At 37.8% G+C, this 144,179-nt stretch overlaps 1 protein-coding gene and 1 non-coding gene across 7 annotated transcripts; both read right to left on the bottom strand.

The window, feature by feature from the left end:
* Window positions 1-45,961: 45,961 nt before the first annotated feature.
* Window positions 45,962-46,033, bottom strand: TRNAT-CGU (transfer RNA threonine (anticodon CGU)). The gene has a single exon. It is a non-coding gene; the product is annotated as a tRNA-Thr (tRNA).
* A 6,200-nt stretch (window positions 46,034-52,233) lies between these two features.
* MRTFB (myocardin related transcription factor B) lies at window positions 52,234-130,677 on the bottom strand. Of its 6 annotated transcripts, XM_061376092.1 has the most exons (17): window positions 130,561-130,677; window positions 127,493-127,537; window positions 108,543-108,757; window positions 84,450-84,515; window positions 82,113-82,168; window positions 81,487-81,562; window positions 80,395-80,556; window positions 79,664-79,848; window positions 73,043-73,183; window positions 71,356-71,603; window positions 69,619-69,772; window positions 66,555-67,580; window positions 64,663-64,818; window positions 61,638-61,796; window positions 61,220-61,357; window positions 59,550-59,610; window positions 52,234-57,663 (listed from the first exon to the last, which is right to left on the bottom strand). In XM_061376092.1, exons 3-17 carry the CDS (start codon window positions 108,691-108,693, stop codon window positions 57,125-57,127), a joined length of 3,318 nt encoding a protein of 1,105 aa, XP_061232076.1. In that variant the 5' UTR covers window positions 108,694-108,757; window positions 127,493-127,537; window positions 130,561-130,677; the 3' UTR covers window positions 52,234-57,124. The 6 variants fall into 6 exon arrangements, with proteins under 6 accessions (XP_061232076.1, XP_061232077.1, XP_061232075.1 ...); XM_061376093.1 differs by lacking the exon at window positions 130,561-130,677 and having other exon boundaries at window positions 79,664-79,845; window positions 127,493-128,283; XM_061376091.1 differs by lacking the exon at window positions 130,561-130,677 and having other exon boundaries at window positions 127,493-128,282.
* Between the last annotated feature and the right edge of the window lie 13,502 nt (window positions 130,678-144,179).

Below are 144,179 nucleotides of genomic sequence, written 5' to 3'. Positions count from 1 at the left end.
GGTCTGTGTGTTTTTTCTCAGCCATCAGAATCTGCACTGTAAGTTTGCTGCACAAAATTGAAGGTGTTGATCATACAGGCTCTTCAAAGATCACTTCTCAGCCCACCTTCATAGGAGAGTCAAACTCTGTGCAGAATTTGATACCAGGAGTTTTGAATTCCTCGTTACGAAGCACATTCTTCACAATTGCATTTACTTTCTCTTACTGTGTCTATAAATACAGTACTCCTGCACAGGATGGAGTGTTCTTAAGGAACATAGAGAGGGATGATATTCCTCAAAGTCTGGTTTCCTCTGAGTAATGCCTGGATCTGCTGAGCTGGAAGCATGTTTCCTATTTTGATGGCTTTGGTAGGGATGTGATAATCTGCAACAGCCACCACACCTTGATTGCTCCTCAAACCAGAATCAGCACCCTTAAATTTGACTGTATGGAAAAAAAAAAAATATCTACTTCATATTAAAATCAACATGGTGATATTATTGTTTGATATTATAGATATGATATAGGTGTTATAACACAAAATGCATAGCCTTATTAACATTTTTCCAATTACTTTTGTCTAGATTTATTGACGGTTTTTCACCTTATACTTCTCGTGTAACAACAGTGCTTGGAATATTGTTTTAAAAATCCATGTATGCTTGTTTACCTGCCCTATTATTTTGTGGCTTTCTGTACTTCAAGGGCATCTGTCTCCAGACAGATACCTGCTCCCTGCCTTTTCATTGTTTCTGCATTGTCTTATGATGGCCAGTTGCCATTACTGTACCGTTCTTCCATCTGTTAGCAATTTTCACATCATGTAGTTCAATCCACTTTCTTTATTAGAAATCCTATTTGTCCTTGAACATGTGCAACATGCATAGAAATGAGTATATTATCAAGTTAACATATGAAAGTCTTTGAAATTGATAGTTCCAGGAATGTGGAAATATCATGCACTAAGTCGCAGCACCCTGCTTTTATCAAGCAGAATGAAAGAGCTACTCCTCAAAAAGAAAATAGAACAGCAAAAAAAACAAAGTGTCAAAGGTTTGAGAAAGCAGCAAGATAGTATCAATAGGGAACTAGCTGCGCTATGAAAGATGAAAAGGAACTACTTTAGACAAGATTAGGATAGTTGGGTACCTTTTAGTGCACAAATATAAGCAATCACAGCTGTTGTCTTGAATCAGTCCTGGGCTACCTTCACAAGGTGGGGCATCTCACAATAGCATTATTGTTACACACAGATGTCATTTCCAGGAATAACACCTAAGACTTCAGAGTTATATTGGTGTTTTAAAGCAGAAATTGCTAGCTTCCAGGCATAAGGATTTTGATCAGCTTTATTGGTAAATAATGACATGCAGTATTTGAGGCACTTTTATCTTTGTGATTTAAAAACAAACTAAGAGCAATTCTAAAATACTACAAAGGAAGTGCCATACTTAGGGGAATTTATTTACACTGTGAAAATTGCTCTTTGAGACCATGCAGAGGTTTAAGGCAGCAGGCCAAACCAGACTAAAAATATGGCTGTAGTAATGAACAGTGCCATTTTACCATTTTACAATACAAATATGGGAAGTAATGTGAGATTTCTAAACCTCTGTGCACAAGCCTAGCACTGTGGAAACATGATGTTACTGTTGCCAGTAATTTTGGCTCAATTTATTTCCCTCATTATTTATATTGATATTTATATTGACATTCAGTTTTTTTATAATTTAATTCATATAATTTATTTTAATCAGCCATTGGAATAATCTACCAGGGAAATGGTGGACTTCTCAACACTGAACTCTTAAGATTTAGCTGGACAGGGTGCTCGGACATCTAGTCCAGCTCATGCTTTGCCTAGAAAGGTTGGAGCAGATGAAACTTGAGAACCCTTTCAACCTGGGATTCTATGACTTTATGATATGTCTGTGTGCATGTAAAATCACAGTTGTACTGTAGTAAGTATATATCATAGATACATATGTATACTCCTAATGAAAAATGTTTAAAGTCAAAGTTCAGGAAGAAGAATGTGAAGAATGGGAGTCTAACCTTTCCAGCAATTTTTGGTAAGACAACATGCATTCTTTATGTGATTGTTGGGCAGAGCAAAAGCAAGGTTACCCACATACATTCAGGTGAAAGCTACATTTAGCTGCAAACCTGAAGAGTAAATGTTAGTTTAATTTCTTTTGCTACCATTACGCTCACAAAATATTTCTGTAGTAACAGTGTTGTTTTCATAATAGTCTTCAACACTGCATGATATGCTACACAATACAAATTGCCCTTCTGTCTGTAACTTTGATTGCTATGCAGCTGTATGCAGTTCTGCAGGATTGGATTTAGGGAATTACCAATTAAAAAAAAACAAACCAAAATATTAATTTTGGAGCTATGAACTGTGATGTTATTCAAACATCCAACCATGATGGATCAGTTCCATTGGAGTATCAGTGACCAGAGCATGTTCCTCTGATCCCTGCTCAACTCAGAGAAAGTTTGAATCTCTTCTTTGGTAATGCGCCCACTCCACCTTTTCAAAACTTGGCTGTTCAGGCTCAGTTAGTTAATCTAGCATCCCTCAAGACTCAGTCCCCAGGAAAAAGGCACTTCTTTCCATGCCTCAAGAAGCGGGCCCTTCTAGAAGGCAGCTTTTCTGTCTTTCATCTCTTTCCTCAGGCTGCACAAAGTGTGGACTTACACGAACGTCTCCTTTTTTTGCATATCTACAGAAAATGAATCCTACTTGAATCACGATAGGAATGGTCCTGCTTCTTTTGTCTTGTTTTCATACACTGATAGAAAGCATAGAGAAAATCTTCCAGTTAATATTTTATGAAGGCAGAGTCCTCCTTAGAAAGCCCACGTGGAATATGCATATCTGGTAACAACAAAAAAATCCTGACCTTTTCTTTTGCACTGTCCAGGATGAATTCCACATACTTGCTTCTGTAACTCACTCCAAAAATGTAACTGAATGAGCCGACAGATTTACTTAGTAACTCCTCATAGAAATCTATTGACCAAACAAGTCTTTACTGCAACAGTCCAGAAATCTTTATAACTGTAATAGTTAATCCCTTATCATTCCAGGTGGAAAAAGATGTGCACCAGTGTTACTTTCTCATAATTGAAGCATATTCATCTTTCTAAACAGGTGAAATGCATTTGTCATATTTAACAGGTGACGTAGGTGAAGGACACAGTTTTCTATCTGAATCTTTAGTGAGAATAAGGGAGTTCTGGGTGAGGCATAAAAAAACCCCAAGAGAGTCATGACAAGATTTTTTTTTCCATGTAGATCCACAGAAACCCCCCCATCACAAAGGTGGTCACGAGAGAGCTTTCAAAAACTTGTGGTTTGGATTATTTCAATTGCAATCACTTTGGAGCCTGATTACCAAAACAAGAAAATGATACATGGAGGATAAATAGAAGAACGTTCAGTGTTGTATTTTTGGCATTGTTAGTACATTTTAGATGGCATGCACTAGTAAAACTCAGAGCAAAGCATCGGAATTTGGCTTAAATTATAGGTTTTATTTCTTCCAACAGAGATAAAGTGAAACAAATCCTGTGTGAGCTGGTTTGAATTCAGCATTTCACAACCAAGGCAGTTAAGTAAGTAGTTGAACTAACCTCTATACTACATGTCAAATATTTTCGTATATACCAATGTTTGAGTATATAAAATGCACTTCTTACTGTTATATACCAAACAGAATATATAGTAATACATAAAATAAAAATCCATGGAGAAAAACCACTTTTAGTCTCAATAGCTTGTGGACTGAAGTTAAAAAGAAATCCAGAACTGTGGCGAACAATGAATTTTAACCCTTAAAACTAATAAAACCATAGCTAATATGCAACCTGGCTCATAGAACGATGATTTCATGTCTCTAGTTCTCTGAAGAAGCTTGGTGTGGCCCTCAGTTTCAAGGGCAATTTATTTCACCTGTTGCAAAGCTTATCTGAAATCCACATATTTTTGTATTATCAAAACATGCTTAAGAATCAAAAGCTGAAAGTTTTACTACTTTGTTGCTGTTGTTTTAAAGCCATGTGTAGCTGTAAAGGTTTGCTTCTATCCATTGGAATAGGAAGAACAGTTTTCATAACACACATGGCAGTATTATTGCAATGGATTTTTAGACATGCATTGAATGTGTATTCTTTTTTCTTAACTATTTTAAAGATTATTGATATTAATTTTTAATAATATTGCCATTAATACTTGTAAATAAAATGGAAGGTTCAAAGGTGATTAGTAATAAGATAATAAGAAACTGAACATCGTGAATGATGGTCAAAAAAGAAAGGTGACAATGTTACATAAAACTGCTACAGAAAAGAATCTGATGAACCTGTAAAGGGTACTCATGAATTTTAAAAGCAATAGAAGAGAAGAAGGAAGAGACAAATCCATTTTAAAGCTCTTGGTGAAATGAGAAGTGGTTTACCATTGTAAACTCCAAAGAACAGGTGAATTTTCTCATAACTGAACTGCAAGTATTACTTTTATTCAGGAGTCCGATTCACTCCTTTTTTCACTAGGTATAAAACCAAAAAAATGTAAAATAAACTAATACAAATAATTCCTTCTATGACAACGTAGTGGCTCTTGTGAATCAGGGAGAGGGAAAGTAGGAGTTGTGTATTTTAATCAGGCTTTTGAAAGTGTTCAAATGGCATTCTCATAAGCTGTCTAGGGAAATACAATCCAGGTCATACACTGACAACATTAAGGGCTGTATGTGAGACTGAATTTCCCCATCCAGATTATGTGATTAAGAACCTGATGCAAGTTGGAAGATTTCACATCTCAGACAAGGTGCTTCTTACTGGCAACATGCTGCCTCTATGAAACATAGCAGCTTTTGATAAATAACCCTATCAATGTGCTGTGATTTCTATTGTCAGGGCAGGCACAAGAAAAGAAACAGAAATATAGCATAAGGAGGCTGTAACAAATAATAGCTCAAAGAGGCTGAGCCAGTTTTGTTAGCTGTACTGATGACAATTTCAGAGGCTACTGAAAACATAGTATTTACAGAATATATTCTGCTTTGAACAGGTATAAGTATAATCCTGCATGTATCTTCTGGCCTTTCTTGCAGCAACTCAAAACTAAAGCATAGGTTTTTGTTACTACTACTACTCTTGCTGTAGATTTAGTGGTGGTTGAAAAGTACTCAAAGATTATCATCAGCTTGGTGGGGATTTACAGAGGGGTCTGAAGTCTTGTACTTTTTAATTTTTTGGTGTCTTAGATAGATTTGGATATTAGAATATAATCACTAAGTTTCACAAGATGAAAAGAAGCTCCCAGGCATGCTGAAAGGCAGAATTAGAACTGAGAATAACCTTTACAGATTCAATAGTCTGAAAAATACAAGACACAATTTAGTACGGAAACCCACAAAATACAATATTTAAGTATAAAGAATTCATCAAAAGGGTTATACAGAAATTGATCTGAATGATATTAAACACTGGAAATCGACTATATTTTATTTATACTTATCTATATATATACACACTATATAGTAGTCTATAGACTCCCATGGGAAAAGTGGGATTTTAGTCATGGCCTTTTAAGCAGCTTTACTAGTGTTTGTTTGCCCATTCCTGTGAGCCTTTCAGAACTGTTAATATCTTTTGAATTAGGCATCTCCACACCAGTCATCATCTTACCAATTCTGTGGCTTGCTTTCTTTATACCTGCAAATTAAGTCTCCTGTGAAGCACATTTATAAAAACTTGCATTACTATGGAATGTGGTTTCCATCCCCTACTATGGAATATTTGAGTACTTTGCTGAATTCAGGTCATGATGACACACACTGAACTGTGCGTCTCAAACAAGCTTAGAGGAACCCTGTTTCCCACTCCTGCCATTCATCCTGACTCTCATGCCACCTCTTTTGCTGTGTGGTGCTGGCATAACTATCTGTGGGCTAGTATGGAGCTGGACAGGGGAACTCATCCACCTGAAAAATGACACTGGAAAAACCTGCCGCCAAACAAAAGCTAAAGACCATAAACAGAAGGTGGGGAAGTCCCTGTGGAGATCTTGGGAAACACCTAAGGCACACTAGCACCAAGGAGATTTATAAACTCATAATCTCAGGGATGTCCACAAAGGGCAGCTTCACAACAGTTATTGCGGTATCCACCCTGGGAGTTGTCCCATTGATATTTTGCACTAACAAAGCTCAGAATGCTTTATGAAAGAGCAGTTGATTGGGTAATGAGACATAACACTATGGACGTTTTTTTGCTGCTTGGTCCATAGCAAGGGGAACTGCTTATCAGTGAAAATGTAAAGAGCAGCATTTGGAGTCGCTGCTGACAGCCTGAGATGTAACAGGTAATGAGGAGTTCACCAGCACCAACAGCTAACTGTTCATTCTCTGCTAAACAAACTGTCAAAAAAGCAAAGCTTGTCTTAGAAGTACAAGAATGAATTAGCTGGTGTCACGAGTAGAAGTGATGATTGTTGAAGTGCCACCTGGGCATATCTACTGCATATCACTGATATTGCTGATATCTGCAGCAATAGAGAGCAGGACAAATTCAAGCCAAGAAAGTAAGAGTGACCTGGCTCAGCTTCTGAGTTTGTTTTGGAGGTAAATTAGCTGCAGAGTTCTCTCTCTAGTGAATGACTCTGATCTGTTACTTGTCAACTAAACAAGGCAAAACAGAATTGAAACAAAGCAGCTCATCACCTCCAAAGGGAGTATGGGTGCCAGGTATGCTCAGCTGTTCACTCCAGAGTCACTGTCAGCCCTAAACCTGCACATTCTGACAGCTGCTATTGTTACACATGGGGAAAAGGATCAAAGAAAAATAGACTGAGAACAACACAGATGAAGCCTGGAGTCCCCAAATCCAAGCACTTCCCTTATGTGGGAAGAACAAAAAAATCTTTATGAAAAGTTGAAGAATAATTCCGTAACAGCAATGAGGAAGTATTCTTCTGGTGACACAGCTTAATTCAGTGATTCACAGACTATCTCTTGTCCCACATAACTTTAGGTACTGGTATGTAAGCTCTGAGTGTAGTAATCTTAAGCTATTGTATGAGAAAGTTGCTTTTGGGGTAAGTAACTTTTCAGGGTTCAACCTTCCTAAAGTCTGAGCTGCCTCTTGCTGTAGCTGGAGTCACTGGTTTTGTCGGTTTTTTGGCTTGGAGTCACTCTGTGGCTGGAGCTGATACAACCTCAGTTATAGATGCTATTGACAGTTATATAATACCTTTGGCACAAAAGGTTTCTTTCTCAGCTTAGCTCTGAACCAATGCAACACCAATATTTCCCCAGAGGTACCTCAATGAAGAGGAGTGAAGGGATCATAACTAAAATGCATCATGAGCTGCATGTTCTCAGCTCTGGCTGCTCTTGCTATCAGATAAACCTCTGTCCAGCCCAAGAATGACAAAATGTGGTTAGGTCCCCAGCAGAGACCCTTCATCAGGAAGGTCAGTACTGAGTATGACTGGAAGCACGGTGCTAAACAGAGTATGTTTTTGTTTCACTGACCTGAAGACAGGACTGTTCATAAGCAACAAACAGGCTATACTTACACCAGCTATAATCTGTGCAGTTCCTCTTTTTGCTTGTATTTTTTTTTCTTTTTTTTTTCCCAGTTTGGCCATCAAACATGCACATGCTCTCCTCAACCAGCTTTCTCAGGACTTCATTGCTAATCATAGAATCAAAGAATCGACTAAGTTGGAAAAGACCTTCTAGATCATCAAGTCCAACCATTACCTCAGGTCTGCCAGGACCACCACCATAGCACTGAGGAACTCATCTACACAGTTTTTGAACACTTCCAGGGACAGTGATTCCACCACTGCCCTGAGCAGCCTGTTCCAATGCCTCAACACCCTCTCCGTGAAGAAATTGTTCCTAATCTCCAGTCTAAGCCTCTCCTGGTGCAGCTTGAGGCCATTTCTTCTTCTCCTATCACTTATTACTTGGGAGAAGAGACCCACCCCCACCTCACTATAACCTGCTTTCAGGTAGCTGTAGAGAGCAACAAGGTCCCCTCTGAGCCTTCTCTTCTCCAGACTAAACAACTGTTGGTCAGTCTTCACTCACTGTTCAGATAATTAACAGCAATGGATATTATTTTGATTGTGAGGCTATTTTATAGAACACTGTTTTCTTACATCGTGTATCCCTGGCTTAAAATTAATTTTGCACTGCGCTCTGAGCTCCCTTATATTTTTTTAAGTAGTTACATAATTTCAATTTTTCTAAGGAGCAAAACTGGCAATAGTGGACCTTGATAGTTGTTAACATTATACTCTGGAATCTTTTCCAGAGATTTTCCAGAATCTTTTCCAGAAAATTTATTTTTTTCCCCCGGCTGCTTTATAGAAATGGTTGAGGTGGTGGCATACAAGAGAGAATTCTAGTAAATTACAGCAAAACAGTTGGAGAATTAGTTTAGTTTTCAGGCAGGCATTTTTACTGCTGTTTTCTGGACTTGCCAAATAAAATGTTTGGTTCCTTAATTATGGGTAATAAGGTAACTAATGACTGATGAAGAAAGTAATGACTAAACCGACTAAACCAAAAAATGATTAATACCTTATTACTTAGATACAGAAACAAACGAAATTCCTCCTCATGCTACAAAAAATTGCACTAGAACTGCTCTTGCTTAAAGTAGCTCTTAGTCCCATAAACATTGTGTTTTTAAAAAGAAAGGTCACTAAAGTGTCTTGAAGTCTGTGGTAAGATGGCTTAAGCAGCACAGCTCAAGTCAAGCATGGCAAGATATCCAGCAATGTGAATGAGCTTTTCAAGGAAGTTGGTCTGCATTGGGTTGGCAAGCTCTGAATCTAAGGATGAGCTGCATGAAGTTCATGGAAGTATTAAGACTTTACAGTGATGGTTTTGCTTTCAGTGGTTTGGTAGGAATATTCTTAGGATGCATACAGAGAGAGTAAGGGAGCTCTTGAGTTAAGGGGAAACTCGGATGTCCTCCATTGTGATTCCACATATTCTTTGCTAAATATTGTGCCCACTATTTGTCTCCCGCTTTTACTAGGTGATACAGACCTTTACTGATCCAATAAGGACTATAAGGACTAATGTCTGAGAGGGCTACTGTCCTGCCTAGTGCAGCCAGGCACATAGCACAGAATGATTCAACTAAGGAAAGCCAACATTTCATTAACTCATCACATGTAAAAGCATGAGAAATGGAGAGAGAAGTTTGAAGTAAAATAAACCTTCACAAGAAGATACCAGAGGACCATAGTAGAGGTAAAGAGAATACAGTCACCCTTTACAAAGTCTTGGTAAGACAAGATTGGGCTGAACAAGATAAAATGTGGGAGAAGGATAATAGTGTGATCTGTTTTACTGACGCTTAAAAATGTCTTGACTAGCATGTGTAACTGTAATAACTTAAATATTGAAAGGTCTAGCAAGAAACTACTACAAAATGCTAAACTCACTTTTTAAATGTTGATTAAAAAAATCAAGAGGATTCAGTAAGACATTAAAGAATAGCAATTGTAACTTTTCACCCTGCACATGAATATTTCGAACAATACAAATTATAGTTCTGTGCTTCCCACCAAAAGGTCTGTAGGCAACAAGATTCCTCTTTCCAAATGTTAACTTTTTTCTTTAAAGAATGCATGTACATGATTAAACCAAGCTTGCCCTTCTACCTATTTTTCAGAGGAGAACAATCTTTCTATTGGCGTATGGTACGAATGAAGCTCCCTCCCCCTTTACAGAAGATGGCACAATACAGAAAAAGTTATTTCAGAACATACTCAGTTTAATTACAGGATCAGTGAACACAGCAATGTTTTCTTGGCAACAGGTAGAAAAGATGGCAGTTAATCAGTTTCTCTGGAGCAGTTTCTTGGCATCATGTTGCTGCATTAGAAGCTTGGATTTCATTTCTTATTTTCTTTTTCTGTTCCCCTGATTCATTTCCTCTATCATTTGTTTTTCCTAGTGGTACATAAAAATAACATGCTGCATTCTTTGTTATGAAGAAAGAATTAACTCATTTCTTTTTGAACTGGTAAACACTGGTGGGACGTTGTAGGAATTCTGCATATATGCATGCATTATGTGAAAAGGTAGCTAAAAGAATATCATTAACAGCTTGGAAGGAGAGGACACAGTTTAAAGGGATAAGTGTTGAATGTTAAACTTATATAATTGTAATTGCAGAACTTATATACTGAAATTTATAAGAAAAAAATCAGGTCGGTATAGAATGTAAAACTACCAGTACATCCAGCAAGAGAAAACCTTCAGGGTAGAAAGACAGAGACCACCTGCCAACAGTACTTGTGACTTATGTTGGTGTTTGGTTGCTGTTGCCTCACAGATTTACTGCCTGCCCCATAAAGTTCATTTCTATTGATCACTGCATGTACTAAGTTGAACTTAATACTTGACAGCAATATGATATATTAAGAGCATTACTTTTTCAGAGAAAATACATAGCTCTTCTTCCCTTGTCCCTTTGAGAGACTAAACAAACAACAGAAGTAACTGCTGACTGAAGACACAGATGTTGTAATCCCCATGTATGTATCTACACTTGACAGAAGGGCATAATTTTCCAAATTTACAGTTCAGATTGCTAGTTTTCTATACTTTAATATAATCATACATTGGATTCTTGATGAAGCAAAAATGAGTCATGAAGAATGGCATGCTTAATAGTAATTGATAGAATTTTTTAGGAAATAATTTGTATACCTCTTTAGTGTTCAAAAGTGTCTGACTTTTTTATATATTCTTACCTTTATTCTTATGATTTTTGCTTTTAATGCTATTTGAAAATAGTTTGCTTCTAATGAATAAGAAGTTATAATTTTTGCTCAGATACGTTGTTATTTTTGTTTGTACAGCATATGGAAGCCATAAACAGACAGATTCCTCTTAAGAGCATGCCATGCCAGCACTCTGGCCTTGTAGTTTTAGTTCATTTTTGTAACTCTGTGTTCTATGCAAGCTCATTTCATCCAAAAGAAAAAAACAATGTTGGAAATAGTTTCTTCTCTGTTGTCTTTTCCACTTACTTATGCCATTGTACAACAGTACTTGAATATGGCTCCCATTACTAATCCACATCACATACTTTATCATGTCTGCTAACAGTTTCTCTAACATAGGAGTGGAAGGAGTAGCCAGATAAGGTAACTCTTGCAAAATTTTTCAACTTAGGATATAATTTTGCCCCAATGCTGAAGTAAAATTCCTATTTGGAGGTCTGCAAATAAGAAAGTAGGGTAACACTTTATTAGGTTAAGATGTTACTCTGCTTTTTGTGAATGCAGACATTTCAAGTTTGGGGTTTGTTTTGGTTTTGTTTTAATATGAATTGTTAAACAGGCTTTCTGCACATGTGTACAATTCCCTGACAACAAAATGAAATACTTTCAGAGGTAATGAGGAATGAAAAGGATAAAAAGAGTTAACAATCAAATAGTACAGCTTCTGGAAAACTTTAAACTTCTCCTCTAAATATTCATCACAGCAGTAGCCTAAAATTTTAGTTTACATTTTGCATGGTGTTATGAAGTGTTTATAAGACTTTATAGCGTTTTTCAGAAAGTCTGGAAATAATACATTATTTTTTTTTTTGTTCCAGAAGTGTGCCTTATGTATGTTTAGCTCTCACTGCAGTGGCTTGAGCTTATCTCTAAGAAATAAAGTTTGAGTAAGCCTACTCCTGTTGGTGTTTTTTTTTAAGACAGGAACACAGACCTCTACACATCCATGCTAGATCTTCTGCACAGCTTCTGAATTCTGTACTCAGACTTATACTAGAAGTAGAGAATATTTTACCCTTTCTGCAGATACAGCTTCGTTCTGGAGAAAGATTCTATTTCTCTGATAAGTACATAGCAAATACTAAATTCAGTACTCAATATCCTGTGTCTTCTAATAGTCTACTGTATCTGGCTGGCATTACTTAAAGTAATTTCCTGAACTTGGGTGCTAAATTGTTCAAGTCCTTGGAAGCAAGATTCAGGTTCAGCTACACATTTGCTCAAGAATGGCACTACATCATTCTTCAAAAAAAGGGCTGTACTGAACCTCTAAGATATTTTTGTGTCTTTTTAAAACCTGTAAATATCTAAACACCATATCTAAATTTTATTTCAAAGGACTTATATATTTCTTGGAAACATAAAGTAGGATGTTACTTCACTCATTTTAGGGCTTTTTTGAGAACTCCTTCTTTTGAGCACTCAAAGCATTTTCTATTTAATATTACTTTCAGCAGTATCTGTGAATTTGTCAGCTTTGGAAATAATACTGAAGATATGGTTTGGATTTGCTCTTTTCATCTTGTTTCTTCATTTCCTCTTGATTGCATTCTTAAACTACAGTTTATATAATGATAAATGCGAGAGTAATGCCTCATGAGTTTGTCTCACATCTGATGATAAATATGAGAGTAACCACTAGTGATTTTGACTCACTTCTGATTTCCCTTCAGGGATTTATGCTTTTATTTTCAGGATTAATCCCTGCTGTTGTAAAAATATTTGTTGTCTTCATAAAGGTTCCCGAGTGATTTTGGTAATGATTTGGGTGTGTCCTGTTTTTCATATATATATATATATATATATAATGGACCCATACGTACACAGTGGTTGATTAACTGCCAGTTCAGTCCAAACCTCCTTAGCTTTTCAAATACTTTTATCCTGCCATACTGTGCCCCATTTAAAATACTGTTGGAGGAATTTACTCAATCTTTATTTAGATGTGCTAATCCTGGTAAAACATACAAAAATATTTTTGGTAGCTAAACTGAATAGGTTCATATTTGTTCTACTTTTACTAGATTTGGTATCTAAATTGTGTGCATTAATATAAAGTCTTTCCCGAAATGCCCAGAATCTTTATGTTTCCAAATTTATCTTAGTAGAGTCCAGTCTTACCTCAGCAATTTTCTGAATCTAGAGTGAATATTCTGTTTCTAATTTCAACTGTTAAGAAAGAGTTTTTCTTCCTAAAGTCTTCATTTTATTTATTTCTTAAAAGAACACTTACTTACTCACATGGCATTGACTAGGACTTCTCAGTATAGTGTATGATTCTTTTGCAGGGTTATATTACTTCTTATGCAGAGTAGAGGCTTACTATTAGTCTGTTATCTCAGTTTTCTGATACTAAATGTGAGAAAAAAGCTTTTCCTGAACTGAAGTTGTGGGGATTTATAACTTATTTTTGAGCCATGTAGTGTAGAAAGCTGATGAATTTGTTTCCAGTTTTTCATACAGATATTTTTCAATCTGATTTCTTTTTGTTAATCTTTTGATATTTTGTTTTCTTTTAACTGTGTTGTATTATTGCCACTTATAGTATCAACCGATGTACAAGGGAGAAATAGAGGACAGAAAGGAAAAGTAAGGATAAAAAACTTAGAGTCTTAATTCTTAATCAGCTACTGCTTTTGATACTTTAAACATGGTGATAATTAACGTGGAAAGCTCTGGAAGCCTTAGTAAGCTAACTTGATCATCTGAAGAATGCCAGTACTTATTAGGGAAAGTTCATGATTCATACTCAAGGATTAAGCCAAGAGAATCTTGTGACCTAAGCAGCCTGGCTCTCCAGTGGTAAAAATGGGATTTTCTTATCTTCAGAAAAATAATAATTGAGACAGAGAGCAGGGATGGAAGCTGACAGTATACATTTGATTTAAGAGCTAGCAGTGCTCAGTGTGCAGGGAAATTGCTGTTTTGGCAAATTGTTGGTATCATTGTAGAAATGTAAAGCTAAACTACGGTTTATGAAGTATTCTGTGGAGATGAATCAGAGAATGCCTGAGAAACAGTAACGATGAGAGTTGCAACATGAAATATTAGGTCTGTAATCATCAATATCTGAGTTATCCTGAAGGAATTTTTAGTCATTTGCCTGATATCCAAGCAAGTGCTCTTCCCTGTCTATTAATCACTTAAACCCGAACACATGAACATGTGTCACATCATGGTAGGTAGTCAGTGCTTGAGACTGAATGCAAGATTTGGAGTGATGACATGAAATCTAATCTTATTTCTAATAGTAAACATTGACTTGACAGAGGCAGTCAGCTTCAATACTTCAATTTCTCCATTGCTGTGACTGGGATAATAATTTAACTTTTCACTTACTTTAGAATCTTTAAAAAAAAAAAAGGCATTTGAGATATGAAGACTAAAGGACACAGTGTGTAAAGGAGCATTGTGAACCAGCCCCCTGACTGAGAAAGTCACATAAACGCATGCTTATCCTTCTGCAGAGCTCATTGACATAAACCTTGGTTATATTTAGATATACATTTAGAGGCCTTGCTGCCTCTATCCTCTCTCTTCATTCTTCTTTTACTGCTTTATCTTATTGTATTTTACAAATTGGAAGGGAAAAATAAAAAAAGACACAAAAGGTCTAACCATTGTGGCTTTTTCATTTGGATCTGTATTCACAAGCATGAGAAAAGGAAAACACTGCTGGTTTGGTGCAGCTCCTGTCTTTTTGTATTGCTTCCATTTCCTTTCAAGAATGGATGAATATCAGCAGACAAAAACATAATCATTGTAGAAAACTGATGATCCCATGGTTTCTTTAAAAACTATGCAGTCAAATTCCTTAGCATTCACAATGTAGAAATCTCTGGCATGTGCCAAGAGAAGTTTCAGTGGGAACTGCATAGATAAGGTAACAGCACACTCCTTTCTGTGCAGTCTTTTGTACTGGCTTTTGTATTGTACAGATCAATTGTAAGGAACTAATGCTGTAAGGGACATATGCAGGCATGCTACTAATTTTAATAACATCAGTGGTTTGGTTTGAGTTCTGTGGAGGAAATCACACACTTGAAGCTTCTTGCAAGGAGCTGATTTGTGGGGAAAAATTTACCATCATTACATTCCTGTGCTCAATTGCAACATCTCAAATTCATGTTTGTTCAAACCTTCCTTTGCAATCCTCTTGAGTTGCAGTTGAAATAAAACAAATTATACTATGTAAAAGTGTAAACCATAGCAGTACATAAAGCAAATTCCATCAGTACTGCCAGAATCTTTGCTCATATAACAGAGTAGTTTAAAATCTTCTGTAAAACATTTTTGTACATTTAAATTTTAACTTGCTTTTGTGACATTTGGAGAAGTAGTAGACAAATTGCATTTAGGAAGTCACCTTATATTTAATAATAATACTTTAAGAAATTGCATTCTAAATTGTTTAATATTTTTCTTAAATTTCATCTGCATACTGGCCCTTGGCAAGAAGTAGAAGCAGACATTTCAAGACACATCCTGGACACTCCTCTGTCCCCCAGTGAAAAATGGCTGGGGAAATGCTCTTTCAGGACAGCAGTAATTTTCTGTAATATAAATCTGAAATTACAGGATTGGTGGTGTACATGGAAACACCATATAGCAGCCCTTACCTAGCACGGCTGGTTTTATTTTTACAACTATTCCCACCTTTAACAGCAGTCTGGAATTTTCATTCCTTCTCATTATCATCACAAAAACTGAAAAGTGAGATTTAAGGTAGCAATAGACTTCTTTCTATGTTTACAATGAACACTTTTATATATACTGCATTGTTACCGTATTTTCAAAGGCAAGACTTTTAAAACCAAAAAAGACATTTAGATACCACACTCCAGCAAAATCATGATCATGAACCTGCCTAGCTCCATTTGTAACTTGGATACAACCAAAGTTTTGTTAAGAGGTTTGCTAAATGTTATTTACTACTTTGGGTAAATGGCCAAAAAATGTACATTATAAACATAAAAGCCTGTTATTCTACAACATTTTTCACCTGCCACGTCAAGACAACCTTCTATTGAGGTAAAAATGAGGACCCAAAGATGTACACTTGCAGGTAAATATCAAGAAACTAGCAACAATTTAAAGGGTAAGTTTAAAGTGATAGTTCCTGTTGTTAAACTTTTACTTCTTTCCATGCAGTGATTATTTCACATATAAATTGAAAATTGGTAGGTCTTTTAGATGTTGTTTGCTAATGTACATATTTTAAAAGTATCCTCCTACTGAACTTGTAATTCTGTCTTCCCTCATTCTTATTGTGACTTAACATTTACGGCTTCCGTTCTTAATTGTGCCTAAGTTGTTAGCTTTCAGTCCATCTTTTCTTATTTGAAGTTCTGATATTTTATAGGAAGATGCATTTAAAGAGTTACACTAAAAAGACTCCTTTATTTGAAATTTCACTTCTAATTACTTTTACTTCGTTATTGTAAATAACTTGCTATTGAGTGTGGCATAGATGTTGTTTTCTCACATCCTGAAATGAAAGCTGACACGTTTCGAGAACATGAAGAGATTAACTAAGTGCAAGAAGGCACTGGGTAACTCCCTTGCCCAGCTTCTTGGTTCTGACTTGCAGAGCCGGTCATGGGATTCATTAAAGTAGGGAAGAGAAAGGACTGCTGAAGTGGTGCAAACCGTGCAATGTTTGCAAGTTGTGTTCCAGATAGAAACCTTAGTTTTCTTTATGCTGTATCTCATAGAAAATTAGACACCACACTGCAGCATCTGTCCAGTCACCTACACCGTCAGATAGTCTCTTCTTTCTGTTATTTTTCAAGAAGTCTATGAGGTGCTAACACAGTTAAACTGCAGTGAGAAAATCAGACAGAAACTGCATCTCTGCCAGTTCCTGACACTCTCTTACTTAGTGTTTTCTGGAGAAAACTGGTATTTTAGTTACGAATCAGAAATAGCTGATTAGTTTAGTTTAAAATAGCCAATTTAGTTATGAAATCAGAAATATGAAAAAACATCATGGAAATTTCACTTGGTGAACAGGGAGAAGGTACAAATGTAATACACTCAAAAGCAGCAGTTGTAAGAAAACAAAAAACGTTTTTGTTTCAAATGCGTATGTCAGACTGATGCAGATATTCTTGTATTTGTAACCTATATTTATGTTTCAGTCCATCTCTGATTGCTTCATGCTAGAAATAATGGCATCGCACTAAATGTGAGCAACATAGAGGGCTTCTTAGGAAAAATGCAGTTTTCTTAGTCCTATAAATTACACCGTTGCTATTATTAACTAAAGATTCATTAAATATTAGCATTTATTCCTATAATCAATGTAAGTAAGAGAGGACATCTGCTCCAGAGAAAAGTGGGCTGTCTAAAATTTGTGAAGATGTTATAGTTTATCAAAAATCGGTAGAGTTTGTACTGGAAAAATATTTGATACATGTTTTATTCTCATATCAAAGTTATACCCAGTGTGAATATCTTAAACTCATCTCCATAATTCTGACATTTGTATGGACATAAATTATCTCAGTTTTCAATATAGCTTTGAATAACAAACTAGAATATTTTACCCATAGGAAAAGGAAAAGGCAAAAGAACTATTAAGATAGAATTTGTATCTTTTAATTCCCATAATATGGTAAAACATTAGCAAAAATATTTTTACTGCTGGGTAGAAAGAATTGAAAAAGCCTCAGTTCTACACTGATTGTGCCCAGGCAGCCTAATACAATACCTGTAAGGAGTCCCATCAATTTAACAACAATTTACTGCAGATAACAGTTTTGTAGAATGTTATTGCAGAATAATACATTTATGTACCATAAATAAAACCTATTTCTACAATATTACATGAATTTAAGATTTATATTTTGGAGAGCAGGTCAAAGCTACCTTTATACTTACAGCAAGATTTTGAGTCTGTGTAGTGAATAACACTCGTGGATTGGGAAATCAATGAACAAATGTTTACAAATTAGGAATAATGCCAGATAACATTAAACTATTTTAAATATTAGATGTAAAGAACAGAGCTATAAAATTATTCACAGAATTCTATCACCTGAAATAGTGAAACAGTTTACTTGGCTTTATTTGAAGTCAATATAATTTAAATGTTTGCTGTGACATGGCTTGCCTGCATGCAGAATTTCTGACAGTAAAATACTGACTGAAAGACAAACTCTGGAAGATTGGCAAGAAAAAGCTCTAGAAGAATGCAATAAAAGCCAAGTTTATAACTTTTTATATAGCTTCAAAAGAAATTAAGTTTATCAATGGTGAAATTCCTCAAGCAAGGAAAATTGGTTTTGTTTCCCAAAAGAAAGCAAAATGGAGGAGTAATATAATATTTAGGAGTATTTACATACTCACAAATACATCAATGTAATATCTCTCATTTACTTTTTTAGACTTCAGGTTCAGTACTCCAGATGTTATACCTGAAGATGTCAGGTTCAACAGATGTTACTGTGATATATCCATGTGTGTTTTCAATTATCTACATACTGTCAGCACAAACCATATTTTCAATTCTTTTTTTTTACTTCTAATTTTGCATGCCTCAGTTTTTGAGATGTATTTTGAACAAGACTCTACTGATGTGAGATGCAACTGGAAACTACCCCAGAAGCAGGTTCTTTTTACACTCCAAAATAAAAGAGAGTAAAGCCTACAGAGTGGGAAAGTTCACTGGAACACACTTTTGGTCAAATGTTTCTTTTACAAAAATAATCTTTTCAAAATAATTTGTAAGAAGAATATGAAATTCACTGGTATAAAACCCTAAAAGTTATATATTGAATAGTTGTCTTAAGTAATTTTTTTCCTTGCTCCTTTATGAGGAGAGCCACTGTCCATAGCACAAAATTATAAAGAATTTCTTCATAATAGGAAATGGGCTGAACAACTCAGCTTTATAAATACTTTGAATATAGAGATTATTTTAAAAACAATGCTGCTTTTTGCTGAGTTTTTAACTTACAGCATTTATTTTGATGGCCTTTAGAAATTTCATGTAAGTAACTGAAAGTCATCATCAACATTTTAGGAATGTGGTGTATGGACCCTGTAAATTCCACCAGTGCACTTAAATTCCACAAAGAGAGAGGGGTTCCAGATTGCTCTGCAGTTACCTAGCAGCCACCCTGTGTCAGAGAATAACAATTTACTACATCTTTTCTAAATATAAGTATATTGGGCATTTCTGTCAGCATAGAAGTAGCTTATCTGGAAAATATCATGTCTCAATTAGGAGATACCTTTTTGCCCCAATTACAAGTCAATTTTTAGATATTGATCTAATCCAAGTTCACATAGCTCCGACATAATGAATTTTTCAGCTTGGAGCAAACTTTATTGCTAACTAAATCCAACCTTCCCACAAACAGAACAGATAGCAGAAACACAAACAACACATCCATTACTATTTCTCTAAAAGCTGACACAGATATAAAAAAGATACTTAAAAGATCATGTGCTTATTTAGAAGACTATTATTTTCAGAGTATAAATATTTTTCTCAGTGAAATGAAGGTAAAGTCTCTCCAGGAAATTGTTACAATGCCAGTATTCTCTATAAAGCGAGAGAGATTTCTGCAGTATTTATATTCTCTTATTAATGGTGTCAGTGCTGCCTTTTTTATTAGCATGCTTTTCCTATGGTATTTATGACATTAGAGGATTAATAGTACTATCTGCAGTCAAATCTAGTATGGAGAGGCACTATGCAGTATGCAGGCTTCTTGTGCGTGTTTTAACTAGACCACTGCATTTTGGGGCAGATTCTTAGCCTAACAACAGAGTTTGCTCAGATTTAATACATACAAAGCAGCTAAGCAGGTTAAAAGTCTAACACCAAATGGAGTAAAAATCTCATTTGCAACTCATCTGCATTTTTTTCAAGTAATAGCCTCTGAAAATGTAGGTGGTAGCTACCTGATCATATTTTGTCTGTTGATGATGGTGGGGATAGAAAAGCCCGTGCTTCACTAAGCATGCTACATTCCACATAGATATTTGACACACAAGAAAGAAAGATTCCTCCACTAAATGCTTCAATGATTTCATACTGTAATTTGTCCATGCTGGTAAAGAGTTGAGGAATTCTGATAGAACTGTGTATGTGCAAGTATTAGTTTTGGTCAATAAATGGTTATCACAGTTTAATCAAGTCAGTGAAGGTTTTGCCAGAAAACTTTAAACCAAAGTATTAAGACCTTTTTAATACCAAACAGTAGCAAGATGTAACCAAGTAGTTTTCTGTCACTAGCCATTAGTGATTCAATTAGGTCATTGGTAAAGGTGGCAGGACTGAAAATGCACTTTTTACATTATTCACTATAGTCAAGCAATCACTTTAAGGATAAACCTTATGCTATGGAAAAAAGCCCATGCTTGGGTTAGGGTAAATGAGTCGTATTTTTAATGGGCATGTATGAAGAGTTTAAATATTCAGTGAAAATTGTTATTTGTATCATTGAAACATGGAATCGAGTATTTGTTGTGCACAGTGTCAAATAATGCCTACAAATAATACTCCTGAATGTAAGTTTTAAGTAGAAGGTATAGTTATCCCAGATGATTTCTGGATTATGCCAGCCATTTCCTAACGTGCTCAAAGCAATTACTTTAAGTGTGTCTCTTTTTTTTTTTGGTCCAGCTACTGGAATGAGGTGAACATTTTCTATTTAGCAGGCAATGTGTTATTTTACAATGAAGCAAGTTCCTAATAGTGCATTAACAGTATAATTTTTGCATTGGGTTCCAGCCCCAGCCAACAGCCAGCAGGAAGGGACATGCAGCTATATTGTGCATTGCCCTTGTGCAAAACACACTCTGCTTAGAGCAGCAGCTTCTGAGGCAGCAAAGGAACTTGTTCAAGATGCTGAATTAAATATATGAATTGTGGTTAATTTGTTGTGCCCTCTCCTCCTGAACCAACAGGAGTATTCCAGAAGAAGGTGCACAGAGAAATTGCCAGTAGTACTATCTAGAAAGTCATCATCCTTATTTATTCAGTGTGTTAATCCACCTCTCAGAGTTTGTGTTCCAGAGAGAACCTCCTTTAGGACAAGCACCAGCCATTTTTATCAAGCAGTACTGACAGGCTGCAATGTTTAATCATGGTGCAATTGATAAGAGAGGGAACCTTGTTTGTTCAGGACAGCTGTATGATTTGGAAGTTTTGTTTCGTGAATATAACAAAAACTTTTCATTTTGGTAAATCGGCATTAAAAGGTTAGCATGGATATTTCCTTCATTTCCATGCTAGTTTCTCACACTTTAGAATTACCAATACTTCAGATTCTACATGAATCTTGGCCAAAATCTCTTGAGTTTCACATTATTTCTTGTCATTAGTACTAACTTTTTGCCATTTTGACATGAAAGTAAACATCACCTCAGGCATTCCATATGAGTTAGAGGGACTTTTGTCTGGATTTCTAGTTGATTTAAAAGCAACACTTTTTGAAAGCAAGACTCTATTCCATAGACTGAGATTTCTTTTTGAGTAGTTCACACCAATCTATGTGATACTCATCATTTACATAAATGATTTTTAGGGTAAAATACAGAAATAGGGACTTGGAACAAAATGTTCTGTCACAAGAACATTTTGCTGTGTTCCATTATAAATAAAATGGTCTCTTACAGATGTAGTTGTTTGGAGATATGCTAAACTTACGATTGTGCAGATCAGGTTCATACATCAAAACAGATATGTGCCTAGTAGAGATGTCAGGTGACAGAGATACCTATTTCTGCATTCTTTGATTTTCACTAGGGCTTCTCTAAATAAGGGAATACAATAGTTTCAATATAAACTTATACCGCAAGGGGTTTTACAACATAATGTTTAATGCACACTCTTTTAGTCAGAAAAGTTTTATCTGTATTACTATAGTGACATAAAAATATCACTACCAATAATTTTCTTTAAGTAGGCAATTAGACTTCATCTTTGACTTCTTCACTTAGACTTCATCTTTGTTGATACTAGTTCTTTGCGAGTCAAACACCTAGCTGCTTTAGCTTTTATGTGGTATTAGCTTTGTCTAATACCATTTGAAACATGTTTATAGGCTGAAATAATTTACGTGTGATATATGCATGATACATTTTCTATATTCATACTTATTTTTGTTTTGTGATTTAAAGTGTCTGTAGGTTGCATAAATAGATTTGGGTGGTTTATAAAGCAGTGTCATAAACAAGATAGGCAGCCACAATTAGAATAGTCCTTTTTTCACTGTTTCTTTTGATCTTGCAAATAAGAATAATAATGTGCTGGCTTTACATGTCATAATCCTCTAAGGAAGATAGTGACTAAGGAGAATTAATCCCTGCTTACTTTGGGCATCTAAAACTTAGGCACCACACTGAATGAGATCATGAAGAAGTACCCTGCTATCAGGGAAGAGAAATGGCTACTGCCAGAGAGTTATTCATCCTCTCACATGGTAATATCTGACACAGGTAAAACTCCAAGAAGGATTTGGTAAGTTTTGAAAGACTCTGCAGAACTAGACAGCCATCTTTGAGGGGGTTATGATGTTAAAGTCACGTTACAGCCATGAAAAGGTGCATTTTATAGAGAGAGGTGTTTCCTTTGCAACTACTAAAACAAACCTTACGTGTACATATGTGTACCTATGTATAGCTTTATATATTTACATAGATAATAGTTAGGTCTTGTTCCTTAAATGATCATTTGTTGCAGTGAAACGCTTGTCCATTATTTAGATCGACTTTTAATTTAGACCTTGACTAAGAACAGTCAAAATGGCTGTAATGTGAAAGTCAAGTAGAAATAGATATTGCAGCTATAGGAGTACAGATAAGGCACTTTCCCTCTTATCAAAAATTGCTTTATAAGGTTTTGTTACATTTGCAAAATTTCTTCCTTGAATAAGGACTAAAGTAGTCATGCTCTGTAGGAATTCTTCCTAATACTCTGCTTATACTTTTCTGTAAAGAACTTATCATTCAGCTCTATAGCACTTTTTTTTTTTCCATAGAAGAAGAATATTATTTCAATCCCATTCATCTTTACATTCCATTTGCTGCTTTGCTAGGATTAACAAAGCGTTCCAAGTATTTTAACAAGAAAGTAATATATTCAGAAAAATTCCCATTAAAGTCTTTATCTACAAGATACAAAAGACTGCACTTTTTAATGACTCAAAACTGCATAGTGAAACAGCACATACTTATAGAATTATTCCAATAGTACTTCTGTCACATTGATTTGGGAAGATCCCTTTCTTTGCTACCACATTCTTGTGTCTTGGAGCTTTATAACTGCAGTAATAAATACTGCATTCTAATTCCAGAACATAACATGTAGCTATCAATGCCCGACTAACTAACACATATCTCTTTAATTATTTAAACAATCCTAGTGTGGAAAAGTTCAGTTTTAAACCTAGAGGATCAAATTGTATTTGGGTTTATACAAAGGGAATATGGCTACAAGCACAACTAAATAGCACCTTTTCAATAAAGGTTTATTGCCTTGAAAGATTTATGTCTCAATTTCATGAAATTTTGGAAGATTTTTAATTCATACTGTATATATATATTTATTTATTTTTAAATTCAGAAGGAAACTCTATGTAACTACTATCAGTACTGGAATACATTATGTAAAGAGCGAAGTAGGTGCATTGTCTATTCAAACAGAGGCAAACACTCATTAAGATGAATTCGTGGTGCAGTACTGCTGGTGCATTATCTCTGAGCCATTACATCAGAACACTTTCTCCACCTTTAGCACTTGGCAACAGAAATCCAAATAAACAGAATTCCCTACAAAACATGCTGAAATGAGGTGTTTCAGACTCATGGCACATTTCCAAGGTGGTTCCTCTCAGAGAAATACTGCTGGCATGTTTTTTGAAATGAAGGGCTCCATGAAATGCCTTTGTCAGTTACTTCTGTGGTAATGTGTGAATAGAAGATGACAGAGGTGATTTCTCAAAGGTGGTATCTACAGTGATATGTCACACACATTCAAATCCTAATGTTGAGCCAGTCTCAATTCTGAAGCAAAGTGCTTATTAACTTAATTGTGCAGTCAGGCCTATGATACTGCACATTTCAAGCTACTGCTGTATTGACAAAATACAAATGCAGCTGATTGCTTTGGGAGATGCACACACTCACTGCAAATTAAATGAACTGTTAGAACAACATGAATATTCTTCATGCTTGAAGAACACCTGATATTCCCAGGGAACACAGAAATGAAAAAATGCAGTTCTTAATTGTTGTTGGTCTCCACACACTTTAATTCTCCACAAATTTGAGATGGTTTATGAATGTACACCACTGTTTGGTTCTATACACATATAATTTCTTTCACTTGCCTCCCTGAGCTTTACTTCCCAAAAATTCGGTTCTCAAAAAGTCTTGTAAAGTACTGGGCTGGCGGGTATGTGAAAAGTAGCAAGAATTTGAACTCAGAATTTGAAATAAATGTTCCATCCCTGGCAGTGTTCAAGGCCAGGCTGGATAGAGCCTTGGGAGACATGGTCTAGTGTGAGGCATCCCTGCCTGTGGCAGGGGGTTGGAACTAGGTGATCTAAGGCCTTTTCCAACCCAAATCATTCTGTGATTCTGTGAAATGTTTGTCCATTATAGGGAAAATATTTTTTAATTATAATTTGTGCATGCACATGTATGGGTAATTAGGAACCTTCTGAACACTAACGGTTAATACAATGCACTGTACTACAAAATTTCATTAATTCTATTGTACAGTTGGGCTTGATGATCCTGGAGATCTTTCTCAACCTTGTTGATTCCATGGTTCTGTGGTTCTCTGTGATATAACCTGGCATTATGCAAATCCCTGCTGGTATTTTGCTATTGTTGTACATCTTTTCTGTTAGTGTGAAAGAAAACAAAAGGAAGAGCTGACTATAGAATTATGCCTTTGAATGTATATAGAAATAACTTGTGAAAGCAAATTTTTACATGTATTTATACATCGAGAGATAAAATAGTTCTGTTTTTTCTTCACTCATGTATTCAATTTCATAATTTAAAGGGATGCATACATAATAACAGTTACATAATTTCCATTTTGCCATCAGGTTTCTTGTGCAAGTGTGTTTTCCTGAAAACATAAGAGTCATTTCAACCACTCAGTGATTCTTCTCTCACTCCTCAAGTTTCTGTGGTCACCTGCACCAGTGGAAATCACAAACTCATTACTACTACTTGAACTGGTAAGTATTATAACAACACTATATCCAATGACAAAATGAAAATCAGACATTAGCGTGTTGCAGTAAAATCATTACATACGTAACTGTTCAGAATTATATTGAATTTTGAAGGGAGGCAAACGTAAGACTGCTTTATATTTTTTTTTATTAAGTCCTATTTCTGAATATTTTTCCATTCATTCTATGTTAATAGTGAATTTACATTCCCATCTAAAAAGCCTGGATGTAACTGCACAGTTTAGATTTGATAAGGCCAGTGAACACGCCTATAATATGCCTTAAATATTTTAAAAGACTGAACTTTGTTCTAAAATAAACCATGACAACTACATACCATGCCATCATTGAGAAAGGGGTATGTAAGTTCTTAAGTAAGGAATAGATTTTAATAAATATTCACTATTTATTTACATATTTATTTCCCCAGAAAAGGTCATCTTACTTTCAAATAAATCCTGCATTCAAACATTACATATCTGGCTAAATCCAAACATCTCTTAGTTAAAAACAGTCAAATATACTTTCTAGCTATGTTTCCAGTACATCTCCTGTATCAAGAGAGATCTACTTCCAGTGTGCTTCTATTATGGCCATAACCCATACCTGTATTTACACATACATGTCAGTGTCTGTTTTAAGTTACCTAAGTTTTTATATTCTAGAGTTGAGAATCAGAAGAAACCAGGATGAGCAAATTAAATTAGTGAAATCGATAAATAACTAACTGAAAATTATTGATTTATTAAATTATTGAACTTAATTAATTGAAAATATCTAGCATGCCAATAGCAATACTTCTGTGCTATTAATCTCAGAGTAAAAAATAATAATTAAAAAATAATAATCCCTAGTTTGCTAATATTAATATGGTGAATAAATATGCTACCAGAAAAACTGTTTATGTTTTCAAGGAAGCCAAGCATCTGCACACAAACAGTTTTGGTCTTGCAGCAGAATGTTACTCAGTGTCTGAGAATACAGAGGAAAAAAGCCTTTGCTCTTTATCCTTCATGACAGACAGGAACATGTTTCCTTTCACAAAATATCCATATATGTGTGACACTCTCCCTCATAAGCATTCTGTTGCTGGAAGAGTAAAATTTCTTTATTCTTTTCAATAAACATCCTGTATGGACATCTTCTCTCTGAGTGCACCAAATAAAGACAGGAAGTCCTGAAAGACTGTCTATGTATTCAGTTGTGAGCTCCCAGAGGAAAAAGAAGGCAAAGGACGAAATTTTCATACAAATGGGCAAAGGTACCTACATTCCACAGTGCCAAGCAACCATCAAATCCAGAAGAAATTCCTAGTCCTCATCCTTGCCCTACTTCAGGCATCTGGGAATCATTGAAGTCTTGCAAATAACTGAAAATATTATAGCCCTCTGGTTACTGATCACCTCTTGCTAAAGTATACATTTCATCTACCCGTCCTAACTTTCATGTCCCTTTTACCCCATATTGTGAGACAGGATATTAAAATAAGTTCTTCATATTTCTGTGACAGAGTGTAACAACATTTTCCAGGCAAAATGTGTCACAATTTTCTCCACAGTGTACTACTGTTATTTCTCTAGAGCCATAAAAATTGGCATACCACAAATGTCAGTGGTGCTTAAAAGCCTTTCTTAGTGGGGAAAGGGACTATAAAAACAGTATGGATAGTTTGGTAAAAAAAAAAAAAAAAAAGACAAACCACAAACCCCAAAATTCTAAAATAGTTCAATTTAATATTCAATAAAATAAATGATACAAAAAGGTATTTAAGTGTAGGATAAAAGTGTCTTCCTACAGCTTAGATAGACCTCTTTCCTTATGTTTTTATCATCTGTGATTAATATACCCAGTTTTTGCCAGTGAATCCTGATACTACATCACAGTGCATTATCTCTGTTTCTCAGTGTTTGTATTATGCTGCATAGCATTTCAAAAGTTAACTAAAAGTGACATTTGGGATACATACAGCAGGAGTTTTATCATTTACTTTGGCAGATCTTCGTTCAAATACAGATTTGGTGACAATATCACAAGTCAAACACAATCATTTCATTCTAAGGCATATAGGCCTACCTCAGAAAAATAATCCGGCAAGACTTTAAGGAGTGCTACAGAAAGGTGTACAGGAAAACCCATCGTAGCTCCTGCTTTGTACCGTACCTAAATACGCAGTATTTAATTAATGCTTCTTTTAAATCTAACAGTCCAAATTCTGCCTGTTGTGCATAGTTGTTGAATGTAGACTCCTGTATTTGTACCACCTGAAAACACAGAGCCACAGCACAGGGCTATAACGTGCGCAAAAGAGGCAGATACATTAATTCTCCACAAACAGCATGAAAAGCTGTCCACAGCAGTGAAAGCTCCAGTTACTAAGAACAGAAAACCTTTTCCAGCAGAAAGTTTGGGCACTGACCAATTTTTTTTCATTTTTCAGCAACACATCAACACCTTTCATCATATTTCTATCTTGTTCCAATGAACTAATAAACTCCTGATACAAGTCTTGATACTGCTTATCAACTTGTCATGCATGGCAGTATTTGTTAACTTGCAACAAGAAAATGTTTATCTTTTCGCTACACTCAATGCAAGCGGCAAAACTGAAAGTTCCTGTAAGAAGCAGCTGGCAAGTGGCCTGCAGTCTAAAGAGGCTTTAGATTGCTCTATTTGTTGCCATGCCTTTTCTCAGCACATTTTCCATATTCCTAATGCTAAAGATTGGTAATAATTATCTACAGCCTGAAGCACAAAAAATGTTTGAAATAATGTACAGCACCTTCAAATTATTATTTGTTCTTTCCAATCTTTGAACGCTCGGGTGTTAAACACGTAGATCAGGACTGGGAGATGTAGAATCACAGAAGAGAAACAAACTCTCTATCTCCCAAATATGTTTAAAACTCCATGTTAGTGCTGTAACACTGCTGTATTCTGATGTGTTAGCATAAAATACTGAAGTGTTCTAGTGTTCTGTAGATACAATGGAAAAATACATCTTTCTGTTCTCTGTGACATAAATAGAAGGGGAAAATATGACTTTGGAACATATATGTAATGTTAATAGCATCCAATATTATGGTTCATTAGAAACGTTAACTTTTCTGTGCAATAAGATAAACCTGCTATTAGATTTATTGTCTATATACACTCTGCAGAATTTGGTGTTCCAAATATACAGCCCTGCTCCTACTAATTCCTAGTGAAATGAGGTAAAACTGTGTAGCTAACCAGTTTGCTATGCAGCATCACGGTTGCAGGCTGTTTTTCAATCCCATTACTAACAATGAGAAAGAGATTAGGGATTTGGGCAGCAGTCCACCATTTCTTGTAATTTTGTGGGTGATGGCTGAGAAAAGGTCAACACAGCCAGACATGTAAACCAGCAAGAATAAAGGTCTGGTGTGATCTGCTTGCTGACCAGTGCCAACCAGTGCATGCAGCACAAAGGACAGAGACAGTATTACTTCCACCACTTGCACCCCTGTGCTGTACAACCTCTGGCAAAGGCATGCTTCTATCATACAGCGTGCCACACTGGATTCGTGTCTCTTGCAGGACATTATGCGTGGGGTGCTCTGCTCTATGAGAAAAATCAAGAGGCTTGAACTGACTAATTGATATAATTCTTCCTCTTATCCACACCACGCTGGGATGGGTTTAGCAAGAGGTATGTTATCGGCAAAGTGCAGCCGTGGTGCAGTCTTTATTTTCTGCCAGGAGTGTCTTTAAAAGCAGTTACCTCTGGGTTTGGGTTTGGTTTGGTGGGGTTGTTTTTTTTTTCTTGGAACTTTCTATTTATGAGCCAGATAAAGGCTCCAGCAAAGGAGATAGGAATAGAGCTGGTACAGAAAGATACCATGTGTAAGGCCAGGCCAGAGCTGACTTGCCTCTTGGTTAAAATGCACTCTAAAATGAGGTGGTTGCTCTGACAAGTGAGGTGTGTGCAGTACCTTACCTGGCACAGGTTCTAATGAAGGATTTCTGCACCTTCCTGTGACTGGCTGGAGGGCAAATCAGGGACCAGACCTTGAATCCTCTTCAGTTTCCAACATTCATCTCCTAATGCTCAGACTGGAACCAAGACTTTTCACATTTTCATTTCAGATATATTGTAAGGGGTTTATTTTCCTAAGGTTTTTAGATATATTCAGAGTTTTAAAAGAATATTACTGTGAAATTCTGGTACTAGTTAGCATAAATTAATATGATAAGATGATTTAGTATGAATTATCAAGATACTGAATCTAGATTATTTTAATATGAATCTAGATTACAGCACAGAGTCTATGTTTAATTCAAACTACACTCTAAACACCTGGACACACTCAATTCTCCTTACTCCTACCTCCAGTCATGGGCTAATTTTATTATGGATTAGTTCCGAACTCAAAAGATGACTAGCAGATATTCCCTGGCTTTATGTATGAGTATCTCAGTGCTTCTTCTGGTACAAAATTAAACCTGCTGTAGTCTAATTAGATATTTACGTTGTTCTCACCACTGAGATCCCCAAAAGCCTCAGAGAGCAGTCACAGCAAGGCCATACATTTCTCTTTCAAATGAATATAAAACATATAATTTGTCATTGGAAAAAAAAAATAAAATCTTTTAAGTGGCTTTTTCTAAAAAAACCCCCAAACAAACAAGCAAAAACCAACCTCACAAACAAAATCAAAACCAAAAAACTAAACAGACAAACCAAAAGCAAACAATAACCCAGAAGTCAACAAAAAAATATCATTTTGGTTAAAAATTCCAGTAACTCAGTATATTATTTATCAGGTAATACCACCTGTCAAGTCTAACCACTGGATAAGTTAATCATCAAGTATTTCAGCTTTGCTTTTAACTGCTTAAGTGTAAAATAGGTCATATTATCTTGATGAAAGCATGATTATGAAATGTGTGCTTTCTTTTAATAATCATTATTAACTTACAATGATCCCTGAATCACTACACTGCATTCACACTGGCAAATCTTCTTTCAGCTATAATTAAGATTATGTCAGCGCTGTACTTCATAACTTACGTTTGCACTTGTTTATAATCCAACCATAAAGATCCACTTCAGGTAAAATCTTGGCACTGGTGGTTTAAATTTGGGAATAAAAAATGTTTATACACATTTAAAAGTTAATTAAAATTTCATTAAAAATGAAAACAAAACTGCACATATTGACAAAGTCTGAAACAGTTCAGTATAACTGAGAAATGTAGTAGTAACCATTCATTAGTGGAGTTTATTTTTGTGTGCATTTCTGCTCCCACAACTAACCATTTAAGGAAAAGATACATTGCAGGCTCATGGTGAATACTGGTGTGCTTCCTTTACCCTTACTTCTGGCCACACTGTGGTCCCCTGTTCAGAAAACTAGTCAGATTTTTATTCTGCACTTATTTACAGCATCTTACATTACTCTGCTATAGCTCTCCCCTTTCCCACATCTTTTTCTAACACACTGCAAAACAGATGCCTGATCTGAGCTTTTCTGAGCAGCTTCATCATAACACAGGTACAGAACTGCCTCCTGCATTCAAACCCTTACTCTGTTCTTCACGTAGTCACGCGCTCTCCAGGTAGTGGTTCAGGGACCTGTGCTGGTGTAGAATCAGACTGACTGGAGCAGAGTGGACGCTATCTTAATTTAGTAAGGATCTAGATCTAAGATATTGGAAGTTAAATAACATAGTAAATAAATAAATACTACTAAAATGGATGACCCAAGTTCCGCATTCTGAATAACAAATAGTCAATGTACATACAGTTGAGGTAATGTTCAAAACCTGAGACAATAATGTGGTTATTCGATACATAAATGAGATTGGTTCAACTTAGTCAACCTACTAAATACTTGCATGTCTTTTCTGCTATTTTTGTTTATTATAATGAGACTATTGATAATCACAAAACATTTATACATAATCAAAACCTAAAGTACTGCTAATGCTCTTCCATTTTGTAAAAGAGCAAAAGTATTCTCATATTACTCATTTCTTGGCACGTAACAAACATTTAATATCTTTTCCACTGTACGAATTCTATTTGAAGAATATTACCTAGCTGCTACTGTTCTAACGTCTAGAAGAACACCATAAATTTGTTAGTTCATGTTAATGATTCTTGGTCCTATAAGTAAAAGAAATCAAAATTCCTAAGAAGAGAGCAATAGAAATCTTTGCTTTGCTCATATTAAAAAAAAAAAAACCAAACAACCAAACAAACAACAAAAAACAAAACACCAAAACCAAAGAACCTATGAACCCAGGCAGCAAAAGTATCTTTTACAAAATATTTAATATTGAAACCTACTCACAGACTATTCACGAAGTGCTGTTAGCCTCAGTGGACAGTTTTACAGGTGAGTTTTGCAGTCCTTCCTCTGGGGCTGTATCAGATCCAGAGGGGTTTGTGACATACTGTTTCAAACCAAAATAATTTAAATACTTGAACAATTTGAAGCAAGCATTTGAATTTGAAAGTTCAACTACACATCTCAAACCATGTGCACAGCCCCCATTTTCTACTGCTTATTATTTATTCAGTGATAAAAATGTGTAAATAGTGACAATTGCATGTCAGGTGATTCCTAATAGATATAAAAGGAATATAGTGTTACCGATTTTGATTTCCTTCCTTGAATTTAATCTCAGGATTGCTAGGTCTAAGCAAATACTTTCTGTGATAGCAGTGTCGTATCCTAAATGTATTTCTATGTATTTACAGAACACATGTTCAGAGGGAATCTGACTTTTTCTCTGGCCTGTGTGTATGTAAGTGGGTATGTGTGTAAGAATCAGCTGTTGAGATCTATGAGTTCTAGATGCAAGAAACGTTATGAAAGACTGCTTAGGTTGGGGGGGGGGGGGGGGGAAGTCTGATATCCTGGAAAGATTACATGTAAAATAAGGTTGCAATATAGACAAATACAAAATCAGATCAGTTTCAATGCTCAGATCTATCACAGTATTCTTTACACAGCATTGTCACTGGCATAGTCCCCAAAAGACTTTAAAGAAGTAACTAGAATTCCAGTCTGTTCATATTAGCAGTGTCTTTTATATAGAGGTGATGCAATTTATAGCTCTGGGTGTCCTCCCTTCACTGCTCCTTACTATTGCAGAACTCGATAGCATATTTGTGGTTTCACACTTTTTTTTATTTCTTTAACCATTTTCTATTAAATGCAAAGCCTCTAGCTAGGAGTGTTACTTGGAAATACAAAGTTTGCTAAATGTGCACACAGCTGGCAAAAAACTTTACTAATGACATTTATAATTCAATTCATCTAATACCTTTTAAGTTACTTTTAGAATCGTAAAGGCTGCATAAGCCTTGTGCCAGTCCCTTACAACACCTTTCATTTATGTCAGAAGGTGATGGGAATCACCTTGCAATCAGTAGTCCAAATAGAAACACCTAAGTATTGATTTGAAAAGTTTCTTACTGCTTTCTGTTTAAACATACATTTGAAATGCTGTTGCATGTTCAAATGTTGTATGTTGAAATGCACACGCCAGTGTGTTTTGACCCATGAATATAATATTGTGCAACATGGCTCATTCTGTCCTTCTAGAAAGTAATTTTCTTGTTATTGTGGTATTTATATGGGCATCAAAAGTTCTGGGTTCCAGTCATAACAGCAAAGCTTGCTTTGTGACCTATAGGATGTGACTTAACCTGAAGGATTTTCCTGTATGAAAAATGAGAATGACTCCTTTAGCAGAATGAAGAAATGCATTTACTTGGGGATTACACTTTAACATAAAAGAGCTGGTGAGAATCTACCCAGCTCATTTATTTCCTATGTCACCAAATATTTTGAAGGCTATTTAAAGGTACTGGACACTGTCAGAGGGATGATGTGACACAGTTTGTCTATTATTCCTCTTAAGCTGGTCAGTGAAGTCCAGAGTACATTTAACACAAACCAGTTATAGTTCTGTCCTACACCTGAAACAAATGTTATTAGTACTGCACATGTACAGCTGATGATATATTGCACTGCAATACCCAGCCAAAACCAAGCCGTATTTACATTTGTATGTTCTGCCTTTTCCTTCAAGAACTATGGAAATCTGAAGATTTCAGGGGACCTTGCAACCCAGCAGGAGTAAACTGTGCCCATCCTGGAGATGGTTCATGCTCACCTGGAGGGGTAGGGAGGAGTATGCAGCATGACTGCATTCCCAATGGAATATGCCATCCCTCCTTCCTCAAAAGCCCCAGCAAGAGGTATGCCCACACAAAGACCTTCAAGTTGAATAAGCCTAGAATAGCTGAGAACCCACAAAGTCTTTTCAAGGTTTAATCATAAATTTATTTTAGGACTGCATGGAAATTTGATTTGAATATTTTTTGCACATTTGATTTAAAGAAAAGTACTGGGCAGATCCATGCATGTGATAAATGGAGTGATATATGTTCTTAAATTCTCAGTGAAGTCCTCTACAGCAATCATTCAAATTAGCTTGCAAAATCTGTGACATGTTTGAGAGACATACACATGAAAATGTTAACACAAGTTAATCAGACCAAAAGAGTGAAGCTTTCACTCTTAAGCCAGAATATATTCCCCTTCATAACACCACACAGTTATCAGCATGTCCCTTGGATTTATGACTTATGACATCTGTTTACCAACAGGTGGTTGCATATCTTGCCATTTATATTTTAAGCAACAGTAAACACAACTATAAATAATATAAGATAAACAAAATAAAACTCAGTGGGTTTTTTAAAGTGTTTTTAGAGAAAAGGTGTACTTATAAGCTAGGTCTTCAAGTAGTTCACACCAGGCCCAGCAACACAGAAGAATACTGCAAGAGCAATAAGGATTTTTAGGGGCATTATGATGGTGTAATGGAAACACATCTGCCCCCAAAAGTCCCTCATTTTCCCTGCGGTAAAGAGCCATGCAGGAAGTGGTGAATGCTGTGGAACATCAAGAATGAAACTATAAAGAAAATTTTTTAAAGTTAGAATAATTTTCCAACAATACTTCAGGATTTCATAATTTCCTGTTAGTCCCCTGCATAGGAAAACTGAAGTTTTTCTAATAGCCTCTAACTCCTTTGCTTTGGATGTATAAAATGGTTATGTCCATAAACCAAAGTGACTTTGAAGCAACTGTCTCAGAAATACTGTTAGTGCTGGAAAGCTAAAAACATTATGCGTAAAGCACAGACAATCCAGGGCAATTTTTGTTCTTTCACATCCCAAATGGCAAAATGTAAACCAGAATAATCATCAGTTAACAGCTGACCTGCATCTCTCATTTTTAAGGATTTGTTTCAATGACAGAGCAAATGTTAGTTTATAGAAGATGATACATAAAGAACTCATATAACATCTTTCATTTTAAAGGCTTTCAAATTATTTTCCAGCCAGGCATGTGGGCAGTTTTCCACACATACAGAAAGACCATTCAGAGTGAAAATGCAGAGGAATCCTATTTAGTAAAGACTGAATACTCCATATTTATAAATCTCCTTAGTAAAACATGTAGCACATTTGAACTTTTAGTTCTGCCTCTTCAATTGACATGCCTAATGAAAAACTACTCTTTTAAAATAATCCACACTAAATAGCACCTAACAGGAGTATTCTTCAACGGATTCTAGTAGCATAACATGTAAAATACAATACTGTTGAAAAAAACAATGCTTAATTCCTTATATGTTATTTAATACCATGTTCTGTGTAATGCATTTGCTCTTTGTTCATGTTGTAATATAAAAAATGAACCCAGTTCTTTCCTCAGGTTCCTGAAATTTCACTGTGATCTCACTTGTGTTTTTTGTGTATGTAGGTCCAGTGATCTCAGTGGAGATCCTGCTGACATACACCAGCATCCAGGTACCTACCCACAGAGGTGTGTGTGGTTTTTGTGATTTTAAAATAGGCCTCTTATTACAAATGAAAGCTTTTATACAAACAGCAGCAGCAGAGCGGAATTCTAGATTATGCTGACTGAAACCATCATTTTTAACAATGGCAGTGTGTAACAAACAGAAACAGCCCTTCAGTAAAATTACTGTATGCAGTGATTTTTACTGACCCTTGTGGGCCAATCCTGAAACATCCTGAAATGATTTTTTTCTCACCCTTTCCTAATGCCATTTACACTTGCCTTGCTGCAGATGACACAATGCATTTTGTCTTTTTGATTCATATCCTGACCTACAAAACAAAAGTTATTACTTGAAAAAATTTGGTGCCTAACTAGTATTTTATGTCAGTTCATACAGAGAGGCCATGATTCCAGTAAAGGGATTTGGACTGTGACTGAAGCTGAGATATTTAAAATAGCAGCAATGCATCAATACTACATTACATTGGTGAATTGTAGCCTCTCCCATTAACAGCTAAATCAAAATATTACAGCAGTATTAAATGAAAACATCAAAATAGTTTGTTTAAAGTTAATAACTTATATCAAGGATGTAAGCATTCAGTATATTACGAAAACAGACAGGACATGCATCGTTTTTAAGACTTCTGTTGAGCTCAGCTAGGAGCAGGCATGCTCCAGGGAGGAAAAGGTAAAAAAAAAACCCAAACTCTGGAGCCTTTCTGTAGAGAATTATGATTCCAATGTACAAAATAAAATGTAGATAACTGAAGAGCTTTATATCCAACAGGGAGTCAGAAATCAGCAGTAAGCTTCTGAAACCAGCCGTTAACATGTAGTCATACTTGGCTAGCTCACAAAGCAAGTTACCTGAGCAATAGGTATGTTTTTGTTTCTAGTCCTATTACTTTTATTTATTCTGAACATGTTGTAGAAATGTCCTGAAAAAGAATCGACAAACTGAATAATGCCATTCACACGTCACCTACAGAACCGTTGCCCCTGCGCTGAAACCTTGTAAACACAAATTATTTGGGCCTTCTGACAACAGGCAAAAAAAGTGTTTGTTTCTTTTTTTTATCTTTGTACCTTTACCAAATTCCCTGCACATTTGTGTTTTGACTGAGAAAAGCGTATGACACTGCAACAAGAGATTTGTGTATTTATTAACTCGTATGTCCTGTGAACAGGGGTGAGTGATGCCTTAAACTCATTAATTTCGCCAGAAGCTTCAGTCTGAAGCTGTATGGTCTGAAGTGGGTCATGCAGTTCATGTCACACCACTTTTCTACCACTTTTTTTCACTGCAGGTGCAGGATCCAAGTGACAGCAGTGTTTTTCCAAGGAGTATTTTAAAGCCATTAAAAAAACTTACTTATTTTTCCTTCATAACCTGCTATATATGATTTTTAAGGCAAATAAAAGGGGGTTTTGTGCAAAACCTGTGAAACATAGGTTCAGAACATACTGCTGTATTTTGTTTGCGCCATGAGGTTCAGATTTTAGGCAGGCAAGCAGTGCTGATGTGTAACATTGTAACCGGGAGCGAAGAACAGGACACTGTGTAAAAGTCATACCTTGGGTGTCTGTGCTACCGCTCTGGGAAAACTGCAGATAGCTTCATAGGAAGGGATGGCTGACTTTGTAGCCTTTACTAAGGCAAGATTTTTAGTTGTTCCAGGTCATGCGTTTCCAAACTCGGGGTCATTACCTCCCTCTCTTTATTCTATGGCTAGATCAGAGGGGAGTCACAAAACTCTTCTGTTGCAACATGAGGTCAGGAGATGTCAAAGGTTGAGGCCCTGCCTCAGAAAATGCAGGCCACAGACCAATCCCCATACCACGTCACTGGATTCTGGTGGAGACTCTGATCTTTTCACTGCTTTCAATAAAATTTCTAAAGTAAACAGATTCGGCCATTTAATAATCTGCTGATTCAGTGTCTGTAAACTGTTTTTTTTAAAGGTTTCCTTAAAAATACAGAAAAGTAACTCTAAAAAAATAGCTTTACATTGATTTTAAATACAAACATAGGCAGTAGGACTTTCAATTTCATAAATTATAACTGCAAGAAATAATCTGAGTTGATTTTCTAAATAGCATTTTTCAATAATTCATTACTGTTTTTTATCTCAAGGAAAATGAATTTTGATTCCAAACATACCATCTACTTCTTATCTTCTGTACATTTCTTTTTTCATTTCTAATAGCAAGATAGACTGATTCCAGGTATTTAATTATTAATGCTCTGGATACAGAGCACACTTCAGGAGTCTCAGCTCTGAGGACACCACCCCACGTTGCACATAAACCTTGTGGGAAAAGCCGCATGAGGGTAAGAGATCACACTGATATAACACAGGTGTTTAGGAGATCCATCACTGGTTTGTCTCATCATCATTAATTTGGGTAACTCATATAAAATGGACATACATTTAAGGTTTAGTACCTGCGCATGACACCTGTAGTAGGAGAAAACTGGTTTAGTGCACATTAGAGACAAACAGAAGCTCTTTTTGTAAGCTTACTAATGGTATGAGGCAAGCCTACAGAAGTGTAACTGTGCTCTTTAACACTTCTCGTTAATCATTTAAATTATTTATTAATCCTATAACTACATTATTGGTGCTAGAAGGAATGCATGTGAATTTTATTTAGCTTCAATAGAGAATCAAATAGAACCTATTTGAGAAAATATTTAAATATAGCTCGTAAACAAAGGGAGACACGTAAAGCACATTTGCTGAAAGCAGCTATACAAAATCACATGGTTTAATTTAAGAGCTTTAAAGCAATAGTTGGTAAGAAGCAACTGCTGTATTTCAGCAGAGCAGAGCTGATCTTTGCTGCTGTTTAGGTATGGAAATTTGTTCCTTTTTTACACTTTAAGCAGGATCCTCACATTGATCCGCTTTCTGATCTCTAATTCTCTGCTCTTCTCTTCTCAGAGTGCTAGTGAAGACACCATAGGAGTTAAATCAATCCAAATATGACAACTTGTAATACTGGACAGGTCTAGAATGTAGTCACAATTTAAGTCTATAATTAAAAATTAAACCAATTCCTACAGTTGAATTTGTAACCAGATTGCTTGATGAAAAATTAACCTTCTCATCAATGCAGCATTATTTCATGCAAAATAGTAGCAAAAAGGCATATTAACAGCACAATTTTGACTTAAGCTCTTCTGCATCAGATTTCAGTCTTAAACAAGTGAGGAATTTGTCGCAGGTTTGCCTAAGTCCTATTTCACATGTGTAGTAATCATATCACTATAGAAGGTAAAATACCAGAATTCCATAGAAAAATCTTCATAATTCAGTATGATATCCATTTGCATGAATACACAGATCCTGCATGCAGTCACACAACGGATCGTATAGCAGCAACTTTGCTGTAAGAGTGCATCACTGTAACTTTGGCTGAAATTCCATGCCATTTTCAAACAATCAGATTGATTCAGTCTGAGTAGGTCAGCTTTTAAAATGAATCTGACCACAATGATACTTTGGCCACAGTGCAAATGTGGAGATGTTTATTTGTAACTTTAGCAGGTTATTATAGCTGGCAGAAAATGTCAAAACTATGACAGATGCGTTTACACCAACAGAGAGGATGCTGCTGTGGCTATCTGGTGTATGTATGCTGTGTACATGAGCCACTGTACAAATTAAATTGTGTGAGTGTAGTGTGTTACGCTCAGTCTTAAATACCTGTACAGTATATTCAGAACCACAAGAAACTTCAGCTTATATACTAACAAACTTTCAATCCCAGGAGGAAAGTACAACTATGTAATTTTTAAGTAAAAACTATGATTAAATTGTTTACGATATTGATACCAAAATATAAATAGTAACATGAACTTAAACAGCTCTATCAAGCTCTGGTTTACAGAGCCTTACTCATAAAAAATATACTCTATAACTTGTAATCGGTACAAAAATTAGAAATTTTTACATTGATTCTTAGAAACAGACTGTACATGTGTAGACACACAAGCACACATATGTAAAAAAAAACAGCTAGTTGAAGAGATCCATTAAAACTGAACACTTTGTGTGCAGAGAGCTGAGCAAGGGATTGACAATACAAATGTTCCCAGTGTCTATATGATGTTTTCAAGTTTTAAGTTGACTATGTTTTCTAAGGACTTACTTCCTGTTCTCCCAGTTTACCTATACTGAATGCTCACTCTTTGAAACGTAACTTTTTCTTCATCTTTTCAAGAGAAAATCACCAACTGTTAGAAATTTATCTGGTTTTTATGTCTAAGTTTCAGAATAGTTATATTTCCTATCCACTGAAGACAATATTAAAGTTAGAATATTATTATTCTTCATTTAAATGTATAGTAGCCTTTTACTAAGTGCAGCAGTAGTTTACTAAGTTTAACATCCACTGTAAGAGCCATAATGTACTGGTTTCTTTTGCAGAACAAAGTGACCACCAAAAGCGGGACTTTGTGGGCCAGTTGGATAATACATAAGCTCATCTCGCCCCCAAAACCCCGACTCTGGAACCACAACCTTCCCGGATTCAATTTGTAAGTAAAGTATCTTTGCAAGATATGCCAAATCAGCTGAGAGAATTGTTCCTTATAAAGTGGGTAACTGTCAGACTATTAACACAGAATATTGGAGCCAAGTCACAACACACACTTCTTCACTCTCTGGACAGCAGGAATTGCTAACAGATACTGTTTGGGTTTATTCATGGTTCCCGATTTATTTATGTATTAAGTAGGTAAGCAGTGGTTCTGTAAGTGTCTATAAAATGACACAGAACTCCTCCAGAGTAACAGTCATTTATTACACCCAGCACTCAAAGTATCTATTAAGATTTCTTCTCAAAGTGAGTAACAACTTGTTTATCTGTTCCACTATAATTTAGACTTAAAGCTGACATGTTATAGAGCTGTCTGTCAGTAGTCTGAATTTGTTATCTGTACTACAATAAACTAGAAAATATTTTCACTTCCCTTGAAACAGTGAGGTCTCTTCCACTAACGGGTAGTTTCACGTATTCAGCTGTGTCTAAATCTCACTACTCTCAGCATTATGTGTCTTAACTTCTTTCAAAGATGAGAGAAGCAGAAATCTGTAGACAAAAGAAACATATCTTTTCTAAATCCTCAGTTGGTAATTCCAACAGAACTGTTAAGTCCAGGTTTAAAAGCATTACAGTTTACATTTGATGACTGAAGTAGGCAAACGCTGTCCATTACTTTAAAAGAAACTAATTATTGTGTGGGAGAAGCCACTACACTTTTATTCTGCTTTTGACAACCAAAATGCAGAGCTGAAGACTGCTGTCACGGCTGAAATGCTGTGTGGCCAGCAAACACACTGTGGAAGGAACACGCAGAGGAGTTGATGGAAATCTTGGCTGAGTAGAAACGTTAAAACAGAATACGTGGCCTGCAAAAGGGGGAATTAACCCACGGACCTGGGACGGTTTAGCAAGATTTTTCTCACTGTTCCTTCGCACAAGCAATTGTCAGACGATGCGGCCCGACCCCCTCACTCACCCCGCCCGCAGCCACTCGAGTTCGGCTACACGCGGCCGCGGAAGCTGAGCGGAGGCTCCGGGACGGGGACGGGGACGGGGACGGCGGCCGGGCCCCGGCCGTGCAGACACACCTGCGGCTGCCGAAGGAACCGGCCGGCCGCCCGCAGCGCGGCCTGCCCCCGGAGGGAGCGGGGCCGGCGCTAAGCCAGGGGCGCCCCTTCCGCGGGCGCGCAGGCTTGGTCGGCGCGGAGCCACTCGCCCAGGTGCCCTCCCGGCGTGGAGCCGCCCGCTCGCCGCGGCGGCAGGCGCGGCCCCACCTGCGGGCCCGACGGGGACGTGGGCGCCATGCGATCCCCGCGACGGGCAGCGAGGTGTCGGGGCGCGGAAGGAGCGCGCAACTCACCGCTTGTCAGTGCCAGCGGCCGTGCCCCCGGCGAGGCGAGCGGGGCTCCCGAGGAGCGGAGTGGGTGCCCCTCGGCAGCAGGTTCTCGTGCTGGGCGGGAGACAGCCCCGCGATCCTCTCTCGGAGCCGGCTCCTTCCGTTGGCAAAATCCTGACTCATTACATAAAAAGATCGCCCTGCCAGGCTCCCAGAAACATTTCTTCATCACGGTCACGCCACAAGCTAAACAGGAGGCCACAGCGAGGGGAGGGGGAGAAGGGAAGCGAAGGGGGGGGGGAAATCCAGAAGGTGTTTTTTTTATCTTTAGATTTTCTTCCTTTAAAAAGGGGAGGGGGGGGGGGGGGAAGTGCACGGGATAAAAAAGAGCAGCCACCGGGAAGAAACTAGAGAAGATGCCCCCGTTGTTGCCACAAAGCCACCTCTCCCTTCCCACTCCCTCTCCATGCTCGTTGCTCCAGCAGTGTACAAAGACGTGCCGGCTGCGCCGGGAGTTCCCAGCCCGAGCCGGGAGCGCCCCAAATCCGCGGGGCCGGGGCCGGGCACCCGGAGCTCGGCCTCCCACTGGAGCAACGTGGGGTCCCGGGCCGGCCCAAAAGGGTTTTTTTTTCCTAGAAACTACCTCCAAATATAGTAACAGGGAAGGGGCATTCCTAGAAATTCGGGAGACGTCAGAAAGGGAAGATTTGTGAAATTCAGCTTCACTTCCTGCAGAGGGCTCCGAGCACAGGGAAAAAAAAAAAAATCCAGTGAGCAGTAAAGTGCTTTTCATGCTTCTCTGATCAGATAATGGTTAAAAAAAGAATGGTAAAACGCTTAACTCACGTTTCTCCGGTATGATCTAGGAGTTTCGTATGGAAAAAGACCTAACCAGTAACCCCCTTTTCTTTTCTACCACTGTTTACAGATGTCTATCTCCTGTATTTACTTTCCCCCGTGTCCCATCAAGACCTATGCACACAGCAAATAAAGGGAATAATACACATATGAGTGAAACGTGGGCCAAGCAATAACCCTCCCATCTATGACAGGAACACGAATTGGTACTTGTGTGTGATTTTAAACAGGCTTTGCGGCTTGCAGCTTCCACGCTACGCCAACGTGAATAATTCATGTTGGTGCTGTAGCTGTGCGCAGCATCGTTACTCGCATGAATGGGAATTTGTAGGTTGGCTTTTGTTTAAGGGCCCCGATACTGAGAGCTGCTGAGCACTGTCAGTCCCCAGTGACTTGCCCGTATCTTTGGCTGTCAATTCTGCTCAGCCACGCTCAGGATCGGTCCCTGACTGACAAATGTAAATCGGGACTTGCAGCAGATCCCACGCTGTCCTGAGTCAGGGTTATTCTTCATGTGTCTCCTAAATCTCTGTGTTTGCTTTGTGCTTGTTTCTCACACCCAGTCCTTCCTTAATCGTATGTTTAAAAACCCACTATTTGACACATTTCACAGGAAGCAGAAACTGATGTTTGCAAAGCAGTAATGGATGACAATGTTGTTATATGCTATTAATTATATAAAGACATCAATGTATTTGTAATAAAGCATTATTTATCGAGGAACAGCAAAGTTTGCTATAAAAACCACAAGAACCACCTTTTGGGAAAAGATAATAGATTTCAATGTGTGCAACTCTTGTAGGTTAATTGAATTTCCGTAATGAAATTTCCCTCAGCCACATTAAATCCTTGGGTTTGTTCTTTGAATTTCATTATGACTTGCAGAGTCTTCTCTGCCCCCCAGTCAAACACAGTTAAACCACAGGAGTCTGGCTTTACTTCAGTGTTTGATAAAAACACCCATTTAATCAAACCTTAGTTAGAGACACCTTGTCTGTCTGTCTGCAGTTTTGAAGCGGAATTAGCAGAGTTCACCTGCCAATCCCAAGCGTGCTTTGATTCCTAAGGATGTTTTAACTGCTCAGTAAACAATCGCTTCCCAACACAGACCCAGCCTTCAGAGAGGTGCACCCAGTGTTTCGTCAGCAGTAATGCCTGATCAGAAGTAGATTTATTGTAAGTAATCTCTTGGAATTCGAAACAGCTCTAGTTAATTGCTAAAAAGGCCTTTCTAAGCTGGCTGGCTTATGGCACATGGCGCGACTCTGCCTTGTCACTCTCATTTCCTGAGTGAAAAAGTGAATGGCAGCTTCAAGTTCAGGTTCTTTTGATCATTAAAAGAAATGGATGTGCTGTCCTCTGTTGGTCATACTGGTTGTCACATGTAAAACCCAATTAAAAAAAGCAGCAAGAGGCTCTGTTAAAATGACAGAAATGATGAAATGAAATTAAATTTGCTTCACCTTCTGCTTTCACCAGTAAGCCTGCACAGTGTGAGGGATTTGTAAACCATTCCTACAAAATGGCTCAATGATGGATACTAGGAGCTGGATTGGGAGAGGACTCATTTCACATGACTCCCTGCTGCAGATTCTACCCTGGAATACAGCCCCATCAGACTCTGGCTGCTGTTTTAACCACTTGCTATAGGGCACTTGCCATACTGTGTGCAGGATGCTGGGTGGCATGGGGTTCTCTGGAGCTGGGGGATAGAGGGGAAGTTTAACTTGACTGAGAGGAAGTTTCAAGCTTAAATTTCCCATCATAGGGTCCAGTTTGGGGACAGAGCCACATGTGCCACCTGGGATGGTTTGTACTCATGCCATGGGATATGATGCCAGCCATACAGCTTCTTGAGGCACTCTCACTATGGCAGCTCAGGCTTATAATCCAAGTTCCTACTTTATCACTCACAGTGTTCTTCTGTGAGTTGTGATGTGCAGAAATGATCTGCTCAGTGTAAGCAGCAGTAGGGTGTCCACGCTGGGTCTTCATTTCAAGAAGAAAATGCAGCAACTGGAGAGGATGTGGGGGATTGTAGCAGGAGTGATGAGAGGTGTCATTAGGGGTGTGGAAAGGTTAAAATTTGGGTGTTGCGTTGCCTAGACAAGTAGGAAGCCGAAGGCAAATATAGTAACACTTTCAAAAACCTTCAAAAGGTTTAATGTCATATAAATGGATATATGTCATGGCAGTAAACCTGTGTGGTATGTTAATTATTTCTACATCTTAACTGCTGCTGGATTAACCAATTTCTGGCCTGCACTTGTTTCTCTTAGGTTGTGACTTCATAAACAGTTTTCTAATTACAAAATTAATGTAAAGTAAGTAACTATAAGACATCTTAAAATGTTACTTAGCAATATTATTATTGTGCTAATAATTGAGCAATGTAATTTAGCAAAATGTTAAGTTCTGTCTTCAAACTATGGACAAATGGGCTCTGCACGATCTCATCTGATCTGTGTGTGTGTCTGTGCCATGTAACAGCGACTCACAGGCCTCAAGCTGTTGTTGTGTGGGGACAGCCATAGCTCTGGTGTGTACCTGGCTCAGGCTTATAAATGTATTTCTGCAAAACAAACAAGACTTTATGAAAGCATCACTCACCACAGGCAACGTAGCTCCTCACCGGGTTTAACCCTGAGGTTGTAGTAACAGAAAGTACTTATCAGAAACATTGTTTGCCATTGATTTGGGTTTTTATGTTTAGTTTTGAAAGTCCTCTTATGAAAGCAGCTTCAGGGACATGGCTGTTCCTCAAGTGTCCTTCGTGTACATGAGTGAAAATATCTAGGACAACAAAAAAGCAGTTACTGAGCTGGAAGGTAAGCGCTCCCATTTCCTCTCTGCTGATGCTTCTTCAGATTATGCCAGATTTGCTGAGTGGTTCTGGAGATTCGGGAATATTGCCAGTAAACTCAGCAAAAAAAAAAAAAAAAAGAAGACATTTGAATTACATGTATTTAATGCAGTCAGATAATCTTCATCATGTTAAATTATATATCATTATAAATTGTTATATAATCTTCATAACAAGAAAAGAGAGCCTTATATAGAATAAATGGCAACAGCCCTTCTTTAAATCAATTTACAACTTGAATGATGATTTTGACCTACCAACACAATGTACGTATATAATGTTAAAAGGTTTTACAAAATGTGGTGTAAGTAGTTAATGACAGGGTTTTTGTTCCCACTACAATTGTACAATTTTGATTCCAGACAACAATGGTGCAGAATATGAGAAGAAAATTTGTCAGGAAGAAGACAGAACAAAACCAAAGGTCAGTGAAATTCCAAATGGCAAGCAAATATCAAACATGAATCAATAGAGGTTTCCTTCCATTTGTAGTGCTGATATTAATGTGTAGTGCTGCTCTTATTGCTGTCGTTAGGATGGTTTTAAGTGCTTATCTGCGTCCAAGGCTGTCGCTGGTTCCATTCATGTGCGAGCCTGGCTGGTGTGTCCTAGGGCCCAGGGTCTGCATGTGCTCGGCGTGGGTGAGCACTGCACAGCGCCGGTTGACAGAACCAACCAGCCCTTGCTGTGACTGTTTCCAGTGTCACAGGGCGTTTTCCTGCTTAAAAATTAGGAAACGAACACTAACCAGATTGCAAATACTTTTAAGTGGTTAGTGAGACAGAGGAAGAAACCTCATGTTTCAACCAGAATTAAATCACAATGAAAGGCCCCAGGAACCTGGATGATCAACCGGTGGAGAAGATCTCTTCAAACGAGAGTGTGCAGAGACTTCGCTTGTTCCTCACAGGAACAAACTTGTGTCTTGGTGGGTGCCAGCATGCGCTTTGGAGCCACCATGCAGGAATGAGTGTGACGGGGCTTCCACTTGGCTTTGATACGCGTCTTTTCCTTGCACATCTGAAATCATCTTCTGCTTCTTCAGGGTGAGCTCGAGTGTTCCTAGAGTACCGGCTTAACCCCGGAGGAAGGTGGTCTGAAGAAAAACATTGGTGGTGTAGCAGATGCGGATGGAGACGTTGTCATGCGCGCAACGCAGTGCGGTGCGGTAAAGTGCAGGTGTGATCGCGGAAGTGCAGGAGAAAGCGAGGTATGGCAGGTACGGCTCCGCCCCTTGCAGGAAGCAGCGAGGTATGGCAGGTGCGGCACCGCCCCCTGCCGCAACCGCCGAGGTGCTGGTGCTGCAGCGAACCGCTGTGCGGTGCACTCCACCCTGCCAGGGGCGGTGACCGCTGCTGGGTGCTCGCCTCTGCTCTGCTGGGTACCATACCGGTGGAGGGCTAGAGCGCTGGCATCCCATCGCCGCGTCCCCTAAAAACAATAAGGAAGACCCACGCGCGCGGGCCCCGCCAAGGCACGGACGGGGTTCGAACCCGTGATCTTCGGTTTACGAGACCGACGCCTTACCACTTGGCCACCGCGCCTGCGTTAACCGCCTCTCCGGACGCCCTTCTATCGCTGGCGCCACTCCCGTCTGCCCTCGCCAATCGCGTGCCAGCAGCGGGCGGGCCGCCTCCGCTCTGCGCGACGGTCCCGCTGCCCGCCGCGTGCGCCTGCGCGTGCGCCGGCACCTGTCGGGCCGTGTGGAGCGAGGGGACGGGAGCGCGCGGCTGAGGGGGCGCGCGCGGTGGCCGCTGCTCGGCGCCAGACCGGAGCAGTTCCCGCGCCCGGGCTGCGGCGCGTTCCCCCCGGCTGAGGGCAGGCCTGAGGGGCCGCCTCTGGGCGGGACGGGCAGCGGTGGCGGACGGAGTTCTGTTACCAAACGGTGACACTTCGGCGTTTAGGTCAGTGTGTTGGAATGTGGGGTCCTCCTCCTGACCAGGGAGGGTGGGGGGTAGCGGTGTTAAAGCTTTCCGTCTCCAAGAAAAGAAAAATTAAATTATAAATATTAAATTAAACTTGCTAAGTGCCCACTACTTGTTCCATACGAAGCTTCATGTTGTGAAATGCAGAAAAGATACTAAAATACATGTTTTTCTAGATTTGGCTTCTTGCATATTTACAAGTGTGACCTAAAAATAAAGCTTTTAGTTTTCATTTACTGTTCATTGTGGAGATCCTTTTAATCTCTTTGTGAAACTTTTGCTGGGCACCCAAATTATATCCCACCTTCCTGCATGATAGGAATTTTGTTCACTGTCTTTTGGGGGAGCTGATCCCAGCGCTGATCACTCGTCTTTTTTTGGTGGAAGAAGCATGTGGACATGTTGACAGGTACCTTTGGAAAGGCTGAGGTCAGTTACTTACCTGGTGGTGCTGTAATGCAGGTGTCTTAGGAGAGTGATCTATCTGTATCATTTTGGGATGTTCTTTGAACTGTCATCAGAAAATTCACACCTGATGGCTTGGCTGAATGGACAAATGTCAGGTTTTTAACAGTTGCCATTTCCCAGCTTCTCTGTGCTAACTCTGTGTTCCAGCAAACAGAGCAGTCTGAACTCACATCTCCCACAATGAAAGGTACATGATTTAAATTACTTCAGTGGGTGGTCAGCCCATGTTAAATGTGTTTGCTGCTATCCTGGGATAGTTGCCCCAGAGGTGATTTGTTCTGGTTTTCTAGCCCTTACAAGTATAACTGATACTCTGTCCTACCCGAAGAGTTGCTGGAGTTTTATCTGCTGGTCTTGCTTATCCCTAGCTTCAAAGGACATACCCACATCTGGGCTCTGGAAAGCCACAATATTGCTGCAGAGTTCTACTCTTTATCACTGCAGTCAGTGCAGCACTTCACAACTGTGGTGACTTGTAGGAGTGGAAACTGCCTCCCTGAGCTCTCACACCAGCGGTTTTTGTGAAGGGTGACCTCGAAGGAGCAGTTCTCTAAGCTGGCTGAAGAAGAGGGAATTAGTGTGACCAGGTGGCAGCAGGAAGGAGTTAAGATTTTAATAAAGTGGTTTTGACTGATGTTCTTCCATTTCTGGCCTGCTAACTTACTACAAAATACGCTCTTTCATGTGCCATACTTGCCACTTGTAACTTCTCATCACAGTTCCTGTGCAGCTCATGTCTGCATTTGTTTTATTCATGCTTTGGTATCTTTGTGAGCTGAGAAGTTGATTTTGTGCTGGGAGGAAGCAGAGGGACTATTTGACTTACATGTGCTATTCATAGGAGTTGTATCTCTCCAAATAGACTCCATTTTTAATAAATGTATTTGGTTGGCATCAGAAGTAGTATTTAACGGTAAATCTATTTCTAATCAACTAATTCAAAGTAAATAAACTTCTAATGCTAAAGTTCTTGTATAGGGAGACTGAGAGTTCAGTTTGGAATCATGAATATCTTCTGAATAGATTAGGACGATATACGTATTTGGACTAAAAGTGGTTGTCTCTCAGCTCAAATGCAATAATATGGAGCTGTTTAATGGTGAGCTAGTTTATCAAAATGGTAGTTTGCAAAACTAAAAATGTAAGTTTGATTTAAAACATGTTACTGCCTGTGGTATCTTCTGATGCCTGCATACGTTTGTCTGGGAATGTCTTCTATGCCGGTCATTACCCTTGTTTGAGCTCTGTGCAAAAGTCCTTATTCTTTATGATAAATCCTCCTTATGCACTGTTCTTTTCTGACAAAATCTTTAAAACACCACATGAATTTCCAAAAGGAAAGTCTTTAGAAGATTCCAGTGCTGAAAAGATAATGTCAGAGATTTTGTTGGAAGGAGAAAATAATCACTGGTTTTTTTCCCTCCTTCCATAAGCCTCACTATGAGATGGAGGTGTTGCTTTAGGAGAGGGTTTTAATGTCTGTTTTAAAATACAAAATTAAGCCTTGCTACAGATTTCCCTGACTTTTTTGAGGACATAGAAGGGGAACAGTCAAATTCATGCAGAATTTGTATAACTGAGTTTTTAAAGACATACTATAGGGTAGCTGGAGTGCTCCTCAGATAACAATTATGCAAGCTAACACTTTGTCCTAGCTTTATGAAAGAGTTGTCTTGGAAGGATTCAGGAAACATGCAGTGTTACCATAGAGTGGCCCTGCAGTCCTTTTTCTGCAGAGAAGACTGGAGGCTCACCTTGAAGTAAGATTTTACATGAAGGTAAATATTTCTTACTGTATAAATTTATGGAAAAATACTTAAAGGAAAAGAACACCAAACCAAACCAAGCCTCTAGCTGTTACATCTCAGATGCTCCTCTAAGTTTAACTTCTCTTTTAGCAAGGTCTTGGTGGGGTTGTAGATTACAGTATGGGGTGCGGAGAAATCTGTGTGACATCTCTGACTTGAGACAGTACAAATATGCTAATATGTCACCCTAGCAACATTTGTATAATACATAGGAGGAGTATAATAGGAGTATATAGCATTTAATATTGTACAATTACAAATGTGGTGATGGCCATTTGTAGAACATGGTGTAGTATCACAGAATCATAGAATAGTTAGGGTTGGAAAGGACCTTAAGATCATCTAGTTCCAACCCCCCTGCCATGGCAGGGACATCTCACACTAAACCATGCCACCCAAGGCTCTGTCCAACCTGGCCTTGAACACCACCAGGGACGGACCATTCACAACTTCCTTCGGCAGCCCATTCCAGTGCCTCACCTCACAGTAAAGAACTTTCTCCTTATATCTAATCTAAACTTCCCCTGTTTAAGTTTGAACCCATGATCCCTTTGTCCTATTATTACAGTACCTAAATGAAGAGTCTCACTCCAGCATCCTTGTAGGCCCCCTTCAGATACTGGAAGGCTGCTAGGTCTCCACGCAGCCTTCTCTTCCTCAGGCTGCACAGCCCCAACCTTCTCAGCCGATCTTCATATGGGAGGTGCTCCAGTCCCCTGATCATCCTTGTGGCCTCCTCTGAACTTGCTCCAAGAGCTCCATGTTCTTTGTATGTTGAGGACACCAGAACTGTACACAGTATTCCAAGACAGGTCTCATGAGAGCAGAGGGGCAGGATCACCTCCTTTGACCTGCTGGTCACGCTCCGTTTGATGCAGCCCAGGATATGGTTGGTTTCTGGGATGCAAGCGCACACTGAAGACAGCTAATGTTAAGTTTCTCATCAACCAACACTCCCAAGTCCTTTTCCACCAGGCTCCTTTGAACCCAACCTGTAGCTGTGCCTGGGATTGCTCCAACCCAGGTGTAGGACCTTGCACTTGGCTTGGTTGAACTTCATGAGGTTGGTATTAATATGAATTTATATATTCAGGTTTTATTGAAAACCAGGGTTTAGCTTGTGGATGAAGTTCATTCAGCATAATCTCAAGCTTCACCAGTCCTTCTTGGCTTAGGGGTTACACCTTAATACTAATATGAACACAGTTTTCAAGGGAGGATTATGTGTTTATTTATTTCTTGGTCTTTGTAAAACAATCAAAATCCCAAATAGTCAGTTGGCACCAAACTCAAGTGTTTTATTTCTGATATATTCCAACTATAAATTCTGTAATGCACAAATGCTTGGTCAAAAAGTACTGCACTTCCTTTGCAGTATTCGTGTTTGGTGTGTGATAGCTGAAAGGAAATTGGTGGCAATTATAGCCTACAAACTTTTAGAATGGCTATGTTCATAAAGAAAATGTATTTTATGCAATTTACTGGGCATAGTAATAGGCTTTATTTTTTCAGTTTTATGAGTATTTGCCCAAGTTCTGATGTCATCAGCATAGAACAGACTTCAACAAGGAAAGATTGGATGATCTAATATAGGGACTGCCTCCACAAGTATCATAGTAAATACTGAAATGAAGCAGCTTCATCGTGAAAATCAGCTTGTGCATGTTGATCAGCTCATAGCTCATTCTGAAGAAATGTTATGTTCTAGAACACAAATTGAGCAGAATACAAAATGCAGATGCAAAATCCCACAATCCAGCGCATTTCAAAAGCCTTAGAATAATTTGGAAAAGTCATGAATGAAAATGGGTGCAGTCTTTTATACACCAGAAATAATTTTATCCTTTCTTTGCCTTACTATAGTTATGAAATATCCCTTCTTCTCTCACAGAGACTTATTCTTTGTACTCACTTGGGGTTTTCTTTACAAATTCTTTTTCATTGTTAGGGAATTACAGGTAGCGTCTATTTAGAAAAATGTGATACACTATTTCCTTTCCTTTAACATGGTATACAACAGAATCACAGTATTTTGTAGCTGAAAAGAATGCCCATATCAACTTGGGGATTATTTCTGTTTCAGACAGTCTAACTCAATGAGGAGCGGAAGTCTGTATTGGAAGGTGAAATACACCCAGTAATCTGCACTGATGCGTAATTGGTTTTGACTTCACTCTGAGAGGCCTTAGAAGTTCATTTGCATAAGTGAACAAAATGTTGCATTTGACTCACAAATGAGGTTAAACTACCTGGAGAACTTTCAGAAGTCTGCCTGATTTAGAAGGCTGTGCCTCTTCAAAGCTCTATGTGGCCTGTTCTGAGCAGCAGTGGAACCATTCCACCAGTCTGCTCCAGGACACTGACACGAGAGGTTCTAAGCAGAAACGTACACCTCTCTAGCATGTCCCGTTCAGTCTGTATTTCAAAGTGTTGGTTTTGCCTCCCTGAAAAAATCTCACTTTTAGTGAGGAAAATACTCCAGGTTTTTCCTCCTTCCTTTTCACCCAGGCACTGTGAGCCAGAACACTGACTCCCTCCATTTCTCTTAGGACTGCTTTTATACATGACTTCAGTGTTGCAGTTTGTTCCCCTTTCCACCAGGAAACACTATGGACTCACCCAAGAGATTATCCTGAGAAAATTTTGCTAGAGGCTTGACTCTGTTGTTAACAAAGTACATACTAGAATCATGTTATGTTTTACCAGGTCTTATCACAGCATTTTGAGTTTTGATCAATTTTTCTTTTTCATGGAGATGGGTTTAAACTAGTGCTGTTGAGTGACTTCTTTAGTACCCCTACGCAGTCATACACCATCACTGCATGCACTGCATAATTTTAAGTCCTCTTCTGTGTTAAGACTTTAGAAGACTTTTTAAATAAGGTGTATTGCCTTTGTGGAAAAGAGTAGGGAATGTCCAAAATTGCTTAATATGTCTCTGCAATTGCATTGTCACAGCTGCTTAGGTTTGTGCTTGTGTTTCGGGGTGAACCCAAGCAGCTGCACATCATATAAAAAATCCAGTGACAAACTACAAAATGAGAACTGCATGGATTATGAGCTATATAGAAAGGTCATAGACTGCAATTGTTTTAATTTTTTATGAAGCCACTTCATTTAAAATCTATTGAAGAGTATCACACCTGTATTTTACCTGTGTTATGTAAATTATTCTACTGCATTTTTTTAAAGTGACAAAAGCACTGAAAAGTCTGGGTTCTTATCCTACCCACTCTTGTGAAAAGAACAGAAAACAGGAAAGGAATTAATGCAATAGTATTGCTTAAAAAAAGAAAAAAGTCCAGACCTAAACTGTGAGAGTACAGGAAGTCTATTCCTCCGGATTTTGGCTGATTTTGAAGGTAAACCATCAATCTTTTGGGGTTTGTGTAAGTGCAGATTTCTTTTTTTTTTTTTTTTTTGTTAGAAGTGTACTTATAACATAGGCCAAATGTCACATTTTTTGTGATTATTATTAATCTGATTTTGTGATTATTATTACAAGATATTTTTCATTTTAATTAGTAAGCATGGACAAATGAACACAGTTTTCCTTTTTTATTTGAGACACTTAGCAAAAATGCTGAAATATCAAACATTTCCTCAGTAGCTACAATATTGCCACTATGTACAAAATATTTGATAAATGTAGTACACATATAAAAATACAGTATGCATTACATATATACAGTACAATGTGCAAAACATATGGCATTCAAACATATGGAATTGATTTTAGGGGTGCAAACAGCAAATACAAAGGCATCATGGTTTCTTATAGAAAGGCAATACATAAACTGACGCCCTGATTGCCATAATTTGCATTTAGTAAAGTAGTGCTTAAATGAAGAGGGCCCTAGAGACAGGTGTCTATCTTCTTCTTTCCACAAAATGAGATGCTAAGACATAATTATGACTATGAAAATAAGAAAAGAAACACCTACTAGGGTTAGCATTATTTCTACTGCAAGCAGTACTGGGAAGAAAAATCCTATCTGGAAAAAAGCCTGTGCTAGTACTTAATACAAATTTCTCAAACAACAAAAACAAATCTGTACTGTTAAACATCAAAACCAGCTTTCAAAATATCTACATCCTTAATTTAAAAAAAAGCATGGATAATACTTCTGGGGACTTAATTTCCTATGCTTCAAAATACAAAGTGCCTCCTTTGGCAATATAAATGGCAATACTTTGGTTCCTATTTAAATTTCTATATTATTATAATTTATTTTACGCTGTCTTTTGAATATCTGAGCTGTATTTTTTATAAAAATAGTGTGATTATATAGTTATTAACCATTCCCTGCTTTTTATTGAGATTTTTCTCTCATAGCTAGAATGGCTTTTTGGCTAGGTTTCTAAAAATAGCACTTTTAACTTAAAAAGTCTTTAGTCAGTATGGACACTACAGAATGATGTACGTGTCTCTTTTTTGCACTTTTTATTTATTCCTAGCAAATTGGTATAAAAGTAATATTTGAGATTACTTCAGGTTTTATGGATGCTCTTTATTGGCTATGTGTATACTATATGCAACTCCATTCTCGTGTTAAAAGCCATCTGTAGTATGGTCTAGAAGTCATCAAAAGGTGACTTACTAGACCACAATGTAAAGTTTCAACAGATCATTAACTAGAGATAAACAAAAGAATTTTTTTCCAGTTTTAATAGGATTTGCTTTAAGTTTATAATACACTGAAGATGTCATCCAAATACCAATAGTTTACATCGGTGAGCTGTACTGAGTTTGATTCAATAATGCCCTTCCAGTTACATGTATTCTGTGATTGCATTTTCTCTGCCTTGAAACAGTTCAGCAGCTTGTGCCTGGTTTCCAACTACAGTGCCTGCACTTTTCAGGCGTCTGAATGTTTGAGATACATAACACTGAAGTTTAACATTGAAGTTTAACATTGAAACTTCCATCTTGATCACCCGCTTTCTTGAACATAACTCCTGGTGGTGAATTTAGAAGTACCTTGGGAAGAAATTTCAGTATTAAGTAGTGATTATTTCTGAAAGCTGTGGCAAGCTGTTGCCTCAACTTTAAAGGTCTGATTCTGCAAGCCCACATTGCTGGATTAGACTTTCAATTTCTGTAGTGAACACCTGCCATAAATACATTTTATTCTCAGAGAGAACTGCTAGATTTATGACAAAGATTTCTGAAATATATAATGTTAAAAAAAAAAAATTGCCTGTAAACTTACTTGCCTTAACTAATGCTGAATGGCACAAAAAGTGCATAACCAATACCATTTCTGTATTAAATGCAGGATGTCACTCCTCTTGACGTGCAAAATATGTCTGAGCTCTCTCAGTGTCTAGAAGTGTAAACGCCAACTTTTGATTTTCACACTGATAAAATGGCATTCCTAATTACTTTGAAGGATCTACTAACAACACATTCGATGGGATATGTTCCATTAGTATACTGCAGCCATTACATGGCAAATTTAGTGCCAGTGCATTCCTTTTGCAACTGTTCTCTTAATGAGAATTATTCAGTTCTGCACAGTCGAACTGCACGGTCATGATTAAATTTCTAAAGATGTATTGTACTTGTGTGACAAAAATTGTAATGTAAAACATGCACACACAGAAGTCTTAAGCAAACCTATTTCTGCCATAACAGGCATTATAACTATGGCAAATACACATTTCAGAACAAAGTCTAAAGCAAACCATTATATATAAGGTTTAATACACAAGTCTGAAATGTACAAAAAAATAATCACACATTCCCTACACTAGAGTATTTGTACTTCAGAAACGAAAATGATCCCTTAATTTTTTATTTTTTTATTTTTTTTTCAAATAGACTCTTAGAGTAGAAAGCTATGCTGTACTGATAACAACACATCTCACCTGTTTGGGTTTATTTCTGCACACAGATTCCTATGGATTAGTTAACATTCTACACTGTCAATAAGGATAGTTTTGTAGCAAGATGACTTTGCCAGTTTTAAGCTCTATTTACATGCACATCAAAATGACAGTACAGTTGCTCTAGGTTTATCTGTCCTCTAAAAATTAATTTACTTGCCTCTTAATCAGAAGGCAGGATCAAAAAGGGCTAACTCTAACCACATGTACGTGGTATGATGTTTGGTGTATTACACATAATAAATTGACAGTACTGCAGAACACTAAATTTCATTCAAAGTTGTTCCTATCAGACCAAGAGTCCTTAATTGCTATTCTCTTAACAGTTGAGGGCACTTAGTATCTCAGAGTATTAGCTCCAAAGATCATATGATGAAAAGGAATGCAAAAAGTTGAATGTGTTTGTTCAGCGTTACTGGAGAGTCCTATACCATGAAATTTTAAGGCAGACAGTCCATGTGTAATATTGTACTACTGTTGTAGGCACAGCAAGAAGCACTAAGGAAGGATGTCTTTCAGATTCATCTTTCATTGTGAAAATCTCCACAGATTGTTTTTCTTTACTTAGTTTCAGATTAAAGTAAATCCTGGCCTGTAAAACTATTGAAGATATATAATGATTTAAAGTGCTGATAGCTGGATATGATGCAAACATGTGATGCCAGTTTAAATCCTAACCCACTGATATAATCCACTATTTTATCTAAAGCCAATGGAATTGTGTAATATTAGTAAACCAGGCTGCATTGTGCACCTGGAGACATAAATTTGCAGTTAATTCCACAACACTTTCTGACAACAGTATTTTGTTTCATGTTACCATGACACTGTGGTGATTTTCATAAAATGTGACAGAGGTCGCTAAACAGTTAACAGGTACTTTCTGTTTTCATTATTTCTTTGATACTCTGACACACATCATTACTCTAAGAAGTAAGCAAAAGCTTCAGGGCATTTTCCCATTAGTTCCTACAAAGTTTAGTTTTTGAAAGATAGTGGTGAGGAAGGAATTCTGCAATGAGCTCAGTTTTCAGACTAGAAAATACGATCACATTTCCACTGTTCAGGAAATAGGGTAATTTATCTTAATTTAGGAAACACCTAGTAGGAAATAATTCCAATTTTATATCTGATTATCAGCCTACATCATCTATGGCAACATTTAACAGCTATCACCTGAGTGACAAGCATAGAATGTCAGAGTATTTTACTTCTGTTTGCATTTTGTGGTCTTTTTTTTTTTTGTCTTCCACGTGCTTTCATAATAGACTGAAAAAAATTACTAAGGGCTTAAAAAACAGTATTTCCATGTGCTGTGCTTTGAGGTAAGAGGTTAATTTTTGCAATTATCTATTTCAGGTATGAAATATGTCTTACCATGAAACAGTACATCCTGATACTGCTATTTAGGATTTTCACTGAGCAGCTTCTCTGTTTAGCTTCCCTGATGTTATGTAGTGGTAGGCAAAGCTGTTCAATAGATAAAGTATTCAATAAGAAATGATGGCTGTCCTGTCAGTACTGTCCCTGCAACTCGGTCTGATCCTGCAAACATCTTTTATTGAGGGCACTGGGATAGATGCTTGCAGGATCATAATGCACAACAGCATGAGTTGGACTTTTCTACTTCCTCAAACTGTTCTAATATGCTGAGATACTGGATTCAACGATCTAACAAATATCCTCAAGCACACAGTAAATTAGGATATTTATTATTTCCATTACAGTAATCTCTTGTTTGAAGACCACTGTTCCTCTCTGTTTGCAAAAATAAACTATACAAAGTTAAAAGAGTCTTATAAAATAACTGTCTGATATACAGATTAAAACCTAGTTATTAAATCCAGAGCATCGCTATAGAAAATTCAGTGTTCTCAATATTACCTGGTGTAGCTACAGTGGATTTCTTTCAGTTACACTTAATATCCCTTTGGATGTGGTTAAATTCTTCCCTCATGATTAAAGTATAGGGGAAGAGTTTAAAAAACCTCAAAACCAAAATATAAAAACAATTGAACAAATTAAGAGACTAGATATATGAAATTTCACTGAACCAGCCAGTGCTTCTACTTGCCTTTGCCCTCACAATTCATTTTGAACCTGGCTCAGGCTATCCACAGGAACAATGAAGTGCAGCGATACCTCCCCCTCCCCCAAACATTTGCTCACTTTGTCAATACAGTCTGCTGAAATCTGACATTTTCTTCTCTAAGTTTAGCCACGTTGTGTTTCTCATTTAAGCATTTCAAAGTCAAAGACATAACTTCTTTCTTAAATATTTGTGATGTATTTTACCTTGGGGTACTTTTAATCAGTAAGTATAATCATCCTTTCTTGAATTATGAAATACACCTTTCAGAGGGCCCTGATCTGCATTACTGCTAGGAGCATAAAGTAATTCACTGTTGTAAACTTGAAAATCAGTATGGAATTACCTTCAAGCATTTGTTCTTTCAAACACTACTGTCTTAATTTATCTTAACTGCAATAATAATGGACCTCTGTTGTAAAGAGACTCACAGGTTGTGTTCTCGTTGGCTACAGCTTAATCCCAGTGCAACTGCAGATCTTGTGGATCTAGAAAGTCAGTGGAAAACACGCTGGGGGCAGTAGAACTGAGAGGAGTGAGTCCTGACGAGGAGCTGGGCATTGTGATGTCTAGCCATTCCATATTGTCCAAATTTGCATCAGGAAGGTCAAGAGACAGGCAGGAATTATTACTGGTAAACTGTGGGTCGGATGTTTCCATGGGTGAATGAGAGTGATCTAAAATGCTGGAGTGATTAAGTAGATCATTCTGGAGGTCTTCAATCAAAGAAAATGACTCTCTGTCCTCGTTACTGCTTGTCAGTTGAGGAATTTCATTACCTGATGGTAAAGTTCCATCCAAAAGGGCTTCAAGTTGGTTTTCCAAACTTATAGACAAGCTGGTGGTTGGTTCTAATGACACAGGAGGAGGGGCCATTTGTATTTGTGGTGGTGGGCGGGATATCACTGTGTTCACTGGCATTGTAGTGATGTTGGCTGTTACTGGTCTCATTTTAGAAATCGGAGATGGTTCCTCCTTTATTGGAAGGGTAATCTCTGTAATAAAACCAAAACCACTCCACTACTGAATACAGAAAAGATAATGACATATCCTTAGGCTTACAACATCCACTGCTTTTTTGCACACTTTGAGATGCTTCCACAGTGAACTCAACGGAGTAGGAGCAATTTTGCTGTTCTGATATACTAACCCTACATACATAAGATTATGTCAGGTGACCTCTGTGAACAACAAAGTATTTTAAAACAAGTTCCAGAGTTCTGCTTACAGTAATATTTCAGCCAATCAGAATATTTATATTGATGAAAAAAGGAACAATTTTCTAGATGTTAACTTTACCTCATTCATGTTTATAGTTCTGACTAATCAGAATAATTATGGAACCAACATATTTTCAATTTCCAGTTCCATCCCTGTTTAGTACTATGTCCACCTTGATGATCAGAGTCACAGAGATCAATCTAGGGTCTAAAACTACTCTTTCTGTCAAGAAGTTCCATGTAAGATAGTGATATTAACAATAAAAGGAAATAAAGTATAAGTTCCAATTAATTCTTATACATTAATGTAATCCAAAAGTAGGATTAGACAGAACAGAACATGGAAATAAATCCTCTAACACAGGTGATGTTTCTGCCAGCAAATGTACACCTGACAATGTATTTTGCACCAGTTTTCCAAGCAAATCACACATCCTTAAAACCTGTGAGAGCATCTATGAAAAGGATTACTTAGTAAAAAAGCAAAGCATTACTAAATGGACCCTCTCACACTCTTGAGGTGCCTTAATAAACTAAGTATTTTTCTTTGTAGAACTCGCTTATGTAAGTACAAGAGCCCTGAATACTTTGTTTTTCATTAAGATGATCAGGAAACAGCTGCCTTTTTATTGCAGCTTCACAAACCTACAAATAGGTTTAGTAATGGAAAACTTGAAGATCTAAGTAAGCACAGCAATGTTTCCTATATCCTCTGTTCCAGTTCAAACTACCCATGCAATATTTCAATAAAAGCACTGACAGCATTCTTCCATTTAGCTTGAGTTGTGCACTGCACGGGTAACTTATGTCAGTCTGTCACTGTCTACTCCGTTTTCTCCAGCTGACTTCGCAATTTGCTTTGAAAAAGAGAAAATACTGCAATGTTTAGAATATGGCTAAAATCTTCTAATAGCTCACAATCAGTCACTTCTGTCCTGGCATTCATGGCTGTCAAGATCCTTATATGACAGTAGCACAAAACATTAAGTTAACTGAATTGCTTGGCACCAGAACACTTCCCAGTATTGGAATGGCTTCTTGGTCTCCAAAGCCTAATTATGCCTGAAAGCCACCTCCTACTGCAAAGCTACCTTTGTATGTTACTCTAGTTATTTCGTCTGCTTTCTGATAGCTTCCTTATGTCAACTGACACAGAAAGTTTTTACTCATCAATGCCTTGATGTAGTTCATACATACTCTTTCTGGTAATGTGTCTTTGATGTTTAAGAGCTGATAATACGTGGTTATATTTAATGAAATGTTAGTATCAACATTGCTTTAACTCTTATTCTATTTTTTGTGTAATTTCAATATATGTTATATGGACTTGCTCAACGTTTTCAATTTTGATAAAATACATCTGTGGTAACCTAAGGCATTCTTTTAATCATTTGAATGCTGTGTGGATTATTACAGAGGTCTGCCTGGGCTAACTTACAAGCAGAGAAGTTCCACAGCAGTTTGACTGCATGTGTTTTGGTAAATGTTTCCTTTAATAGATAATTAATGCAAACTTTCAGAAATGCAAGTTTCATCCAGTTTGTAGAGCATCTATCTCCTCTCCCTGGGAGAATTCTTTCCTTTCATTCATTTCAGTATAGTGCTGAATTTTTATTCTCAGGTTTTTAATCTCTGTATCAGACAGACGTAACATAGCTTACCTCCGCTCTTGATGAGAATATCAAAAAGATCATCCATCTGCTGACTGTGTGCACTGGAAATCTGTAATGCATGAGAAAAGAGTTATCCTTTTTCATGTAGTGTTTATGCCTAAGGTGACTGAGCCTAACATTTCTCAATGGTACGTAAGTACTAACCTATGATCAAGACTAAAATTATTCATATGAAACTGTCAATCTAGAAAACACAGAAATAGTTTGGAGAGACACTTGTGAATCCTTGTGGTCATTTTCAATACAAAGGAATAGGGAAAAGATCTGTGAAGCAAGACAGATTTCACAAAGGCAAGCCAGAAGAGTGCTGAAAACTAGGACTAAGAAGGACAACTACTAACCCTGTCTTGTACCAGGATAAATATCTGCAATAACTGCTGTGCTCTGGGGGGTGCACCCTGAAATGTTTTCTCTCAGAGACAGCCTGCGAATAGCCATCATGCAAGATGCATTTTGTTAGGTATGGTTTTGTTGGTTGTTGCCTTGTTTGTGTTTGGTATTGTAGGTTTGGGGTATTTTTTCTTTTTTATCTTTTTTCCAATCTGTAGATCCATGTTCTTTTCTTTTTCTTAAAGGGGAGGGGAAGCTTTCATCAACTGTTTATCTGTTTGTTTTAAACAGCCATCTCCTGAATATCTGAACCTTAAGCAAAAGTTAAAAAAAATCCCCACAAATCCATTCTTTCAAAAACTCTCCAGGAAAAACAGAGACTTTCACGATGGTCTCAAAAACTAAAAGTGTTTTAAAACACTGTTTAAAACACTGTTTTACTCTGGAGATGGGAAGTAATTTGTTACACTCTGGTGTAACTCTGTTATAACCTTTGTCTGGTATAACTGTTATAACCTGGTGTAACTCTGGTTATACTATGGAGATGTGAAATAATTTGTCATCCCAAGATCTACCTCCTGAAGAGAGGCCAGTGGGGAGGCTAACTGGCAGTCAGTCACGTAAGACCTGTGTGCATTCACTGTGAGGATGCCTCACATATGCCAAGAACATATGGAATGGCACTAGAAACTCATGCTTCTGTCTGAGTGTCTGCCACCATGAAACCAGCAACCAATAGTAAGTCACTTCAATACTTTATCTTTTGGAATATTTCTGAAACACACGAGGTTAGGGATGCTCATTAGTTTTGTTTGCAACTTTCGTCCAACATGAAAGGGTATCGTGGTAAACTGACAAAGCAATCTGTAGAATTATTCATCAAGCCCAGTATAGATTCTTTTCAGGCAAGCTCATGTATATAATGGGCTCATGGGCTCATGTATATAATGTCTGCCTAAATGTGTATAAACACAAACACATTCTCCTCAAGTTTACTTGAATTTACTTTCTCTTTTAAGCCTGAAGTTTGGGTATCATACATCCTTGAAACAAGTTGGGTGAAGGCTAGCTATTAAGTAGCAATAGCAGCATTATCCCATTACATGTATTGCCAACTGAATACTGTAAGAGTTGCTTATATGTGTCTATTCCTTTAATAAAAAAGAATCATGAAATGGGAGTCCTGTAGTTAAATGCAGTTATGAAAACAGTAACAGGGTATGTTAGACAATCCTGACACCAAACAAAGTACTAAAATAAGCAATGGCTGTGATAAATCTAAAGGAAAAAAAGATGTTTTTAATAGACTAAAAGGAGAAAATAAATACCTCACGGTGCGATGTCTGAATATTGCGGGTCTGTTTTATGGCCTCTTCATACCGAGGAGGATCTTTTGTCTTGGATACTGTGTTGTTGAAAAGGGTTTGTTGAACAATATAAGGCTGAGCTTGAGATGGAGAACCAGGCTGCATGAAATAACAAAACAGTGACTGAACAACAGGCTTTAGTGAATTCAAGCTGACCAAGTTCTACAGCTGATTGTATTGTCATACTGACCTACATACTAACGAATATCAATAATATAGGTAATCTGAGGGATAAAATAATAATTTCTTCACACATACATACACATATACATTACTAAAATCTACAAAACTTTCTTCCTCCTTGAGTGAGCTGCGGTATGTACTTTAAGGATAATAATATAAACCTGAACTTTATGGAACATAGTGGGGCTAGCCTTACCTTATTAGGAGTCGCAGGTCCATTCTGCACAGAGGGGACCTGGTTACCACCAGTGTGAATGTTAGAGTTTGATGTCTCGTTAATAAAAGACTGTGAAGGTGTTGTAACTGGTGCAGTCTGATAGGAAAATACTGTATTTGATGTGGTGGGTGGAAAAACCTGTAAAGGATTAATACATCAGTCTTAGGTTGTGTTGGGTTTTTTAATTAATAACATTGGGTAAAAGACATTAATAAATTTTAAGACCTGTTTGTTTAAATTCCCTATTAAGGGAATGTTATCTGTACAGATTTTTACCGCTGGGGGAATAATTTGTAAATCTAGAACAATTACTGTTTGAAAGAAACTCTGTGCTGCGATGTGGTTTCATTCATCACTGATAACTAAAAATATTTCCCTGCAATTTTTCAGGAAGCATGACGAAAGTTCACTAATACAATTTTTCCCAAATACATTCAGCAGAGTATGGAACAGTTTATTACAGGCTACCTGATTTCCCCACCTAGTGGACAGTCAATAAAACTTAATTTATTGCTGACCTGATAAAAAACTAGTATATACATCCACACTTGTCCTTGCTTTAAGATAGGATGGTTTAGTTTGTGCCATATAATTCTAATTTATTTTATCTAAAAATATCTATGAGTAGTGAGGGAGAGGCAAAAGGTATAAGTGATGAACTTGGGTATCAACTATAAATTTGGTTACTGGTACATGAACTTTTTATTTCTTTGACTGATAGTCCATACAGTCACTGCAAATGATTTCCAGCAGTATCCTGCTTCTCATATTTTTAAGTTAAAGGGAGAGAAAGAGGGGCTATGAATATATGAGTGTGCAAGACTGAGTAACTCCCAGATACCTTTATGACAAAGGTGACAAATCTTAGATTAGGGATGGAGATTAAGCTATGATAAGCTTTGTGTAGTACCATCTAAATACCAAATTAAGTCTGCTGTGAAAAAGTTTGATCCAGTTTTTTGTTAGCTCCCTCGATCATCTGTGTGAAAACTTGTACTTTCCAGCTGTCTGGCACTGGGGGGGAATGGCTGAGGAGATGTTTTTCAGTTCATTCAGTAATGAGACAAGGGCCATGTGGTAGCTACAATGTGAAAAGACATCTCAAGTGTGTAGGAGAAAACAAATGGAATAACCAGCTGGTTTACATAAAAATCTAAGCTACCTGAGAAAGTTTAGACAGATTCAAGGGAAACTGCTTCTGGGAAAAAACTGTTTATAGAGGTGATAACTATTAGGAAGACCAACTTCACTAAAAAAGGTTAAATTAGTAAGTAGCATTATTCACTCACAGTTCATTAGCTCAATCTGCCTGCTGAAATAGCCAAACCTCATGAAAAGTAAACAGCCGAGAGGTAGAGCTAATGCTCAATGCATAAAAACTGTCCTGATGTGTTGTATCACATCAGTATCTTACACTAATGCAAAAAGCAGTGCAATTATGCTGCTGGTCTCCTGTGTAAGAGTTGGCAGTATATGTGTGAGAGAACCAGCTAGGACTGGCAGGCGGTTCAGCTCCGGGACAGCTAGATGCAGAGGGAACTCTGCTGGGAACTGTGCTGTCTCCATGACAACTGATCTGAATGGGGGAAAGACCAGAGGGTTCAATCCTTGGTTATCTCCTGCAATCATTTCAAGGAACCTGTAGTCAGCTGATGAAGCAAACCGCTAGTTTGGCACAAGCATACACCTTAGGATGACTGGAAAGTTTCCATATGTGACTTGTCAAAATTAATGAGGTAAGATTAGCCAGCCCCTCACCAAATGCCAGGGAACCTGGATGAAATCTCTTTTTGGGTCACTATGTCAGTTTTGACTTCTGTAGGATAAGCTCAGTGTCGATGAAATGAAACAGAATGAAAAAGCAGTCTGAAGAGTGGTGCAAATTTAGCGTGCTCCCCTTTATTAGCCAGGCGTCTAGAAAATGGCAGGGCATAATTGTACATCTTTTGAGGTAACTTTTATCTGAACAAGAGCCTTAGCAGAAGCAGATTAGAGGACACTGCACAGGTAGAACATGTTTTTTATGATGCACTTTTGTAAACTGAAATATAAACTTTGAAGGCTTAGGTATTTTGTAACAGTTACAGGAAAATTACTGTAAAAATTAGCCTCTTCATCTTGAAATCTGAGTTGTTTCTGAATTACTCTTTCCTTGGGAAAGGCTGAAAAACCTTGCCTAGTGATAGTACTAAGTGATAGGAGCCCTGGAGTTGTTAGCACCGGTAAAGAAGCAATAAGGGTATCTCTGAGTCCCTAATAACAGAAGTCAGCCTGAAAGAGGCTCAGAGGAAGAGAAAGCCCTTTCTTTTGTGATGACTGGTGCTGTTGGATTGATCCGTGTTACCATATGAACATGACCAGACTGGCACTCTCAGCTGTGCATCCAGTGCTGATCTATGTCTGTTTTGGAATGGGACATTACAGAACTGACTGAGGAAGAGAAGGATCTCTCTGAATCACTGCCTGCGTTACTCAGGAAGAGATTTATCATAGGTATGGTAGGGTTCTGACTCACTGGAATTGCATCCTCACTATCTGAGTCCATAGCTTTCTTAGCAAGTAATGATGAAACCAACAAGGAAAGCAGGGAAACTAAAAGGAACTAATTTAAAAGAATAAATCTCTGAAGACATAGGGAAAAGCTTTCTCTTAAGAACTGCCTACAGGAATCCTCCATTTTGAAGCAGCAGCAAATAAGAGAAACTGACTAAAATACCTGGTATCCCACTTCTGCCAAGCATGTGGAAGAATGTAGTAAGAGTGGTGCCAGAAGACTACCATTAAGAGAAGAAGTCCTTTAGCCTTCTGTATTAATTTTCAACTGAAAACCAAAAGTCCTGCGTGGACTGAAATGTTGGAAAAAGAAGTTGCAAGCCCATTGTATTGCACAGAAAACCATGGTAGAGAGATATTAGGTGCCCTGACCATTTACATATGATGCAGATGACACCGCCTAGAAATAATTACATAACTATGTATCTTAATGCTTGTGCTATCCACAAACCTTTCTGATTTGTTGGGTATGACCAAGTGCATGCTGCGTGATGGTGTTTTGTTTTGATTGTGGAGTATGCATCTGAGGTGCTGTCTGGACCACACCAGAGGAAGAAACAGGAGCAGGTATTTGTGATGGGGTCTGTTTTCCAGCTTGTGATTGAGCCTAAAGGATGAAGATAAAATATATGCATTATCTGTATCTCACAGTAAATTACATAATGTAAAAATCTATTGCACAGATTCTGCAGAATGGCGATAGCATGTATTCTGGGAAGGATGAGTGTGAACTGTGTATAGGAAACAAAATTTTTACTCTGCTACTGGTGAGTTCCCAGGTAAAAGGTTTTAGAACGTTTATGGAACATAAAGTGGAGAGGATTAAGTGAAGAGCAATGAAAATAGTGTAAGAGACAGAGAGAGCATAACCAGCAAGAAAGGATTATAAGAACTGTGTTTGAATAACTAGAAAGACAAAACTGATGATGCAAGAAAAAGGTTGTTTTTAAGATGATCATAATTCAGCCTGGAGAAGAGGCTGCATGGAAACCTCAGAACAGCCTTCCAGTATCTGAAGGGGGCCTACAAGGATGCTGGAGAGGGACTCTTCATCAGGGACTGTAGTGATAGGACAAAGGAGTGATGGGTTCAAAGTTAAACAGGGGAGATTTAGGTAAGACAGATAGAAGGAGCTCTTTCCTTCTTTGTGAGGGTGGTGGGGCATTGGTACAGGTGCCCAGAGCAGCTGTGGCTGCCTCATCCTGGAAGTGTTCAAGGCCAGGCTGGACAGGTCTTGGAGCAACCTGGTGTAGTGTGTCCCTGCCCATGGCAGGGGGATGGAACTAGATGATCTTAAGGTCCTTAATCCAAACCATTCCATGATTCTATGATTCTATAGTCAAAGGAGTTTTTAATGGCCAGTAAAAGGCAAGAAGCATGTCTAACCCAAGGAAAGAAAATTATAGCTGGTAGTTAGAACTTCTGCAATATCAATAAAATGAAATACCAGAAGCTGCTGCTTATGGTTGTTAGAGAATGCTAGCAGGATTTCAAAACAATTTAGACAAAGATTTGTCTGGCTGCATAGTTACCAAGAACCACCTCTTGCACGGTGGACTGTGCAAGAATCAGAATTTTACAGTCCTCATAAATGTTGCTAAATGCAACTGTGCACACGCAGCAGCGAAGCCTCAGCCCACAACATGCTACAGCAGCCATGTACAAGCTGGGGCTGAAAGAATACTTTGCTGGCACAATAACCATGTGGGTGGCAGGAGACTTCATCTAGTCCCAATAATAGTACTGGGTATCTACCTTTGACCAACAGGTTAAACTGTTTCAGTTTGGTAAGGTTACTCTTAAACCTCTTCATTTATAACCTATCTTGGTTTATGCTGTATTTAGTCACTGTGATACTACCTATAATCAGTCTAGAAATAATATTTGTGTAACTGGTTTCTTTTTATAGGTCCAGTAGGGTCCTACAACCTAGCATTCACGTTTTTAACTACGAGCCATCAGCACACAAGAAGTTCAAACACCCATTTTGCAAACAGGTGTACCCAAATTAAAGCTCTGGATTTATAGCTATTACAGTTTGGAGTTAACAACCTGGTAGCATATGCTGATATAAATCAACACCAACTGTGCATGTAAGACAGTGCATGGAAAGCCAGGTACTTTTCAGGAAAGTATCTGGGAACAAAAGTTGCAAAGAAAGCAAGCACTAGAAGAAGTTATAAAGAGATTGGCTCTTAAGTCTTTCTGCCCTTTACCTAAAGCAGAAAAAGGCTAAGCCTGATTTTTAGGTTAATCTTATAAGCAGCACATTTACCTAATTACAGTAAGTTATGCAAATAGTGCCATGCAGTTTCCATGATGGAAAAATAAAAACACATTTACCTGCAACTTTATATTTCCAACTGGGAGCTGCACTGCAGTGGTAGAATTCGGTCCCTGGATAGACAGAGGAAGGAGCAGCTGTGCAGTTCCTTGTGTAGTTAATAAAGCTTGAGGTTGGGCAACAAGTGCAGTTTGTGGCTGCTGCTGTGGATTAACATAAAATTGAGAAATGGCATTCTGAGGTTCAGTTTTGGCCACAGGTATCTCCTGCTTGATAACAACTGCCTTTTTGGCAACTGGATTCTGGCCACTAGTATATACTGATTGTCCTAAAGAGGGACTAGTTACAGGTACAGATTGACTGGTACTAGAGCAATCAGTAAGGGCATTTTCATCTTTGACAGCAGTACTGAGCTGCTTCTGTTCCAAAGCAGCTGAATTACCAGAAGTCTGAGATTGTTGCTGTTGTCCCCTTTTTTCAACCTCGAGTTGCATTTTCAGGACTTCCACAAGTTTTTGCTCTTGTTCCAGTTTCCTTTTGAGCTCTTCAATCTGCTTTTCTTTTTCTTGAAGCTTTCGGTCCTTTTCCGCTACATCAAACTCCATGGTTGAGATGTTTCCACTACTTCGATTCTGATTGTCATCAGTTGTATTTGCTCTTAGCGGCGAAGTACTTAAGAACTGTGATGGTGACATCATGGTCATCATTTCTGTGAAAGTATCTGCCATACTAGTGTCATCTGTGCTTAGACTAGATTGTTCTGAAGGAGAGGGAGATACAGGCAAAGGAGAGCTAATGTTTTCTGTATTCATTGCCTTGCAGCCAGGTCCAGTAGATGTTTTTTCTGGAGGAAAGCTGGATGTCGTGTTAGCCGCTGGTTTATTTAGTGTTGCAACAGGAAATGACAGAGATACTTCCCCAGTGTTACCTGTGGCCCCAGTAGAGGTGGCTGCTGTAACAGAGCTACTAGTAGCAACCCCATTGTTATTAAGATCTTGATAGGTTTTCAGACGCTCAATAAGATCTGTTTTTGTTCCTGACACTGGTAATCCCCGCAATTTCAACTCCATTTTAAGCTCAGCTACCTGAAATAAAGCACAACAGGAAAAAAGTAGAACTTACATCCTACCTTATTCCATCTTAATTATTTTCAGCATATTCACTAGTTATTACACTTCTGGGTTCTGGCACTGTGCATTATCTGTGAGCACATTCCCATGACCTCCTACTTTATTTCACTGTTTAAGTTGCTAAAACCTTAGTAGTGTTAAGTTGTTGTATGATGAGTAACAGCAACGTCATGCAGATTTTTTGTAAGTATTCAAAAAGGGAAAGTGAATATACAGGTCTAATTCTGGGCTAAAAGTTTCTGAAGCAAACCTGTAGAGTGTGGCAGCAGTGCAGATCAGAACACTGAACACCAGCATGCTGAACCCCTTGTTACACCATCAAGACACATAGATCTGAGAAATGTTATCAAGTCAATAGACCCATCAAGCACAAAAGGCTTCTCTCACTAATTAGCAACTGAACAATTGAAGCTATGTGTCATCTGGGTTTCTTCTATAAACAGAAAAAGTGTAAGCAATCAAAGTAATCTAATTTCTGGAATAAAAATGTTCTCAGTTTTCCAGTAAGCTTCCAGACAAAGTGAAGTGCAAATGTGTTGAGTGTAAATTAATTCTGCGATTCAGTCACAATGAAGGGCTTCCGTTTATGATATAGATACACCACATCTAACTGTAGAGTGTTTGGGCTACATGTATGTTAGAACTACTTCTGAAAGAATAAAAGGTAGTGACCTTAAATATTTCAGTACTTTCCCAGTCTAGAACTTTATAGGTCCTCATGATTTGGAAATGATGAAAAGTCACATCAATCCTTTAGCATCTCTGAGAACCACATCAATTCCATGTTAAATAACTGTTGCCTAACCGTGATTATCAGCTGTTTCCCAATCCGGTCTCCTCTACCCTTGTTTGAGAGTGCTTTCTGATCTTCTGGGTTTCAGCAATGCATTTGAGCATTAATCAGAGCTGATTTAGTGTTAAAACCACCACTAGCAGGTCTGCTTATATTACTGCTACTACATTTGCAGGAATACCAAAAAGTAAACAGCTTTAATCAGTGGAAAGCGCAAATTCAGATATTAAATATCTTAAACAGTTATTAGTTAATAATGTAAAGTTTGAAAAGGTTATTTCAAATGCTGTTTTGAATTGAATTTTATAGACTGGCTATAGCCAGTTTATAAAATACATAAATATATATTTTATATATAAATATATGTATTTTATATATAGATAAATATATATATATTTTACAGACTGGCAAAAGCCTGGCTTTAGCTGATGACACTACATTCTTGTCTTGAAAATGAAACCCTTTCTTTTATCCTGTCAAGTCTAAAAAAATATTCCCATCCTTCAGAAACCCAACGCCTTGTAAAGAGAGACATGAAGCAACTGCCCACTAGGTGTCCCTGCTCCTCTCTTCGGGTCTGGCACATTCCTGTGGTTCCTGTTGGAAGGATCTGAATCTAAACCCTCACAAGCTTCTTCAGACTTTCATTAGGTACTTCACTGTGTTAATTCCTGTTGATGTATTTTGAAGGAAAAAAATCCTATACAATCCCTTCATATTACAGTTTAAAGAAAGTTTACACGGTTATAACTTTAAGAGCTTTTACTAAATTTAGTGTTGATTTTCAGATGATGTATTGAACTCTCGTAAAAAGATCTCTTATTTCCTATTTTCTTTTACAGAGAAAATAGTGTTCCAGTGCTTAAACTGCCTGGGCTAGAACCTCGCATGAAGGTACCTCACGGTTTACCCAAGGTATCAAATTATGTAGCCATGCAATCTGTCCGAATCTTCCTCTTCTAACTCTATGGGAAAGAAATGTCATTTCCAGAGTGTATGCACGTGAGGAGGCTCACTCAAACAAATATTTAAATCCAGAAGAGTTGTGTTTGAAAACTTTGACAACCTTATTGTAAATAATTAAGAGAAAAGTACAGTCTTCATTGGTAAATAATATCCAGGCTTACTCTTGACAGTAACAGTTTGCAAGTTATGACCTATGGTAATGTGTAGAAACAGACAAATCCCTTTTATTTTTACCTTCAAGTCATCCAAGCTTGAAGGCAGAGGTCCTGGTTTCCGGCTAGGAATATTAGTGTTCTGTCTTGGGGAGCTGACAGCTGAGGTGGGTGTGCTGCTGTTCACAGTAGTCAGTGGCGTGTTCCCGTTGTTACTCTGCTTGTCATTCAGTGGCCTTCAAGCGATAAAAAAAGGGGGACAGTAATGTCAATGCTAAATATATTATGTTTTCAGTCAAGAAACTGTGATTCTCAATCTAGCGTCTCATCAAGTTAATGGACAAATTGGATTTTTTTCAAACAAATACATGTTTAACATAAGACATTACGTATTTTTATTAAAACAGCACAGAGAAGAAAATATAACAGGAGTGTAGCATGTTGGTGTTTTATTTTTTCTTCAGTGAAGTGTACTAATTTAATTTTCATGGTTTTTATTATTGTCATGGTATCCCTGAAGGACATTATGGACTGTAGAATCAGTTCAATATGAATCACTCATTAGCTAGAGCAACTAGTTAAGGTTTTGTTTGACATCAGTAAGAAAACCCACAATATTGAACTATGCATCAAACCAACATACATGCCCCCATGCTCGTACATAATAAAGACCAATGTGAAGGCAGTTTAGCCTCAAGATGATTCATTTTTATCAGCTGTACTCATAAGAAGTATCTCATATGAGGATCTCAAAATAATTGTAAAAAACTTAAAAATGCCATAATTGACACCAGCTACCATAAGTCAGATCTTTTATTTCCTTCAAGTGATTTATGAAGAAATGTTTCTGAAATGTCAGTAAATGGAACAGAAGAAGCGTGGGTAAGCAGGCAGAAACATCTCTAGTCCAAATGTTAGGATACTAGGATACATGGTAATTATAAATATAACCACAGATGGTATCTTTAACTTTTCTAGCCACACTTGATGAGGAAAAATAACTTGGTGAAAACTCATATAAAAAAAGCCCAACAAACCCCAACACAGTTGAAAGTCATTTGAATCTAGGGTTGTGTGACTGTGGCATGTTAGACTATAAGCACTTCCAGGAAAAGACTGATCTTAGATGGTGAGAATGAAACCCTGCAGATAGTAGTCATCTTATTCTGCTACAGGATGTTGGCAACGCTTTAAAGATTTATTTTTCTGACTGCTTCCACCTCTAAATCAGAAAGTATATTTCTCACTGTTGATCTCACTATCAGATCAACATTGATAAGGAACTCTTGTAAGCATCAGTGATGAAGCTATATCAAGTAGCTTCAGTGATGAAGCATTTTATCCAATTTACAATGACTGTTTCTTCTTTTTTGGAAAACTGTAAAAATGTGCTCTGTGAAACCGATGTAGAAGAACAATAAAACCACAACAGTAGTATGTGTCTTTGTAAAAGCCATTGTCTGTAAGCTGCTCTTCTGCTCTGCCTATGTCATATTTGAGTGAAAATGATGTCAAAACTGTATGGCTTTTGCATAATTGAGTTTCAAATATGCATCTAGGTCAGAAAAAAAAGCATCTGACAGTTAAGAGGTTCTGTTTCAATGTCATACAAAAATAATTAGGAGTATTTTAACAAGAGAACCAACTCATCAACCTTGTTAAATGAGGCCGGTAATACCCACAGTGATTCAAATTGCCATTTCAGTTTTTTCAGGTTTCAAACATCTCTTTAACATTTGCAAAACATGCTTCCTTCTAAAGCACTAAGTCTCTAACTGATGTACATATCTTTAAAGGACATAAACAATGCTTCACATACTTCAGTGGTGCAGGTAGAATTGTCTGGTAGTTGTAGTGTTGTTGCTGTTGGCTCAGGATCTGCAGCTGCAAAAACAGCTGCTGCTGTTGTAGCAGACGAGCATAGTTGGAGTCCATCTGTGGCTCATTTTTCTCACCTTTCTGATCAGGTGGAATATACTGATGATACTTCAATTTTTTCACCCTTGGCTTAGGTTCTTTACATTTCTTGCTCCGATGCTTCTCATTTGGGTTCTTTGGGTGGCTTTGCTGTTTATGGATGGAAAAGATTGAAAACACTGTTATAGCCATCTCATTTACAAGCAGCTATGAAAGGTACAAAGATAAACCTTATAGGAGCACACTTACTGCAAAGAGTTGCTGAATACCTTGAACATAACTAACTAACATACTCCAGCTGGCTTATACTGTGCACAAGGAGGAGTCATTGAATCAGTTCGTGAATGTTTTTTAATGGCACAAATGAAGCTAAGGGATTCTGCTAGTCACAACCTGCCATTGCAAAGAGGCACTTTTCTTAAACAGGCAAGTTCAAAGCCACTTAGCACCTGGTATAAGGAAAAGCTAGGATCTTAAAGTCTACCTGTAAACACCTGCAGCTCAGAGGTACTTACAAGTCTAGCTTAAAAGCATGGATAATCCTATAAATTACAGCATCACTCTTGGGAAACTTCAAGCAGCATCCCTATTAGCAATACCTGCACATGTGATGAAACTCCCTTCCTTTACAAGCTCTTTGAAATTATTTTGAGTGAAGAGTTGAAGGCTATTACCTAGTCATACAGAAGGTATCAAAGCAGAAATCCCGTGTTGATCCTTGCACATTTATCACAGCCTGTTTTGGGGGCTATTTGAATTTGTCATTAAGGTGCTGTATTAAGGAAGCTGGTACAAGTCCTGTGATTTCAATGGATAGAGCCAGATTTATACTACAAAATAATTCTCAATTAAACTTACAAGGATGAACTCTAACTTCATGTAGTTAGGCAGAAGTCCACATATAGTTGTTACACAGCTGAAGAATTTTTGCAAAACTGCTGAAATGAAGTATTGTAGACATTTTCTAACACAAATCTTGCTCTAATTGGATTTGAAAAAGCTTTCCATGCTGCTGGCTAGGTTACTGCAGAAGAGAGAACCAAGTATGTTCTTCTGGTACTCAAATATGAGGATACAGTAACTTCTCTCACACAGTGCCTTCTGCTTACACAATAAATAACACAAGAAAACAGGTGCAGAAAAGGATCAGTGCTGTTCACCAGTTTGGTTACAAGTAGACTATGAATGTGGTTGCCTTCGTTTCTATTAAATTATTCTCCACACAAAACTAGATCGGAAACAATTAATTTAACCCATAGAAAACAGAAACTCAACACTGCAAAAATCTTATTTTCCTTACTTCTTGAAAACTTCCATAGCAGTATAATTCATAATTCTGCAGAATTATACAGTAAAACTGTACTGTCAGGACCTCTTGGAATAATGAGGCAGTCCCTACAACTGTTAATGATGGATCTTAGCATGCAAAAGCTTTTAGTCAACAACCCAATGTGTTCTCCTGAACACTAATAAATGTTGTTACTTCTGGGCACTATAACATCACTTGTGTTTTTTTCATTAGCTATAGCATTGGAAAAGGACATAGGTTAAGAACATAGTCCTCAGATGCCATTCTTATGGGTACCTACCTTTACTAATGTTGGCCCAGGCTTTGCTGCAGATACAGTATTTGTGGTAAGGGTTGTTGTAGCAGTAGAACGCGTAACGTGCTGTTCAATTGTAGAGGGAGTTTTGAGAAATTCAGGAACTGGAGAGGTTAAAGGTGGATACTAGTATTAAAAAAATATAAGGAAAAAGAGAAACATTAAAAACATCCACCATCTGAGTCATTGCAAGAATGTGAAAAGGTTAACACAATTTACTGTCGTGGCAAATTCACAAAATATTTTTAGGAGGAATGGCAAAACAAGAACTCTTTTGTACATGTCTACAAGTATTCTAAAAAGGCACATTTGGCACACTTCAAATATAGCAAATAGGATAAACTGGTTTCTTTCCTTGACTGCTTAATTTAGAATTTTATCTACTGCATCTGAAGTCCATTTTTACAAATAAAATACAGTGCTTTTAGTTTCACCAAGGTAAAACAGTAATTGATTTTAATATCAATTTTTTTAGTATTTCTTACTACATATTTTCCCAGCATTGAATTTTTTCTTATTGTTGGGTTTTCTGCAGGTAGAAGAATGACAACCCAAAAGGATTTATAACAACATACAAAAAAAGCAGAATCCTTTTCTCCTTTTAACCTACATGAAAACATTGTCTTTCATTCAAAATCATACAAAAAGAGGTGGAAGGCCCTTCAGAAGTACCTCACCCGTTCAAGTCAGGAACATTTTACTTGAACTGCTCCTAACATGTATTTGTCTCTCACTGGTAGCCCAGAATCAGATTACCTAACTGATGCCAGTTCTTAGCTTTGTAACTGCAAAGAGCTGACAGCTGTCACTGAAGTACTTCTGCTCCTGACATAAGGATACAAAAGAAATCTTTTCTTCAAGGTAGTCATTCAGAATTACAGAAAAAGGTTATGTCAAATACTTCTTTTCTTGTTAGTTTCACATATCAAGGCTTCTAGAACCAATGAATTACAGATTTTATGAATATAAATAATTTCTGTATATTTATATGCAACTAAGTACAGAATAAATAGTTCAAACAAAATTTTTAAAATGCTGAGCAAAAGGAGAGCTAAGGGTTCAAAATAATGAATATTTGCCCCTAGACACACTCCATGTGTACTGCAGAAGCCTCCTCAAGCTGCAGAGAACATGGCTTCATCCCCTAAGGATGGGGGCCTCCAGTATCTTCGAACGTCTGGGAAGTCAGAATCATGTGTACACAAGGAGAACCTTAGCACCCAAACTAGTACTGTCAGAATAGCCTCCTTCATGAGGGTCAAACACCAACACAAGGAAATGAGCTTCTTGTTTCGGAAAGATCATGCAGCAGCACAGATGTGTTTTACAGTGACAGCTTCCTATTGTCAGAGAAAGCACAGCTGTGACTGTGCCAGGAAGTACATTTCTCCTGGATTACGTTACTGTGCAGGTACAATCCAATAGCCTGAACTTTACTGAGTTTGCTCCCTTGCTGCTAAAAATATCGTCTGTGCAGTTTCTTTTATAAACTTCTTATAGGCTTAAGACTTTTTTATTGTTATTCTTTTCCCAGCCCACCAGAAAATTCCCAAAAGATTTCCTACATAATAACCAAACTTCACTAAGCTTAACTTTGTCCTAGCATTTTTTTTCTGTGCTGAAATTGTTTTCTGACTTAAAACCTATTTCCCCTCTGTTCTGAATATCCCTCTGATGGGATATGGATGTTATACATAAACAGATCTCTGCCCTTGTTTTTCTAACTACACTGATTTTTATTCTTTTTTCATAAGAGATTTTTTCATTCTCTGATCATCCTGTTGTGTTAGTTTTTATTAGTCTGTCTTTAATATAAGTAGCTGGAAATGTATAGGATATTTCATATGTGGTCTCACTGGATCCTTGAAGTGGCATTAACATACTGGAATCATCTTCTCTGCTATACCTGCAGTTTCACAGAAGCAGGAACGCCGTAGCTCAGTTACCTCACTGCTGACCCCTGCCACCCACACTGTATTCCTCCTCAGTTTTCTCTTCAGTCAAAGAGTCCCCAGGTTTCCACACATTGTCATGAGAAGGAGAGGTGGTGTGTATTTTTCTGTCTAATTGAACTATTCAATTTTATTGGAATTGGGTTTCTCTCCAACAAGCCCAATCAACAAGTTCTTTCTGCATACTACAATACTCTGTGCTGACATGCCTTCCAGCTTTTGCTGCGTGACCCATTCTTATGTCAAGGTTGTTAATGGTAACATGAAACCATAAGGTCCCCAGATCAAGTCCTGCAGAGCACTATTACCAGCTTCCTGTGGACCCGGAACTTCCCTGTCTTACCTCTGCTAAACACAATCTTCTCCAGCTTTGCTAGTGTTTAATATCTTAAAGTATTATATCTAGACAGATGAGATCAGCTGTGTTTCCATTGTTAAAAAAAGCAAATAGATCACATAGTATCATATTCTTTCTTATAAAAGCCCATCCTTTATAACCTTTATATTCCTATCAATAAATATCCTTTTTCTTCAGAAAAATTCTAAAACCTTGCATTCTAATTAAGTCAGATGGGTACTTCTCCCTAATTCCTTCCTTCCTTCCTATGCTCTGCTATTCCTCCATGAGACTGTACCACAAAGGACTCAAATCAGTTTGCTAAAAACACATGGTACACATTTTGCAACTTTATGTCCTGGTTCTTGCGTATTTCTGGGATGGCAGTTATCAAGCTGCCAGCCTGCAGGCACTGAACTCTCTGCCTTCAGCTTACAATTAAATTATAATAATTTTCCCTTCTATCTCTGTGTTTCTTTTAGACATTTTGCTGCCTTGCCAACCACCATGTGCCAACCAGCAGCTATAGCGAGCTTGCCATAACCTATCTAAAGTGTATAGTGGCTGTGAGCCTTCTGTGGTGCAGCCATCCAGAGGAAAAGCTCCTGATACTGCTTTAATAAATTGCAAGATTTAGTATGCCATGCCTAGTCACTGAAACGTTGTACACATGCCTGTCTTGGGGTTGTGTCAGTTTATAGTGGCAGGCTAAAGATATAAATGCCTCTATTTTTATATCCAACTTTCAAAGTGTTTGCTCTGGAAAGCATCCGATATCTACACAGTATCTGTTATTTGCTGGACTTGCATAAGAATTGGCAGGGTACTTTAGAAGGACTTACCCTTTAAGCAAGGGTTCTGGGTGCTGTATTCCAACATACTGCACTCCTATCAAGTTTAAAAGGCTTACTCTAGTTATAGCAGTAGCATTTAGAAAGCACTTAGTTTGTCTTTGATTCGAAGTGTCATGTACAGTATTACCATAAAGCACAGGAGAATCCTAATGATCTCATGATTTTCACTGGATCTTACACTTTCTTTTCTTGAAGTCCCATCTAAAAACCATTTTAAACATTTGATGCTTCAGCTTACTGATTAAATTATCTTTTACAACTCATCATTCTGATCCTTCTTGAACCCAAACAAATGACTTCAAACATACTGTTTAGCAACCCCTTTATAGGCTATGAAAATTCCATGAAGACAGCACTACAAAACTTCTTCAAATGGAAAAGTTAGTAACTTTCAAAAGAACCCAAAACCAAAACACCCAACACAAATAAAAAGAAACATGCTCCCTCTCTAATTCATATTGGTTGAAATCACTGTATTAAACCTTCTCCTCTTGTCATACAGTGAATTACTTTTTCCTTACATTAGTTGTTATCCTAAATGATGAATGATTAATGGCTACATAAAGCTTCTTACAGACCTCAGTTTTACCTGCAAGCGTTAGATGAGGCGATGAACTGTGTAAATAATTAACTTGATATATTTTTAAATTGAAATAAACTAACAGGTTTTAACTTCTTCACTTGATTACTTCATAAAGTAATGTAAAGACTGAGTCCTTTAAACTGATCTTGTATTTCCAGTCACAGATAATATGATTTCTGGACTTAACTGCAAACAAGCATCTAGCAGGTCACCAGGCTACAGTGAATACATTAAGAAAACAGTCATCATATTCTGTCTCATGAAGCAGAATACTTGAGATATTTTGACAGTAACTGTTTCATGTCTTCGAAGTTGTGAACACCACAATTTGATCTCTTTAGAGTGGTGTGGTTAAACTGCCTAATCCTTACCAGATGCAAATACATCAGGTTAAAGCAAGTTTTAGGTCATCAGTCAATGAGAGCTGAAGGTTCTCGAAATTATGTTACATCCACCAAAGCCTGGAAACGTGTGGAGGAGGAAGCCTTGAGAAGAACTTTGGCTGCACTCCACTGTTTTCAAAACATTCTTTGTATTTTATGTTGTAATAAAATGCAAAATTTGTCAGAGGAAATTAAAAGAATGAAGGGGCAATTTCCCAGATACATCTCCTGTAGAGACATGATGTGCTGTTGTTCTTTATTTCCAGAGGAACAAGGTAAGCAGCTGTTTTATTCTGCAGAAGAGCAACTTCACAATTTAGATGTGTTCACAGAAGGGGCTGTAATGTTATGAAATCCATAAGCAAAGGACTGAAGTTCTAGCCAAAGTGCTTTTTTCAATCAAATTCAAGTGCTCTGTTATGTTGTTGCTGCAATCACATGTCTATCTTATGCTTCCTACTTAAAAAGCTTTTGGCACGTATTGCTTTGAGTATTTTTATTTAACTCTCCATTAGGAACCTAATTCTTTGCTTAGGAATCTAATTTCATGTGGTTTGTTTTCAATTTATGCAACACAAATTACATTCTCTCTGCATGAAACCAAATTCACATCTTAGTCTATATTTTAGGGAACAATGAAAGAAAGTGGATGTGCCATACTTCATGTCCAGCATTGGTTTTGAATACGAACCTTACAATACTTTCTCTACCCACTACAGCAATAAGAAAACCAAGGAGAGTAACTGCAGGTCCTGAACTACTCAGCTGTCAAGCATCCATGGTCATTAAGACAATAACATCTTTGGGGCACAAACAATATTTATCTCTTATTTAACTGTTTATTTTTACATTACTTTATGCAGTAAGAACTCCATAATCAGTTCTGTCTTATCTTTTGTTTGTGTCTTAATTAATAAATTGCAGCACAGTTCCCTGTGTAGAGCTCTGGCTTTGCTACACATCCTCTGAGAGTTCAAATACAGAAATAGATGCATTTTCCAAATGAATGCTTAATAAAAAGAAAGGCATGAAAAAAAAACAACAACCCAACTGAACAGCAAACTTATGCATCTTTTTCTCGTTAGTGCAGTGGAGAAAGTGATGAAGGAACACTCTTGGGAAGTCCTCCTGAGGAAAAAATCCATTATAGATAAGAGTTGATCAACATTAACCTGAAGAATATTACATGTTTATAGTGGTACCATTTACATATTGGTCAAATTTTAATACACTCTCAAATTCTTCCAAAATAAAGTATTTTAAAGGTATACAGGCTAGAACAACTTGTTTTTAGCAGGTACAGACTGGCATAAAATGAAACAAGTCCAAAGGCTGTTGAATTTCCATTGAATTAACACTTTCTGCTTAAGAAATACTGTTCAAATTAATAGAAAACATTTCAGCTTATCAAGCAGAAATGTCAACACTACTGAAACTTCTGTCTGCATATACACACATGGTGTATTGATATCAAGCGCACAAGGCTGAGAACAATATTATTAAACTGATGCCATTTGTAGTCACTTAATGTATATATAACTGTGATGAACACCCATATCTTTTCACTAAATGATTCATTAAATTTAACCATGGATTGTATGGTAATTGCAGCAATCTGAAACATGAATTATTGTGATAATAATAAGCTGCTTCCACTTATGTACAACAGGAAAAAGGGCTTACTGGGAGAAACAGCAGTTCAGGATCAAGGGCTTTTTAATAGCACACACAATAGTTCAGCAGACTTGTGTGTCAATTTGATTCAACAACCAATTGAGCACTGGTGTAAGGCAAAAGTTTTGTCACTCTTCATTTCAGCATTTGAGAAAAGTCAAGTATTTTCATTCAAATGCACTGTTCTTTACATTGTCATACATTTAAATGCTCTACATAAAGTAACTTTATCTGCTATGGCAGACTTAGTTATTTTCTTTGTAAGTAACTTGAAACAATACTAAAAACCTCAGAAAAATCAACGTAAAAGTTACTTAAATGTCTCAAATAGTAAATTCCTTAGGCAGTATTTTAAAACAATAGGAGAGAACACTTAAATTATGTGGGAAACCTAAATTTTTTATGGACTTCTCTGGAGATATAATGGAACTGACGTCAACTGTTGTTGTTTCGGCTAAGTTTAATTCTAAATGAGTTCAAGACCTTGCCCAGAATGAAGAAAGACATTAAGTAATCAATAACAGCTGGAGTAAACCATGGATGTGACCTTTTAAACAACTTCTGGGAAAGCTGTAGATCTTCTATGGGCCATTATGAATTTCAGTGAATTTATGGCTTTACCACAGCCTATGGGAATTTCCTCACTGCCAACAGCTAAGTCTGGGTTGTAGTGTACACACTCCTAAACGGAAAATAAAGAGTCCCAGGCACTCCTTTCCAACAGCAAATGAATTAATTCCATGTGAAACGATGCCCCCGTTTCTATAGTCCCAGACCAAAACACATACTGTGAATATTTTGTTTCAACACTTCAAAACCGTACCTGTGTGGATGTAGCAGCATTTGGTGTCACTGGTGATGGTGAGTCACTTGGTTTTGGCTCACCAGGGGAAGCTGCTGAACCCTGGGATTCTTGGCTGGCTGGCTGATCTGGTGATAAAGCATCACTGCTGTCTTCATCAAAGGAATAATCATCCAAAGCTTGAGGATAATTCTCTTGTCCAACTGCTAGAATGTTTACAAAGAAACAAGCAAACAATTTTTTTGTTGTTGTTGCACAAAGTAAATTTTGACATTGGTGACAGAATTAGCCAACTGCTGCAAAATGGTCAGTTTTCAGCACAGTCTAAACATATGGTACATAAGCATTTATTGTGGTTTTAATATACTAACAGGCATATTAAATCACATTCAAGGGATTGGTAAAGCTAAGTGCATAGTGATTCAAAGGTATGTTTATCATCTGTGGCGTTCACACAGGCACCCAGGAGAGATCAAGTAGTGGCCACAGCTGTTTGATTATTTTGTAGCAATTTTTATTAAGAAACAAGTCTTTCCAAAAACAGTATTATAAACAACTACGTCATTAAAACTTAGTTTTGAATAAAAATACGATAACTTTAATTAAATGATGCTTAGGACTGAGAAACTGAAAGAGTAAGTAGTAATAAACCTTGGGTATATTTTCTTCTAGTGAACATTACCCTGAAGAGTTAAATTATTGTATTCCACAATTTCAGGCAGATATGGAGAAGTTGTGGGACTCCTACTTGCCTATAATAGCTTCTTTAACGCTGGAGTCTACAGGAAGAATGTTTTTTTCTACCAGTTCCATAGGGCCAGGCCTCTGAGCAATCTTCTCATTCAGGTCATCTGCCAAGCGAGCTCTCTTCAGTTTCATCTGAGTGGCTTGTAGTGAAGGCTCTGCAAAGGTCTCTAAAAAAGACAGATTCATTTAAATGCTCTGCTCCATCTTTTCTCCAATTTCATGGCAAACAACATTGTCTCATCTTTGCAGTAACCATTCCACTTCTATCAAAAACAGGCAAGTAGTATTCTGAAAATTCTCAAATTAATAAGCAAACGTAAGATTCTGTGAGTAGATGTTTTTCGTCCTCATGATCATGTTTTTCTATAAATATAACCTCTTTTCTAACAGTGGTAATACTTCTGGTAAACATTTATATAATGTCCAACAGTAAAGCAGGGAATATAAAATAACAAACAATTATTATAATCTGAAGACAGCATTTGCTGCTCCAGTGGTTTACCAGTGTGAGCTATGGTTAATGTTTAATCCACTGATTTTTGTATTCTCTCTTGACAAGGATCTTAAAAAGTTTGCCTTTTAAAATAGCTTTTAGCATAAATTTCAGTCTTCATAATTGTATGTCAATGAAAATATGGAGATAGTCTGTCAATATGGATGTGATATATCAATATGGAGACTCTTATCCAGGCTAGTATCCAAATGCATGTTTTGAAAAGCAGTGTCTGTTAACTGATTTGGATCACGGTTATTTGGTAACTTCTGTATTTGGTAAGATCATGATGAAACACAGTAATACATCCCCATTCATAAAAAGACTTGTTTCATATGACCTGAGCAACAAGGAAAATAAGGCAAGGTAAAAGTCAAGTTCATTAAAGGTTGGTTGGCATGGTGGTAGAGAGTGCATGATGTCACATAATTTTTGAGTTCCACCATGGATATATCTATTATTATACAGATTACCACAGCCATTGTAGAGCATATACACCTTTAGAAATAATTCATATCAAAGCCTAATTCAGTTAGGAAACTGTGTGCAAAACAGATGTTCCTTCCAATAGCAGCTCAAAATGTACCTAGAACTGAGTACGTACCTTCCAGGATGTGCATTCTGACAAGCTCAGAGCGGTCTGGCCTGCTGCGAATCTTGTGCTTCAGGAAATTCTCAGTCTTTAAAGAAATGAGGAAATAGCATTGACCACTACTTATGAGAAAAAAGAAAGAGGTTTGATAAACCTCTGATATCCAATCAATGAATACTTGCAGTTGCATTTGGATGGGTAGACACTACTGTTAGAACATGGGCTCTAAAGGTATTTGGTTTGCTTTGGTTTTCTATCAGTCAAGCAGTGCTAATGAATTTCTATCTTCCCCAAACAAGTTGGATTTGACCTCATACCACCACGCAACATCACAATAGTACAGATTTGCTTCAGAAATACTGCACAAGTATACTTTACCCATGTATCCTATTCTTAACTCAGTGAAGCCATGTATTACATCATGATTGTAACTCTATTCCCCCACCTTCATCTGTTAAGGCTTAACAAAGTTCCTCTCAAATTTGACACCAATATATTTTATTTTAATGGATTCTTCCAAGATGAAAGCACAGGTTATTACTGTAATGGTAAGATTTTTTTCACATACTCAGAGAATTCAGTATCAAACACAACTATTCATTTCAGATATTAATAACAAGTTTACACAAATGGTTTACCCTGGCTCGCTCCAGGCTCTTTATCTGCTCATGGAATGCAGCTGGACTTTTCAAGGCTGTGAAGGGAGAGTAAGAGTTAAATTGACAGACGTGATTTAAAAAAAAATAAATACCTTAATCAGCAGGTGTGCATGGGTGTTTAACACCATCTCAGAGCTGTGTTTGCATCTTACCAGTCTTATGTTTTGACTGGTATGACTAGCTGTATTCACTAGTATTTATCAGAGATGAGCAATACTGCTGTACAGAGTACTCGGTATATTTGAGTTTAACAGATATTTACCATGTAACAGTTAACTTTTTCACTGTGTATACTGGGATCTATTTACCAAAACTGTTCCACAGTAGAAATTTTATGAGGTAATGTTCAGAATGCCAAAACACTGTTTCATTTATTCCACTGTATTTACTATGTCTATACTTCATACTTGCTGTTACTAGAGAGAACTGGACCATCCCTTAAGAACTATTTGTGCTGATTTAAATTGTAGAAGCCTCAAATGTTCAGACTGGAAAACAGAATGATGGTTAGCTGCTGAACAGCCAAAAAGAGCAAAAAACACTATCTCAACCGGATTGCTGAATAAGTGAAATGGCAGCAGCCATAGCCCATCCTATTTGCCACACTTTTGGCAAAGAGAAAATGCTACAAATGTGCAAAACAAAATCTTTAACACTTTCTGACACTTTAGAAGTTTCTTCCCAGATTTCACTCAAAAAAACCCCAATCATTCTGTTCCTGAAAATAATTAACACTACAGGCCTGGGAAGTTGAAGATGCTTTAGCAAAGCAATCTGAAGTCTGCTGTATACCTGCAAGAAGAGATTAGCTTTATAAAACTGTGCTTTCAAGTGAGAATTACCTAGTGCACACTGGGCTATTTGTAACAGCTTGATATAATGTTGGTAAGTGTTCAATGGCTGGGGGTTTTGTTAGTTTTAAGGAAAATCACTTTTCAGAGTTGACTTTTTTAACAACTCGGACCTATTATCTTGACCACTTAGGAATTCTCAATGTTTTGTGTACCCCCCATCCTGAAGCCAGTCTGATCTCCAAAACAAGTCAGAAGACATTATACTAAACAATTAGCATAGTCATTGGGAGACCAAGTGGAAGAACATCAAAACATCTCTAAAAAAAGACTTAACTGCAGTTGAATATTCAGGAGGGCTCTGATACCTAAAAATCAATTTAGGAATCACAAGTGTTACTGCTGAAATAACCATCATCTCTAACAGACTGAAATCAATAAAGGAAAAAATGGACTCTAAAGTGCACCTGCATAAAGCAATTACTTTCAAAATACAAGTCCTGTCAATTCAGACATACAAACGCAACAGACATCCAAATTTACAAACATTATCTGCTTGTCAAAGCAGTAGGATCACCAATTAAATTGCAGTGTAAGAGAGAAAAATGGTTTACTGAAGAACCGGTAACTTCTTGTATAGCTGTCAAGGAGGGTAGATAGCCAGGCCAAAGAGACAGAAGCTCAGCATGAGAGTGTTCTGAAATCATAAATACATCTCTAAATGTGTTTATAAACTTGGTGATGTTGCTGCCTTCACAAGACACATCACACTAAAGCGCTCTTAACTCTTCTGGAAGACAGCACCTAAAGGCATTCATTGAATTTTTACCACCATATAATCTTGGGTTTGGACCAGTTTGGGCAGTTTGCCAGTTGTAGCACGTTGATCAGGAACTTCTGGCAACTGGAAAAAACATTTTAAAAGAATTTTCTAAAAAATTTAAAAAAACCTTACCGAAGCCCCAAGATTCCTGGAAAGGGATTCATATTCAGAAAGGCTTAGGCAGAGAAGCTTCTGCATTAGGTCATCCAGTGTTCAACGCCCAATGCCTGGCCTAATCCACAGGCTCGTGTCCTGCAGCATCCCAGCTACCATCATGCAGGATTTGACATACAAGATGTGCTTGTTGGCACTTAAGTCACAACTCTTACATGCCCTTTGGTTTTGTTTGGCAGTCCTCACCATACTGCTCTTTTAAGACTGCTAACTTTGTTACTGATGTTCACTCATTTGTATAATTCCATTTATTTCAGTAAAATTAGTCAAAATTTAAAGAGAGAAATTAAAGAGAGAATCAGACTGTGTCTGCAAATCCTTGCATTTCCATCACAATGGCTATTTTAACTGAAATATCAGGTGAGCATGATGAATTTTTAGATTACGAAAAGGATCTCAGGTCTCTTCAAATAATAAAGTTATTTTTAATGATTCTCACAGAAATGCTGATCCTCATTATTTTACATTTTCAGTCCATAATTAATACAGTACAGTAATACAAATGACTAGAAATAATGTAAGTCTTACGTGGCATGATGCCCTGGTCCACCAGTTGTTCTCGAGTCCGTCTTTGTTGTAGTCTCAGCTGAAGTACTGACAAAAGAAAACGATCATTCATTCATATGTGAGCACCCTATCCCTCTGAAAGTACAAAGAATTCACAAGGCACTGTACTGCAACTTCAGTAATATTTGTTTTCTATATGTAATCAGACCTGAAAGTACCCTCTAACCCAGCTACCATTAAGGAGCAACTACTACTAACATAGTTAGGAGTGACCACTTCCAAATCCTAGTTATACTGGAATTTACTGCTTTTTGGTCACACCTGATAAAGGGACTACATTTCATACATCTATCCACTTCTATCAGCTAGGCCTCGTAAGAGGTATTAAGTATCCATCTGAATCTAGGAATTTTTTATTCCCCTTGTAACACTACTCAGAGAAGATTCAAGAAAAACTCATTTATAGTGAGGTATAAAGATTTTATACCATAATCTGCCACACCTAATGATTATATAGCTTTCTTATGTGTCTTCAACCAATCTTACATGACTGCACTATGCTGGTACAGAAATTATATTGTCAGAAGATTTTAAAAAGAAAGGTATGGTTTTTTTAATATATATATATACACATAAAGGCTTATTGTATATTTAAATAAATCCTGCTGAAACATGAAAAACTGAAAACACATCTGACCTGGCTTTTTTAAAAACACCAGAACAAGCAGGAACAGACCTTATTCTCTCTCCAAACACCAGAAAATGCTGTTTCCCATTTAATCGAGATATATTTTATCATAATTATTTCAAGGGCCAAATAAATCCAATACCCAAATGTCAAAATTGGGAAAAAACATTTCAGTTTCACAGGTAACTTCCTATGTTTCATTACATTTCATAAAATGTCCAAAGGTTCTCATTGTTACTGAATGAATGACCAATGTGACACACACTAAATACTATACCAGGAACTGCACAAACCCCTGGGGAGGGCACAGACATAAAGGCTTCGTACTTTCAAAGATGAGGGGTTTTTTGTAAATGTACCCAGAAAAAAATCCAAAATAAAATAAGAACTTGTTTCTTCTGTTGTTCCCTTCCCATGTTTCTTTATCAATTTATCACAGCACTTCATTATTTCTTCGATACATACAGACATTACCCTAAGGTGAGATTTGATCTTTTAAACAAGAGATGGTAAAGTAAAAAATATTAAAGATGTAATATTTACCTTCTTTAATTTTGCCTTGGTATCTTATTATGGATGTATGATTATAGCATGCTGTTCCCATTGTGTTTCACAAGGAAGCAAAACAAACTAATGCATTGTCCAAAACATCAAAATGAATGTAATTTCTAAAAAATTAGGCTAAGTTCATTGTTTTCAGAAGTTAAAAGGAACCAGTTTATTTCCTGTTCTACAGTACAGGAAGGATACTCCTCTGGCTAAAGCATTAAGACCAGGAATAGCAAGTCCTGAAAACAAGGGCATTATTTTCTTGTATCACACAAACATTGAGAACTTAAATACAAACATTTCAGGCTTGTGGCACGGCAGATCTGTTCAGACCTTACAATATTGCTACACAAGAATTACAAAGGACAGAGATGGGAAAATATAAAAGTAACAACAGTAAAATGTAAATTAATGGAAAGTAATTCAAAAAGTATTGAGTTCCTCTGGAAACTTGAAAATACCTGCTTTGAGTAATGAATTGTATTTTCCATGTAATATTAAATAACTATAAAAAGGGAAGATTTATAACAGTTTGAATTATTGTTGGTTTCCCTCATTTTCATCTGGCTCTAGGTAAGCTCTGATCTCTTCTTACAGTAGCTCTTGCTAATAAATGCAAACGTATGTTGCCTGAAGTCTTGAACCAACTCAAATGATGCTGTTACACTCCTTTCAGCAGCATTTCCTAAGTCAGGTTTGGTGTATGGTGTAGCATTAAGTTCAGAGCACGGGTAGAGAAAGTTCATTTTCAGGCAGAAAACCATGTGGGTTTCAAAATCTCACTGGTTAATCTGCTCCCCAAAACGCAGATAAGTGTGTGCAAACACACACTTATGCAACTGTGTATCCAACTTTAAAATCCCACAAGCTTTATACAAGTGTGAATTAAGAAAAATAATGTATTGGTCAGGATTTAGTGCATTCAAGAAATGCACACTTCAATGGAAGTGCACTTTAAGCATATGGTACAATGTTACGATGTTAAGCTTCTATCCCTGTGGCTGCACTACCACAAAGCACTGAGAAATTCACTAACTGGCATGATGTTTACAGGAGAGCAAACTCTTGGTATGTTTTTGTTTTGGGTTCTCTTCCTTATAACTGTAACATCAAGGCAGCCCAGACTTAGTCTTAAAACTAAACAGGCAATCCCTTTAAAAATCTTTAAGTTTTACACATCCAAATGATGTGAGAGCCAATTTCTAAACAGCATGGCAAGACTACCATACGTCACACTCTATTTTTGACTTTCTTCTGTTCTTCACTCAAACTATGTCTTCTTTTACACAACTGGGAAGCTGTGGAAAGGGTTAAAAAGCATGTTCTGCTCTGGGCAGGAATCTCATCCATGCTATACAGCTGTCTTTTGTCCATATTTACACCATACTTAAATTTGTCTTTCTTAGAACACTAAGCACACTACAAATGTGTCTACCAAACCTTTTACCTAGTTACAAGTCAGTTTTAAACATACACCTCTTTATTTCAGGCTCAAGGTCTTCCAAGAAAAATGACCTGCTCCACTATCAGTTGTGCCCAGGGCAGAGCTGATACATCTCATCAGACACAGTAAGTAACTCAGAATTAGTATTTTTAAGTAATTTGTGGCTTCAATTATGGTCAGATATTTGGCTTAAGCTTTGAAACTGAGAGAATACACAGTAGACTATAGCAGAAGGATGAGAAGAACAATAGGAATATACCTGCACATAACCATATGCAGGCAAGTGTGAAGCTTTAGCATTTTTTTAGCAAAAATATATCTAACGAATAATTATGGTTTCTCATATCATTACTTGCCTACACTCCATCTATTAGTCTACACTGGGCATCACAAAGCAAGTAAGGCATGATTGCAAAGTTGTCCCATTGTATCTGGACAGGTCATAAAAGCTGGGGGAGGACTGAAAAAATAAGAGCTATAAAAGACATAGAACATGCAGCTATTCACTTAGTAAACATATCAGGAACTTCTATATTACATAGTAAAGAAAGAACAGCCTGTAGCATGACTCATAGAAGAGCACTGCAGTGGGAATACTAAAGAAGAGATGATTCATGGTTAGAAAACTGGTATAAGATAATCATTGAATACTTGACTTGACCAGAGCAAGGAGGTTAAACAGAAACAAAGCTGGATGAAAACCAGATGTTTGCTTTTGTGAACAACCCCCAAATTAAGAAGAATAAAAAAAAAATAATTTGGTGCCTGAATTTTTGTTTTTTGTTTAAATATTAAGCACTGGAAAAAATTATTAATTAAGTTGCTTAACAGAAAGTAACTGTGAATAAAAACCCTAATTATATAATTTTTTGATGTTTAAAATCTGAAAAAACCCAAAAAAACTTTTGCTTTTCTAAAGCAAACAGATGGGGAAAAAACCCTAATATTTATATCTCAATAAAAGACATAAAGACTTAAAATATTTTTAGCCCCCACAGCAACAAAAAGTTAAAAGCAGAGACGTTTCTAAGGAAGAAATGGTAACACTTGGTAATTCTTTTGGCAAAGAATTGCTGCTGTATTTCGGGGAGAAACATCCTGCAGATCAGAATGCAGGTTGGTTTAAATCTAATGTAATTAAATCTAATACACTTTCCTTATCATATACATATAAATCCATATAGCAAGAAATTTCTACAACACTCAGTAGTAATTCACAAAATAGGTAAATCTAATAAGGATGAGATTAGAGGACACAATTACCAAAAAGATCTACAGGCTTTACTATACTGTGCTATTTGCTCCAGTGTTCTCTTGTTTTGGTTTGTTTTTTTTTTGGAGTGGTGGGTTTTTTGGTTGGTTGCTTGCTTCCCTCTCTCCCTCCCCTCCCCTGACTATAAAGAACCATTTTCAGACAAACCAGTGTGGAATCTGGGGAAAAGGGAATTCAAAAGACATGAGGGACTACAAAACAAAGTTCCCCATGGTGTGGTACTTACTCAAACATTGTGTTTAACAGATCTTATCAGGGTAAAGCCATTCAGCTTGTTGCCCAATGGTTTACCTCTCACTTTTACATTTTTTAAATTAGGCATTAAGGTTTCCTGCATGGCATCTAAAATCATAGAAGATGATCTCCAAAATAAAGGCCCAGAACTGAAAAAGGTTTAGATATGTTAAACACTATTAATGTCAGTAATAATATTCTTCTTTTTAAAGTGTATGTGTAAAAGAAGAGCTATGTTAACACCACTGAGCAAATCTAGCTACCAAAAGACAACACAAATATTTTGCACTTAACCTTACCTGGCAGGAATCCCCCTTCACATCACTGCAACTCAAAGAAACTGTCTTTGAACTGCTTCTGAATAAAAGCCACACACAGAAAGGTCTGTCAAACTCCTGTTTTGACTGAGGGGGAAGAGAGGATATTCTTTTTTATTTTCAAGTCAGTGTATGATTTTAAGAGTAACACTAATGTCAGGTGAAAAGATTCCAAAATTTCCATATGTTTTCTTCAGTCAATAAAATGATCAAAAATCTTACATAGCTTATTTAATAAGTACTGAAGAAATCAAAAAAGCATAATCCCTCCTCACAATAAGAACATCAAGTTGTCTGACTTTCATAAAGTCAGTAAGCATCTTCTGACTTCAGTGGAGGTATAGAATTCTCAGCACCTGAAAAACTGAGTGCCAGAGCCTTGTGCTCCCAGTCTTACAGTTTTTTCCAGTGTCAGCATCCCATGGAATCGATGCTTTTATATCAAGGGAATGGAGATGATGGTACACAAAAGGAGAAGTTATCTGTTAACCAGTGCACTTTATTATTTTCAAATGTATTTCTATATAGCAGTAGATTTTATAAAGTTAACGGCCTTTGTTTCCAAACAGTGAGTACTGTTCAGGTTCACATGCACTATGCCCTGAAGGGGCATACAGATTAATAACCAAACCAAGCAGATCCTCAATAGCTTGCTGAAGCGCTATGCTGATTTGGGTGCATTAAAGCTGGCATGAGTAGGCACTTGAGGAAGTCACAGAATCACAGAATAGTTAGGGTTGGAAAAGACCTTAAGATCATCTAGTTCCAACCCCCCTGCCATCACATTCTGTGTAAGACCCTCTGAAAGGTAAGAAATACAGAGCAGTCCAGTCAGGTCTTACTCAGTGTGAATGGTAGAGTAAGTAAAAATAAAGTGTATTATTAAATCACTTAGAGCAAGCAGCTGTTATAAAAGTTGAGCAAGTGATTTCTGTTACAAATCTGTGATTTGTACCCTATGGAAAAAGATGTCTCAAAGTAGTACCATATAATCACAAGCACTGGAATGTAAAGAGGCCAAAAATAAATTGATAGTTGTCCTGCAGGAACAATGCTATCTACACTGATTGACGAGCTTTCACCACTGCTTCTTGTCTTGAAAAAAAACGCAGAACCCATACTGTGCACAGTTCCAGCAATAATAATTCCACATCTAACAGTTAATTACATATCCTATTAATTTAGAATCAATATTAATTTTATAGTTTTAGAGAAGGTGCTAGGAAACAGCAAATAGTGGTTGCCATTTAACAGTTACATAGCTGAAACACACAGACCCATGGGAAGGGAAGGGGTTCATCTGACAGCACACAGTTCTTTCCAATTACATCAACACGAAAAATCATGCATCAAGATTATGTGCTGTATATGATCTTTTCTTTATTTCCTCCGAAGTTAAAATCCAGTGGATATTAGCTATTTAAACCCTTAAAGCTGCAAGTAAAAATGGGAAAATGTAATGTCCAACATTCCTGCATCCTGCCTTGGAAATTTCCAAGAGCGGTCGGAACTCTAGTGCAGGCAGCGGGCGGGCTGCCATGGAAACAGTGCTGGAAACAGGGCGTTCCCTTTGAACTAAAGCTCTTGCACAGAAAGCCTCCATCGCTTTCTGCCAGCTTCAAACAGCCCTCATGCAACCAAGGTCTCTAACATGATGAGGTTGAAACACAGAGGAACAGATGTTACCACCAGATGTAGTTGCAATGAAGCCCTGCTGCAGGAGATAAACTATTCTCTTGTACCTTCGATCTGAAGTAATCTAAAACCAGTTATTTGGCATCAAGACTATAATACAAGTATATGAACAGCAGGGTGGCAGTAAAGCAGGAGAGTATCAGATGGTAGGTGGACTATACAAGTGCTCATCAGTTTTGTATTAGAATTCTGCATCAACCTCACAGCACAGGGCAACAGTTACAGAACAGCAGAGATCAAGTCTTGAGTACTTAACTCTGTGCCTCTGTCAGTTACCTTTGCACCCCAAACTCCACCTGCTCAGACTTAAAAAGTTTACATATCATTTTCTAAAAGGAGAATTTACATTAATTTCCCTGAGACAGATGTTTTGCTTCCTCCTGAGTCATGGTTGTTTCTCCCTCAACTCTATATGGGGTGATATATTCTAATGCTTTACTGAGTTAAAAAGGTTAATCTCTTTAACTAATATTTATTCTATGAATACAACTAAAAATGAATAAAAAATGGTTTGTATAATAACTAAAAGACAGAGCACATGATATACAAGGTACATGTTTCAGGAAGGTTATGGAATATGGTGGCTAGTTTACATCGGTCATTCCTCATTCCACAGGTGTCAGAAGTCAGAAATTCGATAACAATGTTATTTTCATTTATAAGTCATGACAAAGAGAGGGAAAAGCCATGAAAATATTTATCTACCTGTATTTCGTTGGAAGTGATTCTAAGTAAGTTGTAGAGCGCTTAAAGATAAGATGCATTTAAATTTGTGGCACTTGCCTTCCATCAGCCTGATGATGACATTTTGTTGAATACAATGTTGAAACAAAACCAATTCATTATTAAAGAAATGAGACGTCATCTAAACACGAATGTTATACTGGCTTCAGTCCTCAAAACATTAATGTATGCCAGGATATAATTTTAAGAAAAAAAATATATTACTTATTTAAAAAATAATCCCTTTTATATACTTTTAATGTTCTTTTTTTCCATTACTGCATGTGATTTTTCTGTGAAGACTATATCCAAAATAATTAAGACAAGTGAAACAGCTTCTGATGCATACTCATTTCAAGCAATTCTTCAGTCATACTTTCATTTCAGCTTAGAAACGTTCTGGATAAATGTAAAGCATGTGAGTGGAGACTCCTTAGGGCCATTCATATAATCTCTTCAGAATTCCACAAGGAAACCCTGCAGGACCTCCAAGTCTTTTAAATTACACCACTGTGATTTAAAGCTGGTGTCTGTAAGCCAGTAATGATGTATATGCAACTCTTTCCAGAAGTATCATCATCATACTGAAAGCAGAAAACAAAAAGTGAGATAGGAATGAGCTAACTATAAACTTCACATTTAAAACAAAAATATAAAGCCCAACAATCAGTTGAGAAGCTTAAATGACTAGGATATAGGACAATCTGTATTGTATCCTATTGCTATGGAAGATGTTGCTTAGAAACAAACCAGAACATACAAGAACCTCCAAACAAATTACCTGAAAGTCTGCTGGGATGAATATGTATATTCACATGTATATGAAAAAAGCAAAATCCATACTTCTCTGTTTAAATATTTAAAATGAGAAAAATCACTGCTACCTGGGGTGGCAAGTCTGAATAAACTAAACCTTACATTCCAAGTATCCTGCAAAATTGTATACCTTAAGCCTATTAACTGTGTTTTCTAAATCTGCAAATATTTCTCAGCTTAGTACAGGCTTCTCATTTTTTAAAAACTAATCTGCATTTCCTCAAATACGACCATCAGTCAAGCAGCGTTCTGTCCAGGCGCTCAGGAACTTGCATTCAAATTCTGCATCTACTACAGTCTTGCTTTGTGATAATTTGGAGCACATTACACTGATGACAGATGATTGCCAGCCAAGCCCTCTTGAGAAGTTATTACCTCCATTTTCCATGCCTTTCCCAGGCACAGTAGAGCCAGCAACAAAAAGCATACCCAAGCAGATCCTCCAACTCATGAGATTAAACATTAATTCACAACACTGAGGAAGGTGGATTTACACCAATTTGCCTGATTGCAAACTGGGGTGTAAGCAATGGCATGGTGTCAACTCTTGCTATGTAGACAACAGCATCAGATTTCTGCAGATAATTGCTCAGATTGCTTACAGTGACTGCAAAGTTGCTGCATTAGAAGGACTTTACATTAAGAAGGCTGAGGTACATACATGTTTTGTTGGATGCACTGTGAGAGGAAAAGAGAAACCTCCAGCATAGCAACAAAACAGACAGTGGTTTCAGAGCATGTTTCATAACTTACTGTGATCTAAGACAGGATTACTGACAAAGACAATGCTCTCTTCCTCCTTCCAACCCCAGTGGCTTCAGTTGCATCAATGCTGGCAAAGATGCAGCATGTCAGGTCAGTGCTCTGATCTGGCTGAACACCAGCACCAATAAACAGTCTTCAGTAATACCTGTCCCCTGATCCTACTCACTTCAAGGTGGCACAGTTACTGATGCCAGCACAAGAAAAAGACATGGTTGTGCTGGATGGGACTACACCTACTTTTGACAGCAGCAGTCGTAATCCTCACCTTTTATAAAACCTTTCACAAATCTTGTAGTTGCCATAGCAAGTTTCCTTAGAACTCCTGGTTAGCCACTGTATCCTCTAATTATAATATACTATAATATAATATGTATGCAGATTATATACAAAATCAAATTAATACACAGTGGCCTTGGTTTATCGAAGTAATTAAGCATGTATTTATTATAATGGTATTACCAAACATTTATTAGTCATTTAAGTGCTACACTGAAGAAGAAAATTTTGTGGAGTAAGTGCTGTTTTACTTGTAAGACATACAATTATCCTACTGTCATTAAGGATGCTGTTTATGGTAGATACATAAAGTTAAGAATTTTAACACAGCCTCACAGTTTCAGTGTATGAATTTACAGTGCTTCCTCTATTAAATAAGAGTATGGGAAGAATAGTCTTTTTTTTCCAGTGTTTTTCTTATCATCTGTGTCTCAAGAAACATACCCAATAGACTGCCACTGGTAAAGGGTCATAAAAACATCTCTAAACATCATGTAGTAAAATTAAAAACTTAAACCAAACCAAAACAAAAAAACCCAAAACAAAACAAACCACCAAACAAAAAACCTCCAAACAACAAACCCCAACCAAACCCAGCAACCTAGCAGCAGAATCTTTAAGTCTAACATACCACCGCAGGAGAGCAGCAGAGGTCAAGAGTATCACCAATACTCAACATGCCAGCAATAGTAGGAAATCTGTTAAATAAACAATTCTCATACAACATTGATTTGATTACAAGGAAGGAAGGGAAGAAATCCTTCCTGACTAAATCTGGTAATCTGTTAACCAGACAGCGTGAAGACATTTCCAGCAACACCTGAGAAATCCCTGTGCTTCACTCATTCTACCATGTATCCTGTTCCCGGCACTTGCCAGTCTCCAGTTCCTCACAAACCAGTAAAATTAAAAAGCAGCACAAATCCAGGAAAGGAATTACATTTCAATGTGGAAAAAAAAAAAAATTCCTTCTTGATTAGGGGTTTTTCCTTACAGTTTTCATGCTCTAACTCTGAAGCTCAGATATATGAAAACCATGGTGCAAACAAACTGGGATCCAGTCTCCTTTTAAATCGCATCTTAGATAACACCATAATGATTTGTTTCACCAATGTAATACTGTGTTTTCAAGAGTTCTGTTGGGCCATGCACTCTTGCAGAAGCTCATCAATCTTTATATTAAACCAATTTAGGATACAAGGCAAGACTTTCTAAAATTCACTCCTCAGTCAGAAACTTTCTAAACTGCAGCCTAAACACATTCCCAATTGCTAATATACATACTGTTGACAATACTCTTTCTTACTAACTGTATGCACAGGGATGTCCTGATTCATTTAAGGCTTTTCACTTGAATTTTCTAAATGTTTTGGTGACTTACTTGACATTAGAAGTCAATGCTACAGAAATTTCTGACAAAACTGTTTAGTGAGCACCGTACAGTTAGCCTCAGAGCCCAAAAGTGGGTTTTGTTCCTTGCTTATCAAAATTACCTTTTGGATGAAACAGATAAAAGAACGAACTGATTTCATAGAACAGGTCAAATGTGATAGTAATATATGAGTTGTTTACAAGAAGGTAGGGTAATTAAGAGGATTTCCTCCTGTGCTATAGGATTCTATAACGTATATCTTCTAAGAGTATTCATTAGCCTAAGCAAAGGAAAACAGTCATCCTTGTAATCTTAATATTCCAATGTCCTTAATATCAATTTGCTGAAGACAGTGTCAGGATTTGCTTTTCCATCAAAAGGCTTTCCTTATAAAAAATACTAAGTAAAAAAGAACTGCACCTAACAATTCTCCTAAGGTACACGTTGCTGATATAAGCACACTGCACTCTCTCAGGGTATTTAGGTTTATGAAACTTGTGCAAAACACATTATGAAGCAAAGACTGGAGCACCTTCTGATTTACTTGACTTCTATGTGCTCCATCCATTGCCAACAGAATTGCATTTTTATCCATTCACAGATGGTATTGTTCAGTATTTTTGTGTCCTAACAAAAAAAAGGTTGATGATTAAGGTGCATAATCAGTCACTTCCTTGTTTAAATTAAAGGAGAAAGAGAGCAGGGGTGAAAAAAAAGTGAGAGAATACCACAAGCTAATTTTGAACATACTGTTCTGGAAAATAATGCTATTCATAGTGTTATTTAAATAGGATGAAATTAAACAACTACAGTCAGATTTTTAAAAATCTAAAGAATACCTGAGCTACATATTAATGACATTATAAACTGAAAAGGTGAAACTCTGTTCTAGTCTCTCTAGAGGCAAATCCTGCAGATTTGCAGTGTTTTCAATAATTCATTCTATATACTACAAGAAAGAAGATGCTTGCTTTTTCTGAGCTTTAGAAAGAGAAAAGGCTGGAAGAGGAGATCCTGTAGTCATTCATACTCTCAAAAAGAGGTTCTTTATTTTAATTACTAGGTTGCCAAACTTAGGAGCAATACAAGGATAAGCAATATTTGCTGGGGAAAAGTGGAAATGGAGAACAGGTACTAGAACAGAGAAAAGGAAGCAAAGATAGTGATTGTGGGGAAAAATCACATCTTCTTTTATGCACTGAATAATTTAAATTCTAAAATACTCATTAATTTACACTGGAAGAGTGTCCCGTAATTGCAGGGTTTTTGGTACTTTGACAGACCATCATTACTGTAATGTACATTCTTGCATCCACTTTCTACATAACTGACATACTAAAAGAAGACTGAAGATAACGGTTACTGTGGTTACTTATTAGCCCACCTACACTACCCACCATGCTAGGTTTTACATGTCTTTCTCCTTTTATTTCTTAGTAGCTTATGTTAGGGTTTGTTTTTCTCTACAGCATTCTCCACAACAGTATGCATACTCCTCTTTCCCTCTCAACTTCCTCACCTTCTCTCTTTGCTCCTGAAGCCCCACAGAGCTTCAGAGGTAGCAGCAGCAGCAGGTTTAACTGGGCCTGTTTAAAGCTGCAAGGCAAACTCCATGAAAAAGCAGCCCCAGTAGGCCTCTTCTCTGCAATCATATTGTCTTTCAGTCAGTACTTTCCTGCTGTAAAGGGAGAATTGTTATGCTCCCAGACACAGCCACATACATCAACACTCAGCTTACTATGTATCTTCCCAATCAAGGAGAAACCTTTAGGATCAGTACACTATATAAAAATGAGTGGTTTCTCTAGCCCTGCTATAGAGCTAAGTAAAGGGGCTTTAAAAATAAATTGTCAGGTACTGAATTCAACAATGAAATGTGCTTTTTGCTATTTTAAACATTAAGATCCAAATTTAAAAAAAACAAACCCCACCAAAATCCAGCACTTAAATTCTGAGAAAGGCATGATCTCATGTACACAAGGGAAAACCAGCAGTCTTGCCACAACACCAAGGAAGAAATCTCTGAATCACCAGTGAATCCAGAGAAATCTGCAGTAAAAGCCACGGCAGAGTGTAGCAAAAGGAAAGCAGGAATTTTGCTACTACAAATACAGGTTGTTTCTGATACAGAAGTTGGAGTTTGAGTCTTGAACTGCCAAGAGCCCTGTATGTTAACATGCACCAGTTAACAAACCGGGCTGAGCAGGGCTGGCAGTTGACCTCAGGAGGCCTCTTCCTTCTCGGTACCACAGGCCAGCTGGAAGAATACTGCCAGCTAGGAGTAAGGCAACTCCCCTGCCTCAGCACTATTAGCACCACAGTCCAGCAAGTACTACTGTAAATCAATCTGGTGTAGTACCATTTGTCAGCTTTAAATAACGCTCCAAATATCCTCAGACTATTGCTGTTTTACAAACTACTGCTTGTGCATTATATCAATTTAATGCCCAGTCTGAACCCAACCATTTAAGGAGGCACAGTGTAATTTGCAAAGCGTGTATCTGGAACGCAGAATCAAATCCAATTTAAAGTATGAGGCGAGAAGGGGATTCTAGAGAAGGACGGTAGCTGAGAAAAGCACTGTTGGAAATGAGGCAGTAATCTACAACTAAAGTTTTGTGGGGTTTTATTTTTAATAGTGTCATATTTAACATTAATTTCATTATATTTATTGCAGTAGTGACATTTTGAAGCACTTTGTGCAGTATTTGCAGGACGATTTCAGAGCACTTCATGAGGTCAGCACTAGGTGCTACTCCAACAAGACACTACAGTTTCTATCAAGCTGATATCACCGTTGCTTTAACAGGCTCAGGTAAATTCTAAATTTAGCTTTGAGACATTTTTTAAGACGAAGACCAACATCTCATTTAATGTACAAAGCCTATCCCTGACACTGAGCATTTCATCGCAGATGCTGGTGAACTGTCTGTGCCTGGCACTTGTGCCCCCAACCCAGCAAGTGACTGACCTTCCTTGAGACTCTTCTGGCTGTTCACCTCAAGGCATTCTTTCTCCTTCAGCGGCTTAGCATCTCCCGCCGGTAAGATCTCGGAAAAGCCCTGTTGCTGCTTCTTAGAGCTATCGATCATGATGACAATCCTTTAGAATGGCAACATCCAGCAAAAAATCCGCCCCGGTCTGTGAGCAGCAGCGCGCCGCTCTCGCTCCCTCCGCTCAGCACGGAGCCGCCGCCGGCATCCCCCAGCAGCTCTGCGGAGCGGCGCTGCCTGCCACAAGTCCCGATCCCGCCTCTTTTCCCAGGCAACCACTCCCCCTCTGCCTTCAGCTACGCTCGCTTCCTCTGCACAGTCGTGTTTCGATACGCAGCTTGATGGTCAATCATCTGACAAAGAATGAGGCAAGCAGTTAAAAATAAATCCAGCCGTTGCTGAAGGAGCAGCATTCGCTGATACCTAAGACCAGCTACCGCCGAGGACTCTTTCCATGTTTCCCCTTCCTTCTCCCTGCCCCCACTGCTCTGAACACTGCTGCAGGCAGCAGAAACACTTGATCTTCGCCTGACTGGCACATTCATTGCTCATTAAGTTTCACCAATAACCAAAGCTGCACATTGGCATTTTAAAGATATGCTGGAGAACAGTTCCCCTGCCCCAGCCCCAGGTCTTGTTTCAGAGACGTTTAACTAGCAGCGGCAAGTGGGAAAACCACTGGTTATTGCCACGTCTTTCCTTGCAATGTAAGACTGATTCTCTTCCTTGTTATAAACAATCCAAATAAATAGATAAAGAAATAATTGTATTTTATTATTCTCCCTTTTGCCTTACAGTTACGCATTTCATTATTCCCAGCAGTTTCAGGAGTATTTCCTCCCACAGCTTCTAATCTGTCACTCTCTCCTGCGTATCCCATTTATCTTACATGAGTCATCAACCTCAGCATCAACTTGGAAGATTTTGGGGTAATGAATCCCCTCTAATTAGCTGGCATTGGCCATGAGAGAACAGCAGACACTAGTTGGCAAGTCACGTACTTAAAGAAAATAAACTATACATAAATAAGCAGTCACTACCTGTCACACAAGTGACTCTAGCAGGTGCATTTTCCCTTCGCTTTGGTCTAAAAACGCTATCATGATATGTATTTTCAACACTCCTACTTCATGTTTTAAATCCTTCAGCTTGAAATTATAAAGGACATCTCCAATCAGAAAACTTACTTTACTTTACAGCACCAGATTTGAAAAGATCTACATACAATAACAAACCCCTATGTAGAACTTTTAATAGTAAATTAAATAATAAAATCATCTTGCCTCCTTAGCTCTTCCCACAAGACAATCCTTCAACACCAACGCTTCACCTTAACAGTGTGCTCTCAGGCAAGCAGTTGATACCATGCGGTGTGGGGCTGTGTGACACAGCCAGAAAGGCTTGAAAGATTCCCCCTGTCTTCACACTTCTGGCAGAAGGGGGAATCTACATATACTAGGAGCTGCAGATTAAAGGAGGTGTGCGTTTACTAAGCCATATCAACTTCTTGACACCTAAGGAGCTGAAAATACAGGCAAAAGGAAAACTCTTGCAGCATAAGTGATAGTAGTTCTAGCCATTCCTATCTGTCTACAGTGCTTTATATAAATTAACAGTGCGAGTGCTCAAGTCAATGCCAGATCACTGCAAGAGCAGCTAGGTGCCAGCAGTTCAAGCCTCCATGAGTGTTTCTTACCTGTTCAGAAAGATGAGCTTTAGTAACATGGAGCTCCTCTTTTTCAAGGGTACCCATTCCATAGCAGAATTTACAGAAAAAAAAATGCTTATGCTTCAGCCTCTTGGAGCTAAGCCTATTATTTTGCTTCAAGTTCACCTCCCAGTTCAATACATGCAGATTAATTCTTGAAATGCCTATAAGAAGTTTGATTAACAGTAATTTACAAATAACTTCGTGAAAAAAAGCAGGGATCACGGAATTTATGGAAAATAAGAATAAGAAATTTTTTGTGCAGACTGGAAGAGATGGTCAAAATGATGCTGTTTATTTTCCATGTAACCAAATATTGTAGTTACCAATAAATGCTATGCAATATTGAATGGCTGGGCTGGAGGCAGACATAACACTGGAGAGTTATGTCTGCCTCTGCTGGAAGCAGACATAATATGGAGAGGAAGAAAAGATACCTTGGAAGAAGAAAATGGTTTTTGTTCAGAGGCACGTGGACCTGCTTGAGCCAGTCCAGAGGAGGCCACGGAGATGCTGCGAGGGCTGGAGCAGCTCTGCTCTGGAAACAGGCTGAGAGAGATGGGCTTGTTCAGCCTGGAGAAGAGAAGGCTCCTTAAGGGGAGACCTTAGAGCAGCTCCCAGTGCCTGAAGGGGCTAAAGGACAGCTGAAGAGGAGCTTTGGACAAAGGCCTGTCAGGACAGGCCAAAGGGGAAATGGCTTTAATATGACACTAAGGCTTCAAATTAAAAAATAACCTGTTAGAAAGGTCTACAATTCTGGGGCAGTTTCACAGGCACCTGAGGCATCTCATCACTGCTGACTGCGTAGCTGTAGTTTCAGCACTGTAACATGGGAAAAGTGCATGGGTTTATGAGCGACTTACATTCCTAAGAACTGCACTAGAAGGAACAAACACTGTCACCTGGTTAGCACGTCCACATACTAAATTCATCAGCTAACAAGACTCAGTTATTCAAAGGTGTCTTCCAAACATGAGCAGGTCCCATGTGGATCAAGGCAAAGTGCTGCCTCATGATCCCCAGAACCACCCCACCAGCCATTTAACAGCTCCCTGTTCCCTGCTAAATGAAATTAATTTATAACTCTCCTAGAATGGTTCACGTCTGTTCTTACCTTTGGCTGCTAATGCACAATACCTACTTCTCAGATTTACTTAGGCACTTTCAAATCTGACAGCAATTCTTAAAGCTCTTGCAAAACAGCAGAAGCCCTGTCATCAGCCAACAACACCAAGTTGACACTTTAAGCACACATCTTATGTTTGGATAGTATTCTTTAAAAACAGGAAGTGCTTAATAAATATTCCCCAAAATCACAATGTACAGGAGGAAACAACACAGCGACACTGCTTGCATTGTCTGCCCTCAGAATAGACCTGTTATCTGTTTAAGTATCAGGGATCTGGTGAGTGAGATCACTAACAGTGAGTAACTTCACAACCTCATCAAACGTGAAGTAACTAAGCAACGATTGCTTTAACAGTACATTCCAGCTCTTCTCATCATATGGAGCTCATTTCCCTGCAATCCCATAAAAACAAAACCAACCACCCCTCCCCCCCCCAGGAAAAAAACCCAAACCTAACAATACAAAAGAAAGGAAAAGAAAAATAATAGCCTTCAGTATTTAGTTTATTTCACTACCACAAGATTTTGAAAAGGGGAAAACAGACATTTATTTCATCTTGGCTTTATGCACACCATGATAAGATTTCTTGGTCCGTGATACTGTGTTAGGATAATCCCGTTCTTGATCATGGTATAATCATAGGAAAAGAGTGCTCTTACTACACAAGCTAAGGAATTAATTTAGATAGTTCCTGTTACAGTTTATTCTATTAGTTCTTTAAGCAGTAAGAATGTCACCTCAAACTGTTAACTTAAGGGGTTCTGGTCTGGGTTTTTTTATTTGTTCCCCTTCCTCCTCTGTCCCCAGCTGCCACTTACAATAGATTGCTATTCTGCTTTCTTGTTCTGGTTTTTCTATAACAGTACATAAATTCTTTGCTTTGAACACTAAAGACACAGCAATTCAGCAGTAAGTCTCACACAGACCATCTTATCTGTGCACATGTGTTTAACTGCACATACATTTATATAATTTCTTAAAGGGCAGTATTTGGTCATCTACAGTGCTACTTATGATTTGCAAAATGTGCATATACCAAGTACTGCACAGTGATTACCAGCTCTGTTTGCACTATGCTACCTTCTTGGCATGACTGTATCACCAGCTAACATTTCAACAACAACACACACATCTAGGGTTTGCTTCTAACACTTTAAAACAATTATACAGTGGAATTTAATTTTAACTCAACATTCTTTTCTAGCTATGCATTTTGTTATCCACAAGGAATTTCAGGGAAAAAGAAGTCACAGTAAGACATTTTGATCGAGAGATCTCTTGAAAGGAAAACATACATATCTCCTGTAATCACTCAAATGCCAAGCCCCCCAACAGGATCTTTTCATACATACCAGATGCCTTGAATTGAGTCGGTCACAGGTCATATCTCCCATGCTAATCTCTTCACAATAAGCAGATAATTAAAAAAAAATAATAATCTATAAATCAAACTAAAATGATGGAATGTTTGTTTATAAGTTTACCAAACGGAATGACCCTGCTGGAATTCTTTCATGTAGCCTGTGAAAATGTCAGAATATATTCCATTTAAGAGGTCACAGTCCCTAGAGAGCTCTGAGTTTTGGCCTGTATGTCTTTTCACATGCTTTAATATTTGAAAATCGTTCCTTGTAGACACTGACTGATGCCCTGGGAATGCTCGGATTGTGGGAACTGGCAGTACCAATGACAAAGACATACTTAATGGGAAATCAGTACCTACTCAGTTTGCTCTCTCCTCTCATAACAGATAAGACAACATTCAAATATTTACAGGAAGACCAAAAGAATCCACACATTGAAAGACATTTGTTTTTTTCTTCTGACACTGTTAAAAAAAAAAACCCAACAAACAAAACCACCCCAAAACAAACTCCCCAAATCCCACAGCACCCTCTCCCCCTGCCCAAAGAGACAACTAGATATTAATTGCGACATGCTGTGTGTTCTTACAAAGGATTATTTAGTAGAATATTTGCACCGTATGTTCCATAGACTATTAAAACCTTAAAGCAAAGACAGGTCACAGAATCACTGTGGTTGGAAGCAGCCTCCTGAGATGCCCAAGCCCAGCCACTGCTCAAGCAGGGTCAGCTGGAACAGGTGGCCTACGGCTGTGTGCACTCAGAGCTTTAGGATCTCCATGGATGCAGATTCCACAACCTCCCTGGGCAACCACTCTACACGCACACTTTGTATATACATTATACTATATACACAAACACACATTTCTATTGTAAACTTACATAAATTGTATACTTCTATAACTAGATAAGCCTTTTAGAATACGCTTTCAGGTTTTTGGTTTTGTGGATTTTTTTGGTGGGGGGGGATGGAGGTGGTGTTAATCAGAATATCTGACTGCTGTTTTCAGATCTCACTGCTTTCAGTTTAGTGACTATGAAACTGTTGAATTTAAGTTCACATTTCCAGTTATTTTCTCTGCCAATCTATTACTTAAATCAGAACTTAAGCTTTCAATTTGTTGTTCTCTAGTGTTGCACTAGCCATCTTTTCTCCACTTCATCTTTCCTAACCCTCACAAGAAAATAACTTCTAAACAGAGTAATCTACCTATGTACCATTTGGAGAGGAAAAAATACACCTAATCACAGATCTTAATGACTGGGGAAAAGAAAGCCCTTTCATACACAGATACAAGGAGAATGTCTCAAATTTCACCTGATTCCCTAGTATAAAATTTGCAGCTCCAAATGTATTAACTGCACAGAGGATTAAGAATTTGTTCAGAAGCCATAAAGCTATGCCAAGAATGCATATTATCAGTGCTACATAATGAGGGAGTGGAAGGTAAGAGATAACAGGCAAACTAATACACCCATGACTCTTCTACATGCCAGAAAAATACCCTTGGCTCATCAAATTTATTTCAGTAGCATCATTAGGTTAAGTGTGATGTACATTTCATTCAGTTATTTTGAGAACTGTCTGTCTCCCAGCTGGCTCGACCAGTGCCTCAGAAAGACTCAATATACACCATTTGGAACATGTATTTTTGGTTTGGTTTGGTTTTTTTTGAGGTTGGGAGTTTTCTGGTTTGGGGGTGTGTGTGGGTGGTGTTGCATCTTCCCCTTAATTCGCTACAGCTCCCCACAAGCTTCAGTGGCCCCACAGGAAGCTGTCATTCTCAGCTGACCTTCAGTGCCTTAAGGTCTTTGCTCCCAAGTGGTGTTGTTCTTATGCAGCCAGAGGCACTAATTTCTTCGGGCTAATTTTCTCATTGAAATTTTACCTGTCTTGCTTTTACTTTAAGATGTTCACTGTCTCAAGGCTTTTTTCCTGACAAAATAGCCAAGATTCTTAGCTCTCAGTTATCTCAGTTGTGCTGCAGAATATTAGCTGCTAGCCACAAACTTGGCAAGATCTAGCAGACAGCCATGGTAGGCACATTACAACCTTGTATACCCTCCTCCAGTACAAAATATACAACCTCAAACCAAATCAGAATGCTCTGGTTCTGGGTTTAGAGAAGCAGATACCCATTAGCTGGTACAAAATTGGCTCCCCACACAATGTGCAAACAGGCACACTCACAACCTGAAATGATTTATAGCCAAGACAAAGAGCTGAAGCGGGCCTACGGAGTGCTAAAGGACAGTCCAGGGTATACACAGGAGCTAACCACACTCTCATCTGTGGATGACAACTGCACAGGAGTCGTGTACATGTCTCTGTTTCAGAAACTAGTAGCCATGAGATTCTGGCACAGTAGGATAGACAAGCCACTGCAAAGCCAAGAGAGGCTGCTGTAAGACACAGAAGCCAGGATCTTTTCATTTTAAATGTCCCTGGAAACAACTATGATTGCCTGGCTCCTGACACCCAGACCTTCACACCTGCCTCTACCAGCCAAAGTTACACGCTCACCAATTCTGGGAAAGTTCTAATTCAGCTTTCAAAAAGCTTTACTCATGCAGTGCTTCCTTTCTTTGATGGTATCTGCATGTGCAATCCCTTTCCACCCATTGGCTCTGAAACAGCAGGTTGGAAGGCTGCAAGCAGCATCATTCCCATCCACCCTCCTGCAGGCAGCAGCAGGCAGCCTATCCTTCCCTCCTTCCTCCCTTGCCACCTTCTGGCTCTCAGACAGAAGCTTGTGAAACTGGTGCGGTGCGTGGGTAGCATATTGTTCTGACTAGTACTTTAGCTGTGCCAATGCTGCCTGCTACTCTGTCATTCTTCCTCCACTGCAGTCTAACTAAGCAACACCTAGTCATCAATCTCCCTCCTGCTCCCAAAGAAGAGCTTCATCTGTGTCACTTCCCCCTCGGCGACCATCCTGCCTAAGGACACAGCATCTTCATTAAGAAAGCAAATATTGTGTATATAACTTAGTGTCCTTCAGGCAGGGATGCAAACCCAGAGCATCTCAAGGCCATGGCATTCTATTTCCCAATCTTCATTTCTGTGAGGAGCCCAACTGCTCACATGATGAAGATGGGCTATACACCAGTACTGGCCATCAAACTGCCAGAATCACGGGCCTGTCTTTGCTGTCCACTCAGCGGGTCACAAGTGTGAAAAGCAGAACCCATGGAAAGGCAACTTCTGCTTTTTGGCAACTGGAACAAGAGCTGGTCTCCAGAGAACAGGCATGGTAATATGCTGCAATGAACAGGGCATGAGTTCACATGATCAGTGCATTCCAGGTATTGCCTAATTATCCAGAAAGATGCAGACTAATGAGAAACTGAAATTAATTTCATTACTAATCCAGTATTGCCCACAGCCATTAACCTGAAAACAGCTCAAAAGACAAAGGGGAATCCTAAAATTGTGACAGTCCAGAACACCAACATACAACATCCTGGAAAGATGATTCTTCATTAGAACATGTAAAGACATACACAAGCTAACTTCTATAAACTGTTTGTTGTTCTAACTTCAAATAATCGAAATCTTCACTTTAGAGATGGTTCAGTCCAAGTATTTCAGGCTGCAATAAAACCTTTAATCTTAGCAAATCAGCTTGAAAACTCCCATTACTTGCCCTGCTATTAAAATCTGAAACATGAATTGGTCAGAATTTGTGTCTCACAGACTTTTTATGATGGAAGATACCTGAAAATGACATTCAAGAAGAATGTTGCTGCCCTTTCTCAATCTCCAAAGAAATTTGTCTTTATTCAGGGAGTAAACACCTGCATGTAGTAAATGGCTGGAGAAGCTTAAGATGCTATTGCTCTCCAAGCATTTGTTACTGATCCTCTACTGGAAGTTCCAACCTCTTCAACAGAGCTGGCAGAGCATAGAAGTGTTCAATTGTCAACTCAAGGGACAACAGCTTAGTCTAAACTGTGAAGTCTTAGACCACAAAGCACTGAACTATGCTCACCTGAACTCCTATGCTAGCTCTGCAGTATGACTGTGATCTCGGGGGTCACACTGGGCATGGAAAGAGGAGTAAAATGTGAAAAAAGGACAAGGTAATAACATCTCAAGTGACTGCTGGCTCACCAGGCACACGCTTGCAGTGTCACTGTACGTTTCTGCTCCCCTACTGTGATTACCTCTGCAGTAAACAAAACCAATGCAAAGCACAGGCCACCCACACTTCCAGTGTCATTGGAAAAGCTTGAAATGCAATTTCTGTACTAACTTGTGCAAGCAGCTTAACTACATTGTGCAGAACAATACTAGAATAATTCAGCCTTCTACTGGACTACTGCCAGAAGACTCCTTCAAGTAAACAAAAGGTTTAAAGGATCACTACCAAAGCTCATAGTAAGCATAATGACTCCTGCAAAAGAATATTCAACAGCCCATTCTGTGACCTTCATATGATCTCCTACTCAAAGACGACATTAAAATCTTTGTAGGAAGCCTGATACTTGCTAAGAACAGATGCTCAAAAGTATGCTAACTTTTGCCTGTTTGACAAATACTGAAGAGTAGCAGCTCTTAAGTCAACTGGTACAGAGGAGTGAGGAGCAGCTTCTCAAATTATCATCTCCTCACCACCACTTTCTTAAGGAAAATCTCCTATGCCCTTAAGTATGAAAATCTCTTGCTGCCGCCTTTTATTTGGAAGAAAATAAACAAGCAGCAGAATATACACAAAGACAGTACAAAACCTACCTATAAATTATTTCACTAATTCATGAAATCACAAAAAACTTCCAAGTTATGGGAAGAATGTCTAAGAACTGTCCAATACAGGAGAATTAAAAATGAAATACTAAAGAGCAAACATGAGTAAGTTTAGCATCTGAAGCTACACACCTTGTTTTACTGTTTGTTTGACAACTTTATTCGTAAAAGTAGGAAGACAAAATGAAAGCTGTAGAGGGGCTTTTTACAAGGGTTCATAGTGACAGGATAAGGGGAATGGCTTTAAATTGACAGAGGGGAGATTCAGATTAGACATTAGGAAAAAGCTCTTCCCTGTGAGGTTAGTGAGGCCCTAGAACCGGTTGCCCAGAGAGGCTGTGGCTGCCCCACAGTCTCCAAGGCCAAGGCTGAATGGGGCTTGGAGCAACCTGGTCTAGTGGAAGGTGTCCCTGCCCATGGCAGGGGGTTGCAACTGGATGAGCTTGAAGGTCCCTTCCAACCCAAACCAGTCTGGGATTCTGTGAAAACAATGAAATTAAGCAAAGGGGTAAGTCTGTACTTAGCACAGTCATAGCAAGGGCTGTCAAGAGAAACTGACGAACTTGTCCATGTAGAAGGGATTTTCCGTGTTTAATTTAGCGCATTCTTGTGGTAGTAGCCTTCAGAAATGAAAAATGTGACTTATTTAGACTCAATATAGATATGTGTGTCCTCCAGTTCAGTTTTACAGACAACTAAAAAATACAATATCATTTTCTAGAGCTGTAGTTTCACAAGAGGATGCAAAACCCCCACTACATTCTCTTTGATGAGATTTATGAGTTACACACTTGCATTTTTAGTTTCATTATGAAATAGCTTTAAATAGTATTTCTGTTGCTTCCTGCATAAAAAGATAAAGTGTTATATCTTAAAACAAGATTCTGTTAGAGACATACCTATTGCCAGTTTAACATCAAACAGCAGTCAACAAAAAACAGTATTGCCCAAGTTAAAATTTTTTTTCTGACTTATATAAAATATTTTAAGAGATATAGAGCCAGAATATGAATAAATTAATAAAATTATTAATAAATTAGCTGCAGGTCTCTTAGTTTATAATACTCTGAATACATTATATCAGTTAACATAATATTCTGCATTTCAAGCTCTTCAAGAAAAAAAATAATGAAGCATTTGATATACATACAGCCTAGTAAAACATAACCCCATTTTTTCTACTTTGAAGCCAGGATATTCACTTAGTTTTCTTCCTACTTAATAATGCTTATACTATTACAACTAAATAGCTAACTGTAGCTAAACCAGTTTAAAGAAATTGACATCATTTACATCATTTCAGTGTTCCCAGTATTTACTGCAAATACTGGAAAACAAATCTTCATTATTAAAGATATTCATGTGAGGAAAAAAACCCCAGCTACCACAAAAAAGTCCTGCCTTCTCCCCTGTAAAAATGAGCCTGTGTTTGGATTCAGACCTAATTCCTCCTGATGCTTACTGTAACAGTGGAAATACTTTTTTCCTAAGTTGCCATGCCAATGTCAACAACAAGGAAAGATGCTGGAAAGACTCCCAAAATGTAAATCTTCTTTTTCTTGTGTTGTTAAATCTTAAGCTACGTGGTGAATTACACTTTCTGGGATACAGTGTGCAACTTCAATTCTGCATCATTTTTGCAGAAAAAAGAAACATTCTTGATAATTATCCCTTTGTATGTGTATTATTTTTTGAATAATACAACTCTGAAAAACATTTAATTGAATACTTCTATTTTACACTAGTTGTGGGGTTAACACTATTTAAAAATACAAAGAACTCCATTCAATATGCCTTAACAAAGTACTCCAGTTGTGCTTTCAAGCCAGACTTACAAGTGAAGATGATCAGGAGAGCTTTCCTGACGAGCACTGTAGCACTTTTAACTCTACAGAACATGGGTTGGGAAGAGCAAGTCAGGCAAATCAATTAACGATATTTGAAGAAATCAAACATCATTATTCCCATAGGGAACATTTAAGCAATGTAGCAAAAATGAGAACAGTCCATTGTGCACTCACCATTCTTCCGTTCATTGAGAGGAGGTAAGTACTGACTGGGCTGCAGTGAGAGTTCCTTGAACTCATGTGCAACTGCTTCGCTGTGAGGGCTGGGAGCGAGTCGGGTCAGTGATCCTTCATCCTCAGCATCTGCCGTCCCCAAGTGATCCATTGTGGTAAATCCTCTGGAGAGAGGGAGAGCAAGTGCTCTCTTAAGCACACTGGAGTGGATAAAACTAAGAAAGAGATGAAAGGAAAAAAAAAAAAAAGAGGCAGACACATTACTATTCTCATTCGGGTTTTGGTCAGTTCCTTTGCATACAACATGCAAATTCAGAATGATCCACACAGGATCCATAAGTTTTCCAGAAATACTACATGTTTGAAGAAATAGATTTAAGCAATGTATTTACAAGCAATTTCACAGTCCTTTGATTTTGAGCAGGGCACTTCCCCTGCTCAAATTTGACAGAACAACCACAAAGTGTTAATAATCAGTATGGATACCCTGTGCTCTCCCTTTTAGCAAGTGACATGGCCTGATTATCAGCAGAACATTCTTTTTTTCCAGTAGCTTATATTGATTCAGCATTCTCTAATACATGATAACATACGAAGAGCTTTTAATGTTTTCAAGCACTGCACAACTTTCATTCAGATCAAAAATCGACTTTGGTATTAATGCAGGACTTGATACCAAGGAGCTGTATCAGAACTAGTCAGACCTCTCCAGGAAGGAAGTCTTCTTGCCATGATTTGTTTTCAAATTAACTGTACTGCATACTAGCTCCTTATTGTAAAATAACAGAATGGAACAGAAGTCCCAATTTATTATTTTTATTCTATCATTAATGTGGTATTTAATCAACAGTGAGGAGAGACAGAAGTATGAATTACCGGCAGAAGCTTTTCACAGCTCACAGAACCCTATCAAGACATTAAAATTTCAAAAAATCAGTATGGACTTCAATGAAGTTCATCCCTGGATTCTTGGAAACTCAAACCATATGAAATATTAACAATTCAAGAAGACCCATAAAAAATGTCTTATTATTGTTGAATTGGGGTTTTTTTAATTTCAGTTATTTTTCTTCAGAAACACTTCTGCTTGCCCATTCCCAACCTTCATTCCCAACCTTTGTGTATGCTGAATATAAATACTGTACATGCTGGGGTGTGTATTTAAAGGTTTTTACAATGCAACATGTGTTTTGATGACTAGACCCAAAAGATTTGAAGTGTTACTTGGTATTTTATGAAGCAAAAAATGACAAACAAGTTATCATGACCACCAAAGAATGGCCTACACTCCAAAAGGGGTAATGCATCGTGTTGCTGATTTAAAGTGCCAATTTAAAAATAAAAACAAGTGCTGCTTGGTATATACCTCAGTAGAACAATGATGATGGTTAAGTGCATATTTTTCATTATTTTCCATAGTTACCAATCGGTGCTTTCACATTAAATGAAGACACATTAACTTACAGTTATGCAAGATTTTTTTCTTTGTTCTTAGCTTTTAGAAGCATAATTTACCCGACTCAGATTCCATTTCCTGACATTACACTCTCCTCAAACTCCTACACACCCATACAAATTAAGTACATTATTAACGAAGTCTCTTCAGAGCAGAATTTCAGGGAAAATTTAGCTGCTTATCTGCTCATATTCCTAGCATTTTATCCACAGCTTATTAGCTATGAGTTATGTCTTGGAATCACTTTTCAAAAAGACTAAACCACATTAGCTGTATTCACACCATTAAATCCTACGAAATTAACAGAAACACCTTCTTGTACTAAAGGTTTAACGTATTAGGTTTGACTAACTCCTTTCCCCACTGCAGGTAACTACATATCCTGCTATAAATTAATCTCAACTTTCATCATTTCTAGAACAAACTAAGTTAGTTACATGTCCATTTTTAGACTGTCATTTCAGGAACGTATGTAAATGCGGTTTTACTGACCAGATGCAACTAAGAACATGGCATGCAAGAAATATATACAACATATTCTATTTATTGCACCATTGAAGTGCAACCCAAAACAAGCCAACTTCTCACAAAAAATGTGCTTAAACTGTGGTTTGAACCTGACTGTATCAGGTTAGAATGACCTCGAGGTCATCTAGTCCATCCCCAATCCTGAGTAGGGCTACCAGCTGCTCAGGTCTTGTCAGGTTCTGAACATCTCTAAAGGTGGTGATTCCACACCCCTCTGTGAATGCGTTGCTCACCTCTTGTGAACAGAATTTCTTCTCCTGCAACCTGTGGCTGCTGCCTGTTGCTGTTCTGCTCTAAACACAGGAGATGCTGCCGATCATGACCCTCAGATCTCAGATTTTATTGCAGTTTCATGCGATCCATATACTTACCATTATGAAACTCTAAAACCAAAGTTCTCCAATGCAGAACTCTAACCCTAATCAGAAAGTTTCAATTTACAGTAGAGTCTCAGATACTGCAATTCCTTGTCTTAAATCTTTTGGACAAACAATTTGAACCACTAAACCCAAAGCTGTTTAAAAACCAGCAAGCATAAACATCCACTATTTATCAGTTTACCATCCTTTACAGAATTTCACAGGAACATGCTTCTAGGAAGCAAAACTGAAACAGGTTGCAGCATGTACATTGAAATACCACACCTGATGCCTCTTGTTTCCTCAAGTAGTTGTCTACACTGATTGACAGAACAAGATGAGGTCACTACCCACTATTCCATGCAGGATACTCTTTGCCTCTTTTGCTGCAAGGGTGCTGCAAACCCCTTTACTTATAGGCTGTAGGCTGTTAAAAATCCAGGTATCTTCCCAAATGATCCTTTAACAGCAGAACAACCTTGTTGCTATGTTGCTATATCATCTGTGAATGTAAGACTCTCTAGAATTCCCAGAGAGCCTGAATTCTCAAATTCCTCAGTCATGTGTCAAATTACATCGGCTCTCATTTCATTTTTACTGATGAACTGTCATCGTATGAGACTACAGAAATATTTTTCAGTTTAAACCAATGAATTGTCTTGACCTGTCCCCCCAGAAGAAAACACACACCTCCACCCAACATCTATCAGGGGGTTTTTGGCAGAGAAAAAAGTCTGTGACCTACACAGTGGCTCAGATACACTATGATTAAACTGACAGAGGGGAGACTGAGATGAGATCTTAGGCAGAAACCCTTCCCTATGATGGTGCGGAGGTGCTGGCACAGTTTGCCCAGAGAAGCTGTGGCTGCCCCATCCCTGGCAGTGTTCAAGGGCAGGCTGAAAGGGGCTCAGAGCAACCTGGTCTAATGGTAGGTATCCCTGCCCGTGGCAGGGGGTTGGAACTGGATGAGCTTTAAGGTCCCTTTCAACCCAAAACAATCTGATTCTATGAATAGAATATCTAAACAATACTGTAAAGATGACAAATTACAGACTTGTAATACTAAAATGTAAACAATTTGTCTCTTCTCTCTTGTTCTATTAGAATCTAAAGCAGAACTCAGCTGTTACTGCTCATCCATGAAATTACTAGTTTGTCTTAGGCAGGTTTCCTTATTGTCAGAGTAATTAGGAAATGTAAATAAAAATAATTTTGATAAATACCTTTTCAAACAGACAAGAAGAAAATAAAGACATCTCAATGAAAACATCTTTTTACACTGTTGTATGCATCAGATAATAACCCAGTACTATTTTTTAGCACACCCATTTTAGCTGCTAGAGAAGATGCATATAATTGCTTTATCATGAGCTGGAGGTTACAGCCAGCAGCATTTACTTCACATGCAACTAGACGTAAGATATGCAGAACGTCTCCTGTCTATCTTCAGTTTTCAAAAGCCGTGCTTCATTCTGACATTTCTAATAGAACTGCTTGTTTGGACATCAGCAACTCAAACACACAAAACGAGTAAGTAGAACAGAACATTAGTTCACCCTGATTGAAATCTAACCCTGTACAGTAAATAACTTTATCCAGTCATTAGGTGCAAGAGTGAGAAACATATCTGATTCAGAATTTAATGTACTGTGATACTATCATATTTTAAAGATAACACATTCGCCTCCCCTTTCTCATTTATTTGAAACCTCCTCTATCTTGAAGAATTATTTCATATTTGCCATTTGCATTTGCAGATAGTAATTGTTATCTAGGTAACCCCTGAATTTAAGCAGACCAATACACAGCAGCATATTAATAACTGAAACTCAACACTAAAAATGTGCACAAGAAAAATACAATTAAAAAATAAAAAAATCAGTGTATTAAATTCTCGGTTTTGTATTCTGCATAATCCGAGAAAGTCCCATTTTATACAAGAATAATCTGACAGGCAGAAATAAAATGTCATTTCAGAGGTTTCCACTCCCTTGCTTGAAACCAAGGCATCTAAAAGTTTATTAAGTTGTATAACCATCATCCTGTTTGGTATGAAAATAATTTCTACTTAGATAGTGTCAGAAAGCGTACTACCAGCTTATTCGTAGCAACTAAAATAAAACTACTCCATTCTTCCGATAGTCTCAAACGATCTCAGGTTTGAGGGTGGTTTTTTGTGGGTTGGTTTGGGTTTTTTGGGGGGTGTGTGATTTCATTATTTTTTTTTGACACAGAATTCTGCAAAATGTTTAAAAGAGTAGCAAAGCAAAAACTAGGCCAGAATTATTTTCCTACTTAACCTTTGGAATAGACTATCAGAATAGACTGTGCAGCAGCCCTGCGCAATGCTTTGGTTCACGTGTATCTGACAACGATACAGAAACAAGTGTTCTAGTACTGGCAGAACAGAGCTCCTGTACAATGTATGAGTCTTATGTAAGTGTTCTCACAGATTGTAGGTGGTTGCTATCTTTCTGAACTGCTGAAGACAAACGCTTCTTTTATTTTTTAAACATTTTATCTTCAAAAGACAAAGTCTATTTCCTTAGAAAAATCTTAGAAGGGGGAAAATCCATACTTCCTTGCCAGTCGAGATGCTGGAACTGGTATTTTATTTGGCACAAACAGAAATCTGAATGATACGTAGGTAGTAAATCAGCTTTTATTTTGGAAATCTGCTGGAAAACAGTTCAAGAATCACAGTGAATTCAAACTCCAGCCAAGTCAAATGGCTGACCTCAACACTGCTCATTCATTTATGTTTGCAAGGAACTTAGCTCGCTATGCACAGCATCAAATTATCAGTAGCCACACCAGATTAGGTATTAGCAATACCAGGGTCCAGTGCATAACTTACTAAGAATCATGGTGTGAACATCAGCAGTCAAATCACCTAGGTTTAAGTTTCCCCATTTATAAAGCCCAGTACAATTTTAAATGATACTGCTGCAGTTTGTAATACACCAGAACCTGCAGTGGGAAGAACACTACAATTGCAAAATGTTGGGTTTGGATTTGGTTTTCTTTTTTTTTTTTTCTGTCAGTGTGTCAGGAAACACCAGAACAGACACTTAAGAAGCCGAAGCAGCGCATGCAGCAGGTTAGTGTGACAGTTACCAATGAAGGTCATTTGCATTAAGCTCTTGGATCTCCTTGTCAATGCGTAGAATTTTGTATCTGAGGTAATGTGGCAAGTCACAATATGAGACTAACCTGGCAATTCCTCTTTCCATCTCATAAAGGCAAAAAACTATGCTTTCCAAGTGCAGCTGCCCTACCAAGCGGATAGATATGCCTGCAGCAAACTCCCTGTCTGATCTCCAAATTAGCTGAGTCCCAGTGGTCAGACCCTTGGAATGCTCAGTAACCTCTCTGCTTCCACAGGATCAAGCAGGACTGGGACATAAACATTCAAAATATGCAGGAACATTTAGCTCGATGAACAATACAGTAACTGGAAGCTAAGAGAGTCACTTCCCAGAGACAAGAGCTGGGGATGAAATACCCGTTCCAAAGACAGGAAAAGCTGCCGTGCTTCAAAAGGGTGACTCCTCTTGGCATGCTGCCTATCAGCAAGGGTGAGAAGAAAATTAACAAATAGTAGGGTTGGCTGCAGGAAATCCATCTCTAGTCAGTTCCTGGAGCAATACCAAATCTAGGTGTCTGCTACAAAGACAACAATGCTCCTCAGCCTGGTATGTAACCGTTTCTCTGTAACCTCTAAAGTACAGCACTTTCTCTTTGGTAGACACTAGCACATATTGTACTTGCACAATTCCTTATCAGCTCTGCTTAAGTCCTATTACATGTCCAAGATCTTACTAAATTCCTGCATGAAAAGGTATTGTAATTGTTCTGAATACCTTTCTCTGCACGCCCATATACAATTTCCATCCAAACTCTAAAGGCTACTTGTATTTCATTACAATATTGAAAGATAAGTAATAGTAATAAAAACCAGCTTTGGAAATACTTACAAAGTATCTAAAAAGCCATTTAAATCTGTTCCTCTAAATCACTAACCCATCTTTTACACCAAGTCTCACATATTGGTGTTCTGAAAATAGTAGAGATGTAAAAACCAAAAAATAACCTTTTGCATGTAGTACCACGATTTTAACAACAAACTTACAGAAAAGTTCTTTTGTTTTTTTCTTTTTCAGTTTCCTCAGGAGATTTCAAACCCACTTACTGAACTAGTATTTGGAACCAGTAAAGATGAATACATGACCAAGTACAAAACGAACATAGAAATGGACAGTATTTGCTATGAATATGAATAAGCATAAGATTATCAGTAATTTAACTGGATATGTTAATCTAATTAATCTTTTTCTTTCATAGTTTCCCTGATTAAGAGAAAATGTCTCAAATTAAGTCTGCCTCTGTTGCAAGAACAATGCTTATTCTGTTGAGACTTAGGCCCCTCATTTTGTGTATTCCACAGTGGATTAAAAGACCAAAAGGCATTTTTAATGAAAAAAAAGTCTTGAAAATATTCAACCATTTCAGTATTGATTGCACTTCACACAGTGTAGTGCTGTTCCTCTTCCCAAAGAGACACCACTACTGTTGACAACCCACTGGTGCTTGCAACTTTGGCCTTTCTCATTAAAAATATTTTGGATACAGTATATGAACTTTGAAATGAATACTGACAGTAAATTATTATACTGAAAGAGAAATTGCAATCCTATAGTTAAAATATAGTGTTGATATACTAATTAGTGAAGATAAATTTTGTGGCAAAATACACAGCAAAGAGGATTTAAATCATACAGCTATTTTTACAGATAATTAAACAAATGCAGAAAGAGATGAGAAACCTCAAGGCTGACTGAGTAATCATCTCGGATCACGCAATGTCAAAAACCTCACTGTTACTATTCATTTCTTTGAAAACCAGTGTGCAGAACTGAGGTTCTGCCATGCTTCTCACCAGCCCTGTAGCTGGAATGACAGGCTTCTTAAAAGGGCATGGAGTCAAGACTGGACTGAGAAGTATTTCTGATAAATCCCCTCTCTTATTTAATACACTGAGATTAAATTTTTGTACTGTCTACTCTAGCTAAATGACTACCACCAAGCATAGACTAGAAGACCTCCAGAAACTCATTCAACACTTTTGCATATTTTGATAATAATGCCTCACTGAGATTCTCTTTCCTAATTCTTAGCAGGGAATCTTTAAACCTTGAACCTATCAAAATCTGAAAAGACATAAGTTACACTTGCAAATGCACACCAGAAACTAGGTGAAGTACAGAAATTACTTCTGTCTGGACATAGGCAGGGGATGAGTCAACAGAATCTTAGATGATACACTCCTTCCTGCACCATCTCCAGGCCAAAATAAAGACGCTTCATTTGTAATGGGAGACATGGCCTAACTGCGAATTAGTTATCAGTCAGAGTGTGGAGCTGTTACGAACAGAGGTGGCCTCCCACAGCTTCCTTAAAGCTTGTGAAAGTCAAAGCTTGCCCTGTTGCTCTGCAGGGACATACAGGTGATTATTCTTTTTTTCACATTCCTGCCTTCTCAAAACTAACCTATTCAAATAACATTTAGCAGAGTCTTGTGGACTACACATAACCCTTCAGTGGAAAGAACAGAAACCATAAGAATGTTGTGAAGTTAGAGTTTAAATACTTTAAATTATCTTAATAATGTTTTAAGTAGATACAAAAATTTATACTCTGTGTTCACACTTAGTGGGCTTTGAAATGATAATTAAGAATAGAATTTATCCAAGACACAAAACTTCTCAGAAATGTAAAGCAAGGCAAGGTTCAATACACATAATATTCAAGTCACTAAAATGAAACCAATCCCTTCAGATGAAAGTAATGTTTAAATAGGTTACTAATTATCTAAAATATTTCAAACCTACTTTTTTCCTTTAAGAAGCTGTTCTGAAAACATCTTTCCAGCATGCACCAGAAGCAACACACAAATGGTCTGATGGACCAAATGAAAAAGCAGAGTTTAGGATTATGCCTCAAAGATACTACGTAGTCAACAACCACCTTCTTGAAATAGGAGTATGAACTGCTCTGCTAGTCTATCATGTGAAAGGGAGATATGGTCATCCAGGTAGCTGTGCAAGCTATTAAAACCAAGCATCAAAGCTAAGATCTATTAATCCATATGGATCACCCTGAATATCTTTTAATACACATTCTACTAATGCAATGCTTTATAATTATATAACCCTACACTAGCTTAACTTAGAGTACTCTTTGTAGCAGAAAGTTTATAAAGACTTATGAAATAAGAAGCAAATAAATCTAGGCTCAACTTAGAAAATAAACACAGGGTCATACACATAATACCTAAATATAGCAAGACAAAGAAACAAAGCAAAACAAAGAAACTGTGCACATTATTGGTGTGCAAACAGTGCTTCTAGTTTCTCATCCTTACAGATCTCTAAACATCTAAATTACATCTCCTTTTCCCAATAAAACATAAGTGACATATGATTGCAGAAGCAATTTATTTGAATTCCAGTTAAAAAAAAATAATCAAATGTTCTTAATATCTGTTTTAATATGAAGCACATAGCAGCAGTGTTTGAATAATTGCAAGATCAACTCAGATTTACCTGCCAAAAAGCAAGTTCAGTTATTCTGGTCTATGACAGAACTTTGTTGAATGAATTAGTTCAATAACGTGTTCTGTCATCTTCTGTCATCAGTAAACATAACCAGTGCAGCCAGCAGAATCTATTTATGTAATTGAAGTTGGCAACATATAAAAAAATCAAAACACAAGTGCTCATTTTGGTATTATAAAAGCACTTGATAGCTGAAGTCTGGAGGAAGGGTCAAATATTTGTATTAGCACATCATACAGTTGCTAAACATTATAGTATCATGTCCTAGAAGTGGGCATTCAGTAGAAAAAAAATTCAATTAAGATCTGCAGAGCTTTTTGCAAGAGGTGTTCTGACAGTTCACAAAATAATGAATTAGTTAATTTTAACAATACATTGGATCTTCATCTTCAACAATTCCTTTACATGTTCAGAGTCCTTTCATCACCAAAATGCTGATCTACCTTAAAAATGAATGCTGGTAGAGAAGGTAAGGCATTTCAGAAAAGGTTAAATCTCCATGATTTCATTGTTTGCTTAGCTACTTTAAGATCTTCCCATTTATGACTAAGATGCAGGTGCTATTCTGTTTATTTTAATGCCTGTAAACCAACCCCTTGACTTGAGCAAAGCAAGGAAAGGACTAGGATTCAACTTGGAGAGGAAGGAACTGCAGGACTGTTTCCCGTTGAACATGCTACTTTCTAGCTTCCTTCATAAGCATGACTGGCCATTACACAAGCATTTCTATAATGTTTCTTGATGATTCATAGTTTGCTGCTTCTTATTTATATATATTATTAGAGAGATCAGCAACATGTTATAATATTTGGTTTACCAAATACTGATATTTGACCTCTTAAAAAATACAATCAACTTCTAAAGGACAGAATTTATTATTCAGATTCAGCAATAAACTAAATACATGAATTCAAAATAATGTGGCAGAAGTAGGGATTACCAGCAGCTCCATTTGAGGGGCTCCTGCAAGTATCATGATGCTTATGTCTGAACTGCAATCCAGTGCACATGTGCAGATGATGCTCAGTTCACCCCCTACTTCAAACCTTAGGACAATTTAGAAAATCTGTCTCACAAACCTTTTGCTGCATACTGGCTTCCACCAACACAGATGCTTTCAGGTATTAAAACCATCACAATAACTTGAATTAGCTCCCATGGAAACCAGTCAACTTGTTGCTCTTAACTTCTGAAACTAAAACTTGTAAAACAACCCACTAATGGACAAAAGAAAAGCTTAGAAGATGCCCAATTAATGTTTAAAGAAAGACAAAAATCATCTTTCTGTACCTCTTAAGTGGCAGCTATTTGCCATGCATTCTTTATCTGACTTATGCTATGTCCGTAAAGAACTCATCTGGAATACTCTTTTCTGTTCTCTTCTTATTTATGATGTTACCACCCTGTAAAAAGCATGGCAGAGCATTATGATACGTATTTAAGTGTCCCAAATGATTGGGTTTACTTTGCAAGTTACTACAAGTATTTAATCATCTCCTCTGTTCTATTTCCTTTAACTAGAAAGAAAGCAGAGGCCTAATAACAAAAAATTAACAAGTTCAAGGGGCCATCTCTTCTTCTCAACAATTCAATTTACATTGGAAGATGTGGCCCATTTTGAATAGCAACAGAAGGACCATTAAGGGCTCATTAAAAAGGTTGTTGGAAGTTTTAAGATTTTTTTTTTTAAATAGTGCTGCTGTCCTGCTTAGATAAAACCATTGGGTGAGCTACAACCATAAGATTTACTGCTCCAAAGATAACCCACAGCTACATACATTAAACACGTATATTCATTGCATGCATGCTCATCTTTCTCAACTGAACAGAGGCAGTGACACAAACTTCTGGCAGTTCATATGTTATTGCCAACTCTTCTACTCAACATACGTAAATTATTCTCCACCGTATTCACCATAATCCTGGAGCCAGAATGAGGTCAATATACTTCTCATTTCTGATAGCCAAAGCTGCTACTGAAACTGGGCAAGTATGTTTATTTACTCCTTTGTATTATGAACTTTATAAAGTACTTAAAATGGAAAAAAGCACAGTTGTTTCCTCACTTTATACCAGCTTTCATTTAGATTCATGGCTTAAGGACAACTTCTTCCCTCCTCAGTCTCCAGCTGATACTTTCTCCAAGTTACACCTATTGATAGAGCAGGGTTAAAGAGTAGTTTCTAAACCCTGCCTGGAAGCAAACAGAAACAGTGTCACACTGCATTTGGTTTGCAGTGAATTACTGCTCAACTGCTGAAATCCCACATCATATTAATGGCCTAATTTTTTACACAATAGTGACAAAAGGTCAGAATGTGAGTGCAATTATATCAGTTGTAATAGATATACTCCTTGCAGTATCTTCCCAAGAATTAAAGTGAGGGGTTTTATAGTTCCAATAAGGATGCATATTAAAAGATGCTAATCCCATGCATTTAAGGAATTTTTCAAGTAGAAAAAAACCCAAACCACAATCCTCCAGGCCCCGGCCTCCTAAATATTGGAAATTAAGCATGAGGACATACCACAAATGAAGTATTATGACTTTAACAGAAAAATAAATAAATTTTGTTAAAGACAAAATTTACAAAATCTTTACTAAAAAAAAGCCAAACTTCTACCTCTCAAATCGAGATCATTTCTTCCAACAAGGCCCATAATACTCTCTGTGAACAGAGTAAGACAACAGGAAGGAAGATCACTTACTGTTTCTTTATAAATACAGAACCAAGATTATAAGTGATCAAACTTAATCCCCAGATCAACACCCATATTCTAAAATAATCAGAAAAACTATGTTATTAGTATAATGCTTGAAAACTCTAATGTTCAGAACAGCTTAATGCTATAATCCACAGTCCATGCCCTCAGTGCTTTAAGAACCAACTTCTCACGATCTCCAAAGCTAAACTGAACTCAAATTCCATCTTCCGTACTGAAATTAGCTAAAGACTAACAGAGCAGAAACTCTGGGTCAGGAGAGTTTATGTTGCCTAAGGTCACTTTCAAAGAAGTCTTATCTGTCCAACTATTGTGTGTTCCAATATTTCATTCCCCACAAAGATGCTTGTTTAAAAATAAATAAATAAATGGATAGATGGTGACCATGAATTTGTTTACAGTACATTTCTGTATCAGTTACTAGATGTAACAGCTGTAACACATCTAAATTCCGTATTTCTTGGGATTTACTCATACTACAACTTGAAGTGGAAAAAAAGCCATTAAACCTTTCCCTTATAAAACAAACATAATTCTAATCTCCCTCAGTTATAAAGGAGAGAAAAAGTCCTCTGTTCATGCAGAAATGGTGGTAACTATAAATAGGCTGATCAAGAAACAAACACAATGACCTTCAGAAATAGTTATCATCTCAAGAACCACTCAACAAAAAGTTAATCAACACAGAAAAAAGGCTTCCTCTATTTAAAGACAGATACTTCACGTTTAGACCTAAAGATGAGAATGCCTGAGTACAACAGATTATTTCCTTCACTCAGTTTAGACAAATTACTTCCCAAGATCATCTTAAAGGAAAATAGTATTTAGAAATTTATGATGAAAGTAGTAACACAAAGGATCAATTTAGGGTGAGTGTAAAAAAGAGACAGTCCGTACCCACCGTTCAATTTGAAGAACCAGCTATTTCTGAATTAACAAGGAGACACCATTGCTGAAGTCTGCTGTATTAATAAAGCATTACCTTATTACTACAGAACTTAAACATCTCTAACTAAAGCTTATTCCTTAATTCAACATTGAACACATACCCCCACTAGTCTATCATCTTCCAACAATTACAAAAAATTAAACTGTAGTTACTAACTAGGAGCAGTGGCACAGTGACTAAATACAGGGCATTCCCATTAGACCCACCAAACCCACTCCCAGATGTGCCGGCTGACCAAATCACCAGCTCTTGGCTGATTTTCACCACCTCATTTCTGGTTAGGGTGATCCTGTCCACACTGTAGGGTTGGCTGTTGGCATGGGTGCTCCTTACCAACAGGGTGCTCCGTCTGAGGAGACCTACCCTGGTGACATGGCTAACCTGAACTCAAATGGCTGAGGAGAACAAACCCAAGCAGGCAAAAAGCTTTGGTAGGGGTAGAATGGAGAAGCTGAACCAAAGGACAAAGAGTATCACCTTTATCATGTTTCAGTAAGTTATGTGGCTGAATAGTTCTTTTTCCTCAGCTGAAAATGTACTTCAAATGTGGAGTAAACTTCATGAGCTTCAGTAAGCAAAAAGAATGCTTAAAATACAGGCTGAAATATTTTTTAATGTATTTTCCTAATATTCTTCTGCACAATGCTAATGGAAAACCTCTTACTGAACATTTCATAAACACATCAAGACTAGAGTAACAGTCAATTTACAAACTCACGAGCCTAAACACTTCAAGCCATAATTTCTCTCACATATAATAATTTTATTTATGTACTAGGCATTTTGGTCTTAAGCAGCATAACAGAAAACATACCTGCTTTCATATTCCTTCTGATATGTAAGACACTGCCATCATTTAACAGTCAAACATAATTTCTTGGGGTTAAATATGTTTCAAAACACTTTGGTTAGACACATTTACTAACGCACAATGTATTTAACCACGAATAAATCAGTAAGAAAAGGCTGAAAATTTGAAGCAATACTGCTCTTTCCTCAAAGATGACCTTTTTTTTTTTTTTTAAAGAGCATAAAATAGTTTTTAGGGAAAACAAAACAAAACAAAACAAAAAAAAGCCTACAGAAAACCCACAACAAAATAAAAAAACCCCACAAAACCAAACACCAACAAAATACTACGAAGTTTTATTAGCAACCCTATTGGAAAACTACTAATAATGTGATGAAAACAAGACATTATCTGGTCAGACAGAATTAGTACAGCCCAGGTTTCTCTTTTGCTCTTAGCTTATTTTCATTATTTCTTCTCTGACATCGGGTCTTATCATTTCACTACTTGCTTTCCTTCTCAATTCCTCTTCCTGAATGCTCTATTTTTTTAATCTCCATTTATCAGTGAAACACTTCTCATCTCACTTTCTACCTTACCTTTCAAAAATGCTCTGTATACCATCCGTCCTTAATATATCCTCTTCTTTCAACCAGCCAGCACAAGGCTTGGTTTAGGCTTTCAAAAACCTACCTACAGACAGATCAAAGAGATGCTATTGAATTCTATCATTTGGACTACCTTCTGGCCCCATTACTGGCCCCAAGTATTTGAGAAACAGTAGTTTTATAACTCTACCTATGTGCAACAGCCTTCTGTCAACTATCAGTCTGGTTTAGTCTGCAGAAAGGGGAAGTACCTTCTTGTGTTTTATTCACCCTGTTTCAGATTTCTAGTTTGTCTCCATATTGTCCACCTTGTTCCTGCTTAGAAATTTCTCAGGGCACAGAAAGATGAACTATTGGCTCAAGCAGGTTGTTACTATGTGCATTTCAACCTTTCCCAGAGATTCCACCTTTCTGATTTCCCAGTGCTGCTTGACAGGTTTCTAAAAATCAGGCACATTTTACAGGACCCGGTCAAAGAGCAGTCAAATGGTAAAACTGTAAAAATGCCTCACCATGCTGATCTGATTCCAGAAGAAATCACCAGTTCTACTGTGTTATTCATAGAAGCAAAGAAAGGTGGTTGAAATTGCCTACAGATGTAGACTGAATTATTTAAAGCTTGATTCACATTGAAGATTTATAATTCCTATAACCATAAAGAGTTTACATTTTGCAGAAACTGATAGCATTTAAAACCCTTTATCTTACACCAAGCAGTGTACTCACACCATAAGTGCTGCTGTATTGTCTGACATTAACATAAACAAACATTACTGTAAATAACCCATATGACTGTATAATAAGTAGTAACTTCTTTGGAATTGTTTACTGGAAACACAGTGAGTTTAGTTCTTCCCTTATAAACCAGGTATTAAAACCCTTCTGCTTTTGAGAAACTCCAAATCAAAATACAGTGTTGAATACATTAATTAGAAAATGGTGAGGTTTTCAGTCACTCCTGTAGCTTCACACACAGTTTTATGATGATGATGTGATTATTCTCAATATTTACCTAAATGGTATAAGCCAAACTACAGAAATACTGGAAATTTTTAAAGAAATAACTACAGGTCCCAAACAACCAACCTGTTAACTGACCACCCTTTGCTTTTGGAGCAACTCCTCAGCATTCAGGGATAGGAGGTAGTATTAGCACTTCCAGCTTGCAGTGTATTTAAGGTTTGGATTTCTTACCAGAAAAAAAGGTCGAGGTTTGCAAAGACACATTAATCAGCACAAGCTCATCTACTCCTCTGAAGTACAAGCATTCAATTCTGCAATTTTACTTAAGCTCCCCCCCCGAACTTTATAACAGTGAAAAACTCAAAGAGAACTGATGCGCAAACACATCTCTTCATTGACAATTCTGCATTCAATGTCATAGCCAATGCTGCTGCACAGCAACACTCAACCAGTGAGAGTCTGAATTTATCTGTGTTCAGAATATTCCTACTAAAAAAAAGCACATCCATTTATTTCCTCCTGTTGGATGCAAAGCAAGCACAACCATAACCATGAGAGGAAAACGTGTGAACAAGCATACTGCCATCCATACCCAATATTTCATTGATCTGAACTAACAGCAAATCTGACACATCACTATTAAATCGTGTCAAGAGCTGATCTAAGATTTTAAAAATTCTTTTCTAATTCAGATAGTTCACAAGGCTTTAACAAAACCCTTATAAATATACTAGCTGTATTTATATATATATAAAATTATATATAAATATACTAGTTATATTTATAAAGAACACAGCTGCACAAAAAGTACAGCTTACACATTGAAAATCATTAGCAAAACGCTAAGGCATTTCCTTTGGTTACCTGTCTTGAGTTGTATTTTCCACTGAAAGATTTTTTTTTTAGATGGTATTTTTAAAGGAGAAAATCCTAAAAAATTAATGTACCAAGTAACAGTAACAATGAAAAAACAAACACTCCAAAATATTTGAGAGATTTATTAGTCCATTCAAAACCTCCTAAAATAATACAAAAAGGGAACGCCTCAGACCAACTCCAATGAACATAAAGTGTTCTTTAATAAAGAACATTAGTGAACATTAATTTCTGTAAGTGATCTCAGTATATTCAGCAAGCTCCACTTTTGAAGGACCCATATTCCGAGGCCCTTGTCCGCTCAATTACCACCAAGGAGAGATTACAGAAGCACAAACACACTCCTTTGCTTTCATACTTCCAAAGGCACTTACATCCAAGAACAAAACGTGCTGAGAAAGATGGCTCATTCACAACATACAAAATATTGGTAGCACATACAACTTACACAATGTTTTAAAACACAAAATGAGGTAATGGTGACATCATGTGTTCTCTCACATAACATTTAAGTATAAACACTAAAGCCGTAACTCACAATTTACACTGAAAATCTGTCAATGTAAAAGTGGCATTCATACACAGATTTCTTTGATTATGTTAAATCACAACTATTACTTTCCTGAAGTTTTACTAACACATGGTTCTAAATCCTGAAAAGCTTTAAGCATGTGTTCCACTTTCTGCAACCGAGTTAGTCTCATAAATGCATGCTTAAAGCTTCTCTGGATGACAACTTTACCAAACAATATATTTTCATTTTCAAAAAAAGGGGAACAAAATTAGGAATTGAGACGGCACTGTAATTACAGAGAATGGCAATAGCTCACATTCTATGCTTCTATTTTGTTTTGCTTTTTGTACAGGAAATACTTAGAAACTTCTCACTTTGTGATATACAAGAACCGTTTATGGGTATTAACTGGACTTTACTGGAACATGCTAACTTGAACTCCATTAACGAGTTTCTCTACTAAATTTTTATGAGGTACTTCTTTTACATTTCTAATAAAGAATGACTGGCAAACTAATTTTCATGTCTCTAGTTTGTAATCAAGTTTTCAGCAAACTGTTCCCCAGCATTCCAACAGATTTCTGACATTAGAAACAAAAAGTGGAAATAAAAATGTAATTGTCCATCCTTTTCAGAGATACGAATTTGGGCCTATTATCTCATAAATTCACAGTTGGAGAAGGGTAGAAAACCAGTGGGTTTTCCCTTTATTTTTAGTGGTTTTGTTCATTTGTATTTCACTAGTCAGTGTGAAGATCAAAAATGAGCTTAACCATGACTTCTCTCTCACTTTGTTGCTTTTGGCCTCATGCCCAGGTTTAAGCCAGTTTTCAAACATTTAATTAATGGCTTTAGCCAAGTACTCAAACATGAAACCTTAAAATACTGTCTACTGAGTCAACAATCACAGAGATTCAGTTTATTGCACAAGTGCAAACCCGTTACATTAACATCTGGATTTAATAACAGTAATCTGAACACTTTAATAAATTCTGTAATGTGCATTTGCTTTGGAGTTTCATGATACGGAAGATTTTTGTGGCTGTGGCTCTAACAAAGCCTCAACAACTCTGAAGAGTAGTTTTACAGCAGCTGTCAATCTTTAATGCAGAACAAAAGTTTGAAAAAGTTTTATTCCATAATAAATATAATGCAATTTAGGCTCTTGAACTTCAGGCGATAAAAATGCTGAAGAAACAATGGCAGCACAATGCTCAACACAACACAGAATAATTTCATTTAAAGAAGCAAACATGAAACATTCATGGCTGTCAAGTGTGAACAGGCTTAATTTCAGTTGTTGATCTCTTTTTTTAAGGCATGCTGCTAAAAAAGTAACAGCTATATTCACAGCAAGAAACAAAGGCTCCAGATTTACTAAGCAGGGACATGAAATGAACTGGTTTGCCAACTCTAATAAAACCAGCCCTTCTTTACGTAGCCTGAATGCAATCCTAAAGCACGCTTTACCTTCAGGTTAAAGGAAGCTCCCCCATCTTTAAGTGTTTCCAGCTGCTATTTTTTTGCCTACCCCTACAGCTCTGGGCTTCACTGGAATACATTAATGCTCCAGATATATCCCACCTTCTGTGGATACCCAGGAAGTTTTGTGCATCTTGCTTTTCCTCCCTTCTCTGGAGCAGTTAGCCATGGAAGTTGTGTGCACTGTCTGTTTTTTTCTGTAGAGGTGGAGCCAATGCTCTAGTTCACCTTAGAGGGGCCTCAGTAGAAATTATCAGGGAGGCTTTAAGCTTGATGCTCTGTCTTGGTTATTCTGAAAAAAAAGCAACCTCTTCACCCCAACAAAGCCCTTTTTCCCCATACAAAAGACGATGAGGGAGGGAGTAGGATTACAATTTTCACTATTTAGGTACCAACTGAACATGAGATGCGCACAGTTCCAGAAATGAGAATGTTTTAGCTGACATAACCCAAGTTCCTTATTTTAAGAAGCTGCTTGGGTCCCTTCCTAATACCTATTGAAACAGAATTCTATCAGCAGCCATTAAACATTCTTCATTACTCCCTTCAAGAAGGAAGTTTCCTCTCCTCATTACACCTGGATTTATTTAATCAAAACACATTGGGTCGGGTGCACTTAGGAAGTGCTGTGACATGCTCTGGTGCTATGCTGGTACTAGACTGAATCAAAAATCAACAAAATGCTATAGAGGCCAAAGTTTTACCTACCAATACAAAAACTATTAACATTTATAAAAAGTCTAACATAATTTGTAAAGGTTTGCAAGCTTTAGAGTCCTTTAAAAAGGAGAAAATATCATTTAATCAACATAAGACTATTTAATAAGTCAAAATTCTAAGAGGTGATTAAAAGAAACTAGTATCAAATGGCAAACCAAACATCACAATAACTTAGCTTATGTAACACAGGTAGTACAGATATCCAAATTCCTGTTTGTATGAGAACATATCTTCTGGAAAGCCTTCCATTTTAACAGGATTATAAACCAGCACAATTTAAAGTGAGACTGCTCACTATAAGTAGTGGCTTTATAAAAAAAACCTGTAAGTAGAAAGTTTTAGTGTAAGATACAGCACTTACCTCGTATGTCTAGCCTCCTTCTGTAGTGTCTGTTTCAGCGCATTTCTGGTCAATTGGAAAGTAAAGATAGGAAAAACAAAAATCACAAAAAATGTCTCAAGAATTCTTTATTTTAAAAGTTGCATACTGTATTCCATTTATGAAATTTAAACCTTAAGAATACAAGTTGTTCTTTTTAACTTTTTTCAATATTGGGGATGTTAAAGTATCTTACTAGGTCAAAAAAACTAATTTCAAGGTAATTTTTTAGCACCTTTTGTATTACCACTCAAATTCTAACACACTAATTATTTGTCTTTCCAATTACCTCCGAGAAGAACAAGTGCTCTTTTTAATTCAGCTGCAATATATAAGACCAGTCTTAGCTCCTTAAAGTCCCATTCATTACAGCTGGAATGTTGTTACACTTAGAAGTTAAAACACCAATTACATCTACACACTATAATGTCATTTCATAACAGAAATATGTATTAGCTTTCTACAGATTCCAATACAAAGGAACCTTTCTAAACAAAAAAGGAAAATGTCCATAACCACATTTTGGCTTTTTGCTATGACAACTGATGTTTGTTCTGTCATCAACATTTCATTTATGTTTTAGAGCATGTGTGTACATATACGTATCTACAGACACATATGATTATGTCAATGCAAACCTTCTGCACACCAAATTTAGAAAAGTTAAAAAGAAAAACAGTTATCTTTAGGGTTGGCATTTATTACATCCTGTTTCATACAACATTAATGAGGTTTTCCAGTTTGAGCTTTGAACCCATCAGTGTTGGCCTAAGAGGTCCCCATACATGGCTCAGCCACGCAATGTTGCCTTTGTTCCAAGATTAATCCTAACAAGCAGAGGGTTTTTCTTCATCTAAAAGTTTGCATGCCCAAAGGCTGAGACTGCTGTGGTGGTTTCTGTACATATCAGTGGAAGAGGTTAAAACCTAAACATGTAAAAAACTAATCCAAAATACAAGAGGAAGAGGTTCCAAGACGAAAAAGGTGCACCAAAAGGTCTAAAAAAAAGAAATGGCCTACAGTAAAAGGTATTCCCTCTTCCTTCCAATACTTATCTAAACACTGTTTAAAAAAAAAAACACAACAAAACCTCCAAACCCATAATTAAGTATATACTTCCTATTCAATATCATATTAATCCATAATTTCGTCAATTATCTTGTTTGATTTCTAGGCTAACAAGCAAGGGCTACAATTCACTAAACATTTTACACATAAAACCCCTGAATTTGCTTGAATATCTATGTATTAAGCTCCACCTTTCAAGCTTGTTTGTAACAGTAACTCATTCAACAGAAGCCTGTAAATCAAAAAAGGTAAATATTAAGGTGATTTTCAAGTTACTGTATGACTGCTCTTAAAAATTCCTCTGTATCAAGGTCAGTGTTGCACATTTCTCCAAATACAGCCAAACTGGTAAAGTTGGTCTGCACTTCCAATAACGTACTATGGACTTTCAGCTTCCACATGCTATTATTTTCTTTATAACTGGTGTGATTACCACACAGCACTGTCGAACTTTGAATGCAAGTTTATACCACAAAAATCATAATTTGCCCTAATTACACAGGAAAGAAAACTTCAGGAAGGAACTAGATAAAATGTCACACATTAAGAAAACAATCTCATGAAATGCCAGCTGCGCCTTTGTTTAAGGCATTAAAACATCAATTAATTCAAAACCTGGGCATTTTTCCATCATGAAGGGAAAGATCTAGTGTGAGGAAGAAATGCAATTGCCTTCCCATAAACAAGAACTTTAGAACATGCTGTACTCAGAAAGGTGTAAGCTGAGTTTTCCTTAAAAGATGACTGATGGTTGTGTAAATTTTTTTTGCTTATTGACAGCCATGAGATTTCATGGTGCTGCCTGTATGATATGCATGAAAAGGTAGATTTTTGATATTTATTTCGTGATTAAATTTGTTTGTTTTTAATCCTGTAGCTTCTGTTTCAGCTACACTGCCTGCTGCAGCCATAAAGTCCCAGTATTACCTCTCTGGACTTCACTGAGACAGCATAACAGCAGTTTTCTACACTACATACTTATAAACCAGTACAAACCCCATACAAACGGAATGAAGGCAAATGTATTTGCTGGCACAAAGGAAAGGCACTGCAGCACAGCTCTTTGCCTTTCTCACTCCACTCCAAAGAGCGTCACACGTGTCGATTTAAGTGCACCCGAGACACAGATCTGCGCATAGAACTGCTGCAGACACACACTTGCTACTTTCCAACCAAGCGCCATCTAAAATCTCTGTATTTCATAGCTAACAAACCTATGAAACAAAACTCTCTAACGGTCTGGTCTAAGGGCATCTGCTCTTTTAACAGGTAAGGGAACACAAGCTGTGGTTGTGTGATGTGGGTCACCAAGGCCAGCGGTCTCGACTTCACTGCTTTGAAAAGGAAAAAGCATTCATTTCAATGCACCTATTTTTAAGGCCAGGCCCTGCAGTTACACCTTTTTACTCGCAGTCCCCGTACCTCTCCCAGCATTTTGTGTGCCTTACTGAACTAGTAATAATAAAAATCTGCGGCCGCAGTGCAACAGAAGGCAAGTCTGTCAGCGTGCTCTCGGCAGAAGCCTGGTCAGGCAGATCTCCGAACGGGATGTGAGAGGTTCCGGGCCCACAGGGGCAGCTCCCGCGAAGCGGCCGCCCTCAGCCCTGTCCCCAGGACCCGGCCCTGTGAGGACCCTGCCCTGCCCCGCTCCGGCAGCGAGGGGCTGGCGCCGAGCCAGGGTAGCGAGGCGCGATCCCACACGCCTCAGCCTCCTTAAGATGGCTGTGGCAGCGCGCACGGCGGCCACTCGCGGGCGGGGCGGCCCGCAGACCACCGCAGGCCTGGCAGGCACCGCTGTCTCGAGGGGGCCGCTCACCGCCCTGTGGCCCCTCCGCGGCGGCGGCCCCGCGGCCCCCCCGCCCGTCAAGTGAGGGGGCTCCCCCCTCACCCCCCGGACCCCGCATGGAGCACCGTGGCCGAGCAGCGGCGGCACCGTCCCCCCTGCCCCCCTCGCCCGGTCTCTCCCACTCTCTCTGCCTCACCGTTGCCCGCCGCCGCCGCGGACATGTCCTCTCGCGAGCTACGCGGCCGGGACCGCCCTCGGGGGGGGGTGGCGGGGTGCGCGCCCCGGCGGTTGGCCCGCGGGCGGGGGCGGGGAGGCCGCGCGCGCGGGCGCTCTGCGGCCGCCTCACACGTGTGGGAGGCGCTGGCGGGGCGGCTGCATCCGGGTATTCGCGCCCTGGTAGCTGGGGCAGGGGGCTGGGTGCCCGTGTCTTTGGTGTTCTCTGGAGCTGGGGGTCTCTGCCCACGGCTGAGGTAACCCGCCCCGTCGTGCCCTACCGCCGTCCGTCGCTGTGTCCCTGTCGGCCCAGGCGGTGACCGGTGACTGCCGCCCGCTGTCAGGTACCTTCTCTGAGCGCACCTGGCCGGTGGCCTGCCGGACTAACCCTGCGGCTCTGCCTGGCCCAGCCCGGCGCTAGGGGGAATTTATGAGGTGAGGCCGGGGGGCCTTCCACGGAGCTTTCCTTCAGGTGCTGCCGTCGCACGATTTGGAAATTCGAGGCAAAACTCGCTTCAAACCTCTACCATGCAAACACACCTAAGCAAGGTGGGACTCGTAACTCATGTGTTTTACCTTCAGGCTTAGCTGTAAACGTTTGAGGTGACTGAACTTGATCAAACATCAAAACAACCAGGAGGAAACGCCCCCATGCCTTAGAAGAGGTTTTGGAAGCCTGGTGATGAACGCTTGAGAATGTGCAATAGAAAAAATATGCATGTATTCTGCAAGCAGAATGTGATCACACACGCACACAGTAATTTCTTGCATGTATTGTGCAACATGGAGCTCACACGACTTGAATATTCCACTAGCAAATGGACTAATAACCCAGGTAGTCGTATGCTGTATGTATACTGCATCAGGCCCATTATTATTAACACATCCATGCATTAAGATAAGTCAGGTTTTAATTTCTTACAGTTTTAAGATGATAAGTGGCATTTTGATATGCTTCATTATAGAATAATAACACAGAATTACTTGTTCAGATTATTGAGATGAATTAGAAGGGTCATTACTTGTTTTGCATTTTAAAACAGGGTGCATATCTCTTACATTCCTCTAAATTACAGTTAGCTAATCAGATTTTATCTCATTTGAGAAAAAACTAAACCCAGCAATGACCCAGAAATTTAGCAATGAACTGTAAAGATACCATGAAAACCCATAATTTATTCCAGATTTACTTCTGTCACCCTTCAAATGAAACAGTTCAGATGCGAGGCTGTTGTAAAAACCAGAAATGTGAGCACCTACAAATAAGTACTTCATGTATAGCTTCATGAGTAATCAGATTAGGATTACAAAACAGTTAATGTTAACTTGAATAAAACCGATGTATATCTGAAATTTCAGATTTCTAAGAAAATGGAACAAAGCTGAATGGCCCAGAGGTTAAAATTTTGCTACTGCTTTGCCATTATGTTATTTGGAGAAGGTCCTGAAACTTCTGAAGCTAAAACAGAGAAATGATAACCATACAAATTCAGTGGATGTTTATTGTGCCCAGCCATCATTGTATCAGACTGAGAGAAATGACATTCTAAGTTCAGGAAAAATTATTACATCAGACCAAACAGCTATTGCTGTTAACCAGCAGGAAGAGATGCACATACCAGAGAAGTAGGTGAGACTCATTCAGTTAACAAGAACTGCGCAGTAGAACAAGTATTGGAATACCTTTAGCTCAAGGCCTTTTTGCATGGACGAATGCTTTTAATGTGGTCAGAAGTCTGTAGATCTTGATTAAAGATGTTTACAGACTTATTCAACAATGTTTGTGTTTCACAAAAACCAGGGATTCAACTGAACATAGCTACATGTCTGTTTTTCACATTTATTCCCTAAGGACAAATCAAGCAGGCTTCATCAAGTCACCCCAATGTCCGTGCCTAGAACATGTATATTCTCCTTCAAAAACACTAAATAGTTGATGCTGCCCTCTCCTATGCAATTTTCCAATTTTTAAATGTTTTGGGAGTAAAAGATTGGTATAGAGAGTTCTAGGAAAACTAATAATTAAGCAAAAAAAAGCCCTCACCTACAAATTCAATAGTGCACACAAAACTGACAGTAACTGGGGGAGAACAGATTTAGAATGTAAATTCTAGCAAAGACTTTGGTGTGAATGGTTCTGAAGATGGGATGTCAGATAATTATGCCAAATAAATTGTTATTACTTTTTTTCTCCTTCAAATATACTAACAGGAATATTTGCTGTATTAATCTTTTGGAATGGTTTCTATTCAGAAACAACTATTTGTTTTCTGTTTTTCTGAAAATGCAAGATATCCCTTTGCTACAGAGGGATTATGTTGACAAAGTTCAGTTTGCTTTTTCATCTTATTTTTTCCTTTTAAGTTAGCCAACATATTTAAATGCAGAAACATAAAAAGATTTGTTGTGATTTCCAGTGATAGTAACATGTAAATCATATTTCTATCTTGTTTATAAGAATTGAAGTTACATAGTTAATGGAGAAATTCAGATTACCTTTTTACAGTGTGTAGAGAATAGGGGGAAGCAAGAACATTGTACAAGAGGTGTAAAGTCTCTTCAATGTCACAATGAAGTCTAGGTAATTCTGGTGCTTTCAACTGCTGCACGCATTAAGGCATTGCCAATTAATTGATGTAAAAGGGTATAGATGTGGTTCATTTTATGGAATACCTTCTAAGGTATTCCACAAGATAAGGAATACTTTTTTTCTCGGTTTCTAGTATTCTATAGTATCAGTGGCAAAGGTGTGTGAAAAGTTTGACATTAAACACAGTTGAGACTCATGTCTTGAAGGTATTTGTGCTTTCTAAAACAACATGGTCATACCAGCCAGTGGAAAGGAAGATATGTTTAAAGCAGCAAGTAGCTACTTGAAAAGAGTTTCTTCCATAAAATCACTCTACGGAAGTTGTCCAGCTCCACACAATAGCTCTTGTCTTTTGAGCACCACCTTTCCTGTCTCAGGCATGAGAGTGTACAACACTTCCTCCTTAGCACTGAAAAGCTCAGCTAGAGCATTCAGCATTTGCCTCCAAGAATAACAGTGAACTCTATATTCCCTTTCTTGCAGTAGAAGTAAGCATAACACAATGACACAATATCAATATTTTAATGTCCAAATTAATTCACAACAAAAAGTACTTGTGATTTATAACAGATATGTATTTCATTATGCCATTGTAAGCTGTGTATTTGAGGGAGGGATTGTTTATTTAATGAAATTACACCAAATTTTATTTTAGAAGTTATTCAGAAACTACAAATGCTTTTCAGTTCTAGTACAGATTTTATATAAAGAATTTGATGGTTCTACAGATTTAAGCAGTGATTTCAGATTTGCTAATAAAGACAAATCATTATTTAAAACAAAATAAAATATTCTGTAATTAACTTTAAATTAGCACAAGAATTATCAAATTCACCCATACAGTTTTGTGTGATTTTACATGTCAAGTTCATATCAAATACAGGTGGAGTAGGAGTATAAACCTGGAGCAGCAGGAGTATAATCATCAGTGTACTTGTCTCAGATGTACCTGTAAAAATCTTGCATATGACAGCTCAGTTATTTGATTTTTTTTTTTCAAGAAGCTTTGCATCAGTTCTTTTCTCAAGCATAGTAGAAAAGGGAGGATTTATTCTGTGTCTTGTAGACCAACAAGTCTATATATGGGTTGATAAGAAGACACTGTTACACAGAACTGTTAAGAATATCTTGCTGTCACTGCTGCCTGTATATATAGCTTCAGATGAATATGGAATGTCACTGCTGGTAATGCAATAGTCAGTGCATCTAATTCACTATTTATCATATTATTGACTATTAACTTGCTACTGTTGTTTATAGAAAGATTGTCTTACAGTGCCTGTATTCTGCAGGTCTTCCAGTCTGTTTTTCTCTTTCTGATATATAAATATTTAGTAACTGTATACAAGAATCACACTAGCCTTCTGGGTGTAAAATTCATATACACCACTCAATAAACCCACATTCTGTGTAAACTCCAGTGAAGAATTTTAAAAAGCATTTTCAAGTAGTATTTTTTCATGGCCCTCAACTTCAGGCATTGTGACGTTCATTTGGAACATCATTCTCAAGAAAGCACTTGAAGCCTGTATCTGCCAACACAAATAACTGAAGCACTTAGCTTAAAACAAACAAATCTATGCTGTTTCAGAGATAAGCTTAGCACCTACTCAGATGAAGTGTATCATACAGCTACACCTCTCTACAGAAATGCCATGTAAATGAATTATATTAAACACAATAATTTTAATATAGTTTTTGTTATTTAAGAATGTCTTAAAGCATTAATAATAATAAGTATAAATTGTAAATTATATAAGAATAATAATAAAAAATAATAATTTAAGTTTTAAAGCTTAATGCTGTTTTATAGCATGTTGGAAATACACCTTCATTGAAGCATTGAAGATAATATGTTTGTATACATAAAATCAACTTCTGCACAAGATTACAATGCAGCATTTCAGAGGATTTCTGTAGATCTGTCTTTACCCTGGAGCACCAGTGAACCACTTTGGTTTTTTTTCCTGTTCAGGTTGCAATTAGTCCATAGGGTATGAGGTTTTTTTGCTCAACTTGAATGTTATTGAATGATTAACCTTTGAGAGGTTTAATTACACATTATTAGAATTCAGATGCTGAGAAAAGCATTTTATAATACTTATTCATTGCTCCAGGTATTTTTGTCAGAATGTAGTTCCAGTTTTCCCAGCATACCTATGGAGTATCCATAGTCAACAAAGGAACAATTAACACTGAAGCTCAAGAGAAGTTCAAATACAGGATATGACTGCAGAAATAGAAAATTTTGATCACATCCAAGCTAGAGGGAAAAGGAAGATATAGTGGAAACGTTATAGTAACATTCTACTAATATTATTTTCACTTACGAGGAGATAAATCCCTATTTCTTTGAGTAGATCCTTAAGTAGGGGCTATGTTAACTTTTGCAAATATCTATCATCTGTGCTCTTTCATCAGTTTAGTCAGGTTATAGCCTCAAAGATCTGGATTACCTGCAGAAAAATAAATGCAGTTATTAGCCTCATCTCCCAAAGCTGAGTGTCAGCTACATATTTCATGGGCGATATTTAATTTCTTGGTAGAAGTCATTGAGTGAATTTCAGTTTTGCCGTGTACCTTGAAGGATTACAGAACAGTAGTACAGGTAGCTTACAATTGAGCAGGTTATTTTGAAACTAGGATGAGTACTATAGCTTCTGTTATTGTCATAGTAATTATTCCAATACAGTCCTTAAAGGCGTGAGATCAAAAGAAGATGGAGATGGACAAAACATGCTGTGCAAGGCAAAAATGACTCCATTCTCCAAAGGGCTTTCTCCAAAGTTATTTCTGAGTTGTTTCAAGTAACTGAGGGGGAAGAGTATAAGCTGGTTTGTTGTTACAGTGTTATTTGGATCTGAATAAGCTTTTAACAGTCATGTTACAAAGACTCTTACAGAATGGCAACATAGTTAAAAAGGGGTGGTTCTTTCACAGACCAGCAACTCCTTAAGTTCAATCGGAAGCAGAGGATGGGAATGTTTAGGTGAAGGGTCCCTGGATGACTACTCTTAGAGGGAGGATGCTGGTCTAGGTGGAATTTTTGCGTAAACCATGCTACCGGTTCTTATTTCTGTATGCCAAGGAAATGGAAAAAGACAGCATTTATCAGCATCATAGCTAAGAACAAAACAAAACAAAAAACACAAAACCCTCCCACCGAATAACTGGTCAAAGAAGTAGGTTAAATAAATATCTAAGCCATTATTAATTTGAAACAGCCGTGTTGCAGAAACAGTAGGCTGACCTTATCTCTGCCACAATTTTTCTGTATTCTCTAGAGAAACTTGCAATGATTTTAGTCCAGTGATTATACACTATACACTGGGGGACTCAATGTCTGGAAGCAGTGATCCTGCAGCTTTAGTCTCCATTGCCAACTGTAGTTATGCTGACCTTATTGAATGAAGCTCACTGGAGGTCATCAGTGGCTTCTAATAAAAGAAAACAGTATTACACTCAGGGTTACATCTCACAAGATAATTAAAACTCATTAATATTGGCTTTAGCTACATTAGATTGTACCACTAACAAACAGCACCTATATTACTTGTAAATTCAGTCTTGCACTAAACCTTGTCTGACACAAGAAATAGGTATTTATTAATGGCATTTAAATTCTGTGTTTTCATTTATGTTTGATGGTTGAATGTTTAATGATGTTAGAATTTAAAACCTAGAACCTATGTTTTTACTTTATCTAGATTAAAGAGCAAACAAACCAGCCAGCAAACTATGTCTTTTGGACTTTTTTATTTGCTCTATAAATGTTACTTGTTATGTCCTAAAAAAACAGAAACCAAGAGTATGGCTCAAGAGAAACAGTTCATTGCAGTCTGCCAGCTGTACACGTAGTCTGGGTGTATCCAGTTCTGCCAGTTCTTTTCTTTAATCCTCCTAGTAGCTTCCCTTTTGGGGGGGGCTGTTTCCATGAGCTACCTGCATCCCCCCCCCCCGTATCAGCCCATTTTGCTTGCATTAGACTTCTTTCCCTGTTCTTCCTCTTGTGTATGTGCAGCCTCACCTTTTAACATCTGCGTATTCCACCCCTGCTGCCTCCTCATGCCTCTGTTCTCATCTGCCTGTTTCTTTAAGCAAGAGGAAGCATGCCAGAGACTGCTGTACTTTCATGTCTCAGACATGATCCTGAAGTTTTGCACAAATTGGAGGCTCGTGGGGATAAGATTGAGTTGGCAACAGGAGTCTACCTACCCATAGGCTGCAGGATATGTTGCTTGCTTCCTGTCCTTTTACTCAGCAGTTGGTGGGGAAAAAAGAAGTGAACAAAGATTGAAAAAAAAAAAAAAAGAAAAAAGAAAAAAAAAGACTGTTTCTCTTTTCTCCAGGTATGAAAAAAAAAAGGGAGAAAAAGGCACTTGATTCTTGCTACTGCAAAAACATTTGTCTTGGTACATAGCCTTGTGTAGGTGTAAGGTGTAGGTCTGCAGGTATTCCCAGGCAGAAGTTGAATATAAATGTCCAGGTTGTTAAAGCTATTTTACTGATACATTACTTTATACAAAACACAAATCTTCTTCAAGGGACAGTACTCCTTGCCAAAAGAGTGCTGATCCAAGCAGCAGCAGAACAATGCAGCTGCTCAGAGTTTGGGGTATAACAAGATGGTGGGGCCAGGTAGAGTTGTTGCTTCTCTGAGTGCTGAGGCATCTGGAAGGACACAAAAAACCATAGACTAATGTATGGATTTGGGCCAGTGGCTGTATGAGAAGCAATTGTTAGCTCTCTAAAGGCTGCTACAGTTAGGTAGGGAGACTTGGGAAGCTTTCAGGACATCCCTTTGGGAAATGTTTTTCTAGAAAGCTGACTATACATTCTGTGGTTTGACAGAGGACTCCAGAATCTCTGGTCATTCTTTTGCCAGTGGGGAAAAAAACACCCAAAACACTAAAAAAGAAGCCCTGGTGATGGTGGCTATAGTCTGTCTTACTGCTATCCAGTAGAGAGACAAGGAAGGAAAGAGTCTAATTTAACACCTTGCTGCCAGTTTAGCTAACCTAGAAACCTTCTGCCTTTTCCATAGAAATGTAGGAAAAACTTGCTGTAACTATTGAATATGTCTTTACTCTCCTTGGGAGGCATCTTATGCTCTGGGCACAGGACCATCAATGTTATTCTACTTGACAATTTGTTCATGTCATGAATATAAAAAAATTGCTGATAGTCAGTTCACACTTTAGAATGATTACTCATTTTGTTTACCAGTGTAGTGTGTTTAAACTGCAGACACATGGGAGCTAAGTGTGGGTTATTAGTAGCTCAAGGTTGGTGAAAGATCCTGAACTCTTTGTCAATTGCTTCTCTTGGCCTTCAAGAACAAGGATTTCTGAACTCCCTGGTAGTGCATCAAAGCCTTTGAAGAGAGGGTGCTTGCAGTGGGGATGTTTGATGTTAGTTTTGGAATATTGGCAGCTAGCCCTTCACTTCTAATTAAGTGAGAGAGAATTTCTCACACAGAGAGAGGTAGTTGATTTAATTTTGTCAGAATGCCCAGAGCATTGAACAGGGCCTGATCATTGAACAACATCCTTAGTACAGATTGAAAGAATTAATACAATGAATTTACCACCACCATGGGAAAAGTTCTGGGATTTTGTTTATGCATTTTGAAACTGATGAATATACAAACCTATATGTATGGTACTCTTGCCTTTTCCATGATGCAAGTTCAATTTCTCATGTAGAGCTCAGGCCTGAGAGGCCTATGAGCACTTGCTTTGGTACATGGGAGATAGAGGCTCTCTCCATTCCTTTTTGGAAACTGGAGAGTCTGTGAGCTGTTGTCCCAGGTAGTAACCAAGGCCTTTTCCTGAGAGATGCAGGTATCTCGGTGCTCATTTGGTTTTGTTCTAGAGCATTTTGAAATATAATGAAAGCTTGGCAAAGGAATAATTTTAAATGTAAAAATAGCAAAATGTGCGGAGGCTGCTGTTCATTTTGTAAGTCAGAGCTTCTGACTAAAGAATGCTGCTTAGCAACAGATGGGGGAAATCTGAAGGTGACCACATCATTTTGCACTCGTTGAAAATTAATTATTCATGTTCATCCTACCTTTTAAGCACCATCCTTTTCATGTCCCTGTTTTTGCGACTGTGTGACTGGCTTAGTCGTGTAACCCAGTTTTGTTATCATACGCACACTGATGCAGCTGTGATTCAGCTGCACAGCCCTACCTCAGGCTTCTTCAGTTCTCTGTACCACTATGCTCTACGTAACGTGTACTGCTCTGTATGGAATAGGACAGACCTAAAGGTGTCCTAGGAAGGATGCCAGGAAGCTACAGGCTGCGGTTTCTGTAAAGGGTTGTTGTATTAAGCACACACTTCTGTCTCAACAGCTCTGCTCACCATCCGTCCTTCCTGTTAACTCCTCCTCTGCAACTTCTCATCTCTAGTTCGCCAACAGTTTGACTTCGTATGTTTGGGGCGGGGGGGTGTGTGTTGCTGCTTTCTTTTTTCTTTTTTTTTTTTTTCTGTCCCTGCAAAGAGTTTAGGGATGCTTTTGTTCCTCAGTTTGATTTAGGGATATTTTATAAATATTGCTAATGAAATATTCTCATATTGTAGCATTTGGGAAGCTGTAAAGTTCCTTTTTGATTCACCTGCCACTGCCATCATTCAGCATGCACAGGGTGGAAGCATAAATACTTTATTATAAACTGGTGAGTAGTGTTAGATTTATGTATCTGCCACCAGGTGAAATCTTGCCTTAAAAATGGTCAGAAGTCTTAGGGTGTTTGTACTCCTCACTGGCTCAATGCCAACCTTTAAAATGTACATTTGACACAGTGTAGCATAGGATTTATTTAGAAAAGTTGCGTTTTGCTTTGTTTCTCCTTGGCCCTAAAGCAAAGCTCCTTCAAGTAGGGGTACTGGTTTACTCTGCCTGATGAGCTAAGAAAGTTCATCGTGAATTAGCCAAGGTACTGATTAGGAGTAGAACAGCAGATTGTAGGAAGTTTTTTTGGTAAAGACTATTGCCACATATTGATCATGCTTCTTACTTGACAAAAGTATGTTTAAAGACTTCAGTTTTCAAAGCCTAGATGTTACTATCTATCTCCCTTGTTGTATGCCTCAGTGGCATATAAATCCATGTAAACAAGCAGAAAGGGTAATCCTTTTAATAAAAATAGTAGAACAGTGTTTATGAGTATGTAAATAGGCACTAATGAAAGTGAGGAATGTTAGAAATTTCTGAAGGAGTGCACTGTGAAACACACATATATATTGTTTTATTGTGTTAAGTCACATCATAACCTCACATAGCAGAAACAGTGAGTGTCTGCTTCACAGAGTTGCCAAAAAGTGCAGTTAGGAAGAAATGCAGTCTGTACATCTATCATAGAATCCTAGACTGGTTTAGATTGGAAGGGATCTTAAAGCTCATCCAGTTCCAAACCCCTTCCAAGGGCAGGGACACCTTTCACTAGACCAGGTTACTCAGTATCTGCTACATGATTCCATTTTATGAGATTCAGGAAGAAAAGTAGAGTTATGGAAGTTGATGATGACTTTATGATCAATGTACTTATGAAGAGCCTGCTGCAAAGGACCAGAGATCTGACTTGCCTGGTACTATTTCTCCGACACTGGACAGATAAGTGGATACACAGGAAAGACTATTCCCAGACACCAATAATTTATACCTGGCACACTTTCTGAACTGCCTGTGGTGTGGAGATACAGACAAGTATTGTACAGTGTTGTGAGCTATTCATGATCAAATATTGGTTCCAGTGATTTAAAAAAGCCCAAGTTCTTCTTTTGGAAATTGTGCATGTCCACGTTAAGAATTTTGGACCTCTTTGGCATAGCAGTAATTGGGAACTAAGGTTGATTTCTAGTTATAAAAACTGGGATAGTCTTGATAAGCAAGTAGTCTGATATATGAGTATGTTGCAGAGTGATATTACTTGATGCAACTAATGGGTACAGTAAGTCCCAGCATATACTTTGTTAGGAAACTATTTAGATATTTGAATGCTGTTTCAATATAAATGAACTAATTTTTGGTATCTTTGGGAAATCCTTCAGTGTTAGCAAGAATTTTATACTCTCCCCATGTTAACAGATAGCTTGAACAGATAACAACTTCTGAGACCTCATTTGAAGTACTGTGTGCAGTTCTGGTGTCCTCAACATAAAAAGGATAAGGAACTGTTGAAACAAGTCCAGAGGACCCTCCATGAGGATGATCAGTGGGCTGGAGCACCTCCCGTATGAAGATAGGCTGAGAAAGTTGGGGCTGTTCAGCCTGGAGAAGAGAAGGCTGCGTGGAGACCTCATAGCAGCCTTCCAGTATCTGAAAGGGGCCTATAAGGATGCTGGGGAGGGACTCTTCATTAGGGACTGTAGTGATAGGGCAAGGGGTAATGGGTTCAAACTTAAACAGAGGAAGTTTAGGTTAGATAAAGGAAGAAGTTCTTTACTGTGAAGGTGGTGAGGCACTGGAATGGGTTGCCCAAGGGAAGTTGTGAATGCTCCATCCCTGGCGGTGTTCAAGGCCAGGTTGGACAGAGCCTTGGGTGACAATATTAAGTGTGGTGTCCTGCCAATGGTAGGGGGGTTAGAACTAGATGATCTTAAGGTCCTTTTCAACCCTAACTATTCTATGATTCTATGAAAGGCAGGGCACAGTTTATAAACACAGTTACAGAAGTTTAACCTTTACAAGCAATGAAAAAGGCCTGGGAAATATTAATTCTTCTTAGGTCAATTACTCTTATAATGCACTCTCATAAAATGAAATAGAGATAGAATCTAAGCTGCTGATTTGTAAATAATTGTGTATCTAATTTAGTGTTTACCTTATTTCCTAATCTCTTTTACTGGCAATTGAATTTATTATCTTCTTTTTTTTTTTTTTTTTTTACACTTGGTATGAAGTAATCTGCTGCATGCAGTATTTGCCTGCATTTGAAGAAAGGCTTTTGACTCCTAAAAAGTAAGAACTGCCAAATAATTAAATAATAGCTAGTGCAGTAAGCATAGATTTTTGCATGTTCTCAAATGCAAGGAGATACAGGCAAAGAATGTAAGAAGAGGGGATAGGATACAGGTTTCCTCTGCTGAAGAGTCTCCCCTTTCTCCTCCTCTTTCCTGTGTTGCATAACCATTTCTTTCCCCCAGTTCCTCATCTTCCTTGCCTCATGTTGATTACAGAGTTCTCATTTGTATAACAGTCTATTTTATACAGTGCTTATAAGTCTAGATCCTCCATTTGGCATCTACACGCATTTGAAAAAAAAAAAGAAACATCACATAGCTGCTAATTTGAGCTTCAAATTGATGTTAAGATGCAATTAGTTGAGAATGAGGCCTTATGTATCAAAATCCCCATGTCAGCTTTGAAAGTTAAGCTTATGATGAAATAAGACATTTCGAAATTAAAGTGATGGCAGCATTTTCTCTTCCTCTCTAGGCCAAACATGTGTTCATAATCCTTTCTACTTATTCATTATTTCTTAACACACACTAGCAAATTAAGTCCACACGAACCTTAGATAAATAGAAACAGATCATAAGTGATTTGGCCCTGATCCTGTTTTGGAATCTCCTGGTTTAAGCAGCATAACCTTAACAATAAGGGTCAACCTAATTATGGTTGCTTAGAAATCCAGATTTTCTAGGTCTGAGCTGGGGCCTGCCTGCCAGCCTGAACTGAGTGACCTGGACTACTTGAAACCTACTCTTTGAACATGAACTGAAGCTGAAAATGTCTGGCAGCAAAGCAGTAACTTCTTGGTTCTTAACTCCATGCTGCCACTCAGTCCCCAGCTTTCCTCTCTACAGAATAGAGATGGTAAGATGAAGCTGGCTTCTAGAAAGGTTTCATTGGTAAGTCAGCACCATTGGATAGGTGTCATGTTGAGTCCCAGAGCTGTAGTGGAAATGGCAGAACATTTCTGCATGTGGCTGAACCTGGCTTAGGGTGAATTGATGCATCAGTCCTAGGAATCAAGGGAAACCAGTGTATGCTGCTCAGAGTGTCACTAGACACTTACTGAAATTAGGACTTTCACCTTAAACTGGTAATAACAGCATCTCAAAAGAGCAACAGCATATGGAGGAATGCGAAAGATAAAACTTTCAAGGTATAAATGGATCTATGAGTCAGTGGCTAGTTTCAATCTCACACTTCATCATAGACCTGCTGTATCACCTTGGGCATATCCCTTTGGTTTTTCTGTCTCCCTGTTGGTGAGACAAAGTAAATACACCACCAAGTACATGACAGAATTAGGCTCTTAATTTCCTAATTTATCAAGCAGGCACGGTACTTTCCTCATACTGTCTGTTTGGTATTTGACTAGAGGTTGTATTCTTTCTGCCACAACTGAAGTCAAGTTACATGACTTCTACTGATGTCCATAGTCGTTAAAAAAGAAAATTCCTGTATTAATATAAGAAATCACCAGCAAGCCTGTGAGGAAGCCTACTCTGTTGCCTGCAGTAATTTTACTTATCTCTGGACTTTGCATGCTACTTTTTACCTTACCTATTTGTTAGTGCACAGACCAAGATGCTGAGAAGCCATGTGTACTTCTGCTACATCAGAAGAAACAAAGCAAAATATAACAGGAGCAAAACAGGAGGGATTTTTTTATTATCAAACCTTTATAACCTCTTTCAGCTAAAGAGTTAAAAAATAGTTGAAAAATTAATTACTGTGTCTGTTTAAGTCTTTTAAGACCTTTTCTTCTGAGATAGAATTTTTAGTTAAGTTCCTAGTTTAAACTGTTGTTACGTAAGGTAAATAGGACACCTTGAAAATACATCTAGTGGCAGTATTCCCTGATTGACTGAGAGTACTTAAAAGCTTTTTTTTTTTTTTTCCTTTTTTTTTTTGCATTGAAGGAACCTTATCTCCAATCTGGTTAGAATCTGTGACCCAATTTTAGGATTTGAACTTTAAACAGTTTTTACAATCAGTAAACAAACACTCCAGAACCTCACTTACGTGCAGGATGCTTCATATGTGAAATATTG

This window comes from Neopsephotus bourkii, unplaced genomic scaffold, assembly GCF_033783945.1.
Source record: "Neopsephotus bourkii isolate Nb327-2 ecotype Australia unplaced genomic scaffold, CSIRO-AGI_Nbou_v1 NB_1706, whole genome shotgun sequence".
NCBI lineage: Eukaryota > Metazoa > Chordata > Aves > Psittaciformes > Psittacidae > Neopsephotus > Neopsephotus bourkii.
This window is presented reverse-complemented; position numbering and strand designations above follow the sequence as displayed.

What these genes read in the sequence shown, in the direction of transcription:
- MRTFB (XM_061376092.1), bottom strand. Translation starts at nt 108,693, where the DNA reads ATGGATCACTTGGGGACGGCAGATGCTGAGGATGAAGGATCACTGACC. An exon ending in CAGAATGCACATCCTGGAAG is followed by an intron (nt 80,557 to 81,486) that starts GTACGTACTCAG and finishes TGTCTTTTTTAG; the next exon opens with AGACCTTTGCAGAGCCTTCA. An exon ending in ATTCTACCTGCACCACTGAA is followed by an intron (nt 69,773 to 71,355) that starts GTATGTGAAGCA and finishes TATCGCTTGAAG; the next exon opens with GCCACTGAATGACAAGCAGA.